Below are 144,179 nucleotides of genomic sequence, written 5' to 3'. Positions count from 1 at the left end.
TCCGGACCTCGTCTCTGTGACACCTCTGCTCCCGACCGCACCTCTGTGACTGCTCTGCTCCGGACCTCGTCTCTGTGACTGCTCTGCTCCGGACTTCATCTCTGTAATTGCTCTGCTCCCGACCTCGTCTCTGTGACTGCTGTGCTCCCGACCTCGTCTCTGTGATTGCTCTGCTCCCGACCTCATCTCTGTGATTGCTCTGCTCCCGACCTCGCCTCTGTGACTGCTCGGCTCCCGGCCTCGTCTCTGTGACTTCCGTGCTCCCGACCTCGTCTCTGTGATTGCTCTCCTCCCGACCTCGTCTCTGTGAATGCTCTCCTCCCGACCTCACCTCTGTGTCTGCTCTGCTCCCGACCTCGCCTCTGTGACTGCTCTGCTCCGGACCTCGTCTCTGTGACTGCTCTGCTCCCGACCTCGCCTCTGTGACTGCTCTGCTCCCGACCTTGCCTCTGTGACTGCTCTGCTCCGGACCTCGTCTCTGTGACACCTCTGCTCCCGACCTCACCTCTGTGACTGCTCTGCTCCGGACCTTGTCTCTGTGACTGCTCTGCTCCCGAACTCGCCTCTGTGACTGCTCTGCTCCCGACCTCGCCTCTGTGACTGCTCTGCTCCGGACCTTGTCTCTGTGACTTCTGTGCTCCCGACATCGTCTCTGTGACTGCTCTGCTCCCGACCTCGCCTCTCTGACTGCTCTGCTGCCGACCTCGCCTCTGTGATAGCTCTGCTCCTGACCTCGTCTCTGTGATAGCTCTGCTCCCGACCTTGCCTCTGTGACTGCTCTCCTCCCGACCTCACCTCTGTGACTGCTCTGCTCCCGACCTCACCTCTGTGACTGCTCTGCTCCCGACCTCGTCTCTGTGATTGCTCTGCTCCCGACCTCGTCTATGTGATTGCTCTCCTCCCGACCTCACCTCTGTGTCTGCTCTGCTCCCGACCTTGTCTCTGTGACTGCTCTGCTCTGGACCTCGTCTCTGTGACTGCTCTGCTCCCGACCTCGCCTCTGTGACTGCTCTGCTCCGGACCTTGCCTCTGTGACTGCTCTGCTCCGGACCTCGTCTCTGTGACACCTCTGCTCCCGACCGCACCTCTGTGACTGCTCTGCTCCGGACCTCGTCTCTGTGACTGCTCTGCTCCGGACTTCATCTCTGTAATTGCTCTGCTCCCGACCTCGTCTCTGTGACTGCTGTGCTCCCGACCTCGTCTCTGTGATTGCTCTGCTCCCGACCTCATCTCTGTGATTGCTCTGCTCCCGACCTCGCCTCTGTGACTGCTCGGCTCCCGGCCTCGTCTCTGTGACTTCCGTGCTCCCGACCTCGTCTCTGTGATTGCTCTCCTCCCGACCTCGTCTCTGTGAATGCTCTCCTCCCGACCTCACCTCTGTGTCTGCTCTGCTCCCGACCTCGCCTCTGTGACTGCTCTGCTCCGGACCTCGTCTCTGTGACTGCTCTGCTCCCGACCTCGCCTCTGTGACTGCTCTGCTCCCGACCTTGCCTCTGTGACTGCTCTGCTCCGGACCTCGTCTCTGTGACACCTCTGCTCCCGACCTCACCTCTGTGACTGCTCTGCTCCGGACCTTGTCTCTGTGACTGCTCTGCTCCCGAACTCGCCTCTGTGACTGCTCTGCTCCCGACCTCGCCTCTGTGACTGCTCTGCTCCGGACCTTGTCTCTGTGACTTCTGTGCTCCCGACATCGTCTCTGTGACTGCTCTGCTCCCGACCTCGCCTCTCTGACTGCTCTGCTCCCGACCTCGCCTCTGTGACAGCTCTGCTCCGGAGCTCGCCTCTGTGACTGCTCTGCTGCCGACCTCGCCTCTGTGACTGCTCCCCTCCCGACCTCGCCTCTGTGACTGCTCTCCTCCCGACCTCGTCTCTGTGATTGCTCTGCTCCCGACCTCGTCTCTGATTGCTGTGGTCCCGACCTCGTCTCTGTGATTGCTCTCCTCCCGACCTCACCTCTGTGTCTGCTCTGCTCCCGACCTCGCCTCTGTGACTGCTCTGCTCCGGACCTCGTCTCTGTGACTGCTCTGCTCCCGACCTTGCCTCTGTGACTGCTCTGCGCCGGACCTCGTCTCTGTGACTGCTCTGCTCCCGACCTTGTCTCTGCGACTGCTCTGCTCCGGACCTCGTCTCTGTGATTGCTCTGCTCCCGACCTCGTCTCTGTGACTGCTCTGCTCCCGACCTCACCTCTGTGACTGCTCTGCTCCCGACCTCATCCCTGTTATTGCTCGGCTCCCAACCTCACCTCTGTGACTGCTCTGCTCCCAAGCTCGTCTCTGTGACTGCTCTGCTCCCGACCTCGTCTCTGTGACTGCTCTGCTCCCGACCTCGTCTCTGTGATTGCTCTGCTCCCAACCTCCTCTCTGTGATTGCTCTGCTCCCGACCTCGTCTCTGTGACTGCTCTGCTCCCGATCTCGTCTCTGTGACTGCTCTGCTCCCGACCTCGTCTCTGTGATTGCTCTGCTCCCGACCTCATCTCTGTAATTGCTCTGCTCCCGACCTCGTCTCTGTGACTGCTCTGCTCCCGACCTCATCTCTGTGATTGCTCTGCTCCCGACCTCATCTCTGTGATTGCTCTGCTCCCGACCTCGCCACTGTGACTGCTGTGCTCCCGACCTCGTCTCTGTGATTGCTCTGCTCCCGACCTCATCTCTGTGATTGCTCTGCTCCCGACCTCTCCTCTGTGACTGCTCGGCACCCGGCCTCGTCTCTGTGACTTCTGTGCTCCCGACCTCGTCTCTGTGACTGCTCTCCTCCCGACCTCACCTCTGTGTCTGCTCTGCTCCCGACCTCGCCTCTGTGACTGCTCTGCTCCGGACCTCGTCTCTGTGACTGCTCTGCTCCCGACCTCGCCTCTGTGTCTGCTCTGCTCCCAACCTCGCCTCTGTGACTGCTCTGCTACGGACCTCGTCTCTGTGACTGCTCTGCTCCGGACCTCGTCTCTGGGACTGCTCTGCTCCCAACCTCAGCTCTATGACTGCTCTGCTCCTGACCTCGTCTCTGTGATTGCTCTCCTCCCGACCTCGTCTCTGTGATTGCTCTGCTCCCGACCTCGTCTCTGTGAATGCTCTCCTCCCGACCTCACCTCTGTGTCTGCTCTGCTCCCGACCTCGCCTCTGTGACTGCTCTGCTCCCGACCTTGCCTCTGTGACTGCTCTGCTCCGGACCTCGTCTCTGTGACACCTCTGCTCCCGACCTCACCTCTGTGACTGCTCTGCTCCGGACCTTGTCTCTGTGACTGCTCTGCTCCCGACCTCGCCTCAGTGACTGCTCTGCTCCCGACCTTGCCTCTGTGACTGCTCTGCTCCGGACCTCGTCTCTGTGACACCTCTGCTCCCGACCTCACCTCTGTGACTGCTCTGCTCCGGACCTTGTCTCTGTGACTGCTCTGCTCCCGAACCCGCCTCTGTGACTGCTCTGCTCCCGACCTCGCCTCTGTGACTGCTCTGCTCCGGACCTTGTCTCTGTGACTTCTGTGCTCCCGACATCATCTCTGTGACTGCTCTGCTCCCGACCTCGCCTCTCTGACTGCTCTGCTCCCGACCTCGCCTCTGTGACAGCTCTGCTCCGGACCTCGCCTCTGTGACTGCTCTGCTGCCGACCTCGCCTCTGTGACTGCTCCCCTCCCGACCTCGCCTCTGTGACTGCTTTCCTCCCGACCTCGTCTCTGTGATTGCTCTGCTCCCGACCTCGTCTCTGTGATTGCTGTGGTCCCGACCTCGTCTCTGTGATTGCTCTCCTCCCGACCTCACCTCTGTGTCTGCTCTGCTCCCGAACTCGCCTCTGTGACTGCTCTGCTCCGGACCTCGTCTCTGTGACTGCTCTGCTCCCGACCTTGCCTCTGTGACTGCTCTGCTCCGGACCTCGTCTCTGTGACTGCTCTGCTCCCGACCTCACCTCTGTGACTGCTCTGCTCCCGACCTCATCTCTGTTATTGCTCGGCTCCCAACCTCACCTCTGTGATTGCTCTGCTCCCGACCTCGTCTCTGTGACTGCTCTGCTCCCGATCTCGTCTCTGTGACTGCTCTGCTCCCGACCTCGTCTCTGTGACTGCTCTGCTCCCGATCTCGTCTCTGTGACTGCTCTGCTCCCGACCTCGTCTCTGTGATTGCTCTGCTCCCGACCTCATCTCTGTGATTGCTCTGCTCCCGACCTCATCTCTGTGATTGCTCTGCTCCCGACCTCTCCTCTGTGACTGCTCGGCACCCGGCCTCGTCTCTGTGACTTCTGTGCTCCCAACCTCGTCTCTGTGATTGCTCTGCTCCCGACATCGTCTCTGTGATTGCTCTCCTCCCGACCTCACCTCTGTGTCTGCTCTGCTCCCGACCTCGCCTCTGTGACTGCTCTGCTCTGGACCTCGTCTCTGTGACTGCTCTGCTCCCGACCTCGCCTCTGTGACCGCTCTGCTCCGGACCTCGTCTCTGGGACTGCTCTGCTCCCAACCTCAGCTCTGTGACTGCTCTGCTCCTGACCTCGTCTCTGTGATTGCTCTCCTCCCGACCTCGTCTCTGTGATAGCTCTGCTCCCGACCTCGTCTCTGTGAATGCTCTCCTCCCGACCTCACCTCTGTGTCTGCTCTGCTCCCGACCTCGCCTCTGTGACTGCTCTGCTCCCGACCTTGCCTCTGTGACTGCTCTGCTCCGGACCTCGTCTCTGTGACACCTCTGCTCCCGACCTCACCTCTGTGACTGCTCTGCTCCGGACCTTGTCTCTGTGACTGCTCTGCTCCCGACCTCGCCTCTGTGACTGCTCTGCTCCCGACCTTGCCTCTGTGACTGCTCTGCTCCGGACCTCGTCTCTGTGACACCTCTGCTCCCGACCTCACCTCTGTGACTGCTCTGCTCCGGACCTTGTCTCTGTGACTGCTCTGCTCCCGAACTCGCCTCTGTGACTGCTCTGCTCCCGACCTCGCCTCTGTGATTGCTCTGCTCCGGACCTTGTCTCTGTGACTTCTGTGCTCCCGACATCGTCTCTGTGACTGCTCTGCTCCCGAACTCGCCTCTCTGACTGCTCTGCTCCCGACCTCGCCTCTGTGACAGCTCTGCTCCGGTCCTCGCCTCTGTGACTGCTCTGCTGCCGACCTCGCCTCTGTGACTGCTCCCCTCCCGACCTCGCCTCTGTGACTGCTCTCCTCCCGACCTCGTCTCTGTGATTGCTCTGCTCCCGACCTCGTCTCTGTGATTGCTGTGGTCCCGACCTCGTCTCTGTGATTGCTCTCCTCCCGACCTCACCTCTGTGTCTGCTCTGCTCCCGACCTCGCCTCTGTGACTGCTCTGCTCCGGACCTCGTCTCTGTGACTGCTCTGCTCCCGACCTTGCCTCTGTGACTGCTCTGCGCCGGACCTCGACTCTGTGACTGCTCTGCTCCCGACCTTGTCTCTGCGACTGCTCTGCTCCGGACCTCGTCTCTGTGATTGCTCTGCTCCCGACCTCGTCTCTGTGACTGCTCTGCTCCCGACCTCACCTCTGTGACTGCTCTGCTCCCGACCTCATCTCTGTTATTGCTCGGCTCCCAACCTCACCTCTGTGACTGCTCTGCTCCCAAGCTCGTCTCTGTGACTGCTCTGCTCCCGACCTCGTCTCTGTGACTGCTCTGCTCCCGACCTCGTCTCTGTGATTGCTCTGCTCCCAACCTCCTCTCTGTGATTGCTCTGCTCCCGACCTCGTCTCTGTGACTGCTCTGCTCCCGATCTCGTCCCTGTGACTGCTCTGCTCCCGACCTCGTCTCTGTGATTGCTCTGCTCCCGACCTCATCTCTGTAATTGCTCTGCTCCAGACCTCGTCTCTGTGACTGCTGTGCTCCCGACCTCGTCTCTGTGATTGCTCTGCTCCCGACCTCATCTCTGTGATTGCTCTGCTCCCGACCTCTCCTCTGTGACTGCTCGGCTCCCGGCCTCGTCTCTGTGATTGCTCTGCTCCCGACATCGTCTCTGTGATTGCTCTCCTCCCGACCTCACCTCTGTGTCTGCTCTGCTCCCGACCTCGCCTCTGTGACTGCTCTGCTCCGGACCTCGTCTCTGTGACTGCTCTGCTCCCGACCTCGCCTCTGTGACTGCTCTGCTCCGGACCTCGTCTCTGGGACTGCTCTGCTCCCAACCTCAGCTCTGTGACTGCTCTGCTCCTGACCTCGTCTCAGTGATTGCTCTCCTCCCGACCTCGTCTCTGTGATAGCTCTGCTCCTGACCTCGTCTCTGTGATTGCTCTGCTCCCGACCTTGCCTCTGTGACTGCTCTCCTCCCGACCTCACCTCTGTGACTGCTCTGCTCCTGACCTCGTCTCTGTGATTGCTCTGCTCCCGACCTCGCCTCTGTGATTGCTCTGCTGCCGACCTCCTCTCTGTGACTGCTCTGCTCCGGACCTCGTCTCTGTGATTGCTCTGCTGCCGACCTCGTCTCTGTGACTGCTCTGCTCCGGACCTCGTCTCTGTGACTGCTCTGCTCCGGACCTCGTCTCTGTGATTGCTCTGCTGCCGACCTCGTCTCTGTGACTGCTCTGCTCCCGACCTCGCCTCTGTGATTGCTCTGCTGCCGACCACGTCTCTGTGACTGCTCTGCTGCCGACCTCGTCTCTGTGACTGCTCTGCTCCCGACCTCACCTCTGTGACTGCTCTGCTCCGGACCTCGTCTCTGTGACTGCTCTGCTCCGGACCTCGTCTCTGTGACTGCTCTGCTCCGGACCTCGCCTCTGTGATTGCTGTGGTCCCGACCTCGTCTCTGTGACTATTCTGCTCCGGACCTTGTCTCTGTGACTGCTCTGCTCCCGACCTCGTCTCTGTGACTGCTCTGCTCCCGACCTCGTCTCTGTGACTTCTGTGCTCCCGACCTCGTCTCTGTGACTTCTGTGCTCCCGACCTTGCCTCTGTGATTGCTCTGCTCCCGACCTCGTCTCTGTGACTGCTCTGCTCCCGACCTCGTCTCTGTGACTGCTCTGCTCCCGACCTTGACTCTGTGATTGCTCTGCTCCGGACCTCGTCTCTGTGACTGCTCTGCTCCCGACCTCGTCTCTGTGACTGCTCTCCTCCCGACTTCGTCTCTGTGATTGCTCTGCTCCGGACCTCGTCTCTGTGACTGCTCTGCTCCCGACCTCGTCTCTGTGACTGCTCTGCTCCCGACCTTGTCTCTGTGATTGCTCTGCTCCCGACCTCGTCTCTGTGACTGCTCTGCTCCCGACCTTGTCTCTGTGATTGCTCTGCTCCCGACATCGTCTCTTTGACTTCTGTGCTCCCCACCTCGTCTCTGTGACTTCTGTGCTCCCGACCTTGCCTCTGTGATTGCTCTGCTCCCGACCTCGTCTCTGTGACTTCTGTGCTCCCGACCTCGTCTCTCTGACTGCTCTGCTCCCGACCTCGTCTCTCTGACTGCTCTGCTCCTGACCTCGTCTCTGTGATTGCTCTGCTCCCGACCTCGTCTCTGTGATTGCTGTGGTCCCGACCTCGTCTCTGTGACTATTCTGCTCCGGACCTCGTCTCTGTGACTGCTCTGCTCCCGACCTCGTCTCTGTGACTGCTCTGCTCCCGACCTTGTCTCTGTGATTGCTCTGCTCCCGACCTCGTCTCTGTGACTGCTCTGCTCCCGACCTTGTCTCTGTGATTGCTCTGCTCCCGACCTCGTCTCTGTGACTTCTGTGCTCCCGACCTCGTCTCTGTGACTTCTGTGCTCCCGACCTCGTCTCTGTGACTTCTGTGCTCCCGACCTCGTCTCTGTGACTTCTGTGCTCCCGACCTCGTCTCTCTGACTGCTCTGCTCCCGACCTCGTCTCTCTGACTGCTCTGCTCCTGACCTCGTCTCTGTGATTGCTCTGCTCCCGACCTCGTCTCTGTGACTGCTCTGCTCCCGACCTCGCCTCTGTGACTGCTCTGCTCCCGACCTTGCCTCTGTGACTGCTCTGCTCCGGACCTCGTCTCTGTGACACCTCTGCTCCCGATCTCACCTCTGTGACTGCTCTGCTCCGGACCTTGTCTCTGTGACTGCTCTGCTCCCGAACTCGCCTCTGTGACTGCTCTGCTCCCGACCTCGCCTCTGTGACTGCTCTGCTCCGGACCTTGTCTCTGTGACTTCTGTGCTCCCGACATCGTCTCTGTGACTGCTCTGCTCCCGACCTCGCCTCTCTGACTGCTCTGCTCCCGACCTCGCCTCTGTGACAGCTCTGCTCCGGAGCTCGCCTCTGTGACTGCTCTGCTGCCGACCTCGCCTCTGTGACTGCTCCCCTCCCGACCTCGCCTCTGTGACTGCTCTCCTCCCGACCTCGTCTCTGTGATTGCTCTGCTCCCGACCTCGTCTCTGATTGCTGTGGTCCCGACCTCGTCTCTGTGATTGCTCTCCTCCCGACCTCACCTCTGTGTCTGCTCTGCTCCCGACCTCGCCTCTGTGACTGCTCTGCTCCGGACCTCGTCTCTGTGACTGCTCTGCTCCCGACCTTGCCTCTGTGACTGCTCTGCGCCGGACCTCGTCTCTGTGACTGCTCTGCTCCCGACCTTGTCTCTGCGACTGCTCTGCTCCGGACCTCGTCTCTGTGATTGCTCTGCTCCCGACCTCGTCTCTGTGACTGCTCTGCTCCCGACCTCACCTCTGTGACTGCTCTGCTCCCGACCTCATCTCTGTTATTGCTCGGCTCCCAACCTCACCTCTGTGACTGCTCTGCTCCCAAGCTCGTCTCTGTGACTGCTCTGCTCCCGACCTCGTCTCTGTGACTGCTCTGCTCCCGACCTCGTCTCTGTGATTGCTCTGCTCCCAACCTCCTCTCTGTGATTGCTCTGCTCCCGACCTCGTCTCTGTGACTGCTCTGCTCCCGATCTCGTCTCTGTGACTGCTCTGCTCCCGACCTCGTCTCTGTGATTGCTCTTCTCCCGACCTCATCTCTGTAATTGCTCTGCTCCCGACCTCGTCTCTGTGACTGCTCTGCTCCCGACCTCATCTCTGTGATTGCTCTGCTCCCGACCTCATCTCTGTGATTGCTCTGCTCCCGACCTCACCTCTGTGACTGCTGTGCTCCCGACCTCGTCTCTGTGATTGCTCTGCTCCCGACCTCATCTCTGTGATTGCTCTGCTCCCGACCTCTCCTCTGTGACTGCTCGGCACCCGGCCTCGTCTCTGTGACTTCTGTGCTCCCGACCTCGTCTCTGTGACTGCTCTCCTCCCGACCTCACCTCTGTGTCTGCTCTGCTCCCGACCTCGCCTCTGTGACTGCTCTGCTCCGGACCTCGTCTCTGTGACTGCTCTGCTCCCGACCTCGTCTCTGTGACTGCTCTGCTCCCGACCTCGCCTCTGTGACTGCTCTGCTACGGACCTCGTCTCTGTGACTGCTCTGCTCCCGACCTCGTCTCTGTGACTGCTCTCCTCCCGACTTCGTCTCTGTGATTGCTCTGCTCCGGACCTCGTCTCTGTGACTGCTCTGCTCCCGACCTCGTCTCTGTGACTGCTCTGCTCCCGACCTCGTCTCTGTGAATGCTCTCCTCCCGACCTCACCTCTGTGTCTGCTCTGCTCCCGACCTCGCCTCTGTGACTGCTCTGCTCCCGACCTTGCCTCTGTGACTGCTCTGCTCCGGACCTCGTCTCTGTGACACCTCTGCTCCCGACCTCACCTCTGTGACTGCTCTGCTCCGGACCTTGTCTCTGTGACTGCTCTGCTCCCGACCTCGCCTCAGTGACTGCTCTGCTCCCGACCTTGCCTCTGTGACTGCTCTGCCCCGGACCTCGTCTCTGTGACACCTCTGCTCCCGACCTCACCTCTGTGACTGCTCTGCTCCGGACCTTGTCTCTGTGACTGCTCTGCTCCCGAACTCGCCTCTGTGACTGCTCTGCTCCCGACCTCGCCTCTGTGACTGCTCTGCTCCGGACCTTGTCTCTGTGACTTCTGTGCTCCCGACATCGTCTCTGTGACTGCTCTGCTCCCGACCTCGCCTCTCTGACTGCTCTGCTCCCGACCTCGCCTCTGTGACAGCTCTGCTCCGGACCTCGCCTCTGTGACTGCTCTGCTGCCGACCTCGCCTCTGTGACTGCTCCCCTCCCGACCTCGCCTCTGTGACTGCTTTCCTCCCGACCTCGTCTCTGTGATTGCTCTGCTCCCGACCTCGTCTCTGTGATTGCTGTGGTCCCGACCTCGTCTCTGTGATTGCTCTCCTCCCGACCTCACCTCTGTGTCTGCTCTGCTCCCGAACTCGCCTCTGTGACTGCTCTGCTCCGGACCTCGTCTCTGTGACTGCTCTGCTCCCGACCTTGCCTCTGTGACTGCTCTGCGCCGGACCTCGTCTCTGTGACTGCTCTGCTCCCGACCTCACCTCTGTGACTGCTCTGCTCCCGACCTCATCTCTGTTATTGCTCGGCTCCCAACCTCACCTCTGTGATTGCTCTGCTCCCGACCTCGTCTCTGTGACTGCTCTGCTCCCGATCTCGTCTCTGTGACTGCTCTGCTCCCGACCTCGTCTCTGTGACTGCTCTGCTCCCGATCTCGTCTCTGTGACTGCTCTGCTCCCGACCTCGTCTCTGTGATTGCTCTGCTCCCGACCTCATCTCTGTAATTGCTCTGCTCCCGACCTCGTCTCTGTGACTGCTGTGCTCCCGACCTCGTCTCTGTGATTGCTCTGCTCCCGACCTCATCTCTGTGATTGCTCTGCTCCCGACCTCTCCTCTGTGACTGCTCGGCACCCGGCCTCGTCTCTGTGACTTCTGTGCTCCCAACCTCGTCTCTGTGATTGCTCTGCTCCCGACATCGTCTCTGTGATTGCTCTCCTCCCGACCTCACCTCTGTGTCTGCTCTGCTCCCGACCTCGCCTCTGTGACTGCTCTGCTCTGGACCTCGTCTCTGTGACTGCTCTGCTCCCGACCTCGCCTCTGTGACCGCTCTGCTCCGGACCTCTTCTCTGGGACTGCTCTGCTCCCAACCTCAGCTCTGTGACTGCTCTGCTCCTGACCTCGTCTCTGTGATTGCTCTCCTCCCGACCTCGTCTCTGTGATAGCTCTGCTCCCGACCTCGTCTCTGTGAATGCTCTCCTCCCGACCTCACCTCTGTGTCTGCTCTGCTCCCGACCTCGCCTCTGTGACTGCTCTGCTCCCGACCTTGCCTCTGTGACTGCTCTGCTCCGGACCTCGTCTCTGTGACACCTCTGCTCCCGACCTCACCTCTGTGACTGCTCTGCTCCGGACCTTGTCTCTGTGACTGCTCTGCTCCCGACCTCGCCTCTGTGACTGCTCTGCTCCCGACCTTGCCTCTGTGACTGCTCTGCTCCGGACCTCGTCTCTGTGACACCTCTGCTCCCGACCTCACCTCTGTGACTGCTCTGCTCCGGACCTTGTCTCTGTGACTGCTCTGCTCCCGAACTCGCCTCTGTGACTGCTCTGCTCCCGACCTCGCCTCTGTGATTGCTCTGCTCCGGACCTTGTCTCTGTGACTTCTGTGCTCCCGACATCGTCTCTGTGACTGCTCTGCTCCCGAACTCGCCTCTCTGACTGCTCTGCTCCCGACCTCGCCTCTGTGACAGCTCTGCTCCGGACCTCGCCTCTGTGACTGCTCTGCTGCCGACCTCGCCTCTGTGACTGCTCCCCTCCCGACCTCGCCTCTGTGACTGCTCTCCTCCCGACCTCGTCTCTGTGATTGCTCTGCTCCCGACCTCGTCTCTGTGATTGCTGTGGTCCCGACCTCGTCTCTGTGATTGCTCTCCTCCCGACCTCACCTCTGTGTCTGCTCTGCTCCCGACCTCGCCTCTGTGACTGCTCTGCTCCGGACCTCGTCTCTGTGACTGCTCTGCTCCCGACCTTGCCTCTGTGACTGCTCTGCGCCGGACCTCGACTCTGTGACTGCTCTGCTCCCGACCTTGTCTCTGCGACTGCTCTGCTCCGGACCTCGTCTCTGTGATTGCTCTGCTCCCGACCTCGTCTCTGTGACTGCTCTGCTCCCGACCTCACCTCTGTGACTGCTCTGCTCCCGACCTCATCTCTGTTATTGCTCGGCTCCCAACCTCACCTCTGTGACTGCTCTGCTCCCAAGCTCGTCACTGTGACTGCTCTGCTCCCGACCTCGTCTCTGTGACTGCTCTGCTCCCGACCTCGTCTCTGTGATTGCTCTGCTCCCAACCTCCTCTCTGTGATTGCTCTGCTCCCGACCTCGTCTCTGTGACTGCTCTGCTCCCGATCTCGTCCCTGTGACTGCTCTGCTCCCGACCTCGTCTCTGTGATTGCTCTGCTCCCGACCTCATCTCTGTAATTGCTCTGCTCCAGACCTCGTCTCTGTGACTGCTGTGCTCCCGACCTCGTCTCTGTGATTGCTCTGCTCCCGACCTCATCTCTGTGATTGCTCTGCTCCCGACCTCTCCTCTGTGACTGCTCGGCTCCCGGCCTCGTCTCTGTGACTTCTGTGCTCCCGACCTCGTCTCTGTGATTGCTCTGCTCCCGACATCGTCTCTGTGATTGCTCTCCTCCCGACCTCACCTCTGTGTCTGCTCTGCTCCCGACCTCGCCTCTGTGACTGCTCTGCTCCGGACCTCGTCTCTGTGACTGCTCTGCTCCCGACCTCGCCTCTGTGACTGCTCTGCTCCGGACCTCGTCTCTGGGACTGCTCTGCTCCCAACCTCAGCTCTGTGACTGCTCTGCTCCTGACCTCGTCTCAGTGATTGCTCTCCTCCCGACCTCGTCTCTGTGATAGCTCTGCTCCTGACCTCGTCTCTGTGATTGCTCTGCTCCCGACCTTGCCTCTGTGACGGCTCTCCTCCCGACCTCACCTCTGTGACTGCTCTGCTCCTGACCTCGTCTCTGTGATTGCTCTGCTGCCGACCTCCTCTCTGTGACTGCTCTGCTCCGGACCTCGTCTCTGTGATTGCTCTGCTGCCGACCTCGTCTCTGTGACTGCTCTGCTCCGGACCTCGTCTCTGTGACTGCTCTGCTCCGGACCTCGTCTCTGTGATTGCTCTGCTGCCGACCTCGTCTCTGTGACTGCTCTGCTCCCGACCTCGCCTCTGTGATTGCTCTGCTGCCGACCACGTCTCTGTGACTGCTCTGCTGCCGACCTCGTCTCTGTGACTGCTCTGCTCCCGACCTCGCCTCTGTGACTGCTCTGCTCCGGACCTCGTCTCTGTGACTGCTCTGCTCCGGACCTCGTCTCTGTGACTGCTCTGCTCCGGACCTCGCCTCTGTGATTGCTGTGGTCCCGACCTCGTCTCTGTGACTATTCTGCTCCGGACCTTGTCTCTGTGACTGCTCTGCTCCCGACCTCGTCTCTGTGACTGCTCTGCTCCCGACCTCGTCTCTGTGACTTCTGTGCTCCCGACCTCGTCTCTGTGACTTCTGTGCTCCCGACCTTGCCTCTGTGATTGCTCTGCTCCCGACCTCGTCTCTGTGACTGCTCTGCTCCCGACCTCGTCTCTGTGACTGCTCTGCTCCCGACCTTGACTCTGTGATTGCTCTGCTCCGGACCTCGTCTCTGTGACTGCTCTGCTCCCGACCTCGTCTCTGTGACTGCTCTCCTCCCGACCTCGTCTCTGTGATTGCTCTGCTCCGGACCTCGTCTCTGTGACTGCTCTGCTCCCGACCTCGTCTCTGTGACTGCTCTGCTCCCGACCTTGTCTCTGTGATTGCTCTGCTCCCGACCTCGTCTCTGTGACTGCTCTGCTCCCGACCTTGTCTCTGTGATTGCTCTGCTCCCGACCTCGTCTCTTTGACTTCTGTGCTCCCCACCTCGTCTCTGTGACTTCTGTGCTCCCGACCTTGCCTCTGTGATTGCTCTGCTCCCGACCTCGTCTCTGTGACTTCTGTGCTCCCGACCTCGTCTCTCTGACTGCTCTGCTCCCGACCTCGTCTCTCTGACTGCTCTGCTCCTGACCTCGTCTCTGTGATTGCTCTGCTCCCGACCTCGTCTCTGTGATTGCTGTGGTCCCGACCTCGTCTCTGTGACTATTCTGCTCCGGACCTCGTCTCTGTGACTGCTCTGCTCCCGACCTCGTCTCTGTGACTGCTCTGCTCCCGACCTTGTCTCTGTGATTGCTCTGCTCCCGACCTCGTCTCTGTGACTGCTCTGCTCCCGACCTTGTCTCTGTGATTGCTCTGCTCCCGACCTCGTCTCTGTGACTTCTGTGCTCCCGACCTCGTCTCTGTGACTTCTGTGCTCCCGACCTCGTCTCTGTGACTTCTGTGCTCCCGACCTCGTCTCTGTGACTTCTGTGCTCCCGACCTCGTCTCTCTGACTGCTCTGCTCCCGACCTCGTCTCTCTGACTGCTCTGCTCCTGACCTCGTCTCTGTGATTGCTCTGCTCCCGACCTCGTCTCTGTGATTGCTGTGGTCCCGACCTCGGCTCTGTGACTATTCTGCTCCGGACCTTGTCTCTGTGACTGCTCTGCTCCCGACCTCGTCTCTGTGACTGCTCTGCTCCCGACCTCGTCTCTGTGACTGCTCTGCTCCCGACCTTGCCTCTGTGACTGCTCTGCTCCGGACCTCGTCTCTGTGACTGCTCTGCTCCCGTCCTTGCCTCTGTGACTGCTCTGCGCCGGACCTCGACTCTGTGACTGCTCTGCTCCCGACCTTGTCTCTGCGACTGCTCTGCTCCGGACCCCGTCTCTGTGATTGCTCTGCTCCCGACCTCGTCTCTGTGACTGCTCTGCTCCCGACCTCACCTCTGTGACTGCTCTGCTCCCGACCTCATCTCTGTTATTGCTCGGCTCCCAACCTCACCTCTGTGACTGCTCTGCTCCCAAGCTCGTCTCTGTGACTGCTCTGCTCCCGACCTCGTCTCTGTGACTGCTCTGCTCCCGACCTCGTCTCTGTGATTGCTCTGCTCCCAACCTCCTCTCTGTGATTGCTCTGCTCCCGACCTCGTCTCTGTGACTGCTCTGCTCCCGATCTCGTCCCTGTGACTGCTCTGCTCCCGACCTCGTCTCTGTGATTGCTCTGCTCCCGACCTCATCTCTGTAATTGCTCTGCTCCAGACCTCGTCTCTGTGACTGCTGTGCTCCCGACCTCGTCTCTGTGATTGCTCTGCTCCCGACCTCATCTCTGTGATTGCTCTGCTCCCGACCTCTCCTCTGTGACTGCTCGGCTCCCGGCCTCGTCTCTGTGACTTCTGTGCTCCCGACCTCGTCTCTGTGATTGCTCTGCTCCCGACATCGTCTCTGTGATTGCTCTCCTCCCGACCTCACCTCTGTGTCTGCTCTGCTCCCGACCTCGCCTCTGTGACTGCTCTGCTCCGGACCTCGTCTCTGTGACTGCTCTGCTCCCGACCTCGCCTCTGTGACTGCTCTGCTCCGGACCTCGTCTCTGGGACTGCTCTGCTCCCAACCTCAGCTCTGTGACTGCTCTGCTCCTGACCCTGTCTCAGTGATTGCTCTCCTCCCGACCTCGTCTCTGTGATAGCTCTGCTCCTGACCTCGTCTCTGTGATTGCTCTGCTCCCGACCTTGCCTCTGTGACTGCTCTCCTCCCGACCTCACCTCTGTGACTGCTCTGCTCCTGACCTCGTCTCTGTGATTGCTCTGCTCCCGACCTCGCCTCTGTGATTGCTCTGCTGCCGACCTCCTCTCTGTGACTGCTCTGCTCCGGACCTCGTCTCTGTGATTGCTCTGCTGCCGACCTCGTCTCTGTGACTGCTCTGCTCCGGACCTCGTCTCTGTGACTGCTCTGCTCCGGACCTCGTCTCTGTGATTGCTCTGCTGCCGACCTCGTCTCTGTGACTGCTCTGCTCCCGACCTCGCCTCTGTGATTGCTCTGCTGCCGACCACGTCTCTGTGACTGCTCTGCTGCCGACCTCGTCTCTGTGACTGCTCTGCTCCCGACCTCGCCTCTGTGACTGCTCTGCTCCGGACCTCGTCTCTGTGACTGCTCTGCTCCGGACCTCGTCTCTGTGACTGCTCTGCTCCGGACCTCGCCTCTGTGATTGCTGTGGTCCCGACCTCGTCTCTGTGACTATTCTGCTCCGGACCTTGTCTCTGTGACTGCTCTGCTCCCGACCTCGTCTCTGTGACTGCTCTGCTCCCGACCTCGTCTCTGTGACTTCTGTGCTCCCGACCTCGTCTCTGTGACTTCTGTGCTCCCGACCTTGCCTCTGTGATTGCTCTGCTCCCGACCTCGTCTCTGTGACTGCTCTGCTCCCGACCTCGTCTCTGTGACTGCTCTGCTCCCGACCTTGACTCTGTGATTGCTCTGCTCCGGACCTCGTCTCTGTGACTGCTCTGCTCCCGACCTCGTCTCTGTGACTGCTCTCCTCCCGACCTCGTCTCTGTGATTGCTCTGCTCCGGACCTCGTCTCTGTGACTGCTCTGCTCCCGACCTCGTCTCTGTGACTGCTCTGCTCCCGACCTTGTCTCTGTGATTGCTCTGCTCCCGACCTCGTCTCTGTGACTGCTCTGCTCCCGACCTTGTCTCTGTGATTGCTCTGCTCCCGACCTCGTCTCTTTGACTTCTGTGCTCCCCACCTCGTCTCTGTGACTTCTGTGCTCCCGACCTTGCCTCTGTGATTGCTCTGCTCCCGACCTCGTCTCTGTGACTTCTGTGCTCCCGACCTCGTCTCTCTGACTGCTCTGCTCCCGACCTCGTCTCTCTGACTGCTCTGCTCCTGACCTCGTCTCTGTGATTGCTCTGCTCCCGACCTCGTCTCTGTGATTGCTGTGGTCCCGACCTCGTCTCTGTGACTATTCTGCTCCGGACCTCGTCTCTGTGACTGCTCTGCTCCCGACCTCGTCTCTGTGACTGCTCTGCTCCCGACCTTGTCTCTGTGATTGCTCTGCTCCCGACCTCGTCTCTGTGACTGCTCTGCTCCCGACCTTGTCTCTGTGATTGCTCTGCTCCCGACCTCGTCTCTGTGACTTCTGTGCTCCCGACCTCGTCTCTGTGACTTCTGTGCTCCCGACCTCGTCTCTGTGACTTCTGTGCTCCCGACCTCGTCTCTGTGACTTCTGTGCTCCCGACCTCGTCTCTCTGACTGCTCTGCTCCCGACCTCGTCTCTCTGACTGCTCTGCTCCTGACCTCGTCTCTGTGATTGCTCTGCTCCCGACCTCGTCTCTGTGATTGCTGTGGTCCCGACCTCGTCTCTGTGACTATTCTGCTCCGGACCTTGTCTCTGTGACTGCTCTGCTCCCGACCTCGTCTCTGTGACTGCTCTGCTCCCGACCTCGTCTCTGTGACTGCTCTGCTCCCGACCTTGCCTCTGTGATTGCTCTGCTCCGGACCTCGCCTCTGTGACTTCTGTGCTCCCGACCTCGTCTCTGTGACTTCTGTGCTCCCGACCTCGTCTCTGTGACTTCTGTGCTCCCGACCTCGTCTCTGTGACTTCTGTGCTCCCGACCTTGCCTCTGTGACTGCTCTGCTCCCGACGTCGTCTCTGTGACTGCTCTGCTCCCGACCTCGCCTCTGTGATTGCTCTGCTCCCGACCTCGTCTCTGTGACTGCTCTGCTCCTGACCTCGTCTCTGTGACTTCTGTGCTCCCGACCTCGCCTCTGTGATTGCTCTGCTCCCGACCTCGTCTCTGTGACTGCTCTGCTCCTGACCTCGTCTCTGTGACTGCTCTGCTCCGGACCTCGTCTCTGTGACTGCTCTGCTCCCGACCTCGCCTCTGTGACTGCTCTGCTCCGGACCTCGTCTCTGTGACTGCTCTGCTCTGGACCTCGTCTCTGTGACTGCTCTACTCCGGACCTCGTCTCTGTGACTGCTCTGCTCCCGACCTCGCCTCTGTGACTGGTCTGCTCCGGACCTCGCCTCTGAGACTGCTCTGCTCCCGACCTCGCCTCTGTGATTGCTCTGCTCTGGACCTCGTCTCTGTGACTGCTCTGCTCTGGACCTCGTCTCTGTGACTGCTCTGCTCCGGACCTCGTCTCTGTGACTGCTCTGCTCCCGACCTCATCTCTGTGATTACTCTGCTCCCGACCTCATCTCTGTGACTGCTCTGCTCCCGACCTCGCCTCTGTGACTGCTGTGCTCGCGACCTCGTCTCTGTGACTGCTCTGCTCCCGACCTCATCTCTGTGACTGCTCTGCTCCCGACCTCGTCTCTGTGACTGCTCTGCTCCGGACCTTGCCTCTGTGACTTCTGTGCTCCCAACCTCGGCTCTGTGACTGCTCTCCTCCCGACCTCGCCTCTGTGACTGCTCTCCTCCCGACCTCACCTCTGTGACTGCTCTCCTCCCGACCTCACCTCTGTGACTGCTCTCCTCCCGACCTCGTCTCTGTGATTGCTCTCCTCCCGACCTCGTCTCTGTGATTGCTCTCCTCCCGACCTCAACTCTGTGATTGCTCTCCTCCCGACCTCGCCTCTGTGACTGCTCTCCTCCCGACCTCGTCTCTGTGACTGCTCCCCTCCCGACCTCGTCTCTGTGACTGCTCTCCTCCCGACCTCGTCTCTGTGATTGCTCTCCTCCCGACCTCGTCTCTGTGATTGCTCTCCTCCCGACCTCGTCTTTGTGACTGCTCTGCTCCCGACCTCGTCTCTGTGATTGCTCCCCACCCAACCTCGCCTCTGTGACTGCTCTGCTCCGGACCTCGTCTCTCTGATTGCTGTGGTCCCGACCTCGTCTCTGTGACTGTTCTGCTCCGGACCTCGTCTCTGTGACTGCTCTGCTTCCGACCTTGCCTCTGTGACTGCTTTGCTCCCGACCTCGCCTCTGTGACTTCTCTGCTCCCAACCTCGCCTCTGTGACTTCTCTGCTCCCGACCTCGCCTCTGTGACTGCTCTGCTCCCGACCTCGCCTCTGTGACTGCTCCCCTCCCGACCTCGTCTCTGTGACTGCTCTCCTCCCGACCTCGTCTCTGTGATTGCTCTCCTCCCGACCTCGTCTCTGTGATTGCTCTCCTCCCGACCTCGTCTTTGTGACTGCTCTGCTCCCGACCTCGTCTCTGTGATTGCTCCCCACCCAACCTCGCCTCTGTGACTGCTCTGCTCCGGACCTCGTCTCTCTGATTGCTGTGGTCCCGACCTCGTCTCTGTGACTGTTCTGCTCCGGACCTCGTCTCTGTGACTGCTCTGCTTCCGACCTTGCCTCTGTGACTGCTCTGCTCCCGACCTCGCCTCTGTGATTGCTCTGCTCCCAACCTCGCCTCTGTGATTGCTCTGCTCCCGACCTCGTCTCTGTGACTGCTGTGCTCCCGACCTTGTCCTCTGTGTGCAACTGATTCTAACTCAAAGAACGGGTCATCAACTATCAAAACAAAGCTTATATTCGCCGATAAGAGAATTGTTGCCAATATGTTGCAGCCCTTCTAATTTTCTCCCCTAAGGATTCTTGAGCCCAGAAGCTGCTGTTGGTGGGAAATGTGCAAAGTAACCAGTTGGGAATAGGATATAGCACTCTCTAATGGTTTGTTTCCCAACACTAACTGAGTTGTAATTACAAATTTTGTGTGAGCATTAATGTGTGATTGTTTAATGAAGCAGCAGGTTAAGCCGGAAGACTGATCTCTGGCGTCAGAGTATTGAATTACGCGGAAAAATGGAGAAATTATGCTTTTCAGCCTTGAAAAAAGGCAACTATAGGTGATCTTGTAAATAAGGTAAATGTGGAATCTTACATTTTTGTTTGAAGTAACAGTTTGACAAGGGGAAATGGGTTGAAACTAATGAATAGCAAATTTAGGACTGCAGTCAGGAAGTTCCTTATTAAGAATGGCCAATGCATGGAATGGATTTCCGGGTAAAGTGTTCACAATAAAAGCCCTAGAAGCATTTGAAACAAAATAGCGAGATGCAACAATGGTAGATTTCTGAATGGATAAGCTAACATGGGCCAAATGGTTTGCCTCATGCATGAACTCGGCAAATCTTTGCTTTCATCATCTTACAATTCATGCTGGCTATTTCTCTTGCATTTTTAAATCCACTTGCATTTTTATTATTTACCTTACAGTTTACATATTAATCGTGGTGTTGGCCTTGACTCAATGGTAGCATTCTCACCCTGAGTTAGCAGGTTGTGGGTTCAAATCCTACTCTCGAGACTTAAGCATGTAATTCAGGCTGACATCCCAGAGCTGCACTGTCGGAGGTATCATCTTTCAGACGAGATGTTAAACGGAGGCCTCATCTGCCCTTTTTGGGTGAATGAATCATAGCAGGGGATTTCTCCTGGTGTCCAGGCCAATATTTATCCCTCAACTAACATCACTAAAACAGATTACCTGCCCATTATCGCATTTTTGTGTGTGGGTGCCTTCTGTGTGCAAATGGGCTGCTGCGTTCCCTACAGCAGTGAATACATTTCAAAAGTAATTCATTGACTGTAAAGCACTTTGGAACTCCTGAGGAAAGGCATTATATACATTCTCATTCTTTCTAATTGGGAGATTCTCTATTATGGTTAGATTTAAGAGATTATACAGACCGAAGTCAGAGAGCCTTGGGAATAGAGAGGAGAGACTCAAAGAGAAAAAGAAATTGGCGGAGGTTAGACTGGCTAAAGGTTTCATGAAATAGAATCATAAAATGCTGGAAATACTCAGCAGGTCTGGCAGCATCTGTGGACAGAGAAACAGAGTTAATGTTTTCAGGTTGATGACCTCTCATCAGAACTGGAGAAAGTTAGAAATGTCATAGTTTTTAAGTAGGTCAAATGGGAGAAGGTGGAAAAAGAACAAAAAGGAATGTCTGTTATAGGGCAGAAGATGGGAGACATAAAATGACAAAAGAAATGGTGGGGCAGAGTTAAAGGGAGTATGTCCACAGGACATGTGAATGGCAGAATAGTGAACACTGCTGCCGAAAGCAAAAACCAAGAGAAAAACAAGTTTAAGATGGAAAGAAAAGGAAACAAATGGGGGCAGTGATTATGGTCAGAAATTGGTGAACTCAGAGTTGAGTCCAGAAGGCTGTAAGGTGCCTAATCAAAAGATGAGATGCTGTTCCTCAAGGTTGCATGAGTTTCATTGGAACACTGCAGTAGGCCGAGGACAGAGATGTCAGTGTGAGAGCAAGGTGGAGAATTAAAATAGTAGGCCACCAGAAGCTCGGGGTCATGCTTGCAGACTGAATGAAGGTGTTCCGCAAAGCAGTCACCCAATCTGCATTTGGTGTCCCCAGTGTAGAGGAGACCACATTGTGAGCAGCAAATACAGCATACTAAATTGAAAGAAGTATACAGAAAGTGCATTTTCACCTGGAATGAGTGTTTGGGGCCTTGGACACTGAGGAGATTGGAGGTAAAAGGGCATCCCTGTGCTTGCATGGAAAGATGCTGAGGGAAGGGGACATTGGAGGTGATAAAGAAGTGGACCAGAGTGTTGCGGAGGCAATGGTCCCTTCACAATGCTGAAAGGGGAGGGGAGGGGAGGGTTAGATGTTTTTGGTGGTGGCATCATGCTGGGATTGGCAGAACTGGTGGAGGATGGTCCGTTGAATTTGGAGGCTGGTGGAATGGGAAATGAGGACAAGAGGAATGCTATCATGGCTCTGGGAGGGAGGGGAAGGGGCGAGAGCAGAAATGCAGGAAATGGGTTGGAAATGGTCGAAGGCTCTGTCAACGATGGCGGCAGGGGTGGGGGTTGCGGGGGGGAATCCTCAGTTGAGGGAAAAAAAAGACACATCAGAAGCAATGGTGGGGAAGGTTGTATCATCAGAACAGATGTGACAGAGAAACTGGAGGACTGGAATGGAGTCCTTACAGGAAGCAGGGTGTGAGGAAGCGTAGTTGAGGTAGCTGTGGGAATCAGTGGACTTATAATGAATATTTGTTGATAGCCTGTTAGTCCATTCGATTCTTCAGAACAAATCATTGCTTCCAGATGCAAGATTAAACAAGAAGTATAAATTCAATGCTATGAAGAATCGTAATATAAATTGTTCTTTGCTTGCTTTTAATCAGGAAAAATGCCAATGTTTCAGCATGTGAAATAAAAAAAAGTTATAAAACTTATAAGAGTGATACACTCCCATCTCCCAGAAATCTCAAAACACCCATTTCAGTAGGTGACAACCCGAGCAATGAGAAACTCATCCACGTAAAGTACAACAGTGACTCTACTTCAAAAAGTACTTCATTGGCTCTAAAGCACTTTGGGAAGTCCTGAGGTCATGAAATGTGTGATGAACAAGCAGCAAACCTGAGGATTGGGAGCAGTTTAGAATTCAGCAAAGGAGGACAAAGGGATTGTTTAAGAAGGGGAAAATAGAGTATGAGAGTAAGCTTGCAGAGAACATAAAAACTGACTGTAAAAGCTTCAATAGATATGTGGAGAAAAAGATTAATGAAGACAAATGTGGGTCCCTGACAGTCAGAAACGGGGGAATTTATTATGAGGAACAAAGAAATGGCAGACCAATTAAATACATACTTTGGTTCTGTCTTCACAAAGGACACAAATTACCTCCCAGAAATGTTGGGGAACATAGGGTCTAGTGAGAAGGAGGAACTGTATGAAATCAGTATTAGTAGGAAAATGGTGTTAGGGAAATTGATGGGATTGAAGGCCGATAAATCCCCAGGGCCTGATAATCTACATCCCAGAGTACTTAAGGAAGTGGCCCAAGAAATAGTAGATGCATTGCTGGTCATTTTTCAAAATTCTATAGACTCTGGAACAGTTCCAAAGGATTGGAGGGTAGCTAATGTAACCCCACTATTTAAAGAAGGAGGTAGAGAGAAAACAGGCAATTATAGACCAGTTAGCCTGACATCAGTAGTGGGGAAAATGCTAGAGTCCATTATAAAAGATGTAATAGCAGAGCACTTGGAAAACAGTGACAGGATCGGACAAAGTCAACATGGATTTACGAAAGGGAAATCATGCTTGACAAATTTACTGGAATTTTTTGAGCATGTAACTAGTAGAAAAGATACGGGAGAACCAGTGGATGTGGTGTATTTGGACTTTCAGAAGGCTTTCGATAAGGTCTCACAGAAGAGATTAGCGTGCAAAATTAAAGCACATGGGATTGGGGGTAAGGTACTGACATGGGTACAGAACTGGTTGGCAGACAGGAAACAAAGAGTGACAGGCAGTGTCTAATAGGGTACCACAGGGATCAGTGCTAGAACCCCAGCTATTCACAATCTATATTAATGATATAGATGAGGGAATTAATTGTAATATATCCAAGTTTGCAGATGATACACAGCTGGGTGGGAGTGTGAGCTGTGAGGAGGATGCAGAGAAGCTCCAGTGTGATTTGGAAAGGTTGACTGAGTGGGCAAATACATGGCAGATGCAGTATAATGTGGATAAATGTGAGGTTATCCACTTTAGTGGCAAAAACAGAAAGGCAGATTATTATCTGAATGGCGATAGATTGGGAAAGGGGGAGGTGCAGCGAGACCTGGGTGTCCTTGTGCACCAGTTGCTGAAAGTAAGCATGCAGGTGCAGCAGGCAGTTAAGAAGGCAAATGGTATGTTGGCCTTCATAGCGAGAAGATTCGAGTACAGGAGCAAGGATGTCTTGCTGCAATCATACAAGGCCTTGGTGAGACTACACCTTGAGTATTGTGTGCAGTTTTGGTCTCCTTATCTGAGGAAGGATGTTCTTGCTATGGAGGGAGTGCAGCGAAGGTTCACCAGACTGATTCCTAGGATGGCAGGATTGATGTATAAAGAGCGATTGAGTCGATTAGGCTTGTATTTGCTAGAGTTTAGAAGAATGAGAAGGGATCTCATAGAAACCTACAAAATTCTAACTGGACTGGACAGACTAGATGCAGGAAGGATGTTCCTGATGGCAGGGGAGTCCAGGACCAGGGGTCACAATCTAAGGATAAGGGGTAAGCCATTTAGGACTGAGATGAGGAGGGATTTCTTCACCCAGAGAGTGTTGGACCTGTGGAATTCTCTACCACGGAAAGCAGTTGAGGCCAAATCATTAAATATATTCAAGAAAGAGTTAGATATAGTTCTTGGGGCTAATGGGATCAATGGATATGGGGAGAAAGTGGGAACAGGTTACTGAGTTTTGATGATCAGCCATGATAGTATTGAATGGTGGAGCAGGCTTGAAGGGCCGAATGGCCTACTCCTGCTCCTATTTTTCTATGTTTCTAAATGCAGATTCTCCTTTCTGCTCATAACAGGCTGACCTACTGAGTTACTGGGACCTGAGAAGCTATGAAAAATAGTCTGCAAATCAATGCAAACCCCTATCCACAATCTATGAGTAAGACTTTTGAGCTTCATTCACTGGACAAGTTTGAGCTGTAGGAATGTTAACATCAATTATCTGGTCCACTGAACTGCAAATGAATGCATTTTTCACTCCACCTTGGCATGAAAGCTCACGCTGGGGTCCTGCACTCTTACCCAAACTGCAGCTGTAAAACTAACTTCTATGACTCAGTTTGATCTCCTACTAAAAACAACTGCCTGTGGAAAAATTGCACTCTTTTGCCGGAAAACAGGTGGTCACCAATGAGATGGTGTAAATTCCACCTGTTTTGTCTAATGATTATGGTGGTTGAGGAGGAGGTCGGAGTTGTTTGTTAATGGGGTCTTTCACATTGAAAACAATGGGAGGATGGCTGTGCATGTCAGTGCAGGCTAGATCTCAACAAATATCTGATTGCTTACTTGTGTTTTATTAAGAGCACACTCACATACGCAAGGTAATAATTGAAGTGAGCATTTTGCTGGCGGTAGAGAGGGCAGGGAAGGGGAATACCAACACAGGTAAATCTGATAACTCCACTTCGAGAATTGAATATACTTAGCCTCTCCTTCCCATGCTTTCAGTCATTGCCCAAATGCTTTACCTGCATTGACTAATGCAGGACCCCATTGTGTGTGAAAAAATGCGTCAAAGCATCTCACACATCTCATTGACTGGATAAACAATGATGGGGAGTTCCTTCCTCTGTGTGCTGTGTAACAAAGTCATAAACCAATTCATAATGAATGAATTTACAACTTCAATATAGAAGTCATAGGGAGAAGATCCTCCATTGACCGTGCTGAATCACTGAAGCATAGACAAACAGAATAAGCTACCAATAAGCCTGTAGGTGGAAAAACCTACAAATTACAAAGTATGAACCACACAAACCTAACCAACCAATTTGCTGAAACATTTTTCAAAGCTACCAATCAGGAACCTGCAACAGCCATGTTGCCTCAAACATTGACCATTGACCTCTTCATAATTGAACACAGGCACAAATAATGATGAAAGGCCTGATTTACTGTGAACAACAACAACTTGCATTTATATAGTACCTTTAACTTAGTAGAACATCCCAAGACATTTCACAGGCGTTTAATCAAACAAAATTTGACACTGAGCCACATAAAGCACTATTAGGACAGGTGACCAAAAGCTTGGTCAAAGAAATGGGTTTTAAGGAGCATCTTAAAGAGGAAAGGTAGAGAGGTGAAGCTTTGGGAGGAAATTACAGAGCTTTGGGCCTGGCAGCTGACGACACGGCCACCAATGGCAAAGCAATTAAAATCAAAGATGTACAATTGGCCAGAATTGGAGGAGCACAGAACAAGATCTAAGAATTTATTTTCTTTGGTCATGGGATGTGGGTGTCGCTGGCCAGGCCAACATTTATTGCCCATCCCGAATTGCCCTTGAGAAGGTGGTGGTTGCTGCAGTCCTTGTGGTGTAGATATATTAACAATGCTGTTAGACAGGGAGTTCCAGGATTTTGGCCCAGCAACAGTGAAGGAACAGCGAAAGAGTTCCAAGTCACGATAGCACGTGACTTGGAGGGGAATTTGCAGGTGGTGGTGTTCCCATGCACGTGCTGCCCTTGATCTTCTGGGTGGTAGAGGTTACGGGTTTGAAAGGTGCTGTCGAAGAAGCCTTTGTGAGTTGCTGCAGTGCATCATTTGGATTCCACATACTGCTGCCACTGTGCGCTTGTGGTGGAGGGAGTGACTGTTCAAGGTGGTGGATGGGGTGCTGATCAAGCGATCTGCTTTGTCCTGGATAGTGTAAAGCTTCTTGAGTAGCTGCACTCCAGGCAAGCAGGGAATATTGCATCACATTCCTGACTTGTGCCTTGTAGATGGTGGACAGGCATTGGGGAGTCAAGAGGCGAGTTACTCACCACAGAATTCCCAGCCTCTGACCTGCTCTTGTAGCCACAGTAAGTATGTGGCTGGTCCATTTAAGTTTCTGGTCAATGGTAACCCCCCAGGATGTTGATGGTGGAGAATTTAGCGATGGTAATGCCATTGAATGTCATGGGGAGATAGTTAGATTCTCTCATTTAAGATAATTGTTGCTTAGCACTTGTGTAGCGCAAATATTATTGTCACTTATCAGCCCAAGCCTAAATGTTGTCCAGGTCTTGCTGCACGTAGACACAAACTACTTCATTATCTGAGGAATTGTGAATGGAACTGTACACTCTGCAATTATCAGCAAACATCCGCACTTCTGAATTTGTGATGAAGGGAAGGTCATTGATGAAGCAGCTGAAGTTGGTTGGGCGTAGGACAATGTCCTGAGGAACAATGCATCAATGTCCTGGGGCTGAGATAATAGGCCTCTGACAATCACAACCATTTTGCTTTGTGCTAGGTATGACTCCAGCCAGTGGAGAGTTTTCCTCCCGATTCCTACTGACTTCAGTTTTACCAGTATTCTTTGATGCTACACCCAGTCAAACACTGCCTTGATGTCAATTCATCCATCAAGATGTAATAATAATACTATCCACTTAATGCTATTCTATTTATATTAGTTACAAAATTAAAGATTCTTTCATTTACACAAGTACAGCTGGCACAAAATGTTGGTCGTATTTCACAGAACAAGCACCCCAATATTGCAGGATCTGACAGCATTGCAAATCCATGGGTGTTAGTATTGCTGTTGGGCGAAGGGTCTCCATTAATAAAGGAAGGAAATCCACTTGGATTCAGCAATTGTTTCTCTACACCGCACAGCATGACTGGGACAGAACTAAACATAGCAATGTAGAAATGTTACTTAACATGTTCATGTAACATTCCTTGGTCCAATAATTTAACCTTATAATTCTAAATGGGTTAATGCCTTTATTAAAATAGTGGACAGCGGAATGAAAGTAGGAAGCGCTTGTCCATTAATATTGGCTGCAGTAATTTTGAGACTTTGGACTGTTAACTATCCTTTGCCATCTAGTGGTCATTGTTACCTTAGCTATTGCCAGAAATTGTTGTGATGGAGCTAGTTTGTTCTGGTAAGATGTGCTATGTTCTCAGTAAAGTATCTCACCCAGTTTATACATGAGAGGTCACAACTGTAACTGACAATGGGATTACACAACCAGAGTTTTATGCACAGTCTCGACTGCAAATCTGTTTCATTTTAGTTTCTTTTATTGTCAATTTCCTTTACTCTCCTCTGTCGTGTTCACACACAGCTCCAGCAGAGACCACTAAATAGAGATCAGGACTTAGAGCTTGCCATTTTCTCCTTCCCTAATCCAGGGGCACTGAGGCCAACCATAGTAATGCTGCCCAGCAAAAAACAGTAAACTTAGCCATGACCAGGGACTAACTTGATGTGTCCGGTTCAGCTGTAGTCTATGTGTGCAGATGCTTCAGTGTTTCCCATCTTTTGGCTTCCAAATTCTAAGTCCTGTCTGTTATTTTTTATTTCCAAAATATACTTTATTCATAAAAATCTGTAAAAATTACATTACCAGTTTCAAACAGCACCAAGTCAAAAGTTACAAACAGTGCAAAGGTGATCAGTTTCCTTCAATACAATAAAGAGTGAGCTTGCAGCATGGATTGGTACCTGGGATCTCGATGTAGTGGCCATTTCGGAGACATGGGTAGAGCAGGGGCAGGAACGGATGTTGCAGGTTCCGGGATTTAGATGTTTCAGTAAGAACAGAGAAGATGGTAAAAGAGGAGGGGGTGTGGCATTGTTAATCAAGGAGAGTATTACAGCGGCAGAAAGGACGTTTGAGGACTCGTCTACTGAGGTAGTATGGGCCGAGGTTAGAAACAGGAGAGGAGAGGTCACCCTGTTGGGAGTCTTCTATAGACCTCCGAATAGTTCCAGAGATGTAGAGGAAAGGATAGCGAAGATGATTCTCGACAGGGGCGAGAGTAACAGGGTAGTTGTTATGGGGGACTTTAACTTTCCAAATATTGACTGGAAATACTATAGTTCAAGTAATTTAGATGGGTCAGTTTTTGTCCAGTGTGTGCAGGAGGGTTTTCTGACACAGTATGTAGACAGGCCAACCAGGGGCGATGCCACATTGGATTTGGTACTGGGTAATGAACCCGGCCAGGTGTTAGATTTAGATGTAGGTGAGCACTTTGGTGATAGTGATCACAATTCGGTTAGGTTTACCTTAGCGATGGGCAGGGACAGGTATATACCGCAGGGCAAGAATTATAGCTGGGGGAAAGGAAATTATGATGCGATTAGGCAAGATTTAGGATGCGTAGGATGGGGAAGGAAACTGCAGCGGATGGGCACAATCGAAATGTGGAGCTTATTCAAGGAGCAGCTACTGTGTGTCCTTGATAAGTATGTACCTGTCAGGCAGGGAGGAAGTTGTCGAGCGAGGGAGCTGTGGTTTACTAAAGAAGTTGAAGCGCTTGTCAAAAGGAAGAAGAAGGCTTATGTTAGGATGAGACTTGAAGGCTCAGTTAGGGCGCTTGAGAGTTACAAGCTAGCCAGGAAGGATCTAAAGGGAGAGCTAGGAAGAGCAAGGAGAGGACACGAGAAGTCATTGGCGGATAGGATCAAGGAAAACCCTAATGCTTTCTATAGGTATATCAGGAATAAAAGAATGACTAGGGTTAGATTAGGGCCAATCAAGGATAGTAGTGGGAAGTTGTGTGTGGAATCAGAGGAGATAGGGGAAGCGTTAAATGAATATTTTTCGTCAGTATTTACAGTAGAGAAAGAAAATGTTGTCGAGGAGAATACTGAGATTCAGACTACTAGGCTAGATGGGATTGAGGTTCACAAGGAGGAGGTGTTCGCAATTTTGGAAAGTGTGAAAATAGATAAGTCCCCTGGGCCAGATGGGATTTATCCTAGGATTCTCTGGGAAGCCAGGGAGGAGATTGCAGAGCCTTTGTCCTTGATCTTTATGTCGTCATTGTCGACAGGAATAGTGCCGGAAGACTGGAGGATAGCAAATGTTGTCCCCTTGTTCAAGAAGGGGAGTAGAGACAGCTCTGGTAATTATAGACCTGTGAGCCTTACTTCGGTTGTGGGTAAAATGTTGGGAAAGGCTATAAGAGACAGGATTTATAATCATCTTGAAAAGTATAAGTTCATTAGCGATAGTCAGCACGGTTTTGTGAAGGGTAGGTCGTGCCTCACAAACCTTATTGAGTTTTTCGAGAAGGTGACCAAACAGGTGGATGAGGGTAAAGCAGTGGATGTGGTGTATATGGATTTCAGTAAGGCGTTTGATAAGGTTCCCCACGGTAGGCTATTGCAGAAAATACGGAAGTATGGGGTTGAAGGTGATTTAGAGCTTTGGATCAGAAATTGGCTAGCTGAAAGAAGACAGAGGGTGGTGGTTGATGGCAAATATTCATCCTGGAGTTTAGTTACTAGTGGTGTACCGCAAGGATCTGTTTTGGGGCCACTGCTGTTTGTCATTTTTATAAATGACCTGGAAGAGGGTGTAGAAGGGTGGGTTAGTAAATTTGCGGATGACACGAAGGTCGGTGGAGTTGTGGATAGTGCCGAAGGATGTTGTAGGGTACAGAGGGACATAGATAGGCTGCAGAGCTGGGCTGAGAGATGGCAAATGGAGTTTAATGTGGAAAAGTGTGAGGTGATTCACTTTGGAAGGAGTAACAGGAATGCAGAGTACTGGGCTAATGGGAAGATTCTTGGTAGTGTAGATGAACAGAGAGATCTTGGTGTCCAGGTACATAAATCCCTGAAAGTTGCTACCCAGGTTAATAGGGCTGTTAAGAAGGCATATGGTGTGTTAGCTTTTATTAGTAGTGGGATCGAATTTCGGAGCCATGAGGTCATACTGCAGCTGTACAAAACTCTGGTGAGACCGCACCTGGAGTATTGCGTGCAGTTCTGGTCACCGCATTATTGGAAGGATGAGGAAGCTTTGGAAAGGGTGCAGAGGAGATTTACTAGGATGTTGCCTGGTATGGAGGGAAGGTCTTACGAGGAAAGGCTGAGGGACTTGAGGTTGTTTTCGTTGGAGAGAAGGAGGAGGAGAGGTGACTTAATAGAGACATATAAGATAATCAGAGGGTTAGATAGGGTGGATAGTGAGAGTCTTTTTCCTCGGATGGTGGTGGCAAACACGAGGGGACATAGCTTTAAGTTGAGGGGTGATAGATATAGGACAGATGTGAGAGGTAGTTTCTTTACGCAGAGAGTAGTAGGGGCGTGGAACGCCCTGCCTGCAACAGTAGTAGACTCGCCAACTTTAAGGGCATTTAAATGGTCATTGGATAGACATATGGATGAAAATGGAATAGTGTAGGTCAGATGGTTTCACAGGTCGGCGCAACATCAAGGGCCGAAGGGCCTGTACTGCGCTGTAATGTTCTAAAAAAAATGAGTTGCCTCATAACCCTTCCACTTCATTTGTTATGCCATATACATTGTTACATTTTACAGCACACAAAATTTTCCTGATACAGTTCGAGGGGTTTCCCATGGATCCTCCGTTCAGCTTGGTGGGGGGACCTTACACAGTGGTCTTTCTAAGTCCTGTCTGTGTCTATGTTGAATGTGAGTCTCCAGCGTAGAGATATGCACAACTGAGAAGAATTACAACCTTATAGGAGCCATTCAGATGAAGAGTAGGATCCTTCTTCTTAGATTGCTGTTTGAATAAACCATTTTAATGATAATGCAGTGAATAACTTCAAAGTGAACAGTGGGCACCATTAAGCCATAAATTGGATAATGTCTACTTTAGAGTTATTTAATATTAATGAGTATGAGAGGATGTTAGTAATTGAAGTTTCATTTGAATATATCAAAGGAACTAACTCCATTTAAGACAGGAGTTTTGTGAATACTGATTGCTGGTGATTTCAGATAATGAAACATACAGAGAAAACCTAATAGAATTCTTTGAACCATCATTGATATTTTAATTTTCCTGTATACAGAGATGAATTTTAATCCCAGCAGCCAAGTATTTACTTGAATCTTTTTGTATTGTTTATTAAATATAGAAACAGAAGATTTATGGTACAGAAGGAGGCCATTCAGCCCATCATGTCTCTAGGAGCCAAAAAAGTGCTATAAAGCCTAAGCCCACTCAAGTGCATATCCAAGTATTTTTTTTAAATGCGATAAAGGTGTCTGCCTCTACCACCCTTTCAGGGACTGAGTTCCAAACACCCACTGGTTGAAAACAATTCCTCCTCAGGTTCCCTCTAATCCTTCTGCCAATTCCTTTAAGTCTGTGCCCCCTAGTTATTGGCCTCTCTGCTGAGGAAAATAGGTCCTTCCTATCCTCTCCATGGCCTGAATTTTATGGGTCCCCTGAGATGGGTTAGGAAGCGGGGGGGGGGTCCATAGAATTGTGATGGGAGACAGGGGGAAGAGGGTCCATCGCCTTCCCATTGCACAGCAATTTTGGCAGGGGCAGCATAGGCTGAAGATGGCCTTCCTGTCCAGAGGCCACATGAGGCAACCTCCCTGCTGGCTTGGGGGGAGGGGCGTTACCTCCATGGGCAATCCGTGGCCCATGGAGGGACCCTGCCAGCAAACAAGCCACCTCCTGAAGTCCCCTCACCCTGTAATAAATGCCTCCCTCCCTCTCCCCGCCTCACCAGGGCCTGCCGGACTGGTCGCAGTGACCCTGCCTAACTTACCTGAAGTCTGGATGTCCAGCGCTGGGCGTGGGTCCAAGGTCTCTGTAGTACCGGTGATGGCCACCGCTCCCAGTGACGCTACCGATACTACTGGGCTATCGGCCCTGTGATTGGCCGACAGCTCTTGGAGGCAGGATTCCCCATCTTTCAAGGAATGGGCATCCCAACGCCAGCTGTTAATTGCCCGGGCAACATACAATTGCGCTGGGGGGCTCCAAGTGGCCACCATGGGGAATACCCTATTTGGCCTGGCGCCGGGAGTCCCGCCAGTGCCACAAAATTCATCCCTATGTAGGCTCCTCATAATTTTGTACTCCTCAGTTAAATCTCCTCTGTTCTAAAGAAAAATATCCCCAGCCAATCCAATCTTTCCTCATAGCTAAGAATTTCCATTCTTGGAAAAGCTTTGTAAATCTCCTCTGTACCCTCTTTAGTGCAGTCACATCCTTCCTGTGATGCGGTGACTCTAGCTGCAGTCTAACTAGTGTTTTGTACTGTTCTAGCATAACCTCCCTGTTTTTATACTCTATTGTCAGCTAAGATCCACATTATCTACTTGTCCTGTTAACTTCGGGGATCTGTGGACATGCATTCCAAGGTTCCTCTGTTCTTCTACACTTCTTAGTATCACACCAGTTATTGTGTACTCACTTGCATTTTTTGCCCTCCCCAAATGCGTTACCTCACACTTCTCTGGATTAAATTCCATTTGTCACTTTTTTGCACACCTGACCAGTCCAAATCTTCCTGCAGTCTACAGCTTTCTTTCTCACTATCAACCACACGGCCAATTTTCCTATCATCTGCAAACTTCTTAATCATGTCTCCTACATTCAAGTCTAAATTTATTTATTTATTTAGAGATACAGCACTGAAACAGGCCCTTCGGCCCACCAAGTCTGTGCCGACCATCAACCACCCATTTATACTACATTAATCCCAAATTCCTACCACATCCCCACCTTCCCATACTAGGGGCAATTTATAATGGCCAATTGACCTATCAACCAGCAAGTCTTTGGCTGTGGGAAGAAACCAGAGCACCAGGCAAAAAGCCACACAGTCACAGAGAGAACTTGCAAACTCGGCACAGGCAGTACCCAGAACTGAACCCGGGTCGCTGGAGCTGTGAGGCTGCAGTGCTAACCACTGTGCCACTGTGATATATATCATTGAAAGCAAGAGACCCAGTACTGAGCCCTGTGGAAACCCACTGGAAATAGCCTTTCAGTCACAAAAACACCCATCGATCTTATCCTTTGTTTCCTGCAACTGAGCCAATTTTGGACCCAATTTGCCTTAGGATTTCATGGGCCTCCCTTTCTTGAATAGAGGTATTACATGTGTGGTTTTCCAATTCGTGGGGACCTTTTCTAGAATCTAGGGAATTTTGAAAGATTACAACCAATGCATCCACTATCTCTGCAGTCACTTCTTTTAACCCTAGGATGCAGGCCATCAGGTCCAGGGGACTTGTCAGCCTTTAGTCCCATTAATTTTCCGAGTACTTTTTCTCTAGTGTTCCTGATTGCTTTAAGTTGCTCCCTCCCTTTTGCCTCTTGATGTGGCAGAATGGATAGGAAGCTGGTTACGCAACAGAAAAGAGAGTAGGAGTTAAAGGTAATAAAAACAAAAAGTGCTGGAAATACTCAGCAGGCCTGGCAGCATCTATGGAGAGAGAAGAGTTAACGTTTCAGGTCAGTGACCTTCCATCAGAACTGCGAAATAAGGTCAGTGGGGCAGGAACAGGCCAAAATGATGGATCTGCCAGGACAGTCCTGTTTGTGGATTTTAGGAAGGAGGTAGAAGTGGGCTGTCTGGGGTTGCGAGACTATTGGAAGCTGTAGAGGGAAGATCTCTGGAGAAGATGAGGTCAGTGACAGTCCTGTAGACAGTAGTTTGATGTTCAGTGGTGGGGTCATGGTCCAGGGGGAGGTTGGAAGAAGTGTCTGAGAGTTGGCGCTCAGCCTCTGCAAGGTAGTGGTCAATACGCCAGACAACAACAGCACCACCCTTGTCAGCAGGTTTGATCACAATGTCAGGGTTAGCCCTGAGAGAACGGAGTGCATCAAATTCAGAGGGAGATAGGTTAGAGTGAGTGAGGGGAGCAGAGAAATTGAAATAGTCGATGTCTCGCCAACAGTTCTCAATGAAAAGATCAAGAGCGGGTAAGAGGCCAGAAGAAGGGGTCCAGGTAGAGGAACAATGCTGGAGGCGGGTGAATGGGTCTGCTGGTCGGGGGGAGGACTCCTACTCAAAGAAGTGAGCACAGAGGCGAAGGCGACGGAAGAAGAGCTCAACGTCATGCTGAGCGCGAAATTCATTGAGGTGGGGGTGTAAGGGGATAAAACTGAGACCTTTGCTGGGTACAGATCATTCAGAGTCAGAGAGGGGAAGGTCAGAAGGTATAGTGAATACACGGCAAAGGGTCAGATCAGAAGGGGTGGGGTCAGAGGGAAGTGAAGGGGAAGAAGGATCTGGAGGGGCATTAGTCCCCATCAGCTGCTGGATCTTGCGTTCCTTAACACCTGAAAGGAAGAAAAAATATTTTTTGTTAATGCGTTAAGACGAAGGATGAACATTTTTTATAGGCCCTGGATTAGGGAGGAGAGCTTTGGGCTTCTGATAGCTACCTTTGCAACTCCTGCTGGGAGTGAATGTACGTTATCATTAGGTGAAGACGGAAACAAGCTCATCTGAAAGCACTAATGGCCAAACAGCCTGTCAAAGCTGGTACTTCAGTAGTGGTCACTTGACTGCAGTGTCAGAGGATGTCAATAAACTAGCAAAGAGCTAGAATATTGAGCATCTACTATTTATCCAGCAGGGGGTAAAAATTGAAAATATTGTGAACTGTGAAAAGGATAATGATAAACTTCAAAAGGATGCAGACAGGGAGCTGGTGAAATGCATGGACAAGTGGCAGATGAAATTTAATGCAGGGAAGTGTGAAGTGATACATTTTAGCAGGAAGAATGAGGAGAGGCAATATAAATTAAAGGATACAATTCAAAAAGGAGTGCAGGAGCAGAGGGGCCTAGGAGTATATGTGTACAAATCATTGAAGGTGGCAGGGCAGCTTGAGAAAGTGGTTAATAAGGCATACAGGATCCTGGGATTTATAAATAGAGGCATAGAGTACAAAAGTAAGGATGTTATGATTCGGCCTCAACTGTAGTATTGTGCCCAATTCTGGGCAACACACCTTAGGAAGGATTTGAAGGCATTAGAGAGGGTGCAGAAAAGATTTACGAGAATAGTTTCAAGGATGAGGGACTTCAGTTACGTGGATAGATTGGAGAAGCGGGGGCTGAGTTCTCCTTAGAGAAGAGAAGGTTGAGAGGAGATTTGATAGAGTTGTTCAAAATCGTAAGGGCTCTGGGCAGAGTAGATAGGGAGAAACTGCTTCCATTGGTAGGAGAGTCGAGAACCAGAGAACACGTATTTCAGGTGAATGGCAGAGAGCCGGCATGGACACGATGGGCTAAATGGCCTCCTTTTATACTGTAAGTGTTCTGTGATTCTATAAGTACAAAACTGACATTTTAAAAGTCTCTGAAGGAATGAGTTACGAGTGGTATTCCTCAAGAGTCAGTGCAAGGAACACTGCTTGTTTTGACATATATAAATGGCTTGGATATTGGAATATGAGTAAAATTTCAAAACTTAGGGTGATACAAACTTGGAGGTGTGATAGACAGTGAGGATAATTCCAATCAACTGCAACAGGACATAGGTTAGCAGAATGGACAGACAAGTGGCAGATGGAATTTAACACAGAGAAGTGTGAGGTGATGCATTGTGGCAGAAAGGATAGGCAGAGGCAATAGAGACTTAATGGCACAGTTCTAAAGATGAGCAGGGATCTTGGGGTTCATGTGTACAGATCCGTTAAGATGGCAGAACATATTGAGAGAGTAGTTAGCAAAGCATATGGGAATCTTGGGTTTCATTGAGTACAAAAGCAGGGAGGTTATGCTGAACCTTTATAAATCTCTGGTTTGGCCACAACTAGAGTATTGCATCTAGTTTGGTCTCCACACTTTAGGTAGGATGTGAGGGTCCTTGAGAAGGTGCAGAGGAGATTTACCAGAATGGTTTCAGGGATAAGGAATTTTAGCTACAAGGTTAGGTTAGAGAAGCTGGCGTTATTCTCCTTGGAATAACGGAGGCTGAATGGATATTTGATAAGAGGTGTAGAAGATTATGACAGGTTTAGATAAGTTAGACAAAGAAAAGCAGTTCCCATTAATTGATGGTACAAGGACTAGGAGACACAGATGGAAGACAAAAGATGCTCGGGGGATATGAGAAAGAACTTTTTTACGCAGCGAGTGGTAATGACCTGGAACTTGCTGCCTACAAAGGCGGTGGAACCAGAGACAATTGATGATTTCTAAAGGAAATTGGATGAGCACTTGAGGGAAATAAACTTGAAGGTCTACAGGGATAGAGCAGGGGAATGGGACTAATTGGATTGTTGTACCGAAAGCAGGCTCAGACTCAATGGGCTGAAGAATCTCCTTCTTTGCTGTAATGACTCTATGACACTGAATCTGCAGCACAGAAACAAGCCATTTGAGCCAACTGGTCTATGCCAGTATTTATGCTCCATGCACGCTTCATCCCATCCCTCTTCATGTAACCCTATTAGCATACCCTTTTATTCTTTTTGCCAACATGTGCTAGTCCAGCTTCCCCTTAAATGAATCTATACAATTTGCCTCAACTACTCCTTGTGGTAGCAAGTTCCACATTCTTACCAGTATTCAAGTAAAGAAGTTTCTCTTAAATTTCCTGTTGGATTTATTAGTTGTTGTATGATCACTTTAAGAGTAATGTCCCTTTAAGAACTCAGTATGCTAATGATCTAAATACCAGGATGTAGTCATATGACTAGAAGCCATGGTCACTCTGCACTGTAACACCATGGACAAAGGTTCTGTATATAGTTTGCTCTGTATCGTATGTACTAGTTTAGCTGTTAATAAACCTTCTCGAGATCTTCACGGAACTGAAATCCACATACCTCATTGTGTTGCTTAAGATAACACAAAGAAACTCCATGATACGGTGACAGCAGTGGTGAAAAGACAAGATAAAAGCTTGAAGACCACGGGTAAAACAGCAAACAAGTGAAGAAACTTTAAAACAAGTACCTGAAAAGAGTGAAAGAAAGCTACACACCTTAGATGGCTGATAAAAGCTCCATAGAACAGAGGCGTGGGTGAGTCACTGTACCGGCCTCCAAGAAATTAAGTTTTTTTTAAAAAAGCCTTTGAAGAGTTTTTAAAAAAATCATTTTTTAAAGGCTCCGTGTGAGTGAGAGGAAAAAAAGGGAAAACCCTGAAAAGCGCACAAACTGAAAAAAAATCAATGTTAGATAGTGAAAAAAAAGCAGAGGAAACCAACAAACACATTAAAACAGTCAAGCTGAAAAAATCGTTAAACCAGTCAAGTGTGAAGAATATAATAAACTCGAGCAAAAAAAAAGGAAAGGGGAAAACCCTTGAGTTGCCCATCAAATGGCTGTGTAAAATATAAGCAAAGTGCTGAAAGAAAAAAAAAATAACACTCTTAAGCACCTATGACACTCCGTCAAATCAGCTAGCTTGAAGAAAAGAATTTCTTAAAGCAGGAACAGCACAGAGTTAATGGAACAAGTTTTAAAACAAGTTTTCAAACACAAATAGAAAACTCATAATAAGTACAGTGCTGAAGGCACACACAGAGCTTAACAAAGTTAAATATAGAGCAGAAAGCAAAAGAACAGCAGAAGGATGGATATCAAATTCCCCAGCATGAACTGGAAGACCATTGATATCCTATCCGAGTTCAAACTTTTTAAACAAAGTTATGCTTCACAGACCAAGCAGTTGCAGAAGTAGGCTGTGAAAATACTGATGGCAGTGGAAATGAGGGGTAATACAGAATCAATACCTCTGGCTTATCTGAAGAGAACCAGAAAGATTCCGCAAAGATATGGAAAGGGCTCAAAGATCAGCTTCGAGTAAGAGTGAATTTTAGAATTCATCGCCTGGAATTTATGTCCTACAGGCAACAGCCACATGAATCAATAGATCAATTCTCAGTAGATGCCATAGTAAGATCAAAGAATGCGATTTTTCAGAAACTGAGCTGTTGCAGCGAATAATGTAGCTAGTGATTGTCTCAACACCTATTGAAGCATTTCAAAAAGACCTCTTGGGGGAAAAAGAAAGGTCAGAGCATTGATGTGCTGTTAGAAGATGGCAGGAAATATGAAGCCATTGTAGCTGGACAACAGCATTTGCAAGCACTAGGTGCAGCCGACAGTATCGTCACAGTAACCAGGTCACAAAAAGCAAGCATGCTGTGTGCTAAGCGTGGTTTGTCCCACTCACTGCAAAATTGTCCTGCATTTCAAGATCTGTGCAAGGCATGCTGTGCAAAAGGACACTGGGCCCGCCTATGCAAGAAATCTGGCTCCAAAGATGCAGCCGGAAGTCACAGTAGAACACAGATAAACAGAAGACAGGCACAGCAACATAGCAACAGCAGCAAGGACAGCGCCAGAGACCTGCAAGCTGATACACAAATTCCACAGCGAAATAGACCCGAGACAAGACTCAGAGTGGAGCAATTCTTAGCCAGAAGATGAGCAGACGTTTCACATTGTGATCTGACACATTGTGTTAATGAAGTCAAACAACTTTTGCTACTTTTAATATCATGTGCCCAAAGGAAGTTGGCAAACACACACTCGGGACTAAGATTGACACAGGATCTAGTGCAAATATTCTACCAATCTGAATCCTGAAGGTTATGTACCAGAGTCGTTGGAAATTAATGATACAACCGACAACTGCAAAATTAACCACATACAATGGGTCGCCCATCCCTTGCAGTGGCACACTAACAGTGTAATGCAGCTATGGCAAGTTGGCATGGAAACCACATATTTTATCTGGTAGACATGAGAGGACCAGCAGTGGCAGGACTACCAGTGTGTAGGGACCTCAACATCGTGACTATCCACAAGATCACCAATGTACCCATTACAGCTGAAGAAACCAAGGGTACCCACATTGAGTCAGTTCAGGACTTACAACAGATGTACCCAGTCAGGTTCGATACCATAGAAAATTTCAAAGGCGATACCGTACTGCACTTCAGAGAGAATGCACTCCATGTGTCCAGCCCCCTGATGTCTGAGATTGAGTCATAGTTCTTCCAGAATCTCAGTGCTTCTGGTTTGGAGAGTATCAGCCCCTTCTCAGAGATGCCACACCAAGAGAATGAAGATTCAAATTCAGATGGTGGAAGTTCTTAGTCAACAGGCAGTGTTTCTTCGCTCTCCAGCGACTCAGAAGAAGAGATTTACGTTGTAACCATTGAGAAGCAAAGGCTGGCAGTGGGGAGCATTGCCAAGGGGAAATCTCCAAGGACTGGAATGTACTCGCAGACTCTGGCCAGCATCAAACAGTGCAGTCTGGAAATCCAGCAACAGTACAACTATGCTGTGCCCTCACCTCTGCTCTCTAGAGAACAGCCAGCACCAAAATGAGCCAGAATGGTCAGGTACCTTCATGAAGCAGAGTACTTCTCCCCCAACGAGTCCTCAACCTTGAGCCCCAGGCCTTCAGGCACAGAGGATGAGGAGAGGCAAAAGGTACACAATGTCCTAGAGAGTAAGAGGAGGAATGATTTGAAACATTGTCTGTTGGCTCTTTGAGATGATGTGCTGGAACTTTCCAAGAATGACAAGGCCTCAAATGTGGTCATCCTGAGAAAAACACGAGTATGTTAGCAGGCTGAAGGCAGAGCAACAGATACTGAATGCAGAGAGGGAGAAATTTCAGAAAAAACACCAAATTATCCGAGGTGCAGGAGCCACTGCTCGAAAAACAAGGATGAAATCCATATCCCCAGAAGGTTATACCGTAACAAGATCTGGAAGAGTTGTCAAACCACCGAAACGAAAAAATGGACTCCTAAGCTTCTGCACTAGTAAATTTCACAATCCCTACCTTTATACATGTAAATTTTATAATCTCGATCCCTGTATAACTAATTTTGATATGATTCATTTTTTTGTGTTTTTACTTATAGCATATGAGACTTACCTTTGGAAAGAAAGGGGATGTTTTGTGATCGCTTCAAGAGTGATGTCCCTTTAAGAACTCAGTATGCTAATGAGCTAAATACCAGGAAAAAGTCATGTGACTAGAAGCGAAGGTCACTCTGCACTGTAACATGCTGGACAAAGGTTCTGTATATAGTTTGCTTTGTATTGTATGTACTAGTTTAGCTGTTAATAAACCTTCTAGAAGTCTTTAAGAAACTGGAATCCACGTACCTCATTGTGTTGCTTGAGGTAACACAAAGAAACTCATGACATTAGTGACTATCTTTTACTTATGGCCCCTAAATTTTGAATGCCCGACAAGTGGAAATGTTTTTTCAGTCTACCTTACTGAACTTCTTCAGCATTTTGGAGACAGCTATCAAGTCACCTTTCAACCTTTTTTTTTTAAAAAGATGAGCCCCACTCTGTAGTTTTCCTGCTGCTCAGAACCTTTCAGTGCTGGCATTATCCTTGTAAACCTGTCCCCAATGCCTACAAATCCCTCTTAAAATGTAGACTTGGAAACTAGGCACAGTATTCGAACTGTGGTCTTATCAAGCTCCAGCAGTTTAAATTGTTCTCTTTCTGGGCCAGAGAGTTGATTAGCAATTATTAACAATGATCACACTGGTAAAAACGTTCTTTCGTCGTTAATGACCAGGCTTAACTTTCTGCAGCAAATTTAATTGAGCAATTAATTCCAGTTTTTATACAAAAAGCGTGGAGATTATGGGAAAAATCATGCTTGTGCAACGTGTTGTAAAACAACCAAGTTTCTGGAGATTTGCAACGGACGGGTGCATCACTCAATTCGCCCTGGTAATCGCTGCTCCGATCGGGAACAATGAAATGTATCCACGGTCAGCGCGCGTCGCTGTCACAAGCCTGTGCGGGTGACGGGGGCGCGTACATCGGGACGTGTTACGCTGTGCGTGCGCGTTGCCTGGTGAGAGGGCGCCCGGTGGGCGGGGCTTGCTCACGCCGCACAGTAGTGGGTGCCGGGTAATGGCGCGCATGTGCAGTGTGTGAAGCGTCCGGTAATGGCGGACAGACCGAAAGCAGAATGGCGGCGACTGAGACGGGATTGAAGCCGCCGCCATGTCTCCCGCACACAAGCGGTCTGTGATAACGTGGGCAGCGGGGCTGAGCTTCGCTTTACTGCTTTCGTTCTACATCTTGGGTTGGTACTTGTTGGGCCTGTTGGCCGTAGCGCCTGCTTGGATTTATTACTCTTCACTGCAGGGAGTAGGCCCCAGGCCTGGGCCCCGATTTTTTCTCGATCGCATCAAAGCGTTTCTCCTCGGGACGCGTTGGGCTGAAGTGGTACACAGCAAGTTAAACGGAGGAAGCGGTCACTGGAAAGGGAGAGGTCGGAGCGTTAGAGGCAGGCTTCAGCAGGGACTTTGGAATCCCAGCCGGGCCCAGGGCAACAACTGGAAGTGGGAGGTGGTGAATTGCGAGGAGCGCAACTCTGTGGCGGCACATGCGAGCGAGCGGAGTCCGGGCGACCTAATGATGGGCAGCTACCTATCGAACGAAAACTCGGCGCAGGCCACGGTTAGCAGCAGGGAGCTGAAGAACCGCTACAGTCGGCCGAATCCCATTCGGACCCCAACTAAGAGGTTGTCCTTTGGGTAAGAGCCAAGGGACCTGACAGCATTTAAAACACCATGATCACAAACTCATGCAATCTCAACTAGTGCAAAAGTTGCTCAAGGCAATTCATCCTTAATTTGCTGAGACAGAAGTTTAGATCTGGATTGAAAAATACGAAGTGACTACTAATCTTAGGAATTAAGGGATATGAGAAAAGTGTGGGAAGGTCTGGCTGAGGTAGAAGATCAGACATTGTTTTATTGAATGTCGATGCAGGCTTGAGGGGCTGAATGACCTACTTATGTACTTATAAAGATTGAATGCAGAAATAATAATGGAGTAAATGTTGAAAATCTGACATAAAACCAGAAAGTACTGGAAATGTGTATCACATCTGGAAAAGAGAATGTAGATTTATGGTTTAGCCTGTAATTTTTCATCAGAAAATAACCAAAAACATTAGACTGTATTTAGATCTTGAAAAATCTGTTTCTCTGTTTTGTTTCAATTATATCAGTGATACAGCGATTTCTTGTAGGCGTTTTAAATCCTTTATACATTTTTAAAGCTCCTGCAGAAAAACAATTACTTTCATATCACAGTTTTTGTTAAAGGAAGCCTTGCATTTCATGATCTCAGACATTTCAAAGTGCTTATAGCCAATGAAGCACTTTTGAAGTGTAGTTACTGTTGTAGGAAATTTGGTAGCCAATTTACACAACAGGGTCCCACAAACAGCAATGTGATGACCAGATAATTTCTTTTTGTGATGTTGATTGAGGGATAGATATTGGCCAGGTCACTGGAGAGGACGCTCCTGGTCTTCAAAATAACGTATGGGTTCTTTCATGTCCACCTGAGAGAGCAGATGGGTTCTCTGATTAACGTCTCATCAGGAAGGCGGCACTTCTGACAGTGCAGCACTGCACTAGGGTGTCAGCCTGGATTTTGTACTCCAGATTCTAGTGTGCTTAACAGCCAGTGAAATACTTTTGCATTGTATGTTGTAGGGAAATCCATATTCAGGAGGCACTTTTGAGATTACCAGTCCATAGCTGCAGTCTTGATATTTCTGCCTTATGTCCTGCCATGTTTACAAACTGTTCAGTTAGTATTTTGGTAAGGTGGGGAGGGAGAAGCCCTTAAGAATGTAAACTGGATAGAGAAGAAAAGGAATCTAGGAAGACAGTTACAGAAATTACTAAAAGCGATGCAGGTTAATGAGGCCATCAAAAAACAAACTAAAAAAGGGCCTTCATTTCTCGAGGGCTAGAATTGAAAAACAATGAAGTTATGTTAAACTTGTATGGAGCCACATTTAGATCACTTTTAGAATACTGTGCAATTCTAAAAAAGGATAAAGAAACATTGGAGCAGGTAAAAAAATGATTCATCAGATGAGCTCAGACTGAGATAATACTTAACAGGAGAGATTGAACAGGTTGATGCTCATTTCTCTAGAAAAGAGAAGGCCTGATAGAGGCCATTAGGATTATGAAAGAGTTTGATCTGGTGGACAGAAGTATGGTTCCACCTGTGGGGAAGACCATAACTAGGGGCCATAAATAAATGCTGGTTACTAATAAACCCACTAGGGAATTCAACAGAAACTTCTTTAGCCCCAGAGTGGTTAGAATGTGGAACTTGCTGTCACAGGTAATAGTTGAGGCTAATAGCAGAGATGAATTTAAGGGGAAGCTAGATAAACAAATCAGGGGGCAAGGAATAGATGATTATGCTGAAACAAAAACAAGAAATGCTGGAATCACTCAGCAGGTCTGGCAGCATCTGTGGAAAGAGAAGCAGAGTTAACGTTTCGGGTCAGTGACCCTTCTTCGGAACTGACCCGAAACGTTAACTCTGCTTCTCTTTCCACAGATGCTGCCAGACCTGCTGAGTGATTCCAGCATTTCTTGTTTTTGTTTCAGATTTCCAGCATCCGCAGTATTTTGCTTTTATATTAGATGATTATGCTGATGCTGGGATGAAGGGGGCTAGGTGGAGGCTCTTGTGGAGCATAAACATCAGTGTGGACCAATTGGGCTGAATGGCCTGATTCTGTGCTGTACATTCTATGTAATGGTGGAAAGTAGCTAAGGTAAATGCTAGAGCATTGTAAATAAAGTGTTCTAAAAGTTACAAACTTACTGGTGCACTAATGGTGCAAGTTGGAAGAATTTAGTTTAACTTTTCACTGTGCTGGTTTAAAATCAGATTAGTTTACCACAGCACTGCTGTAATATTGTGACTTGCCACCCCACCCCCACCAACTGCTGTCTTTGCAACAAATGAGTGAATGAATTAGCTCAAGAAACTGCAAAGCAAGGGGAAAAATGTGAATTTTTAAAAGCAAGTATTTGTTGAGATGTTAAAATTTTCGGTGAAATTAAAACTGATTTTGGTGCTTTTCTACTAAGACATACAGTCCCAATGCTGCTGTTGAAATACACAAGGCACCTTGTGATAAATCTACTGGGTGAAAAAAGGCGCCGAAGGTAATTTGTAGTGCAGTGAATGATCCAACACATAACCTCATACCACATATGAGCATAACTGCCTTATTCATGATGTGATAATTTAATGAGTGCCTCAGTTGCCAAGATGGGGCAGTGTTCATCATTTGGTGCAAAGGCGTGGTGTTTTGAAGTAAAGGGAGAAATGGTGGTCAGGGTCCTGCCATGAGTTGGACCATCAACCCATGCCAGTTAAGTAGAGTGGTGAGAAAGACTCCTGTGTCTATCACCACTGTGTTTAACTGGCAGGGTATGCTGATACAGGCTAGATGGAGAGAATCCACCGTTCAAGCTCTTTTAGATGTCAGTAGTAGTTATATTATAGAGCTGTTGCATTAGTCTTTTTCTTTTGGTGTGTTAGCTGCATTTGAATTGATAGAACTCAGAAGATTGACTGAATGACCTGAACTGTTCAGACAGGAATTGGGATTTGTTTCCAGTATAATGCATATACAAGCAGATTTAGTGCTGTAGCCATTAATCATTTGAAGAACAATGTTTTCCAAATGGTTAACGACTGCAGCCATTGTGCAACTGGGGAGCGGATTCGCAGCAGCTGTTAACAAAAATCTTCAACTTTCCAGGTGTAGCAGAAGCTGTATATTGATTTGGCAGCTTTTTTTGGCTATGCTTTTTCATATATGTCAAACCACAGATCAAATGAAAGTATCAGTGTTGCACACAGCTGAATATTTTAATGGTGTGTGAAACCAGTAGCTGCAGTTAAAGCCACAACAGAAGCGATTCTTTAGGGAATAAACAGGTGGACCTAAACTGTTAACCTTTTCAGGACTATAGAAACATTTCTGCACCAAAATGGAGCAGAGCTATAACTGGAGGAGTAAAAGCAGTACCTTGTAGGTCTCTGCCTTTGAGACCTCAATTATTTGTTTCTTGAGTGTCAGTCGGTGGTGAAACCACATTTGTGTCTCAGTACACAGATCATGAATAGACACAAAAACATTTCTTGTATTTTTAATATTGCAGTATTCATAAATGTTAAGGTGTTGATGCCAGCTTCATGTAAGATAATCCTCTGAAAAATTAAATTTTTAATGCAGGCCTTGTAATGTTTCTGACATTCAAGTGTGTACCCGTCAGACAATAGATACTTGTGAAGGCGGCCATTCAGATCAGCCTAGCTCATCCAGAAAATCGCTCTCCCCATCACTGTATCCTGTTTGATCACTATATGAAAAGAACATCTTTTTGTCTTCACGACTTCATATTTCTTTTCCCCATGTGACCCCCTGCCTCTTTGTTCTACTCACAGGGCTTTGTTTGTAGTCGTGTTCCAGATTTTTAAAAAAACCTCTTAGTTGGCTCCTTTCAAGATTCAGCCCAAGTTTCTCCAGTCTTTCCTCATAATTTGATACCAGGCATCAGTCTTGTGGCTTTTGCACTGCTTTCAAGGCTTGAAGAACTGGATATGGGATTCAAGCTATAGAATGATCACAATCCCGTACAATTCAAGCATGCCCTCTGAGGGGAAGGTGGTGGCTTAATGGTAATGTCATGGAACTACTAATCCAGAGGTGCAGGCTAATGCCCTGGGGACAGGGGTTCAAATCCCACCATGGCAGCTGGTGGAATTTAAATTCAATTAATTAACAACAATCTGGAATTGAAAGCTAGTCTCAGTAATGGTGCCGATGAAACTATCATTGTAAAAACAAATCTGCCGTCCTTACCTGGTCTGGCCGACATGTGACTTTTAACTGCCCTCTGAAATGGCCTAGCAAGCCACACAGTTGTGAAGGGCACTTGGGGATGGGCAATAAATGCTGGTTCTGCCAGCAACGTCCACATTTCATGAAAGAATAAAAAAAAATTGTTTTAATTCTGTACTTAAGTATGTTGTCTTGTTGATTACTGAAGTGATCGGGCATTTTGAGCGCCAAGTCTGCTAAAAGCCCTAAATCTATTTACTATTGGCCTTTACCTATAAATACCATTCTTGGGATACTAATAACACACGTTTTACACTTGCATGCTCCATCAAACTTTGCATTTGAATTCCATTTGCCAGAACTCTTCCCATTTACATGTTTTATCTAACTGTAAATTAAGGTTCAGTTGAAATTACTCATTGTAGTGGTAATTGTAGATTTGAACATTTGGCTTGTGTGCTTCACATTCCAGAGACTATATGTTTGAGACATTAAGCAAAGTAAGAGTTCAGTTTTTTCAGCTTAGATGAGAGCTGATCATTTTATTTTGGTGATGTGTCCTCTGCAGGATTGAAATAATCCCAACATTATGATGCATTGAAACATTACAATGAGGGACACTTCCTAAGTACATAGTTGGGAAATTATCAGCTACTACATAATTTAAATCCAAATGAGCCTTTGGTGTTCCTATTAAAGAAAGAATCTGTACTTGTTTATCATGGCCAGTAAATTACATTTTGATGCAGTCACTGGTGTTTTGCGAATAAACCTGACTTATTTAATACACTGAGTCTAACAGCCCGTTGGGAAAATCAGATTAGAATAAGTTTAGTGTTGTGCTCGTCAAATGCATCTCATTTATCATCTCAAATTGTTCCCAGCACTAGAACCCAACAGTAGCTCACCCTGGTTTTACAATACCCAGAATACTCTCTTTGGGTGGCTCAAGATTTATAATTGTGTGTTTTTCATAGTTGAAAGGGCGCAGCATGAAAATTTAGTGTTGAACTAAATCTAGTGATGACACTGATCCTGGTTATTTATCATGAGGTGCAAATGAGTTTCAGCCTATTTTGTTAACCAAACTTTTCAGCACTTTTTCCAAAATTCATTTTAGCATGATTCTTTATGCTGACGACAGACATTTTAATGAAAGGCATAAACGATTTGCCAGGGTTTGTGACCACTTCAATTGGTCTCTCTCTATGTGCACAGCAGCTTGGTGAGTTGCTCATTGTTGATCTGAAGTTTGAATTGCACTTGAATTGTTTGTGATGTTTCCCCCCCAGATCTTCAAATCTGAGAGTTTCTTTATAGTATCAAAATTTCAATGTACATTTATATTTATTTTGTGGTCTATAATTTGATGTTTTTCCCATTTCTCCCGAAGATGTTTGACATGCTGGGTTGTTTCTCCATGTGTTCCAGCAGCCCTCTGTACTTTGGTGGCATGCCCGTTGTTTAAGTGTGAAGCTAGATGACGAGTGTTATTAAGCCATTCCATCATGGAGAACACCATGACCAAACCCAATCAATATGAACCACTAATAAATTGAATAAAGAATTCAGGAAGCACTTCTTTACCCACAGACCGGTTAGGATGTGGAACTTGTGTGACCATATAGAGTAGTCGAGGTGAATAGCATGGATAACATCAGTGGTAGGGAAATTATTGGAAAAAATTCTGAGAGACAGGATTAATCTCCACTTGGAGAGGTAGGGATTGATCAGGGATAGTCAGCATGGCTTTGTCAGGGGGAGATCGTGTCTAACTAACTTGATTGAATTTTTCGAGGAGGTGACTAGAGGTGTGGATGAGGATAGTGCAGTTGATGTGGTCTATATGGACTTCAGTAAGGCTTTTGATTAGGTCCCGCATGGGAGATTGGTTAAGAAAGTAAAAGTCCATGGGCTTAGTAGTTGGCAGGAAAAAAGACAGAGGCGCAAGGGGAGAGCCAACTGTGTAACAGCCCCGACAAACAAATTTCTCTGCAGCACCTGTGGAAGAGCCTGTCACTCTAGAATTGGCCTTTATAGCCACTCCAGGCACTGCTTCACAAACCACTGATCACCTCCAGGCGCTTATCCATTGTCTCTCGAGATAAGGAGGCCAAAGAAGATAGGTAGGAGGTAGGGAAATATAGGGGCAGGTGGGGATGAGGTAGGAATATTGGGATTAGTGTAGGATTAGTATAAATGGGTGGTTGATGGTCGGCACAGACTCGGTGGGCCGAAGGGCCTGTTTCAGTGCTGTATCACTAAACTAAACTAAAATTGGCTTAGCGGAAGGAGGCAGAGGCTGATGGTAGAGGGTTGTTTTTGTGATTGGAAGCCTGTGACCAGTGGTGTACCGCAGGGATCGGTGCTGGGACCCATGCTGTTTGTAGTGTACATTAATGATTTAGACGTGAATATAGGAGGTATGATCAGTAAGTTCGCAGACGACACGAAAATTGTTGGTGTCGTGAATAGTGAGGAGGAAAGCCTTAGACTACAGGATGATATAGATGGGCTGGTGAGATGGGCGGAGCAGTGGCAAATGGAGTTTAATCCTGTAAAATGTGAGGTGATGCACTTTCGGAGGACTAAAAAGGCAAGGGAATATACAATGCATGGTAGGACCCTAGGGAATATAGAGGGGTCTTGGGGTGCTTGTCCAAAGATCACTGAAGGCAGCAGCACAGGTAGATAAGGTGGTTAGGAAGGCATACGGGATACTTGCCTTTATTGGCCGAGGCATAGAGTATAAGAGCCGGGAGGTTATGATGGAGCTGTATAAAACGCTAGTGGGAGGAGGCTTGAGGTGGCCTACTCCTGCTCCGAAGTCTTATATCCCTTATGTGGAGCAGTAACACCAGCATTGTGCCGAAGGGCCTGTCTCTGCGTTGTAAATGCTTTGTCGTAGTATGTAATCTTGACATCCATACAAGTGTGCTTTCCAGTTGGCATTAGTGGATAGCAATGGAGCTGGGAACTCTGACTTCTTTTTCTCTCCTTGACCCTTTACTCTGGAGCACTGAAGTAAGTTACAGCAACCTCTGTCTTGGCTGAAATCATTAACTCAGACTGATATCAAACCTGTAATCCTTGGTGCCACTACGATTTGAACAATGCGGGGACACATAAGCTAGCTCTGAGTTTGTATTTGAGTTTTCCACTAATGCAGGATATTTGGCTGTATGGATTTCTCTGGTTTTGTGTATTCAGCTATTAGATATATTTGATCCTTTTCTAAACTGATGTTACATGCATCAAGCAAGTATCTTAAAAGCTGCCAAGGACATCATGTATTTGAGGTTAACCTTTGTGCCTGAATCATTGTCTCCTCTAGGGAACATCAGGCTATGATGAATAAATTTACAGTTACTCCTCGGAGACGGTATCCAATCCATCAGCCCCAGTATTCAGTACCTGGAACTCTGCCGACTGTCCGATGGGATGGCTACCAGAAGAAAAATGTTTTGTCCTCCAGGAACTCGCCCATGGTACATAGTCCAGTGACTGTAAAAATTGCACGTCCTGATGCAAGTATAATGCATTCACCGCTGTAAGTATTCATGGTAACTATTAAGTTGAAAGATTTCTCAGGACTTACCCAAGTTAAGTAGAGTGATCTGATTGTGTGCAAAATATAAGCTTTTGATGTACGCAGATCATGATATTGGATAGTCAGAAGCTTTTTCCCCAGAGTGGAAGAGTCAGTTACTAGGGGGCATAGGTTTAAGGTGCGAGGGGCAAAGTTTAGAGGGGATGTGTGAGGCAAGTTCTTTACACAGAGGGTGGTGAGTGCCTGGAACTTGCTGCCGGGGTGTGGGGGGGGGAGGTGGAAGCAGGTATGATAGCGACGTTTAAGAGGCATCTTGACAAATACATGAATAGGATGGGTAAAGAGGGAAACAGTGCCCGGAAGTGCAGAAGGTTTTAGTTTCGGCAGGCATCAAGATCGTTGCAGGCTTGGAGGGCAGAATGGCCTGTTCCTGTGCTGTTTTGTTCTTTGTTAGCGCCCAATTTGCCTTAAGAAACCAAACATCATTGTCTTGTTTATATATCTTGTCTTCAGAATCCTATAGAAGATGGTGAATATTCTGATACAACAACATATTATATCTTGGTGAAATAGATATGAAATGAGTTTTACAAACTCTTCCTTCTCCAATATTTGGGAGTGAAATTATGGTGCAGAATTAGCTTTTAATGGAACCTTTGTTTTCACGCGTCTCGACTTGGTGACAGAAGTTATAAACTTAAATGGGGGAGAATGTGCACAAGATAGCTGCATATTAGAAAGGTTGTTTAGCCCATCTTAGCTGATCCCTGAAATCCACTCTTCTTTCTCCCTTCCATTGTTAGTGGGATACCAATGTCCTCACTTCCATTAACCCACCCTGCAGTCTTTTCTATGTGTTGAGCACTTGGGTGAAGAGCTCCTTCCTGGCAATTGTTCTAAATTTGCCTTTTATCATTTGATCCTGTGCTGTCTTGTCACTATTTCTGTGGAGTGTTTCAGATATACCTTTTGTATCCTGTTGGTATTTTATGCCTCCAGTCTATCAAATTTCCTAATTGCTTTCAATGTCAACTGTAACTGTTTTGACACCATTCCTTGAGCTGTCATGTTATCCATTTCTTTTCTTGTATTAAGTCCTTGGCACTTGCCTGTATTAAATTTCACCTGCCATTCCCCAGAGAATGAGAGGGCACAGATTTAAAGTAATTGGTAAAAGAAGCAAAAGTGACATGAGGAAAACTTTTTCACGCAGCGAGTGGTTAAGGTCTGGAATGCGCTGCCTGAGTGTGTGGTCGAGGCAAGTTCAATTGAAGCATTCAAAAGGGAATTAGCCGGTTATATGAAAAGGAAGAATGTGCAGAGTTATGGGGAGGAGGCAGGGGAGTGACACTAGGTGAGATTGGGAGATCTGGTGTAGACACGATGGGCTGAATAGCCTGCTTTCTGCACTGTAACAATCCTGTGGTTATTCTGCCCATTTACATCTTATATCCACCTCATTTTGTTGCCCTGAGCTTCCCAGGTTAGTTTATACAAAAACAAAATACTGTGATTGCTGGAAACCTGAAATAAAACACAAAATGCTGGAAACATTCAGTGGATGAGGCAACATCTGTGGTGAGAAAAACCGAGTTAGTTTTTCCTGCAGGTGATCTTTCCTTAGAGCTGTTTGTTTAAGTTAGCATATTGAAAGCAGATGCATCCTTGAAATTCAGGACTGGAAGAGCATGCATCAAGCACAGACCATGGTATTTTTGGACAAAAACTACATGTTTGATCTGTGTTAACTTGATCAACCATCAAAAAGTCCGGATTTGAGTGGTGAAGGGAAGTTTTGTCTGAGTTTAGATACTATTTTCAACTTATGCAAAACAAGGATTTACAGAACTTGTCACATCTAAAGGTTGTAAATAATAGTTTAGTATTGCACCTTTCTGCATCTTCTGTATATTTATTGGCCACCTTGTTTTGATTGTCTGCACTGTGTGTAATAAATATATTGCAGAATAACTGAGCAGTAAGGAAATACAGGAGATGATTTCAGTTTACTGGTTCTGCACTCTTTAAAAACAGTAGGAACAATTTAGCATTGCTTACCAGACCCATTTATGCTTACAATAAGTGGTTTTATATATAATGTTTCTGTTAAGGTTGGAAATACTGTGGAAACAATTTTCTTTCCCCTTTCTAGTATGAACTTGCTGATGTCTGGCCCTGCACTACTTTGCCCAAGTGGACAGTGATGCGTTAGCCTGTGCAGTGAGTGTCATTCAAAGATTTGACCATAAAGAATGCCATAACTGGTCTTGGCTTCACACATGCACTTTCGAGCAGGAGTCACTGACTAGTGATAGAGTAGGAAGCCTGGCTGATAGCATCACTCTCCAGCCTGTGGACTCTGAGGTAACAGTAACACCCCTCCTATTGCCCTAATAGATCAACTATATCAGCACAGACTTGTTCAGATTGAACCTAGAACCATCTACTCTGTATAGGTCATGAAATGAATCTCCATTAAGAAATCTACCAATGGAATTCTTGTCACTAGGCTTATTAAACATGCTAATCATTATAAGGAGTTATGCCAGCAAATTTTGCATAGTTCAGTGCTTGACTGAAATCCAAATAATAGCAGAGCTTATTGTTGGATGACCAGATGCTGACTCCAGTTAATATATAGGGGGATTGGGACCAGATAAAACAAACCATAGTTTGGTTTATTAATACAGACAAATATACATAGTTGTATAGCTTTCACTTTGCTAAGTTTCTTCTATTTAAAATTGGTATACGTGTGGCTACCTGGTGCTAGACCTTTGTCTGTAGCAGTGGCTCATGATGATTAACCCCAATGTGTCAAAACATGGCAGCGCCTGACCTCTTGTCACTTCCTTTCAGAGACATGGCTGTGGTAAGGATACCTGTATGTAAAAGCTGTGTATCCATAACCACTGTGTACCCATGCTGCTTCATGACTTTTTTTAAACCTTAATTGCTGTTTAAAGACACCAGCCTGGGGTGTGTTTCCACAAATGCTGGTTACTCTCTATAACCTTGCCTATGGGACCATTAGTTGTGTGTGAGCCTAGATACTGACTGTTTATAGGCCAAATGACTTGAGTTATCACAGCTGAGCCTGTCCCTACACAAGCACAACAGCAGGGCCACTGATAGCAATCAGGGCTGTTTTTGTCTTGTTCTTCTGCATAGTTCAGGGTAACAGGCCAGTTGTAGAGCCCATGCTGCTGCTCTGGTTGAAATCAGCGGGTGGCATTTTTAAACAACGAAAGTACTCGTCTAGCTGCACAAAAAAAAGCATCCGAATGCTGTTTTTTTTTGTGGGCCTTGTGTAGAAGCAACATCAGCAAATCACAATATACGTAATGGGGAAAGCAGAAAGATGCCAATCTACCATTCTTCCCAAAGCTAAGCTCAAAGTATGTGCCAAATAGTGGTGGACTGGAAACCAATCCTGGGACACTAGTTGGCTGTATGGCTCAGCTTCTACCTTAACCAGTTGATCTTTTGGGGAAACTTTCTCCAGTGTTTTGTTTGAATTTTTATGCGCAGTAAGGTGAGGGATATTCTCCCAGCCCTTACTTTGCACCCCTCCACCCTTTCACCCAAGTCACTCTTGCGTGTTAACTTAGAGAGGCTGATTGACCACGGAGCATCTTGTAGCTGAATCCAATGTTGATCTGTATTTTCCAGCAGTGGTTAAAAATAACAGTCAAGAGTGGGAGTCCTGACTGATCATTCCTGAGACTTACGGGTCTGTGTAGCCACTGCATTGGTGGATGTGTTTGTGAGGCTGTGGGCTGAACTTCACTGAGTCTTTGGACCAACTCATAGAAAAGAGGACAAAACTGTTGCATGGATTATGCAGACAAAATTTGTACATAAAATAAATAAATCTACCTCTAATTGTTTATGCCTTCCCATACAGCAGATTTTCACTAACTGGGTTTTCAGTTCAAATGAACAAATGGAAAGTTGCTGTCCTACTTTGCAAGCATATTTTACAAGTATTGGTTTTTCTCTCTTTGTAGCAGCGTAGCAAAAAAGATGAGAAGAGCTGGGCAGGACTGCAGTAGCTTATGAAGCTACAATCTACATACAAACGAATGCAGAGATAGGAACATAAGAACACCAGACTGATTCCTGGGATGGCGGGACTGACGTATGAGGAGAGATTGAGTCGGTTAGGATTATATTCGCTGGAGTTCAGAAGAGGGAGGGGGGAATCTCATAGAAACCTATAAAATTCTAACAGGACTTGACAGGGTAGATGCAGGAAGGATGTTGCCGATGGTGGGGGAATCCAGAACCAGAGGTCATAGTCTGAGGATGCGGGGTAAACCTTTCAGGACTGAGATAAGGAGAAATTTCTTCACCCAGAGAGTGGTAGGCCTGTGGAATTCGCTACCACAGAAGCAGTTGAGGCCAAAACATAGTATGTTTTCAAGAAGGAGTTAGATATAGCTCTTGGGTCTAAGGGGATCAAAGGGTATGGGTAGAAAGCAAGAACAGGTTACTGAGTTGGATGATCAGCCATGATCATAATGAATGGTAGAACAGGCTCGAAGGGCCGAATGGCCTACTCCTATTTTCTATGAATCTATGTTAACAGGAGGAGGACATTTAACCCTTCAAGCCTGTTTGGCTATTCTATGAGATTGTGACTGATCTGTGACTTAGCACCTTTTCCCCATGTCCCTTAATACCTTTGGTTAACAACTTTAAATCTAAATCTAAGAGAGATTTTTAACAATAGACCTCGCATCAATTGTCATTTGCAGAACAGACTTCTAAACTTCAAGCACCCTTTATGTGTAGAAGTGTTTCCTAATTTTACTCCTGAAAGGTCTGGCTCTAATTATTCTATTTTTCTAGTCCTAAACTCCCCAACCAGCGCACATAGTTTCTTTTACACTTTCTATTCCCCTTAATATCTTGAAAATGTTGATCAAATCACCCAGATAGATCAGATGGATTTGTAGATGAATAAAGGTAACAGGAAATGTGATGGGGGAAGGGGTTCGGAATAGAGCGAGAAAGAATTTGGAGGATAAAATGAGCGAGGGGGGTCAAACATTTTTTTCTTCCATCCTGTTGTGTCCAGGAGAGGTAGTAGAAAAGTGCTGGTCATGTCTTGGTCTTTAGAGAGTGTAAAAAAGAAGTTTGGAACAAAAGAGATGAAGCTGCTTGGAGGTAGCTTTGGCAGCTGAGGAGATGTGGAGAATTGTACAAACTGAGACATTTGGCCCGGTTTAAAACAAAAAAGGACGGGTTAGGCAGATTTCCTCCCTCTTTTTCCAGTTTTACTATTGTACCTGTTTATATCTTAGTCGAAAGTTCTGATGAAGGGGGCACACCTGCAACAGCTTAATCTTTTTTATAGGTGCTGATTGACCTGCATTTTCTGTATTTTCTATTTTTATTTCAATTTCTACCAGTTTATCCTTTTGACGTACTTTCTGATTTAATCTTGACTTTGATTCAACATTTGATATGTGAAATATAAAATAATTAAGTCATTCATTACATTAGTGGACATGTATTTAAACTCTGTTAACTTCCCAGGTTTGACCACATGTTGTCCCCTGCTGTGTCCCCTCTGTTTGACCCCTGCTCAAAAGCAACTGTGCTAAGTGCACTCAAGGAAAGTCGGAAAAGAATGGTTGAAGATGATGCCGAGAGAACTTTGATCTCTGAACGAGAGAATAAACGCAGGTATGTGGGTTGGTTAGTTTGGTTTCTAAAAGGGTTATTGTGATGGGTTCGGAAAAGGAGATTTCGGAGTGTGCTGGAGGGAATGCCTGAGATATGAGTTATAAAGAAATTATTTTGAGCGTTTTTTTTTTACCTGCAATTATGTTAATAGAAATGACTGGCATGATCTGGTTAAGGTGTATTTTACTTGAAGAGTCATGTTTATTGCTCAGTTTTTCTTCTTGGATGAACTGTGAGTGGTTATTTGATGGATGTTTTAGAGCTTAGTGAATTTCCAACTCCAAGCATGTTTCATAGCAGGTTTGCTTGATGTACAGGGAGTAAACATGCAGTGTTTGTAAAGGTTTTGTTTTACAGCTGTGGTGTGTCCCAGTAGTGTACAGTGGACAAGTACCCATTTGTGGCTCACTATCAATTTTGCATCAATTGCTTTGTGCAAGTGATAGAAGTTAAACCAAATCATTTCATGAATTTGCTGTTGTGGATTCGTGTAAAAATGAGCATGGGCCCAATTAGCTGAATTAGCTTGTTTCAGCAAGGGCAGCAGTTTTGGGGATTACACCTTGCCCCGGGTGAGAAGAAAGGCCACAATTTCTGCCTTTGTTGGATATTCAGTAACTACCGCCCCTTGCTGAGACAGGGAAGTGAATGTTGGGTGAGGACAGTATTGGGTTTATCATTAATTCCCCTCCCCCATGCACTAATGAAAAATGGCCGGCCACTTGGATAATCTGCTCAAAAGCAATCAACACACGTGGAATAGTACTCCAGCAACAGTTCAGTTTAGACCTCTGGTGGGGCTGGGGGTTGAGTAGGGGGCGGAGGGGAAGCACAGAGGGTGGGGAGGGTTGGAATTGGCAAATTATTAGAATTCCTATAAAAATAGATTTAATCATACTTAATCCAAACAGGAGAGTCCTGTATATGCGCACAACTGGATCAGTCTTATTTGGTGATCACTGGGAAATGGTGTCATACGACATTGACGGACAGGGAAAGGCCAGCTGGTCCATTGCTCCTACCCCACACTATAATTGACGGTGCATCCCTCCCCAAGTGTTATCTGTAAAGACTCTTACTTTGTATGATGTAATCTTGACCCAGTCAAGAACCAGTCCAGCTCCCTCTCGAAGGCATACAGAGAGTCAGCACCCACCACGCCAGCTGGGAATGTATTCGAGAGGCTCACTTCTGTTTGAGAAAAGGGGATTTGCTTAACTTAGTCTGCTTCTGTTGCACAGTTTGAACTTGTGTCTCCTGGTCCTACCCAGTCTGTTAAATTGGAATAATCCTGTCAATAGGGGTGCTGTCCAGCTGTTTAAGCATTTAAGACACTTCTATCAGGTCACCTCTGCCCTAAAGTAAATAGACCGAGGCCCTTGCGTCTGTCTGAGTATCTGTGTTTTTTTAAGCTAGGAATTATTCTCCTCTGGACCTTTTTCAAGGCCACCATATCATCTACCATGTGGGTGAACCAAAACTGAGCAGCCTGATCAGTGACCTGTAGTGTAACACAATGGTGTCCTTCGATTTATACTGCATGGATGTATTAATAAAACATAAATACTCTTATTAGCTTCAGTTACAAATTCTTTGCCTTGGTCATGGACCTTCAGCAATCTCTGAACAGCAACATCAATGTCTTTATCTCTCTCAACCTCTTTCAGTATTGTTCCCTGTAAATGATATGTGAATTCTGTTTTTTTTCTCTTGCATGTATCTAAATTAAACACCATTTGTCATTGTGTGGCCCACTCCCCTAGTACATCCAAATCTTTTTGGTTTTAACTGCACTCTACTGTCTTAATCTAAGCACAGATTTTGGCGTCATCTGCAGACTGAGACACCATACTCTCAACTGCTGTCCAGATCATTACTAAAGACCATGAAGAATAGCCAGCCGAGGACTAATCCCTGGGGGACACCACTAGTAACATGTCTCCAAGATGAACCACGTTAACTATAACCTTTTGGCTGTGGGATTAAAGCCAATTCCTAATCCAGTGCTTCAAATTCCTACTGTTACCAAAAGATTTGATCTTTTGAAGTAAACTAATGTGTGGTGCCTCATCACAGACTTTCTGGAAGTACAGGTAGACAATGTCTATCAGATTTTCCTCATCCACTCCCATTATGATGTCCTCATAAAACTCTAGCAAATTTGTAATGCATGACCCATTTTCTTCAGAACATATCGTTACATGTATATTAATTGGTTTAATTGTAGGTAGAGTATTTGTAATTGTATTAGAGTTCTGTTAATTTTGAATTTGACTTATCTATCCCAGATGACATCGAACAGAGGACACCACCCCACCGCCCCCCCCCCCCCCCCCCCCCAACTCCACATCAGAAACATAAGCATCATCAACAGGACTGATGTGATAACCGCAGAATTAGTTTGAATCTACAGTTTCCTTCAGTGGTCTGAAATGGAATGGTTGTCTTGATCAAATGCTAACCTTTATGAGGTATCTGGCCTTGAAGTAAGGGTCTCAGTAGAAAGTATTACATTTAAATGAATGAATGTCAGAGAAATAACAATGCAGAAACAAAGCCAGTCAATGCCTCAATTCACTTAGGTAATTTTCTCCATATGAACCATCTCATCTAAATCCATCATCCTGCTTGCTCCCTATTTGTACAGTTTTTTACACACTACTGTTGTCCTAAAATAATTCATGAACTCTTCTTCAACAATAATGTATGGGCAATGATTTTAAATTCCCACTACCTTCTGTAAAGAAATCTTTTCCAACCTCCCCTTCAATTCATTGTGCTTAAATTAAACTATGGCATCTTAGGTGGTCATCCTTCCATCTACAAAAGATGATGGACACGCAGCAAACAATCCATTCAGGTGGAGTGTCTTTTCTTGGTGCACCTTTGCTGATGGCTGTGAAGGTCAATCCTTGAGAGGCAGATTCTACCACAAGTGCTGTACCTGAAGCTGCCAAGTTATGCTGTGAGTTGTTTTTGACATTGGCGCCTGTTGCCAAGCTGCTGTAGCCACTGGTCGTTGAGGTGGCACATGCCAGTCCACAGGATGTATTGCCATTTCCTTTTCTGCAGTTAGTGGCTCACAAGTGCGATAGTCGACATGTAGGCCTTCATGTCCCGCTTGCAAGCATCCTTGAACCGGCGCTTTGAGCCTCCCACTGGTCATGTGGCCCCTGCTACCTCACCATACAGAAGGTCCTTGGGTATGCGACCGTCTTTCATCCTGCGGATGCGTCCGATCCACAGAAGCCACCTCTGTTTGATGAGTGGCAACACAATTGGGAGGACTGCTGCATTTGTGATTTTGTCCTGCCAGGATATACCCATAATTTGTCGCAGACAGCAAAGATGGAAATTATTAATTCGGAGTTTACTTGCACACTAGATCAGATGGCAAACTCTACAATCCATCAAGGCTGAAAGCGAAGACAAAAACACATGGCATCCTGATCAGAGAACTCCTATACGCTGATGATGATGCGCTAGTCGCTCACGTGAAAACTCGGCTGCAAAGGCTCATGGACTATCTCTCCTATGTCTGTAACTTGTTCTCCTTGACTATAAGCATCAAGAAAACTGTGGTCATGGAATAAGGTGTTGCATCTCTGCCCTTGATCACACTAAATAACACCCCACTGAAAGTGGTTAACAAATTCTGCTGTTTTGGGCCCGCGGTGACAGGTAATCTGTCCCTTGATGCAGAGCACAATACATGCATAGGGAAAGCAACTACCATCTTCGGCCTGTGCACGAAACGTGCATGCGATAACACCAAGCTGACCCTTGGGACCAAGCTGGTGATTTATAAAGCCTGTGTTCTCAGCACCTTGCTACAGCTAGCAGGAAAAGAAGCTCAATAATTTCCATCTGTGGCATCTTAAGTCTCAGAATAGAATCATACAGCCTGGAGGGAAGCTGACCAGTGGGAACAATGTATCACTATTTATCTTATAAACCTTCACAACATTGGCATTCTAGGATCATTTAAACTTTCTCAGCTTAAGTGGGAGGGAAAAATCCAAAGTTGCATTTCTCTTCATTACTGTAACCCTTCTGAGTGAATCTATATAGCACCTGTTCTACTGCTTTTCTATCCTTCCTATAATGTGGTTTGCAAAACTGTTAACCATGGTGTAACTGTGACCTAAGGCCTATGACAAATGCATTGCTTCCTTGCTCTTGTATTCTGCACCCCTTGTTAGAAAACCAAAAATTCAGTTTTCAGTTTCTATGCCTTGTCTACTTATGCGAACCCCCTCTACTCTCATGTGTATTTGCATGCGAAGGCCTCTTGCTCCTCTACTGTTGAAAATCTCAGCACTTAAAGACTGTCTTCTTTCTCTATGCTTTGAAAATATGTTACTTCACATTTTTCCAACAGTGAGCTGCTTCTGCCATCTATCCTGCCATCCTGTTAGCCTGGTACAGACTTTCACAGTCATCATCAAAATTTATCATTGTTATCTTAAATGATCAGATTTTGATATTGTTTATTCAATTCTTAAGTCTTAATTATTCCTATTTTAAGTTAGAGCATTCCCAACTCTCTGGAACAGAGTAAGTCACATCTTTCTAGTCCTTGGGGCTTCCTTTTCCCAAATATTCCTTATCGCTACACATCTCTGTATCCAAGTGGCCACATTCCCCTCAGTTTTACGTGACATTGTTGTCAAAAGTGTTACAAATGTAGCATCTTGTAAAGACCATTTAATTCATATAGTTTGTTTTTAAACAAAAATCAAGTGCAGGCCCATGAGCAGCCACTAGATATTTTCAGTACACTTTGGTATTGAATGAGGTAGACTGGCAATGTGATTGAACGGAGCCCAATTTTGAGTTTGCAAATCCAGATCCTCTAGCGAGAAAAACTAATCTTCTGTTAAATAAGATAATTTACAAACTTGGTGTAACTGAGTTTCCTGTGAAATCATATAACTCTCATGAGTGTAGAGAAAAATGGGCATCATGCCTTTGAAAACTAATTACTGATTGACAAACTTCAAGTTCCAGTCGTGTCTTGTGATAGCTTAACTTGTTGCTTTTTGTTTCCAGACGCCATGACAGCAGTGGAAGTGGTCACTCTGCATTTGAACCCCTGTTGGCCAATGGAGCTCCAGCTTCTTTGATTCCAAAGTAAGTTGAGTGCAGAAGAAAGGCCAGAAATAGGTGTACAATAAACTGGTCCCAATAATAAATGAAGTTCCACCCATTACCATTTTTGGACATAATTTCAAAATGCTGTTCCAGATAGTTGAATTACTTATGCAGCAATACAATGGTCCATTAAATTTAAATCACTTCCATCTGCTGAATATTTGGAATCGTTGAATTTGTGCCATACCAGTAACAACTTTTTATGCAGTGAAGTTTTTAAAACTTTTGTGACAGTCAGGGATGGGTTGGACTTCACCTTGGTCCTTTTATTTCCGGTTGCACAATCTGCGATCTAATTGTTGTTCCATCTGGCATTGTCACTTGGGCACCTTTCAGCCTGATTACAGGGTAGAGCTCAAAAATGTGCAATTTCTCTTCACAGACCTTGGAAGTGGCTGGTACACACCTATGTTACCTGTTAACCATCATGTTTTAAGTTTTCCTTGTGCTCCCTAAATCTAAGCAGGTTTTAATTGCTGTGAATGAAGTTTGTTTGCATTGTTTTCCGCACTGACAGATAGCTCGGCCCTTGCGATTCTTAAAGTCGAAAAATACTGTGCCACCGAATACTAGGGCATGGGTTTACTCCTCTGGCTTCCCATTCCCATATGGTGATGTCTTTGTTACACCTCCCCAGGTACTTTGCTTGGGCAAGATTAGAAAATTGAGGGACAGTTACCTCTGACCATTCTTGTAGACTTAGAAGCTGCAAGTGGAATGGAAAAAAACTTGGCATGTCAGGTAATATAGCTGAGCTGCTTTAACAGCTGGTCATTGTCCCTCGTCATCATTGAACCATCTTGTACAGTTGTAGCTTTTATCTCGGAATATGTGCTTAACTTTACTAACTCGGGCTGGGGTTGACTTTATTGACATTAATTATATCCTCCAGTTCATGTTCACTCTCCATTCTTCTCTCTTTTCACCAATATGAAAATCACATGGTTACTTTAGAAAATCACCTCAGTGTGCAGTTAAAATTGTACTGTAGAAAAATGTTAATTTCTTGTAGCTTGTACTGGCATCTACCCAGGCATTTTCACTTAGTGTAAATAAAGTTGTTCCACTTTATTTTAAATGTGACTCAACAGTCAACTAAATACTGCATATGATTGAAAAGTTTTAGATTTCTGTCTTTGAGTGGAATATCCTGCAGATATTAAATGTTATGGAGAATTGTCTCCTATATGGCTTGGTGTGTAAATAGTCACTATGTTGTATTGTGCAGGAGCTTCCCAGGTTCAAAACCTTGATCTGTGAGCAATTCAGTGTCAATTGGGGCAGCAGTTAAATTGCTACAATAGGCTTCTGTGCACCTGATTGTTCAGCAACTCTGGTGATGACATCCTTTCCATTAGGGATCACTAGATAGCAAAAAGCTTGGTACGATTGAGATCAGGATCAACTCAGATGGCTGGTTTCCTGTAATCATGTAGGCTGTACAGGGTACATTGAGGAACTCCTCTTGGGGGAAGTACCAGAACTCTGCTGCTGTCTGTGGAACTGTACCCTAGCAAGAGGCAACACTGGAAGGAATATTGCAACCAAGAACAAAATGTTTGGAAAAGAGAGAAAAGGTATACTTTAGAACTTGAGGTGTAGGATCTTTAAAATGAACTCATAACGGATTATTTATAAAAAAACAATGCTAGCAGAACAGAGGGGCACATCATTAGCTACAAACGCGAGCAGAACAGAGGGGCACATCATTAGCTACAAACGCTAGCAGAACAGAGGGGCACATCATTAGCTACAAACGCTAGCAGAACAGAAGGGCACATCATTAGCTACAAATCCATATTATTTTGTGCAATTCTCCCTGATTTTGACTTCATTTTTTTTTTCTCTTTTCTAGACCTGGAACCTTAAAGAGGGGCACCAATTCCCAGTGTTCAGATGACCCCATCTCCAAAAGGTCACGAACATCCTCCATCAGCTCACTGAACAGCACCTGTGTGGGTGGGAAGCACACTTCTGCTCGCAATCCAATTTTCAGTTCTTACAGTTCCACCCGAGGCCATGTTCAGGTTAGTGTATAGTGGAGCATGTAAAACTGAATCACGCCTTACTGTTTGCAGTTCTCTTCAAATATGATGGGATGTTGGATATTTTCTGCATCTGTACATAGCCTATTTGAAAAATGCTAGAGTGTGGTGTTAGCCTTCAATATGCACTGTAGTCCGCCACATTAGTGCAGTACTGAGAGAGTGCTGTTTTGTTGGAGAATGTCTTTTGGATCGGAGGCTAAACTGAGGGCTGTCTGGGTGGGTGTATAAAGTTCCACTGTACCATTTGAAAATCAGCATTCTCCTAATAGCCATCATTTATCCTTCAACCATCACCATCAAAAGCGGATTAACTGCAGTCATTTGCTGTTGTGGAACTTTGTGTCGAAATTAGTTGCCCAATAGCCTACAAGCAATAGTGAGTACATTTTACAAGTCGTCCATTCATTGGTTATAAAGCTCTTCCTCTACCACAGGGGTGCCCTTCGCCTCTTAAACCCACTTCACAGTCTGTTCTTCCTTCCTTCGCACTGCTGCCCCATGATTCTTCCTCTTCACTGACACTTGGATTTAATGATAGGGAAGGCAACAGCATTGTATCCCCATAAGTTGTAACTTTGCACAAGTCTGACTTTATATTGGGTGATTAAACCTAAAAAATTCATAACCCAGCGATGAGAAATGATGGCATAATATATATCTATAAAATAAAAATAATGCTACTGCATAAACATTTTGTCAATTTTCTCATTATATGTTCTTAAGTTCACACTTGAAATCAGAATTGCCTTCGTAAACTTGTTAAGCGGGCATTATATACCCTCCTGCAGGAGGGTGCAGTGATTGTATTATAAGTTTGCATAAGGCATTTCTGTTATAATTTGGTTAGGAATGTGTTATGGAAAACTTGACAGGAAGTGTGCAGAAACTTCAGATTTTTAATTTCTGGTGCAGAAGATAGATATGTGCCAAAAGCTGGGTCGTTACTGGAATTGGTCAGGTTTTCTTTGGTACCCTACTAACCTATTGCTATGTAACTTGCTTGAAATAATGATCTGACTGAATTTCTTTGTTATCTTGTAGGGTTTTAAGAATTATCTCTCAGTACGGAATGCATCTCCGCTCTCTAGCCCTGCCTCTTCACGTTCTCAAACTCCTGAGAGACCAGGCAAGAAAATGAGGTAACAACTGCAGTTCTGAAAATGTCCTAAATTAAACATTCATTGAAATAAGTGAAATACAAAGCTAATCACGAAATTCTCTTCAACATGAACTGCATCATTGGTCATGAACAATGAAGTACTATTGGGGGGGTGGGGGGCGTCTGTGTCACTTCAGGCATGCATGGATATTTGAATGAAAGTCATAATTATGACTGGAGCCAACCAGATAGCAGGCTATGCTTGACCTGGTATTGTGCAACAAGATAGGATTACTTAATGACCTCATTGTTAAGGCACCCCTAGGTATCAGCGATCATAATATGATTGAATTTTACATTCAGTTGAGGGGGAGAAGAGTGGTCCAAGACCAGTGTTTTAAAATAAAATAAGGGCAATTATGAGGGCATGAAAGCTAAGCTAGCTAAAGTAAACTGGCAAATTAGGTGAATATGTTAATATAGATGCAGTGGCAGACATTTAAGGGGATATTTCAGAATACACAGAATAGATACATTTCAACGAGAAAGAAAAATTCCAAGGGGGAGACCCGCCATCCGTGTTTAACAAAAACAGTTAAAGATAGTATCAAACTTAAAGAAAAAGCATATAATTGCGCAAAGTTGGGTGGCAGGTCAGAAGATTGGACAGAATATAAAAAACAGCAAAGATTGACTAAAAGATCGATAAGGAAGGTAAAATTAGAGTACAGGAGAAAGCTAACTCGAAATATAAAGACAGATAGTAAGGGTTTCTATAGATATTTAAAAAAGAAAAGAGTTAACAAATTGAGTGTTGGTCCTATAGAAAGTGAGTTTGGGGAATTAATAATGGATAATAAGGAGATGGCAGATGAATTGAACAAGTATTCTGCATCGGTGTTCACTATAGAGGATACAAGTAACATCCCAGAATTAGCTGTAAATCAGGAAATGGAAGGGAGGGAGGAACTCAGGAAAATTACAATCACCAGAGAAATGGTACTGAACAAATTGTTGGAGCTGCGGTCTGCCAAGTCCCCGGATCCTGATGGACTTCATCCTAGGGTGTTAAAAGAAGTGGCTAGTGAGATAGTTGATGCATTAGTTTTAATTTTACAAAATTCCCGAGATTCGGAGAATGTTCCGTTAGATTGGAAAATAGTGAATGTAACTCCTTTATTCAAAAAGGGAGACAGAAAGGGCGGCACAGTGGCGCAGTGGTTAGCACCGCAGCCTCACAGCTCCAGGGACCCGGGTTCAATTCCGGGTACTGCCTGTGTGGAGTTTGCAAGTTCTCCCTGTGTCTGCGTGGGTTTTCTCCGGGTGCTCCGGTTTCCTCCCACAAGCCAAAAGACTTGCAGGTTGATAGGTAAATTGGCCATCATAAATTGTCACTAGTATAGGTAAGTGGTAGGGAAATATAGGGACAGGTGGGGATGTTTGGTAGGAATATAGGATTCATATAAATGGGTGGTTGATGTTCGGCACAGACTCGGTGGGCCGAAGGGCCTGTTTCAGTGCTGTATCTCTAATCTAAAAAAAAAAAGCAGGAAACTACAGGCCAGTTAGCTTAACATTTGTCTTAGGGAAAATGTTAGAAGCTATTATTCAAGACGTTTTAGCAGGGCACTTTGAAAAATTGAAGGTAATCAGGCAGAGTCAACGTGTTTTTGTGAAATGGAAATCATGTTTAACCAGTTTATTGGAGTTCTTTGAGGGAGTTACATGTGCTGTGGATAAAGGGGAACTGGTGGATGTGTTGTACTTAGATTTCCAGAAGGCATTTGATAAGGTGCCACATCAAAGGTTATTGCAGAAAATAAAAGCTCATGGTATCGGGGGTAACATTGGCATGGGTAGAAGATTGGCTAGCTAACAGGAAACAGTAGGCATAAATGGGTCATTTTCTGGTTGGCAAAATGTAACGAGTGGTGTGCCACAGGGATCTGTGCTGGGGCCTCCGCTTTTTACAATTTATATAAACGACTTAGATGAAGGGACTGAAAGTATAGTTGCTACATTTGCTGATGACACAAAGATAGGTAGAAAAGTAAGTTGTGAAGAGGACATAAAGAGGTTACAAAGGGATAGATAGAGATAGGTTATGTGAATGGGCAAAGATCTGGCAAATGGAGTATAATGTGGAAAAGTGTGAAATTGCCCATTTTGGCAAGAAGAATAAAAAAGAGGCACATTATCTAAATGGTGAGAGATTGCAGAGCTCTGAGATGCAGAAGGGATCTGGGTGTCCTAGTGCATGAATCGCAAAAGGCTAGTATGCAGGTACAGCATGTAATTAGGAAAGCTAATAGAATGTTATCGTTTATCGCGAGGGAAATTGAATACAGAAGTAGGAAGGTTATGCTACAGTTATACAGGGAATTGATGAGACCACATCTGGAGTACTGTGTACAGTATTGGTCTTATTTAAGGAAGGATGTAAATGCGTTGGAAGCAGTTCAGAGAAGGTTTACTAGACTGATATCTGGAATGGGCGGGCTATCTTATGAGGAAAGATTGGACAGGCTACGCTTGTATCCGCTGGAATTTAGAAGAGTAAGAGGCGACTTGTTTGAAACAGATAAGATCCTGAGGGGTCTTGACAGGGTGGATGTGGAAAGGATGTTTCCCCTTGTGGGAGGATCTAGAACTAGGGGTCACTATTTAAAAATAAGTGGTCGCCCATTTAAGACCGAGATGAGGAAAAAATTTTTCTCTGAGGGTTGTGAGTCTTTGGAAATCTCTTCCTCAAAGGGTGGTGGAAGCAGAGCCTTTGAATATTTTTAAGGCAGAGGTAGATAGATTCTTGGTAAGCAAGGGGTGAAAGGTTATCGGGGTGGGTGGGAATGTGGAGTAATCAGTTCAGCCATGAACTTAATGAAGGGTGGAGCAAGCTCAAGGAGCCGAGTGGCCTACTCCTAATTCGTATGTTCGTACATACCTGTTGGGTCACACTGGCAGAATTCTACTGTTGGTGTTTCCCATATAGCTCAGTAAGTAAAAGACTATGTAATTCATCCATATTTACCAGCAGTTTCCAGGATCAGTTCTGTGCCAAGATAGTTGATCTTGGCCAGGTGCCAATAGGTGTTGTAAATGATCTCTGTCCTGGGCAAGAAATAATACCAGGATTCTCACAACTAATCATTCAGTGACCCCAGGTGGAAAGCACCCACATAGGAGAGAACAGGATTGAGTTTAGCTGGTAAAGCATGCTGGCAGTGACTGTCATGGCTCTTCAAGCAAAGCGGATTATTTCTGTACTGTACCAGAGGTTGACTGGCATCTTTTGAACTGTACCTTGCAAGAGGGGAAAATATTTTGCTACAAAGCAAAACCTTAAGTACTGTTTGCTTGGATTTAGGAAATATTTTTAATTTGTTTGATGTTTATCCACAGAGAGGAAGAAGTACAAAGGTCAGATGCCTCTACTCCAGTTAAAGTGGACAGGGCAGAAAAAGACCAGCCCTTGGAAGAAGGTAAGAAGCAAATAGAATACTATTAAAAAAAAGAACAATTTAAGTACATTGCAGATTAATCTGAGAAAGCCACTTATGTCGTACAAGCTTGTGGATAAAATGCTTCAGTTGCAATTTCAGGCACTGGATATACTTAGTAATCTTTGAGACATGCACATATCTTGCATCATGTACGTAACCCCAACTAATACTGTTCTTAATTCAGTGTGTTTGCCCACTTGCGTACTGGTTGCACAACAGATTTGCTTACAGTCATCACAGTGTTATTAGCTTTAAGTAATATCTGTGGAATATTTCTGTTCGATCTACTTGAAGTAAGGATGTTCACTAGCATAACTGTGGATTTTGTTGTTCCAAACTTTGGCTGTAGTCAGAGCACTTTCAGCTGCTGAGTCCTTGGTGAATGTTTGCACTATTATTAATTGTAATGTGAGAAGCTGACTGAGTTAGGCTGAGTGGGAGAGATTAACTCTGAGGTAGGATGGGTTTTGAATCTCTACTCTGCTTAGAGTTTGCAGTGGAGAGTTTTCCAGTTTCTGTAGTATATTGGACAATACATGCTCATTTACGCAGCTGGTGGTTGGCTAAGCGGGTAGGTTGGTGTCAGGTTGATGACTGGGGGCAAGCACGTGGAATGTCAATGTCTCTCCCAAACAGGTCTGTTGGCTGTCGGGTTATTGTTTTGGCTTTCCTCTGGAGTTGTTAGCTGTCCTTATTGCCATTCCAGCTGGTGGAAGTCCTCCAACTTCTCTCTTATCGTCAGGTAAATTTTTCCATGACTTCCTGGACCTGATAGTGTTAGAGTAAAGGGTAAGGAGGGGAAGAATTTTTTGAAATATGTTCAGGTGAACTTCCTTGACCAGTATGTTCTCTGTCCAACTAAGAAGGATGCATTCTGGATATGGTGCTGGGCGGAGAGGTGGGCCAAGGGGGTCTATGGGGGTAACACTTGGGTAAGAGTGATCATCATATTATGAGGTTTAGATGAGTAATGGAGAAGAGCAAGGAGCTACCTAAGATAGAACTTCTAAATTGGAAGAGGGCTAACTTCAATAGGATGAGAGGGGAGCTGGCCAGGGAAAAATGGAATCGATTGACGGGAAAAACTATAACATAATAATGGGTGATATTAAAGGAAGAGATGTTTCAGGTACAGGTTAGGTACATTACAACAAGGGCAAAAGATAGGGGAACCAAAGCCAGGGTTCCTTGGATGACGAGGGAGATGCAGGATACAATGAAACAAAAAAAAGAGGGTGTGTGTTGCAGGTCAGGTGAATTCTCCAAGTGAGAATTAGGTCAAATAGAATAAGTTGAGAGGGGAAGTGAAGAGGGAAAATAAGACTGGCAAAGAGAGAATATGAGAATAGAATGGTAGTCAACATAAAAGGAAACCCAAAAATCTTCTACCGGCATGTAAATCGTAACGAGGTAGCAAGAGGCAGAGTGGGTTCTGTTTGGGACAAAGAGATTGATATAGGCTTAGTGGCACAGGGCAAAGCTAGAATACTTAATGAGTACTTTGTAAACACCGATACAAAGGAAGACGATGCTGGCAAAATATCGGTCGAAGTGGAGAGGTAATGGATAGGGTGAAAATTGGTCGGCTGAATGTTTTGAAAAGGCTGGCTATGCTTAAAGTGGATAAGTCACCTGGTCCGGGTGGCTTTCACCCCAGGTTGCTCAAGGAAGTAGGGGTGGATATGATGGAAGGGCTTACCATAATCTTCTAACCTTGCCTAGAAACCAGGGATGTGCCAGAGGATTAGAAAGTGGCAAATGTGACACCCTTATTCAAGATAGGGTGTGAGGACATTCCTAGGAACTACAGACCGGTCAGTTTAAAATCATTGGTGGGTAAGATTTTAGGCACCTGGAAAGATTTGAGTTAATGAAGGATAGCCAACAGGGATTTGTAAAAGGCAGATCGTGCTTGCCTAATCAAATTGAATTGTTTGAAACAAGAGAAGGTTGATGAAGGGAATGCAATGGATGTTGTCTGTGTGGATTTTAAGAAAGCGTTTGACAAAGTTCCACTTAAAAGGTTGGTAAGCAAAATTGAGACTCATGGGATAGGAGGGTCAGAGTCAGCTTGGATAAAAAAATTGGCTTAAAGACAGAAAACTGCAACTTGTGGTAAATGGTTATTTTTCAAACTGGAGAATGGTAGACATTGGTGTTCTCCAAGGGTCAGTGCCAGGGCAGCTGCTTTTTTATATATACCAAACTTGGAGGAGTGGCAACAGTGAGGATGATACCAATTGACTGCAACAGGACATAGATAGGCTAGCAAAATGGGCAGATGGAATTTAATACAGAGAAGTGTGAGGTGATGCATTTTGGTAGAAGGGATAGGGAGAGGCAATATTGGCTTAATGGTACAGTTCTTAAGAGTGTGCAAGTGCATAGATCTTAAAAGGTGGCAGGACATAGTGAGAGAGTGGTTAGCAAAGCATATTGGGTCTTGGGCTTCATAAATAGAGGTATTGAATACAAATGCAGGGAAGTTATGCTGAACTTTTATAAAACTCTGATTAGGCTACAACTAGAGTATTACATCCAGCTCTGGTCACAATAATAAAAGCTAAATACTGCGTTTGCTGGAAATCTGAAATAAAAATGAAGTGCTGGAAATACTCAGGTCTGACACCATCTGTGGAGAGAGAAACAGAGTTAACTGTGTCCTTTTGGTGCAGAGTGCACTCGTGAATTCTGTAACTCAAAAGCAGCTACTTCCACTTCAGTGGTCATAAAGATGTTGTACCAGTATACAGCTGATACTTTAAGATTCAGAATTGGCCTCTGCCCTGCAGCCCTTCAAGTAGTTTGTACCTTCACTCATTGTTATTCTTGTAGAACATCTGCAGCTGTGTAAACATCACAATTTGTGCAAAACAGCATGAATGTCCAGACAGTCTTCTGTTGTCCTTGAACCCGGTTGGAGGAGATTGCATGTTACTTGAAAAGGGCTAGATTCAAAGAAATGTAGAAAAGTTTGCAAGCAATAGATTGGAGGCAGATGTTCATTACCATACCAGTAGAAGTCTGAAACTTGCTGTTACTTTATTACTTTTCTAAATTAGTAACTAGTTAACCAATCAAATAAGTTTAGATCGACATGACAGGTCAGATAGTGTGCTCATGGGCACATAGGAACTAACGACATGGATGGATCTAGGACTAATGTTCTCCTGAAGGATTTTGAGGAGTAGGGTCCAAATTAAAATGCAGAGCATCAAAGGTAGTAATCTCTGGGTTGTTAACTGAGCCACGGGCCAATTGGCATAGGGTCAAGCAGATTAGAGGGTTAAACGTGTGGCTGAAACAGTGGGAAGAAGAGGTTTCGATTCGTGGGGCACTGGTACCAGTACTTGGGAAAGGGAGAGCTATTCCGTTGGGCTGGCCGCCACTTAAACCGAGCTGGGGTCAGTGTCCTGGTGAATCATATAACTAGGGCTGTGGATTTGGCTTTAAACTAAAAGATGGGGGGGTATGGTCAGGTGAAGTGAAATTTGGAAATCTAAAGAGAAAATTCAAGACAAGAAATGTATTGTGCTTTGAGTAAAGACCAGCAAGAATGGGACAGAAGGGGATAGAGGGTTTAACAGTAATAGTGCGTAAATGAAAAGGTCCATGCAAAGAACAGTAGTAAAAAAATTTAAAGGCTTTTTATCTGAATGCGTGAAGCATTCGTAATAAGGTATAGCGGTACATATAGAGAGACATAATGTAGATTTAATTGCCATTACAGAGACGTGGTTGCAAGGTGACCAAGGTAGGGAAATAAATATTCCAGCAGACACAACAGTTTTAAAAGACAGACAGAATGGAAAACAAGTAGCCTTGATAGTAAAGGATGACATAAGGACGGTAGTGAAAAGGATCTTGGCTCAGATGATCAGGAGAGTAGAATTAGTATTGGTGGAGATTAGGAATCTCAAGGGTCAGAAAACGCTGGTGGGAGTAGGTTATAGGCCCCCTAACAGTAGTGATACAGTTGAACAGAGCATTAAGAAATAAATCATTGGAGCTTGTAACAAAGGCATGTAAAAATTATCAGGGCCTTTAATCATATAAACTGGACAAATCAAATTGGCAACGGTAATTTGGAAGATGAGTTTGTAGAATGGGACAGTTTCCTGGAATAATATGTTGTGGAACTGACTAGGGATAAAGCTATTTTAGATCCAGTATTGTGCATTGAGGCTGGTTTAATTAGTAATCTCATAGTAAAAGATCCTGTGGGGAAAAAGTGATCATAATACAATTGAATTCCATATTAAGTTTGACAGTAATGTACTCCAGTCCCAAACAAGAATCTTAAAGCCTATTATGTAGGTATGAGGGGAGAGCTGGCTAAGACTAAAAATAGACTAAAAGGTATGGTGGAAAATAAACAGTGGGAAACATTTAACAAAACAATTCAAAATGTTCCAAAAAAATTCATTCCATTTAAAAAAAACAGAAACTCAGACAGAAAGATCCATCCATGGTTCACTCGAAGTTAAGGATAGTGTCACGCCGACGTGCTTTGTTGAATGATAATTTTCTTTAATCCACTGACTGGAGATCTGAATTTATATTTTTTAAAGAAATTGAAAAAGGAACAGATAAAAGATGACTTTGCTAGCAGCTTAAGATGGCCACCTAATTTTCAACACTGTATCCTACATTGCAAGACCTGCGAGGTGAAGACGAAATGTCTGCTCATCCCAGCAAGAACCAAGACCCAGGAAGTTTAAGGGAACTGCCTGTTCATTTTAGCAAGAAGGAATACTTTGCTAACTACCATGCTTGAATCACTGGGTGACTGTCATGTGACAAAACCCACTATCTGGTTTTAAGTTGGTGTTTCTCTGCAGCAGGTTGAGAAGCATCTGGGCTCTGACACATACAGACCCAAGTGGGGGTCCCTCCTCTCTCTCTCTCTCCCTCTGTCCATTCCAGCTTGCTAGCTTCGAAACCTGCCTGTTGACTGACCACCTCTGCATACTCCAGCTACAATCAGAAACCCCTTTGGAGGAAATCATCCGCAACGTTGTGTCCAAGAGAACCTCCGAATCAATCATCTATCTCTTCAAATTAAAAGTCTCAGGACCACCAAATTCAGCAAGAAGCAGCCAAATCACCAAAATCCACAGACTGTGTTCCTTTTTTCTATGGATTCTTAACTCGACCAGTCTACCCTTTCCCACTCTTTAACCTATTTGTGCAAGAAATTCAAAGAATGAAAGGGTCCACTAAAGAATAAATCGGATGGTACTGTTAAAGGTGATGAGGATATGGCAGATATAGTGAATGGAACTTAGCAGCAAGACTGAAAATTTCAGTTATAGTAAACGAGGCTAAATTATCCATAATGCATATATAGGAGTTAAAAGAAATGTGTTGCGCAAAATTTTCAAGGATTTAATATCCAAAAGGTTAAAAAAAAAAGTGGTATGTCCCAGGAACCCTTTATTTTCCACAATGTTAATGAATGATGATGAGGGTTTTGTACCATGACATTTCCTGATGACTTGAAGCTTTATGGGAAGGTAACCAGTATGAAGGATGCTATGCTATCACTAAGAGACTGAGTTCAGATAGGCTGAGATGTAACATGGATTTTAATATAGATATATGCATATACAAACAAATAAAAGTGGTGGACAGGAGAAGACCCATCAAATCTGTCGTGTGACATCATGGTGAAACTTAACACCACAAGCCTCATTTCCTACCCCAATTTCTCTTATACAGAGGTTGGTGGTGCTTAAAGGATTTGAGACATTGTATTAAGAGTACACAGGTGGTGAATTAACACATTATCTTTTTTTCCTGTAGTGCTTCAGTACAACATGGCAATCCTATCTGGAAGAGGCATTTTTGCTTTTTAAAAAAAAAAATGATTGCTTTACACAGCTTTTTATTGTTTCTAGAAATTGTGCCTCCGTTGCCAAAATCGTCGCCCTCAACAATGGACTCCTCTCCCTCAGAGGGTGATGGGAAACGGAAGCGCAAGATTCCTCTCCTGTCCAAACGCAAAGGAGATCAGCTTATGCTGGTGAGTATCATGCTGCTTATTCTCATTGATTTTTAATCCATTTCACTGCTATTAGTAGTTTGTAGCTAAAATAAATAAGTTAAATGAGATAATCCATCATCTTTAAGAACCAAAAAATACTAAGAGCAGACATGCTGCTGTGATTTGACCTTATTGCTCCTGGATTTAGAAATGTTAGCGCATTCACCTTTCTGCTCTTAGCTTTTATTCATTGTCTGCTACTGGAAGGCTCATGGACATTGAATAAGGTCTGAGTTTTGGTTGACTACGATGCAAATTGTGATGAATAGTTTATGGGCATTTTGCATTGATTCGCATGTGAAGAATAACTACTTTGGTGAAATCCCAGTGCAACTCAAACTATATCTCGGTATGTCATTGCCTTCAGACAAGGAAAGTGCATTGTTTTTCGTTTTTTAACTTTAATTGTTCACTTTTAGAAGATTTCCAAATGCAATGCAGAGGATATGGGACGTAGTACAACAAATGTTTTGCAATGAAACTTGTATCAAATCACCCCGTAACCTTCAAAATTCGAGGGAATACAATTCTAGTTTATGTAATCTCTCTTAATTTAACCCTTGGAGTCCAGCCATCATTCTGGTAAATCTACACTGCACTTCCTCCAAAGCCAATATATCCTTTCTAAGGTGTGATGTCCAGAACTGCTCATAGTATTCCAGGTGTTACAAAACCAAGACTTTGTATAGCTGAAGCATAAATTCTACCCCCTTGTATTCTGGTCCTCTAGATATAAAGGCAAGCATTCCATTAGCCTTTTTAATTACTCTCTGTACTTGTTTATGACATTTTAATCTGTGTACTTTGACTGCCAAGTCTCTTGGGATTTCCATTGTTTCTAGCTTTCTAACATTTAGGACATAACCTGTCCTATCCTTTTCAGGTCCAAACCTCAGATCTCCTGACTGCAATCCATTTGCCATAGTTTTTCCCATTCACTTTATCAGTATCTCTCTTTAATTTTATGCTTCCATATCGATTGGGATAATATTAGAGTGAAGGTTAAGGAGAGGTAGGAATTTCTGTAATGTGCTCAGGAGAACTTCCTTGACCAGTACGTTCTCAACTTTGCAAGGAGGCTTTACTGGATCTTGTGCTGGAAAAAGAGGTGGGCCAAGTGGACTGTGTCTGTGGGGGAACACTTGGATGAAAGTGATCATCGTATCATGAGGCTTAGATTAGTAATGCAGAAGAGCAAGGAGCAATCTAAAGTAGAACTTCTAAATTGGAAGAGGACTAACTTCAGTGGAATGAGAGGGGATCTAGCCAGTGTAAAATGGAACCAAAGATTGACAGGATAAAGGATAAAGCAACAATGAGTGAGCTTTTCAGATACGGGCAAGGTACATTCCAACAAGGAAAAAGCCAGGCTCCTTGGATGACAAGTGAGATACAGAATATATGAAACAAAAAAAAAGGATGTATGATGCATGTTGAGTGAATTCTTCAAGTGAAAACCAGGCTGAATACAGTAAGTTGAGAGGGGAAGTGAGGAGGAAAATAAGACTGGTAAAGAAAGAATATGAAAATAGAATGGCAGTCAACATAAAAGGGAGCCCAAAAATCTTCTATCGGCATGTAAATAGTAAGCGGGTATAAGAAGTGGGCTGGGGTCTATTCGGAACAGAGAGTGATATATGCTTAGAAGTGCAGGGCAAGATATTAATGAATATTTTGTATCTGTTTATTAAGAGGATGCTGACAAAATATCGGTAGAGGTATGGATGGGGTGGAAATTGATAGACAGGATGCACTGGAAATGCTGGCTATGCTTAGAGTGGATAAGTTGTCTGGTCCAGATGGCTTGCATCCCAGGTTGTTGTGGAAGTGGAGATAGCGGAAGGGCTTGCCATAATCTTCCAATTTTTCTTAGATGCCGGGAGGTGCCAGAGGATTGGAGTGGCAAATGTGACACCCTTATTCAAGAAAGGGTGTAAGGACATGCCTAAGAACTACAAGTCAGTCAGTTTAACATCAGTGATGGGTAAGGTTTTAGAAATAATAATCAGGGAAAAAAATCAACAGGTACTTGGAGTGTTTTGAGTTAAATAAAGAGAGCCAACAGGGATTTGTAAAAGTCAGATTGTGCTTGACTTAATTGAATTTTTTGAAGAAACTGTAACTGAGAAGTTTGATGAAGGAAATGCAATGGATGTTGTCTATAAGGATTTTAAGAAAGCGTTTGACAAAGTACTACATAAAAGGCTGGTTAACAAAATTGAGGCTTATGGAATGAATAGGAGAGTCAGTGTCAGCTTGGATTAAAAAAAATTTGGCTAAAGAACAGAAAACAGTGAGTCATGGTAAATGGTTGTTTTTCAGACTGGAGGATGGTAGACAGTGGTGGTCCCCAAGGTTCAATGCTAGGTCCACTGTTTTTTTTGATTATATTCAAATGACTTGGGTATTGGAATACAGAGTAAAATTTCAAAATTTGTCAATGATACCAAACTTGGAGCTGTGGCCAACAGTGTGGATAGTACCAATCAGCTGCAACGGGACATAGATAGGCTAGCAGAATGGGCAGATGGAATTGGATACAGAGAACTGTGAGGTGATGCATTTTGGCAGAAGGGGTGGGGAGAGGCAATATCGACTTAACGGCACAGTTCTAAAGAATGCGCAGATGCAGAAGAACTTTGGATTTCATGTGCACAGATCGTTGAAGGTGGCAGGCCATATGGAGAGATTAGTCAGCAAAGCATATGGGACCTTGGGCTTCAAAAGTAGACGTAATGAGTACAAAAGCAGGGAAGTTATGCGGAACCTTTATAAAACTGGTTAGGCCACAACTAGACTATTGCATCTAGTTATGGTCACACTTTTGGAAGGGTGTGAAAGTCCTCGATGATGCAGAGGAGATTTACCAGAATGGTTCCAGAAAAAGGGGATTTTAGCTGCAAGGTTAGGTTGTTCTCCTTGGAGCAGGGAAAATTGAGAGGAGATTTGATAGAGTTGTACAAGATTATGACAGGTTTACATAAGGTAGACAAAGAAAAGCTGTTCCCATTAGCTGGTGGTACGAGGATTTTGATGACACAGATTTAAGGTTTTGAGCAAGTGAAGTAGGGAGGATGTAAGGAAGATCGTTTTTACGTAGTGAGCAGTAATGACCTGGAATTCGCTGCCTCCAAGGATGGTGGAAGTGGCAACGATGAATGATTTCAAAAGAAAATTGGATGCTTGCGGGAACTCAACTTGCAGGGCTGTAGGGATAGAGCAGAGGAATCTGATTGACTCGATTGCTCTACAGTAGCTGGCAAGGAATTGATGGGCTGCCCTCCTGTGTTGTAATGACTCGATAATTCAGTTTTTTATTGAACAGGAGTTGATGGAGCTTTTTTCAAGTTAATGCCAACATTGATGTGTGCTCCCTTAGAAAGGACTTCCCTGTGAAATTCTGATTTGCTGCCAAGTAGATGGCACAACTGAATGTCTTCTGAAATGTTGTAAGAATTATTTAATAAAAAAACATGTATTTACATTGAAACTTTAATATTCTTCTCCCATGGGTTCACAGGCACTGAATTACTTTTGAAGTGCAGACTCTATGTAGGCTAATGTGGCAACAAATTTAAAGAGAGCAAGGTCCCACAACTAGCGAGTGAGATAAATGGCCAGTTCTTAATGGTATTGGTTGAGGGATAAATGTTGGCTGGAAGAATACCCTCCTTTTTGAATGCTGGCGCAGGGATTTTTGCATTCAACTGAACAGGCAGAGCAAGCCTCAGCTTAATGTCCTAACAGCAAATGGCACTTCCAACAATGCATCACACACTTGGTACTGTACTGTCGTGTCAGTTTAAATTATTTGCTGCAGTCTTGGGATTGGGGTTTGAACCCACAATCTTCTGACTCTGAATCGATCGCGTTACCAACTGAGCAAATTTCACACTCTGCCTGTAAAATAGCATTACACCCCCGTGCACACTACTTATATTTTTAGTAGTGTAAATTCTTTTTCAAGTTGCTGCAGAAATGATTTAATACAAGATTGTGCCGCTAATTGAATGCCTCTTTCCTTCAGCATCCTCCACTAGAGCTTGGGTACACCATCACAGCGGATGATGTGGATTCTGAAAAGAAAGCAGGTCTTGATAGAATTAAAAAAGCATTGCAGGAAAAGGAAGGTAAGGCAACATTTTCAGTTAAGGTTATCCTGTCTTGTGTTCTATGGCTAAGTAAGATAAGTAAATCATCACACTTAACTATATTTCATGATTATGCTCTGACCATTGTTTTTATCCTGACTTGTATTCAGTGTGTTAAAGTATATCTTGGGTTATTTAATGCTCCAGGTATAGACCATTTTAATGTAGAATATGTGCCTTTATGTGGAAGTGTCTAAACGATTGAGTTTTCTGTAGTTTTGGCTGTGCTTGCTTAATAAAATTAATTAAAAGAAATGCACTACCACTGAGGTTTGTCATTAAAAGAAGACATCAGGAAATTGCTCTCTTGTTGACATCCTGGACCCTCAATAACAAAGCTGAGTAGATATTCAAACTAGTGATTTATTTTTTTTCTCTCTCCATGTGGTGGTACAGTTACATGGATGCTGGTTGCCCTTTGATACCACAGCCAACTGGCCATTTTCTGTGTGAGCATGGACAGTGAATGGCAAGATTCTATTCAAATGTGGATAATCAAGCTGAACCTCGTCCTGTGTTCATTCAGTGTCCATACTTTTCCAGCAGAAGTTACTAGATAGTGACAGGACCTGGAACCTTGGTTGATTATTTTTTCTTTTGCTGTAGCCCAGAGGTATTGAAGCTAGTTGCAGCTACCTAGCTTCTGCCCTGCTCGAGATCAGGTAACTCTACACAAACTAAGGGTGAAACCTGGGAAATTTTGATCTTTGTGACTCGATAGAACACCAGGAAGTGCATTTATTTACGACTACCTTTGGGGAAATTAGAATATTCTTTATTCTGTTTGGGTAATCATTGCCTCTAATTCCTAGCTTGCAGGGATGTTGTATAATACCTTGTGCTCAGTTGAACGCTCCTGAGTTTCCCTTTGTCGTGAATGTAGCGTCTCAGCTACTGAACAGCCTTGAGCCACAAGTTGCCCGCGAGTCCACAGTTCCACTTTTACTTCTTGCTGATTGGTTTCTCTTGTTTAAATTTTGTGAGTTTGGAAGTTTGGAAAAGTCTGCTTTTAGGGCAATTGCCTCATTGATGGAAAATTGTTTAATCACAATATTGAGTTCAGTTAGTATCAGCATCTTCAGATATGTGCAAATTGATAGGAACATTGATTTGAATAATTTCTTGACTTTTAGTCTCCATGGTCTCTAAAGGCAAAAGGTTCTTCTCATTTAATATCATTTATTTCATCCTAAAATGAGAATATTTTCTGCAAAAATCATAAAAAATTTGTTAAGCAACAGGGCACAGTACTTAACCCTCAATGCTTCCATTTACAGTCTGTTTTTAATGTTATATTTATCTTGGGATTTAAACACATTTTGATGCAGCAATGATGCAACCAGCTTCATTTTAATTGGGTATGACTGTATAGTGTCTACTCTTAACCTATTAAAGTTCAGTGACATTTTTGAACATGTTATCAATGAGACTTAAATGATTCTTGCTGTTAACAGAGCCTTCAAAGTCACCAGCTCCTGTGACGACGACAACAGCTCCCTCACTGTCAATAACGTTTATTGCCCCGGCAGTAGAAAGCTCTGCTGAACCAACAGCCACTTCCACCTCCATTTCTGCTGTGGTCTCCAACCCTCTGCTGGACAGTTTGAAGAAGATGCAGAACTGCACAAACTTGATTACCACTTCAGGTGTGTAATAATGGGAGTGTGCTAACAGCCCCCATAACTACTTAGTTTTCCTGTAGTCTTTGTTCAAGGCTTAGAATAAATATAGTTTTAAGTGTCAGCACAGTAACTTGAAAAATGTCCGACAGATTGAGCCTATTGTGGGTATTGTACAACTAGAATCCTTCTCTCCATTAAGCTAAATATTCAGCATAGTCCAGTGATGCACAGATAATACTGTACCTGTTTTCTGTCTGTTGCGTTCCAATGCAAAATGAATTTGGAGAGTGTTATTCCAGTTCCTAATGGGCACAGTCCTACAGCACAAAACTTTCTTAATTTAGCACAGAATAGAAATCTCAGGCAGAGGGGTGTGAAAAATGTGTGAAAAATGGGAAAAAATGTCACGCTGCAGTTGTGGATGTTCTTCCAGGGTTTGGGGTTGAGGCAGAGTAGAGGGGTTTTATTTTGCATTTGGCTGTGCTATCCCAGAACTGAACTGGAAGTGCTTGATGTTGACATTGGATGCTGGTTATGGGAAGAATTCTATTCCCAACACTAAAGGCCATGTCAAGATGGACACGCACATTTTCTTCAGGAGAAGAAAAAAGCTTCTGTAATACACATGTTTTCCCTTTTGATTATATTTGTACGTGTTTTTACTGATCTGCAAAAGAATCTCGTTTGTTTTTGATCTTTTCATCCTGATTGTGTTATATGGACCATCTCCCCACTTGTGAATCATCTGCTTGCTTGCTTGCTTGCATGATTCCAGTCACTATATTCAGAGGCTCAGCAGTAAGGGTTACTTTGATTGCTCACTCAAAATATGATCCTCTTTGTTGGTGATCAACAGACTAGAATTGGAAAGAAATTCCCTTTAAATCAATGCTTTCCTCCTTTTCTAATCTTTTAAAAGGCGTTTGATGAAGTACCATAAAATAGATCTGTTAAAAAAAAATTAAAGCCCATGGGATTAAAGGAACTGCGGCAGTGCAGATATGAAATTGCCTAAGGGAGATAAAGCATATCGTGGTAAACTGTTGTATACATCCGGGGGTGTGTATATACGCAAATCTTTGAAGGTGGTGGGCCAAATTGAGAAGGCTATTAAAGCATATGGGATCCTTCGCTTTATTAATAGAGGCATAGAGTACAAAAGAAGCAAGTTATGCTAAACCTTTATAAATCGTTGGTTGGGCCTCAGTTGGAGTATTGTGGCCATATCTGGGCACTACACTTCAAGAAAAATGTTATCTCCTTTAGAGAGGGTGCAGAGGAGATTTACTAGAATCGTACCTGGAATGAGGGACTTCAGTTGTGTGAAGAGAATAGAGAATCTGGGGTTGATGCTCTAAGAGCAAAAATGGTTAAATTTCAAGGTTAAAGGTTGGTAACCAGGCGGCACAGATTTAAAGTAATTGACAAAAGAACCAGAGGTGACATGAAACTTTTTTTCTCAGTTATGATCTAAAGTGTACTGCCTGAAAGAGTATCAGAAGCAGATTCAATAGTAACTTTCAAAAGGGATTGGATAAATAGTTAAAGGGAAAAAAATTTCAGGGCTGGGGGGTAAAGAGTGGCGGAGTAGAACAAATAGTGAGTACCAAAGGGCGGCGCAGTGGTTAGCACTGCAATCTCACTGCTCCAGCGACCCGGGTTCAGTTCTGGGTACTACCTGTGCGGAGTTTGCAAGTTCTCCCTGTGACCGCATTGGTTTCCGCCGGGTGCTCCGGTTTCCTCCCAAGACTTGCAGGTTGATAGGTAAATTGGCGATTGTAAATTGCCCCTAGTGTAGGTAGGTGGTAGGAGAATTGAGGGAAGGTGAGGATGTGGTAGGGGACATGGGATTAATGTAGGATTAGTATAAAATGGGTGGTTGATGGTCGGCACAGACTCAGTGGGCAGAAGTGCCTGTTTCAGTGCTGTATCTCTCTATGACTCAAAGAGCTGACACAGGCACGGTAGGCTGAATGGCTCCCTCCTGTGTTGTATCATTCTAGGTTCCATGATCATTTGCCAGTGTTAATATTTTGGATTTGAACATTGTATGAAGGCTGAGAACATGTGTTGAGTTCTTGCTACATTATTAGCCTATAATATACATTTGACAACCAGACAAACCAGTTCACGTCAGAATTATGTGATATAGGTGATATTCCATTGATACTGCTGCTGGTTATTAAGGTTGCAGGGGAGGGAGGTTCTGTGGAAATAATTTTGGTGCAATTCTGCAGTGCATCCTGTAGATTTGGTGGCTGTTTTTTCAGCCCAGAATATTTAAATTCTATTAATTTGGAATAATTGGTGTTTGAAATTATTACTTTACGATTATCACTTCTCTTTTAACCATCAGTCTTTGAAGTAATTCTAGCACAATAATCAAATTTGCGTATGAAAAGTATTAGAAAGATAGGTCTCCTGCAGTTGACTCTCTCTGCCCAATATGTACTTGAGACAACAGCATAACCAGAGCATGCATCTAAGAACAGCTTTTATGTTTTGTTTTGAGCTGGATATTTATATTGAGGTGCATGTTGGTGATTACAGAATTGCAATGCATTCTTTTCAGTTTTTAAACCCTTGATTGCTTAGGTGACTTTTTAAGATAATTTTTTTCCCTTTCCCAGATTCTGTCAATGGAGTGACTTCAAGCAACATGGTTAAAACTTTAGAGCCTTCTGTTAAAACTTTAAAGAGTGATTTATTGCCTCCTACTACTACTCCCACTATGACGACAACAACTGACATTGCAGGGTTTAAGCCAATTGACGTTTTGAACTTTTCATGTTCCTCGATCGCCCAGTCACTTACAACTCCAATCAATAAACCTGCTACCAAAGCCATCACCACCACCACCAACTCATGCCAGGTTTCTGCTCTGGTTAGTGCACAAGAAAGTAAAGTTAGCAAAAGGCCTGAAATGAGTGTAGCTGCATGTGCTGGGAGTTCTGCACCTCTAAGCACAAGTTTTAGCTTGCCTAGCACAGTGACTGTAATCCCAGCAGTCGTTGGTGCCACAGCTCCTTCATCTGCCAGCACACCTGAGTTTAAGCCAGTGTTTGGTCTGCCAATGGCACACCAGACCAGTGTAGTATCAACAGCATTGAGCTTGGCAATGCCAGTTACTGCACCCGTAAGCTTGGTAGCGCCAATAACATCAAACTCCGCTACCTCAGCTATTTCATTCAAACCAGTGTTTGGGAACTCTATGACACCTACAACTTCGACCACCACTACTGCACCTTTCACATTTGGCCAATCAACACAAGCCGCAGTTAATAACGAAACTACTGTTCTCACAACTTCTATGAAATCAAGTTCAACTCTGTTCCCATTTGCAGCCTCCAATACGTTAGCAAGTTCAAACATTGATTCGGAAACCAAGGGCTCAAAAGCCACATTTAACTTTGGTTTAAATATTGCTGTTACTTCAAAACCAAGTACAGTGCCTACTGCAAACAACAGCCTATCCTCCCAGCAATCATTTCAGTTTGGCTCAAATCCTTCAACAACCACCGCTGCTGCACCCAATGCTGTGTTCCAGTTTGGGAAGGGCTCTTCAGATGCAGCTGCAACGTCAGCTGGTCCACTCCCTCCTGTCTTCGGACCGGCAACTGTGGTTACAAGCCAGGCATCAACAAGCATTGCACCCACTTCAAATTTGTTTGGGAGTTTTGGCCCTTCGGTGTCAACACCTCCTACCACTTCAAGTGGCCAGCCTGCTCTTTCATTTGGAAACTCAGCAAAAACTTCCCTGTTTGGTAATGCCACTAGCACACCACCTTTCGGGGGTCCAACAGCCCAGCTTAACTTTGGAAGCACAGGTAGTCAATCGTCATTTGGGACTAATGCTGTAGCAACCCAACAAACCCCAAGTAAAGCAACTGCCTTCGGAAATACTGTTACTCCCTTCAACTTTGGAACTTCTGCTGCCAAGTCAGCCTTTCCAAGTACCACTTCGCAGTCAATATTTGGCACTCCTAGCCAACCAGTGTTTGGGGGTGCTACAGCTCAGACTGGATTTGGATTGACTTCTACACAACCAGCTTTTGGCAGTACCTCAGCGGGTTTCTCATTCGGTACGACCACCTCTTCCACCACTGCCCCAATGTTCAACGCTACCAAGAGTTCGGGTGTCAGTACAACTGGGTCGATCTTTGGCTCTTCACAGGTGGTTGGCTTTGGTTCGTCAAATCAGCCAGTTGTAACCACCAGCAGTTTCACTATTGCTGCATCAAATCCGAATATGGCTACAGCTGGCATCTTTGGTTTAGGTCAGAGTGGATTTTGCTCTTCAAACCCTTCTGTCCCATTTGCCACTTCCACCTCGACATCGTCATCTCAAAATATGTTTGGTTCATCATTGACTAACCAGGGCCTGCAGAACCAAAGCACTCCACAGTTCAACTTTGGAGCTACTAATGCAGTCGAGAACAAACCTGCCTTTGGAGGTAAGTGAACCTTTATTCCTAGCCTTCTGACATTTAGAAAGTCAATGCGTTTTGCTGCACATGTGTAATAATCCCTCTGAACAGAAGTTCCTGTGGCTCTATTTATTTCCAAAATATACTTTATTTATAAAAAACTGTAAAAAAAAAAAAAACCATTACAAAACAGTTCACAACAGCACCAAGTCAACAATACAAAAAGTGCAAAGGAGATCAGTTTCCTTCAATGCAGGAGTGAGTTGCCTCACAACCCTTCCATTTCATTTTACCTGCCATGTACATTTTGCAGCAAACAAAAATTTTCTGGTTACAGCCCGAGGGGTTTTCCATGGATCCAGCCCCTCCGTTCACCATGGTGGGGGTACCTTACACAGTGGTCTTTCCCCATTGAGCCTTTGCCGTGGCTGCCCCAAGCTTTAGTGCGTGCCTCAGCACATAGTCCTGGACCTTGGAATGTGCCAGTCTGCAACATTTGGTCGTGGACAACTCTTTGCGCTGGCCCAGTTACTTGCTAATTCTGATATTGCTTTTATAGATGGCTAGAAGCTGCAGCTGGGTCCCTCAAATTGGTTTGTACCCCTTATTGTCATACGTCCTTACAAATGACATGACTGACTTAGTTTAATTGAATTTACTTTTTTGCACAGTATGGGTGTTTTGTGTTGCTCCAAATAATGGATTTTGGTGATTGGGATTGGAAAAATGTTCTGTTTTTGGGCAGCACTGATATAAAACACTCCCAGTGTAGGCATGATACAGAATAAAGTTAGCTGTTGTTCCATGACTCTGTCACAGCCCTAGCCTCAGAACAGCAACCCCATTACACCAGTGTGAGTTTTCCATTCTTTGTATTGTCTGTTTTAATGTCTAGTGTGTGCACAGTAGAAACTGGATTGTGAATGTCTTCACAGAAGACTGTTGTAGCCTTTCTTGCCAGTTTTCTCCCGTTTTCTCTTGTAAAGATGTTGGATTCTGCTGGGGCACAGTTCCGTAGCAGCTGCCATGTGCTGAAAACATCCCAAAGTGTATCATGACCAAAGAATTATTTTCAAAACATAGTCATTGTTGGCAAATGTGGCAGCCAACTTGCATATGATAAGATTCCACAAACAAAGAAATGAATAACCAGTTAATTTGATTTAGTAGTTGTTATGGTCAAGTGAGGAGAGGCCGAAGGGTTTCCCTATTTTCCCTCTTTGTTTGACCACAGCAGGTTTAATTCTTTTTTAAAGTGGAAATACTGACCAATTCAGTAGGTGTTTGATTACTTGCTTGTTATGATCATAACAAGAACCAATTGGACAGGTTTTCTTGAGATAACAAAGAAAGAGGTTAACTTTATTGCACCTAAACCGAGCTAATAAAAATAACACGCCAGCTTCCACTCACACACACACACACTCTGGCGGTTTGCACACACACGAATAGGTTACAGAGTGGGGAAAGGTAGATTGGTTGAAAAAGGGGGTATACAGTGGTGTTTGGTGATTCGGCCGGCTTCTAGCTGAATTCGGTGGTCCTGAGGTTTTTAGTTTGAAGAGGTGGATGACTGGTTTGGTGGATCTTTTTGTAGACAACCATGTAGATGATTTCATCCAATGGGGTTTCTGATTGTAGCTTAAGTATGCAAAGGTGGTCGGCCAACAAGCATGATTTGAAAGCTTTCCAGTTGGAATGGGGAGCGGGAGGGACCCCCACTTAAGGTCTGCTCATGTCAGAGTCAGTTGCTTCTCCTCTGCTGCAGAGAAAAACACCAGCTTAAAACCACAGACAGGGAGGGGCTTGTCACATGACAGTCACGCAGTCATTCAAACATAGCCGTTAGCAGTATTTCTCTGCTTGCTGAGAGAACAGGTAGTTCCTTTAAACTTCCTGGGTCTTGGTTCTTACTGGGAAATTTGTGTCTCTCCTCAGTCCTTTTCAGTGTAGGATACAGTGTTGCAAACTAGGTGATCATCTTAAGCTGAAAGGATGACTTTGCTGGCTGCTTGTCTTTTTAAAATGTCTTCATTTAAAAAAAAATAATTCAGATCTCCAGTCAGTGGATTAAAGAAAATTATCATTCAACAAAGCACATTGGCGTACATCGTGCTCGTGAGAGGGATGTTGGCCAGGATATCAGGAGAATTCTGTGCTTCGCTTTGAAAAAGTGCCATAGGATCTCTTGTGTCCATTTGAATGAGTAGATTAGGCTTCACTTTATGTTAACCATCTATTTGGTGCATACGACCTTGATTTAATCACTAGTGCAGGTGAATTGGGATGAATGACCCAGCATCTGAGTTGAACTTAAGTCTGTTTCTAAGTCCAGACTAATTATTCCTTGTTCACCATAATGACCGAACTTACTTTGAAGTTGCTGCCCATAACCTGACCCACAGCACCTCCCAGTCATACTGACCATGATTCAAATTTGGCACTTTCTGGTCTTTATACCTGGCAGTGCATTTGCTTACAAAAACTTTGGTTGGCTAATGTTCAATGTTGCTCAATGCCAGACGAAACACAGCTCTGTTTATACAGTTCTGTTATGAATTCTCTTCTATGAAGGGGCATTTCCAACCTTTGAGTTTAGGGATCTCAAAAACATTATATTTTATTTGAAAGATTAGGTCTTCTGAGAAACTACTTTTGTTTTTGGAGCATTTCTCTGTGAGGCCATTTACTTGGTGAATTTCAATGTAGGGACTCAAATTGAGACTTAGGCTTATGGAAAAGCAGTTGGTGCCCACCGTTACTGAACCACTCTTCTCTGTAAGCAGTGTTAAGTCCAGGAACATTCTGTTCTTTTAGTTCAGTTATTTTAACATGCCAATTGATGTGGGCCTGCAGATTTTCTGTTTTGTTAGCACTAAAGTTACTTGTCCATGGAATACATTTTTGTTTCGGGTGGGATTGCAAATTTTACTGGAAATAGTTTAACTTTTTTCTCATTCTCTCCTAAACACATTGAATCCCTCACTGGGGTACAGATCCAAGGCACTGATTGTCCAAGTTGCCCTTATTTTTGTGTGAGTCTCAACTGAAAATGCAGAGGACATTACAAAAGCGTCCCCTTACCCAGGAATGTGACCAATTAAAGTGTCCCTCCTAGTGCTCCAGTTTAGAGCATGTGATCAGCACAGGCTACCGGTGTATCCTGAGATTTTGTGGTGTGTATGGTTCAAAGTTGGGGACGTTGCTTTTGTGCCATTGAAAGAGTTTATAAGGAAATGTACTTGTAAAAGTTATCAAATTCTTACATTGCTTCATGTCTTTTTTTTACTGAGCTCAGTCAGCACTGCCAGGTCCCATTTGACTTTAATAACAAGGTAGAATTGTACAGCTGTTGTACTTCATCCAAACAGAAATTTAGTCTTTTTATGTGATCCTGCCTGAACATTTTGAACATTTAAAAAAAATCATACCAATGTAGTCTTTGTAGTATCCTGGTTTTTCATGTTTTGATAATGGAATGCTTTGGTGGTAATCGAGCTAGATTTGTGCATGGGAATGCAACATTGAAGATGTTTAAGGACTCTTTAACGTCTTTTAATTGGTCCATCGAGAAAGACCTTTCTGTTCTCTCTTCCCTTTTCTTCCCTCCCTCCCACTGCTCAAGAGTTCTCGTAAAAAAAAATCAGAAAGAACATCCTGTTGGTCCTAATTTTTCTTTTCATGTGTGAAACAGTCACCCTTGTCTCACACTGTTAATTTTGAAATGGCTTTTAGGATCTACCCTTTTCATATATTTGAGTTTTATGCAACTCTTTTTGGGTTCTCCCTCAGTCCTTTTAGACTGAAAAGTCCAAGTTTCTCTAGCCTTCATAACGCAGACCTCTTGACATGAGAGATCAGTCTCCTGTATCTTCTCTGAACTACCATCAACGATTAAATGTCCCTGTTATGATTCTGACCAAAACTAGTCTGAGCATGACTACCTCTTACATGTACTCTCCTGTTTTGGCTGCAGAGTTCAGAATTCTTTTTTCTATTTCTATACTGCTGTTTAGTGGTTGGATATATTGTTACGGCTTAGATGTTCAGCTTTCCTCGGCTATTTCAACACCATTGATGGAGTTGATGTGGCACCCTTTTACTGCGTGCACTGTTGTGCATTCGTCAGTACTAAATTTAATGTGTTATTTGTTGCACCCCATTACATCTTTTGTCTAATTTTGTATTTCCCAAGCTGCCTCATCAGATTTGTCCACCCCTCTTAATTTTTACACCATATACAAATTTAACTAAAATGCATCCCTACATGATTTCTGCAATAATTAACTCTGGTTTTCTTCCCTTTAACCTATTTCTTATCCGTTCACAAGGTTTTATTTATTTATTTATTTAGAGATACAGCACTGAAACAGGCCCTTCGGCCCACCGAGTCTGTGCCGACCAACAACCACCCATATATACTAACCCTATAGTAATCCCATATTCCCTATCACCTACCTACACTAGGGGCAATTTACAACGGCCAATTTACCTATTACCTGCAAGTCTTTGGCTGTGGGAGGAAACCGGAGCACCCGGCGAAAACCCTTCCACTTTGGAATTAATCAGTAGCTGATAGTGTGGAACTTTGTGAAATGCCTTTTCAAAATCTAGGTGCACCATGTTTTTGGGCTTTCTCCAGTTCATTTAAGATGCCCCTTAGTCAAAAAAAAGGTAAGGATGTTGCTCAGACATGACCGTTGCCATGTAAATTGATGTTGGGTCCTGTTTACTAGTTTATTATTGCACAGATAGTCTGATGGATTTCATTTCATTGAGTAAGTGTCCTTTTCACTGCATTGGAAGATAACAGTCTTTGGTTAGTGGTGTGTTTCTTTATGTTCCTCCTCCACATAGAAAAGTTACAGCACAGAAGGAGGCCATTCAGTGCATCGTGTCTGCGCTGGCTGAAAAAACTAGTCGCCCAGTCTAATCCAACCTTCCAGCACCTGGTCCATAGCCTTGTAGGTTACAGCACTTCAGGTACATGACCTTTTAAATGAGTTGAGGGTTTCTACCTCCACCTCTGATTTGGGCACTGAATTCCAGACATCCAGCATCCTCTTTGTGAAAAAGTTTTTCCTCATGTCCCTTCTAATCCTTCTATCAGTCACCTTAAATCTGTGCCCCCTGGTAATTGACTTCTCCGCTAGGGGAAACAGGTCCTTCCTGTCTACTCTTATCTAGGCCCCTCATAATTTTGTACACCTCAATTAAGTCACCCCTCAGCCTCCTCTGTTCTAAGGAAAACAGCCTTAGTCGATCCAGTCTTTAAGTACAATTCTCTGGGTACTTCGTCCTAATGGCTATTCTTTGTGTTCGCTAGATAGCAAGGGATAGAGTGTTCAATTGCAGACAGTGTCGCAGCTGATTCTGTTTTTTGATCAGTGTCCACATGAACTGTCCAACCAGGATTACTGGATAGCCAGGAGCAGCTGAAACACTGATTTTCTGCTGCTGGCCCACATATTTTGTGAGGTGGCAGGGAAATGGCATTAGATTGGAAAACTCAAATGAAAAGTTATAATCAACACACTGGCCCGAGCGGCATTCTTCTGTGCTCTGACTTGTTGTATGGAATGGTCATATTCAGGTTCAGACGGCCAAGGGTAGTGTTGATCTCTACTGTATGGAAGCAATGCTGATTTCTTACAGTATCAAAATGAAAGGCAGTTTTGATCATCCAGAAGTTGCATCATGACAGTTATATATAATTATCAATTTATTACTTTAAAGATGGGATAAGATTAAAAAGTCCATGTTTGAGTTATTGAAATTAGTCCGTTTAAAATCTGACTTTGGCCAGTGGACAAGAAATAAATGTAATTGCAAGGTTTTTAGGCACAGGTCAGTGTTGTAAGTTCTGGGAAGAGTGATGGTTAGAGGTCATAAAAATGGCAATTTTGCTTAATTGTTTAATTATTGCTGAGCAATAGTGTAAATGAATAGAATTGCAATGGTTTTATTTAATATGACCAGATTTGTGTTGAATCTTAAATTATATGGATGAACTTCTAACATTGAATGAAGAGCTTGCTAAAGTCGTTCTGTCAATTGTGTGAATTGGCTTGGTGATATCGGTTTCATTGTCACTCTGTCAGGTTATATATTTGCATCCATAGTCCACTCTAGTTTGTCACCTGAACTACAGGGGCCAGGATTTCCCCATAAAACAGAGGGACAATAACATCCTTGTAAAATATTGAGTGGGTATGCATTCTGCTCGGCTACCTTTTGTTATTTGGCTCCAGTGTTGCATTGACGAGTGCAATTTAAGGATTGAAGACACAGTCAAAGTCATAGATTTTGAGGCTTTTGAAGGAAAAGCGAGATAGCCAGGCATTGAGTAAATCCATGAATAACAGTGGCCTTTTAGATTCCTTGTCCAAGTGGTTAAGATGTGTTGGCAAGCAATGTATCTGTGAAGGGCATCGTAGCTAAGACTGATCCTATTCTCTTATAATATCCACATGCTGCTTTCTGGCCAGGGCTATTAAAAGCTTTCAGGAATCACTGCAGATCTTGGGAGTTTTTAAATTGATCTCCAGTGGTTATTGGTTTCTATGTAATCCAGCTCCAGTGCAGAAAGCTGAATCACTGTAAATGAACCTGCAAAAAAGGTGTTGAGGTCAGTGTGAGTCTCCCTGAGATGGTGTGAATACAGTGTTTGTAAATGCTTTTTTTGGTTATAACCAAACTTTTAATCATTAATTGTTGCTGGTGACAGTCACCCTTTTTTTCCACTAGGGTTCAACTTTGGAACTCCCAGTTTGAACTTTGGGACTGGTAAGTTAATGCGATGCTGCAGTGTTCTGTAAGCTTTGGCTGCTCACTACTGGCTGCTTTCTACCAGTAGCGATGGGAGACACGTTAAAACAAAAATTGTCTGTTTTAGAAGATCATTTTGACTTGATTCTGCTGCCTCTGATCTTTGCTTCAGCAAGACTAGCTGCTTAACAGAAATGGCACAACTGTGTTTCTGTAAAAAATGCAGTTAATCAGCTTAGCTGCTGCTGCAGTAGTTCACTTTCACTTAACCCTGGTAGCAGGAAATGGGAGCGATATATATATGTGACAAAGAATTAATTTTGATATGAAGGTAAAACAACATTCTTTATAATAGTGCATCAATTTAGCTGACTATTTTACCATTAAATTATTGAATAATAGTTGACATTAGTTATGATAGAGTTGTATTCTTAGCCTCTACCCTGACACTGTCGATAGCTGGTTCCTTCTAGGTAGGTGCTAATGTGTGCCCAACTATTCCATGTACAGTCTATTGGAATGAGAAATTTTTAATTGTATGTACATGATCATTGAGCTGTACTTTCTTCAGGGAATTAGAATGTATGTTTCATTAGTTGCTAGATTGACAAGGTAACTCTAGTGGAGCAGACACAATTACTCAAAAGACTATCTTGAAACTTGGGGCCATATACCCAGTTCTTATTTTTATGACCTAGCAAGGATGCCTGAAAATTCGGAGTGGTGATACAGCCCACAACATCAAGGTAGCACCCGAGCTAGTAAAGCTTCATGGTTCCCTTACAAAATTGAGAGCAATCGGCAGACCCTCCAGTGGCTGAAGTGCTACCTGAACACAGGAAGCTGCTTATGATTGTTGAAGGCCCATCACTAGCATGTTGAAGACATCACTGACATCAGAATAGTGTCCTCAGCCCCACCATCCTAATCTGTTTTACCAATCACCTCGGCATAATGTCATGAGTGAGGATGTTCACAAATGTTTATGTATGTTTCAGCCAGATTCTCAGCTTAATAACAAAGCTGCCCATGCCTGCCTACAGTAGGTCTTGGGCAACATCTCACTTTAGGCTGACTTGTGGCAGGTAACATTAAGCCGTATGTTCAGACAGTGATTATCTCCAGCAAGAAATGGTCCAACACCTTCAGTTGCTGAATCCCCCACCATCAACATAAAGGGGGTCACCGGCCATATCAACACTGACGCAAGCAGGACAGGCTGGGTACTCTTGAAGTGGCTCATTTCTGATTCCTCAATGCCTCTTGAGCAGCATAATGGAAAACTCACCACTTGCCTAGAATAATGCATCTTCAAAAATGCCCAAGAAGCTTGACACCATCCAGGACAGAGTAGGCTGTTTGCTCAGTGTTCCTACCACTCATTTCAATATCTACTCACTGTCCTTCACCTGCTGAAAGATGTATGGGTGCAAATAGCAACTCAGTAGTTTTACTTCAGTAGCATTTCACTACCTATGATATCTACCAGTAAGAAGACAAGCAATGGCATGGGAGTGCCATCACCTCTAAGTCACACAGCCTCTTGACATGGCCATATATCACACTTCCTTGGGGCAAGATCTTGGAATTCCCTAACTAGCCATTGTGGGTGCATCATCACCACAACAATTGCAGCAGTTTGAGGAAGAGAATTCACCACCATATCACCTCGGGGCAATTGGGAATGAGCAATAACTGCAATTTGCAGTGTAGTCCTTATCCAGAGAATGACCTTTTGAATGGTCTGCATCCAAGATATTCTATTAAATGTTACTATTTTTTCCATGCAACCACTTCCCTGAAGTGCTAACCCTTTATATCAGACAAATCATTACTGAGTTGCCCAATTTCTGCATTTGGTCGTCTTAGCAACCATCTGAGCTTTTAGGGTTTGAAGGCAGTGGAGTGAAGGAGGCATAGGCAAGGGGAATCTTAGAGCCCTTTTCAGTAAGAGCATACTTAGCATTGTATTGCTGGTGTGTAACGAACATCGGACTGAAACAAGTTGTCGTCTTGGCATTTCTTCGGGGATGATGATTTTGGGAAGGTTGCAGTCATCGGTTGCAGGCCTGCTGGTGGATAGTCAGGCCTGTTCGTGACTGGCAGATTCTCCCACAGCGGGTACAAGTGAAGGTGTAGTCGCTGCTGGGGGCGATTAGATCTATCCTCCTTTTCTCCTTCATGCTGGTTCTTTGCTCAGTCTCAAAGCTATCTGTAGCCCTTCTGGTGTAGCATCTCTAAATCACGATCTGTGGCCTGTGCTTCCCACTGGCAATGGTCAATGTGGCACACAGAGAGGGACTTCTTCAGGGAGTCCTTGAAACGTTTGCATGGGGCCCGTCTGTTCCTTTTACCCATGGCCAGTTCTCCATACAACACAATCTTGGGCAGGCGACTGTCGTCCATCCGGGCAACAAGATCCGCCCAACGCAGTTGGTTTTGGAGGAGGATGGCCTCAATGCTGGTGATGTTGGCTGTTTCCAGGGCTACAGTGTTTGAAATGCGGTCCTGCTAGTGGATTTTGAGGATGACCAATTTCTGCATTTGGTCTTCTCCGCAACCATCTGACTTTTCAGGGTTTGAAGGTAGTGGAGTGAAGGAGGCATTAGCAAGGGGAATCTGAGAGCCCTTTCCAGTAAGAGCATATTTAGCATTGTATTGCTGGTGTGTAATGAACATCAGACTGAAACAAGTACAGATCAGTGATTTGCTTGTATCACCTCACCCGATTCCTCTACCATCACCAGTGGTGGACCTGGAAACACCTGGACAACGTAAAATGCTGTATCTAAAGGTGAAGTCACACGGGATCAGAGGGGAGCTGGCAAGATGGATACAGAACTGGCTCTGTCATAGAAGACAGAGGGTATCAGTGGAAGGGTGCTTTTCTGAATGGAGGGATGTGACTAGTGGTGTTCCGCAGGGATCAGTGCTGGGACCTTTGCTGTTTGTAGTATATATAAATGATTTGGAGGAAAATGTAGCTGGTCTGATTAGTAAGTTTGCAGACGACACAAAGGTTGGTGGAGTTGCGGACAGTGATGAGGATTGTCAGAGGATACAGCAGGATATAGATCGGTAGGAGACTTGGGCGGAGAAATGGCAGATGGAGTTTAATCCGGACAAATGTGAGTTATTGCATTTTTGAAGGTCTAATGCAGGTGGGAAGTATACAGTAAATGGCAGAACCCTTAGGAGTATTGACAGGCAGAGAGATCTGGGCGTACAGGTCCACAGGTCACTGAAAGTGGCAAGGCAGGTGGATAAGGTAGTCAAGAAGGCATAAGGCATGCTTGCCTTCATCGGTCGGGGCATAGAGTATAAAAATTGGCAAGTCATGCTGCAGCTGTACAGAACTTTAGTTAGGCCACACTTAGAATATTGTGTGCAATTCTGGTCGCCACACTACCAGAAGGACGTGGAGGCTTTGGAGAGGGTACAGAGGAGGTTTACCAGGATGTTGCCTGGTCTGGAGGGCATTAGCTATGAGCAGAGGTTGGATAAACTCTGATTGTTTTCACTGGAACAACGGAGGTGGAGGGGCGACATGATAGAGGTTTACAAAGTTATGAGCGGCATGGACAGAGTGGATAGTCAGAAGCTTTTTCCCAGGGTGGACGAGTCAGTTACTAGGGGACATAGGTTTAAGGTGAGAGGGGCAAAGTTTAGAGGGGATGTGCGAGGCAAGTTCTTTACACAGAGGGTGGTGAGTGCCTGGAACTTGTTGCCGGGGGAGGTGGTGGAAGCAGGTACCATAGAGACGTTTAAGAGGCATCTGGACAAATACATGAATAGGATGGGAATAGACGGATACGGACCCCAGAAGTGCAGAAGGTTTTAGTTTAGGCAGGCATAAGATCGGCGTAGGCTTGGAGGGCCGAATGGCCTGTTCCTGTGCTGTACTGTTCTTTGTTCTAATCACAGGACAAAATAGAACTTTGGATGTTTACCATACACATGAAGGCTAATTGGTCTCTTGTGTCTCTACCTGCTTTTTCAAGAGGAATGCAAAACTGTTGACCCTCAATTGTGATTTGAAATTATCCCATTGTGATTTGTACAGTATGAAACATTGTGTACACAGTAAAATGTGCAGTGCACCACATGACTGACTGAGGGGATACCATCTATCCAGTGCTGTAAACTGATTTTCAATAAAAATTAATTCACTTGAAATGTTTTTGTTTGTGTATTTACAGTATAGAAACTTAGTGTTGCAAGAAAATATCTATGTATATTGAAAGAAAACTACATTTAAAATGAAGCAGTTTTGCTGTAAGCTATGGTTGCCAGCTTCTTGCAGATATATACTGCTAGCAAGTTTATAGCACAAAGAGACTGATTAACATTAGCTCTTCCATGCATACACTGGAACTTCATGCATGTTTGGAATACAATACATTGGGTGGCAGTGTCTGGAAAATGCAAATTCTTAAGCAGTGCGGGCAGATCATGAACAATGTGAAAGGCTGGCAACTACAAATACTACACTTCACTAAGCTGAAAAATCAGTCAGGATATCACTCGTGATTTCTATAATAAAAGTAAAATACTGTGGATGCTGGGCATCTGAAATAAAAACAAAGTGCTGGAAATACTCTGGTCTGGCAGCATCTGTGGAGAGAGAAACAGTGAACGTTTCAGGTCTGCGAAATATTTCATTAGTTTAAGTCTGTGCACATGATAGCTGTTTTAAATTCGTTTTCAGAGAGCAACCAGCAGATGTGCTTTTAGTCTGTGACTGCAGTTTTGAATTTGTTCCTCACTGCTTTAGTTGTTTGGGGCTTTACTTGGCAGTAGAGCTTAGGGCCTAAGCTCAGGAATTCCCTCCCTAAACCTCTTGGCCTCTCTACCTCGCTTTCTTCCTTTAAGACACTCCTTTAAAACCCACTTGTTTGGTGAAGCTTTTGATCATTTGCCCCCAATATCTCCATATGTGGCTCAGTGTCATGTTTTCCTTTATAATATCTCTATGAAGCACCTTGGAACATTTTATTATGTTAAAGTGCTATATAAATGCTAGTTTTTTGGGGGGTGGGGATGTGTTGGCTAATGTTTCACTTAACTGTTGCAGGTCCAGGTATGTGTAGTTTTCCTTGTTCTCAATCAATTCAGGCAGCTGGAGCCAAGATGCAGGAAGTACCTGCACAACAGCAACTTGTAACTATATAGTGCTTTTAATGTAGTAAAACATCCCAAGGCACTTTGACACCAAGCCACATAAGGAGATAAAGAGGCAAACTTTAAGAAGCATCTTGGATAGAGAAGCAGAGAGGTTTAGGGAGCAAATTCCATAGCTTTAGGACTTGGGCAGCTGAAGGCACAGCCACCAATGGTGGAGTGCTTAAGATTGATGTGCAGGGTGCCAGAATTCAAGAAGTGCAGATATCTTGGAGGATTGCAGGAGATGACACAGATGGGGAGGGTCAAGGCCATGGAGAGATTTGGAAACAAGGATGAAAATGCTAAAACTGAGGCATTGATTAACAGGGAGGCAATATAGGTCAGCAAGCATGATGGGTGAACGGGACTTGGTGCGTATTAAGATACGGGCAGTAAAGTTTCAGATGACCTCAAATTTACAGAGAGTAGAACCTGGGAGACCAGCCAGCAGTGCATTGGAATAGTCAAATCTAAAAGTAGCAACGGTGAGGATGAAGGTTTCAGCAGCAGATGAGCTGAGTTGGGGCAAAGTTGGGTGATGTTACTGAGATGGCAATAGGTGTTCTTGATGATGCTGCAGATGTGTAGTTGGAAGCTCAACTTGGGGTCAATTATGCTATCAGGGTTGCAAGCAGTCTGGTTTAATCTGAGACAGTTGTCAGGGAAAGGGATGGAGCCGGTAGCTAGGGACTGAAGCCAGTGGCTTTGGTCTTCCATATATTTAGTTGGAGGTGATTTCTGCTCATCCAGTACTGGATGTTGGACAAGCTATCTTGACAGTTTGAAAGAGTGGAGGGCTTGAGAGGTGATGGTAAGGTTGTTGTAGGAATAGAATTTCCAATTATATTTTGGATGTAATTAGGCAATACTAGTATTAGTTCCAAGGCTGTGTAGTGCACGTTATTTGCCATAGAATCACTCTGTCTTTATTTGAAGTTGGCACTTAATTGCCTCTGTAAGTGTGAATGAGGATTCAGTGTTCATTTGAGTTGAGTCCATATTAATATTGGAGCCATTATTGAATGAAATATTCTGAATATTAGAAGTGACCGGTATGGAGGTAATGGACAGACTGAGAACATTGAACGAGGGCAAGGGCACCTAGCCCAGATGGAAACCTCGCTGGTACCTAAGGAAATGGCTAGCAGAAATCTATCACGTTTTCATGGTTCAGTGAAAACATCGTCAACATTGGAAAAGGACAAATGTAGCACCATCTTGTTAAAGGTAACAAAGATAATCCTGGGAACTATTGGCCAATAGTAGGTATAACATTACCGGACATCTTGAAAGAGAGAATAATCCATCAAAGGGAACAGAACGACTTTGTGGGGCTGTAAAGTAGAAGATTCGCATCTAGAATTCATTTTGTTTTGGACAAAAACCAAGACACTTTTTTGTTTGCTACTAATTCTGTATAAAATGCATATTCAACAGCTTGACTGTTTTCTTATTTGTTCTTCCAGGAACTACTGCACCTGGATTTGGACAGAGTACTCCAAGTGGCAGCTTTTCCTTTGGGACCACTAATGCTCCAGCACCAAACTTTGGGAGTCCAGGAACAGGTGCAGCAGCAGCAGCATCGGCATTTGGTAAGAAGGTGCCCATCACCCCAGACCCTGTTATGTGTAATACAACAGTTGTCTGCTTCATCTCATCAGTTCCATTGAGTGTCTCTGGCAGTTAGTTGTAGTGGAGTAGAGGTTCTACGTGTTTCTCATGTGGCGTGATGGCTGGGGAATTTGCAGAATACAACTTATGTTTATTGACAGGAGGTTGTCATCACAATATGTTTTGGAACAAGCAGCTACAAGATCCTATCTTTCATTCACCATATCAGAGCATGACACCTATATAAATGAGTAGCTTTGTCAAAGCTATTGACCAAATCATTTATTGAAATGTCAGTGGGATCAGCCCATTCAAATATTAAGGGATTGGTCATGCAGTGAGCAGGAACTATTTCATACAGCTATCAAAAAACAACTGAGCATGAAACGTTTGGGGAATGGATGTCTCTAATATGTAAATATCCATGGCATTTGATATTGGAGTAAAAAAAAATTGTATAAGTCATTGGTTAGGCCACAGCTTGAGTACTGTGTACAGTTCTGGTCACCTCATTACAGAAAGGACGTAATTGCACTAGAGAGGGTATGGAGGAGTTTACGAGGATGTTGCCAGGACTGGAAAAATGTAGTTGTGAAGAAAGATTGGATAGGCTGAGGTTGTTCTCCATGGAACAGAGAAGGCTGAGGGAAGATTTGCAACATTTTGAGGGGCCTGGATAGAGTGGAGGTGAAGGGCCTATTCACCTTAGCAGAGAGGTCAGTGACTAGGGGGCATAGATTTAAAGTGATTGGTAGAAAAATTAGAGGGGAGTTGAGGAAAGACTTTTTTCATCCAGAGAGTGGTGTGGGTCTGGAACTCACTGCCTGAAAGGGTAGATGAGGCAGAAACCCTCAACTCATTCAAAAGGAGTCTGGATATGCACCTCAAGTGTCATAATCTGCAGGGCTATGGACCAAATGCTGGAAGGTGGGATTAGAATAGATGGATCATTTTTTGGCCAGCACAGACACAGTGGGCCAAGTGGCCTCTTTCTGTGCTGTAAACTTTCTATGATTCTAAATCCTCCTCAAAGGAATTGAGCTCCTCCACAAGCCTGACCCACTGGGATTAAATCAGTACACCCCAGTCATCTTATTGCCATAGGACTCATTAGGCCCTTATGCAAATCACCCTCTAGAAAGCACTGATCATTGACTACATCAGTGACTCTAGTGACAACCTACTCTTGTGCACAATCAAAAGCTGAAACCCCTATAAATAGAAGATGTTTCTGCAAGCTTGGTTCCAGCTCATCTAAGGAGAAAACATTGATCCAATTTCAGTCCACACTTCTCCAGAAAATGTAAACTATTGAAAATTAGAATGAATTGTAAAAAAAAAAAACACTCTATCAGGGTGTAGGTGTCATTTGGCATTTATTGTCCATTTCTGGTTGCCTTGAGAAGGTGGTGAGATCCAATACCTTGATCCATTGCAGTCCATTTTTACGACTGAGGTGGGAAGAATGCACTTTTCGAGTCCCACTTCTCCACAGGTCACGACATATATTTTAAAAATGTTTACCCACTTACCAATTCGGTCAATCATATACTCTACTCTTTATCCCAGAATAAAATACACCAAACAGGTTTCTTTAATAAACAACAAAATTATCAGTTTATTATCAAACAAGGCTTATCCAGTAACGAAGAAAAGCATTAACACACAGATTGAAATATGAAAGTTCTCTTTTTAAATTCCACCCCCCCCCCCACACACACACACACACACACTGAAAAAAATACAGAAATTCTCTCCGTCGAGGTCTGTTACAAAAAATGGCAACAAAGAATACTTTGGCCAAATATTTGCTCATTCTTGAGGAAAAAAGATATGGAAGGAAGTCAGTTGTCCCTTTTGGTCTGGCGTTCGGGTATATGGAGACAGTTACTGAGATCGTTTCTAAAGCAGTTCTTTTCAGGCGGTGTTGAGAATTAATCTGTCAGGTTTTTCCAGCTTCTCCAGAGAGATGCAGCACCAGGGGTTTTAGCTCTCCCATACTGGATCTTTGCAGGGTTTCTTCAAAGTGGTAGAGAAAGAGGTGAGCAGGGTGTTTTCTTTTTCCTTGGCAGGCAAAACACCAACTGTCTTCAAAACAGTTCACACTCCAAACAGAAAGACAGCCTCCTGACCTCCATAAATCTTGACATGTGGCTTCTTGGTAAACATCTTCCCCAGGTCACCAAGGTTTCTGTTGTTTATTGTGCTTAAAGCACATGATTTCCAGCACAGGTTGTTTTCAAGCAACATCTCAAGTGTCCTTTCAGTGAACTTGGTTTAAAAAAAACACAGCCATAGAATCTTTTCAGTTTTAATACAAGTCCTCAAAACAATTCAAAAAAATTGAAGCACTTTGTAGTGTAGTGAAGATTTGATACAACTGAGTCGCTTGCTAGGCCACTTAAGAGGGCTGTTAAGTCAACCATGTTGGTAAAGGCCAGACTGAGTAAGGACAGCAGGATTCGTACCCTAAAGTGGTTAGTGAACTTGTTGGGTTTTTATGAGTTACCTTTTTTCAATTTCCAGATTTTTTAAAAACTGAATTCAAATTCTCAAACTGCCATGGTGGGTTTCGAATTTGTATTCTCTGGATTATTAGTCCTTTTCTCTGGATTACTTGTCCAGTAACCGAACCACTACGCTACCATATCCTTTCGGGCAACAATTAAAAAGGCTGATGAGACAGTTAAACAGAACAGTCCTTGGAAAGTTGAGTCTTATCCAAGCAGGATGCAATTCACAAGAGTCCTTTTTCACATAGGACCTGTTTTCAGGAAACAAGTTTGAATGGGAAGAGACACAAGGGTACTTCTAAAATTACTTGTTAGCCAATTGATCAACATGACAAAGTTCCAGTGAAGTAGCACATCTGATTAGGCTTGAGAACAAATAGAGGAGTATGATAGACAGACATAGATAGCAAAAGGTGTTGTGTTATAAGTGAATATGTGGTAACCCAATCACATTGGAAATCTGGTGGTGCTGTTGAACTTCTGGGGATAATGCAAGAAGGAAGGGCCCTTTATAGAGCAAAAGATGAAGTTAAATAGAATTGTGCACTTTGGTAATCCTTGGTGTGCTACATAACAGGACTCCTAATATGCACTTAATCTATTGTGGAGATACAGATAAGATGGTTTCAGGCCTCCAGTATAAAAACAATACAAAATGATAACTTTTCCTAACCATATAACAGAGAACCTTCTGTCAGATTTGTTTTAAAAGCATCTACATAGTGACAGGTGTTCACATAAAAGTTCCGAACATATTTTAGGTGTGAAGATCTGTACTTCTCAGGGTTAACTGTTCTTGGTTTCCCAAGAAGGAATTGTGGTTCAATATGCATCATCAACACTAAAATAAAAGCAAAATACTGCGGATGCTGGAAATCTGAAATAAAAACAAGAAATGCTGGAAATACTCAGCAGGTCTGGCAGCATCTGTGGAGAGAGAAGCAGAATTAATGTTTCAGGTCAGTGACCCTTCTTCAGAACTGGCAAATATTAGAAATGTAAAAGGTAAGAAGCAAGTAAAGTGGGGGTGAGGCAAGAGATAACGAAGGAGAAGGTGTAATAGGACAAGGTCACAGAATAGCTGACCAGAAGGTCGTGGAACAAAGGCAAACAATATGTTAATGGTGTGTTGAAAGACAAAGCATTAGTACAGATAGGGTGTTAACGGACTGAAAATTGAACAGCCGCAAGTACAAACATGAAAAAAAAAGTGGGTAAGCAAACTGAACAAACTAAGATGAAATAAAATTTTAAAAAAGGAAAAAGAAAAAAATAACTAAAAAATAAAAGTATAATGGGGGGGCCCCGTCATGCTCTGAAATTATTGAACTCCGTGTTCAGTCCGGCAGGCTGTAGTGTGCCTAATCGGTAAATGAGATGCTGTTCCTCGAGCTTGCATTGATGTTCACTGGAACACTGCAGCAATCCAAGGACATGTTTTTTTTCATGTTTGTACTTACGGCTGTTCAATTTTCAGTCCGTTGACACCTGTACTAATGCTTTGTCTTTCAACACACCATTAACATATTGTTTGCCTTTGCTCCATGACCTTCTGGTCAGTTATTCTGTGACCTTGTCCTGTCTAGACCTTCTCCTTTGTTATCTCTTGCCCCACCCCCACTTTACTTGCTTATAACCTTTTACATTTCTAATATTTGCCAGTTCTGAAGAAGGGTCACTGACCTGAAACGTTAACTCTGCTTCTCTCTCCACAGATGCTGCCAGACCTGCTGAGTATTTCCAGCATTTCTTGTTTTAATTTGCATCATCAACACCTTGTGCTCTGAATTTCAAATGTAGATTAGTATTCATCCAGTTGGACTGTCCTGTGGGTCAGCTAGTTAAAGTGGTAACTACATGGTGGCAAAGGGCTCTCCTTGCATTGTCCAATCTTTGCTGAGCTGGAACATTTCTCCAGATCTGTCATTGCAGTTCATTCATGGTTCCTTGCCCATTGTCTCTGACTACATTCTGTAACATTACCTTGTACGAAAAAAAGTGCATAGTACTATTGTCAGGTGACCCTGGCAGCACTTGGGAATGTTTTAGGTCTCCACATAAAGCAATTCCCTCATGATCATTCCGTAAAATGTGCATAGTCATTTTGTAGGGTCAAGGGAAAGAGGAGAATTCCACATGCTATTAATGTCAGTATTCAATGATTAACGGTCCTACTTCAATTCTGTTTCTCCCAGCAGCAACACCAACCTTTTCTATAGGAGCTGGATCTCGACCTGCTGGAAACAGACAGAGATTGCAAGCTAGACGGCAGCATGTGCGGAAGAGATAGACATTGGGAATGTGAATGGTGCAAATGAACATGACGAGTTGACTATTCTGAAAACCATTGCCACTTTTTACTTTTGTACCCTAAACAACGCCGGTCGTGGATGTGCAGGCAACTGACCTCAAAAACCGAGAATATATACTTGAGAAAAATTGTTTAAATTTAGTTTCTTTTCTCTGGGCTTGAACTGTCAATGAATGGCTTGTGACTGCTGAAAAATATTTCTCTGCAACAATGCAGGAAGCTTGTTGGACTGCAGTGAAGTCCTCCTCGTCTTAAGTTTGTACATCCTCTTTAAAACTGGCCATTGCTGAACAGTGATCTTAGTTTGGTTCAGGGTACAGCAGTAATGGGTGATTCAGTAAGCAACAGACATAGCTTTACTTGAAACGTTCTACTTTAAAGGTTGCTGTAAAATGCGATTTGCCGACCTTTCTGGACTTATCGTTTTTGTACATATCGCTGCACTTGAATTTTTTTTAAAATTACATTTCTTAAGGGCACAATTCCCAGTAATATCACCATTTTCTGTGGTGTCTTGTCCAAAGGCAAAACTGAACTGGAGGCTAATGTTGAATCTTTGCTTTTCCTTTCTCTTTGTACTCCCTCTCCCCTTTTCCTTGGACACATCATTCATTTTGGTTTACAGCTGACAAGAATTCTAAACCTTGCCGAAACCACCTTTTTGTTTTGGGAAAAGAAAATGTTGTGCCTGTTTGAGTCACTTCTCAACATCTTTTGCTATGCTGCCTACCTCTGTCCTTTATTTTTTCTCCTGTGAGTAGCCTCCTTTTTAAATCTATGTTGTTTAGTTAGGTAAAGGAAACAAATCCAAATAGCACTCCCTCCCATGCTACTCCCCAGCCCCCATCTCTTTCCCCCAACCCCCTGCCCCCAAAGTGTCAGATCATTTTTTTTATATACAGTAATGTTATCAGTGTTTGCTTGTATATCTCACTTTTTTGCTCAGTGAATCGAGTTTGGAGGAAAAATTTCAGTATGTGTGGCGGCATGTTAGTAATGCCGGACCTGGCTGGTTCATTGGATATATGTGAATCTGAATCTGACTCTTGCTAATCTGATGCGATAGTGTTTTGCTACTATAACTGCGTGACACATTAAGCAGTGTTCTATGGAGAAATGGCAGTCATAGCTAGTTTTGGAGGAGGTTCCCATTACACAATATAGGACTCTCAAAAACAGATTTTAAAAATCCGGTGCTATAATGTTAAAACAAAAGATTTTTTCAGCTTATACCAAAACTTTGGCAGGCAATGTTAAGAATTGTACATGTATACATATATACCGTGTATATTTTAACCACAGTTAGGTACTTGCATCTTATTTTGGGTGCAGCTTGCAAATGTACCTGTTTTAATTTTCTTTATTAAAAACAAACTGATTTTTCAAAAGTTTTTTTTTAAAAGAGAAATGTGGTTCATCAAAACTTTTTGAGTAATCTTGACTTTAAGCTCAGATTTTATTAGAAGGAGCAGTTATACTGGGTACATAGTCATGTTGCGTAGTGCTTTTTATAACTGGTGGGATACAGATCACGTATTATACAAACCTCATGCCTGCTGTTGTCATAAAGGTTTGGTATGAGTGGAGCCTTGAAGTTGGACTTCACCAGTCTCCTGGTTGTGATGCTGTTTCTAATACCACGTTCATGGCAGGTTATGAGGTCTGATCTATTTTTGTTTTGGATATTTTTGGCAAATGTTTTTAGTAAATCTTGTGAGACACACTTGAGCAGGGCTTCTCAAGAACTAAAATAGTGTTGGGCAACATACTTGTGCCAGTTTTGGGGGCCCTTAGACCAGTTATGGACCAATGATAAAAATCTCAGGATGGACTGACATTCAAATAATGCTGCTCTCTATGCCCAGTAGTCTAGAAAAGAATGCTTCTTGAGGCACATGACTAACCTGCTAATGGTCAATTGACCTACAGTGGTAAGGGTTACCATAGTGAAATCTGTCCCATCCTGCTGAATTGGAAAAGCTTCAGAAATGGGAATGGACTTGGGGAATGAGAGGAGTCAGCATCCTGCACAGGTTGATTTGAATATGTTAAATGGAAAAACAACAATTCTCATTGTGCCCTTCATTAAATCACTTGTAAATTCTGCAACTCCTTTGCACAAAATAGTCACTGTCTCCATTTGATAACAGATCTGGACCCTCTAACACCCTCTGTGTTGTGTATATCCCCAGGAGAGTATGCTCATCTAACCTGTTTCCCACTCCTCTCCATACACCCCATCCCTAAGTATTTTTTATGTTGCTGGTTCCCACATGGTAAGTAGCCAATAACTAACGAGGCCTTGCATTGGATAGCATCATGAGACAGTGTTTTTCCATTCAGACTATGAAGTGTCAGTGTGTAATGCTGTCCCATCTGGCATTGAACAACCTGAAAATGAGTTGTTCAATCCCAATCACCATGGCCAAAGACTGACTGACTTAGAGAGGTGTAAGTAACTTAGAAAATCAAGGGTGGTTTAAAGGAGAGAGGACAAAAGTAAGTAATGGGTGGGTGAGGTGTGCAGAAGATTAAAAAGACTGAGATGACCTCTTTTACAACACAGCAACCAATCATTGATTCCATACATTACACTGGTAGAAGACACTACAATCTAACCATTTATGAATTATTTTCAGAGAATGTTTGTACTATTTCCATTGGAAAGATTTTAAGACAATTCTGGCTGGTCCAAGTGGCTGGACAGATTGAAGGTTCCTCCTTATCCCAGTAAAACGACTGCCATTTTGTGACGTCTGAGTATGAATGTGTGCGGGTGATTGGCAACTTCTAAATTTAGATAAAACTGTTAAAAAAAAAAAAACAATAAATTTTATTTTTATATTTAAGCAAAAACTTCTACATTCCTTCAAGCTTGGTTCATTGAGACTTAATGCTACACTGGTTAAATAGTATACTTCCGGTAAACAATTGTATGTACAAATTGGTTTTTAAATATGGGATATGAAGTTGGTGTGAGTAAGTTTGGAAGAAGAACTAATAGTGTGTGAAAAAACAGTTGGGATGCAATGATGTTTCTTGCTGAAAGTTACACATGGTATACTCATGCCTGTATTTGGGCCAAAATAATATTGGATAAAATTTGGGTGCCATTTAGTTAAAAGTTTTTTTTTAAATTTCCTTTTGATTTCTCAGTGGATGAAGGTACATTCTGAGTTTGCACTAAGCCTTAAAGACAAAAAAAATCCAAGGTTCAATTCCTGGTATGTGCTGGGTTAGCAGAACACAGTTGGATTGGCTACAGGGATGCTGCATGCCCCTTCCCTCCCTAAACTATGGAAGAGAAAAGATATTAGCCATTGTTTCTGTTTCTTCCAGTTCTGCCTACTGGAAAATGCCTGTATGTGCAAATATCTCATAAGCACAGGATCCATTTTGAAAGTGATGCTCTCTGTAGTCAAGTAGTCAGGAAGCAGTCACTGTTGAGACTTTTGTTTGAAATGGAGGGGAAGGGAGCATTTTTAAAAACATCAAACATTTTAATTGGTTGCTACAATACTTAATATCAAAGGCATAGGTGGAAGTGAAAATTTAGCAATGCTGTTCATATCAACAGCTAGTGTTTCATTTTTTTTCCAGTTGGACAGGATGAAAAGGCTCACTGATTATTATGCAGTGAACCGTGTTCCACTATGTTTTAAGTGGGACATGATTGAGTATTGAAATTAAGTTTGAAACCAACATCCGTTCTGAACAAAGTGAGATTCCTCCTGCAGAAAAAAAAATTGCTTTTTTTTTGACAATAGAAACCTTCTTTGAGATGTCATTTGCTGCTTTGTTTTGCACCCCCCAGCCTTTTCTCCCCTGTAAGCACTATACCTAATGATGGAGTGCTATTCTACACGCATTTGTTGCCCCCAACTGATAATTGATTGTTCCCAGGTTGTCAACGGGAGCAAGAACTCCAGCAGAACCTTTCCCCAGAGACAGTTGTCATTGAAGCCAATTTGCCCTAACACTATCACATCAGAGATTAACTTAGTACAGGAACGGTATCTGAACCTGTGATCTTCCTAGTCTGTACAATTTAGATCGCATTTGACATTACATTTAGCCATGTTAAGGGAAGTTGGAGGAAGCTCCTACTTGGAACTGGTTTAAATTGTGTGTGTGTAAATTCATTGCTTGATGGTGATGAATCATAAAAAGCAGGAAGGTATCATATTAATTCTTTGGTATTTCCTGTTAGCCAATCATAAATTGAGGTAATTGTGCATGTACTACAAATTATCAAATCCCAGGAAGGGGGAAAAGTAATCCAAGTTGTTCCTAATCATTTCCCAGTGTTTCTGCACGCTGGGTCTGTGACTAGAACAGGATTGGGCTCAACTGTGATCAGTTTGAACTGCCTGCTAATCCTAAAGAATACTTAGTTGCAAGGTACTAGAGAGATGTTGGCCCTTGATATTGCATCCTGCCCAGAGACTGCCTTCAGGAGAGGAAGACAGGAGGAGGAAGAAAATTGTTGACTTCTACTTGTGAATTTTCACTTGAGCATGTCATTAGTTTTATTGCTGTACTGCCAGCCATGCACACTGGAGTCTTGATTCTGATTTCACGTGCCTCTTTCATCAAATATCCACATTGAGTTTAAAACTAACTGTAAGGTCTTGTGAATTCCACATTCACACATCAATATTTTCTCAGTCAGTTTTCTGGGGCTCGTGTATTCCAGAAAATGGTAGCCATGATCATTGCTCCCCCCTGCCTGCCCCCAAACCAGTTGTACAGGTGGTTTTCAAATTAGGCATCTTTGAAATTAGAAATATGTAAATACATTTGATTGCTGCTGAATAGATGAAGTGCAAGATGCTTGATCAGCAACTTTGTGACAGGTAGCAATGGTTATAAATAGGTTTTCCAAGACTCAAGCAGATTATGGGACTATAAATGAAGAAAACTGGAGACATCTGACTTTTTGAATTATTTTCCAAATTTAGTTTGCTCCCTGTTTTTTCCCCTTTTAATTTGCTGCATGACTAGCTTATTCCACACTCTCCATCATCATCATGGAGTAAAACAGTCTGAGCCACTGATCCTTTTGTAAAAGTCAGTATTTTAGACCACTGCCTTGCTCATAAGAGGGAATCTCATGCCACAGCAAGATCCTGCCATTTACTGCACTATTGCACAACTGAGAATACCCGACCCAGCAGTGGAGTTTGGGCTTGCACTTCTGCCGTCAGTCTAGTTCCTTTTTACTTTAATATCTCCAAGGATTTCAGGAGTGTTTGTTATATTACAGGTTTTAATAAGAGATACCATACACATTTGCCTGACCCTTTTACACACTATCAATATTCCTGTTTACAATCCATCTCTTCTGCCCAATTTAATGTAATGCAGTCTAAAGCATTTAAAACTTTTTTTCTCTGTTCTTGTGATTTGCATTTGACTGCTTAAGTGGATAAAGGCACCACTTCGTGTTGTATAGACTAAAATCTTTAAGTGAATGTTTTGCTTAATCAAATGACATACCACGGCACTGATCATTTTCCTTCCCATTATCCAGATCACTTTAAATCAAGGCCGTTCAATCTTTCGTCATCCTGGGTCACAGAGATGGGTGCAGTGGAGCCGTGGGGGGTGGGCACATAATGTTTACATTTATGTTCCCATTGATTTGTATATATATCAAATTGCAAATACTAACGGATTTTGGAATTCTGATTTAGTATTTCTACAACAGTTATGTAATTAGGAAACTGAAATTTCCAAACTTCCAGCAGGGCCGAACCATGAACAAATACCATTGCAAACAGGACTATTGCCAGGAGTTGGGAGTTGCAACAAGCTCCAGGTTGGACACCCCCTGCTTTAAGTGAATTAATTAGCTGATGTAAATTAATGATTTAGCTCATTTAAGTGAATTGAAACAAGCTCATTTCATATACCATTTTGATAACTGCTGAGCCATAAATATTGATCACCTGAAATTCATATTAATACAAAGGCAAAGTACTACTGACACTGAAAATCTGACATATAAGCACAAAATTTTGGAAATACTCAGCAAGTTTGGCAGCATCTGTGGAAATATGGGTAACCTTTCAGATCTGACCTGAACCCTGGGATCTGGGGTTCTGATAACAGACCTGGCGTGTTAACTGTTTCTCTGCCAGACTTGCTGAGTATTTCCAGCATTTTCTGTTATTATTTCAGATTTATTAAGCTAGAGCAAAGGTGCAAACCATAGAGCCCTAGAGGGCCACAAATGAAATTTAAACCTATTTTCTTATGCATGCAGATATATCAAGTTGCTGAAACTAACAGATCTTTGGTTTTCTAGGTTAGGATTTATTCACTGATAAGGCAACTGCATTAAGAACTGCCTTTAGCAAACTTCCTGGCCCAGGAAATTCAAACTAGTAAATGAGAAATCAAAATGCAATTAGAGCTGATAAGTGAGGGGTTGGCTGGAGCCAAAGTGTACTGGACCTGACTAAGTGAAGTATAGCCCTATTAGCTGGCACTCCATCGGGCAAATAAAAGCTCGACCTTTCTGGAATTTTCAGTAGCTTGGTTTGGAGATTCTGGGGCCCAGTGATGGGTGTCCACGAGAAAGCAAATAAAGGCCTTCAATAGAAAATGCATAGGTGTAAACCCCTTTTGCTTTGTCAACCCTGCAACTGATTGTGCCTCACCTTTCCCAGAACCAAGACTGCAGGATCGCAGCTGATTAGTCCATGGTGACATTTCACACAAACCATGAGAACTTGCTTTGAATTTCTGCTCCAAAAGCATATTTATTGGATTAAAATGGCTTTGAAACAATATAACATTAGATGTTTTTAGTTATTTCAAGATATGGAAATATCATTTAGAATAGTTGAAATAGGTGCTTTCTTGTTAAGGTATATTTGAATTTCCCAGCTTTGATTCCCAACTGTACTGAATAAGCAGATCTCAGAGGTGGAAGCAATTGGTGCATCACCATTAATCTCATTGGCACTGGTTTGAGGGCAGTGAAGAAAAACAGCTAGGATCCTTGTTTTGCTCACTATACCCCTCCTGATCACAATCCAGGTACTCCTAATAGAAAGTGTGCATGTGTAGATGTCAGTTATGATACTGTACACAGTTGAATAGCTGGCTAAATCATACTGTTTAAACTTGCATGCGTAGAATGGGCACTGGACTGAGTTGCCACTTGAAAAATAGCCCAATGGGCTGTAGCAGAGAGTAAATAAGCAAACAATTGTATTTAACCGCTGACTCTCACTTAGAAATAGTGTATTTTGTAGTTCAGCATAGTTTAGGATTGCCAAAAGGGGTGTGATTTACACTATGGTGATTAGAATTAGTATTTGCAATGAAGACTAAAATCCTCAAAAACTGTGAGCACTTAATATGGCCTTTTATGCAAGTCAAGTACAACTGGTAAAAATACAACCCTTCCCGCACACAGGATTACAGCCAAGACTGGTTCTCGGTTTATAATATCCTAAGCCGAAATAGAGGAGTTTGGAAAAAAATTGCATCATGTTGATGTTGCTGTACCAATGCGTGGTGGTGATACGTTGGCTCCTGCCTAAGAGCTACCTTCTCCTGTGCTGTCCTTGTTGAACTTATGGAGAGTGAAGGCTCTTCACTTTCTCCAAAGGCAAGAAGAATTTGAGGCTGAGTTAACCCAAGGCGCACTCACTGCCCCCATGTCCCTTGAAGCATGGCACTGGTAGAGACCTAAGGGCTCTCTGCTCTCTTGGCTGGGAGGATTATGAGGAAGCAGACTGAATTCTAAACAGCTTGCCTCCCTATGATCAGTTTTGGTTTTTTTACATTGTCATTTTCTTGCAAAAGTGAGACCCCTCATTATTGATCACAGGCTTAAATTTCAGGAGTGTGATGCACGAAAAGGCAAGTGGTTAATTCTGGATAGGGCCATTAAGGCAGTATTGCAAGTTCAATTCACAAGAGAAAAATGGACTGCCCTACATGCTGACTTACAAGACTACAATGGTTGTAATTTTTCTTCTTTATCTTTGTAATATTTATTCTGATCTTTCCTCCCTACATTTATTTTTTTTTTTTAATTCTTTGGATGATTCATGCTGGGATATACTAAAAAAGGACAGCATCAGTGTCCTTTTTTGGGTAACTCGTACAAGACCTGTGAGTGACTGGTAAATTCTTTCTTTAGAAGATTGACTGAGAGACCGGATCGAACTAGCAATTTGAACTCTTTTCTCCTGGGTGTGAGCCCAGTATTTTTGCATCATTACCAAGTCACCCTGCTTTAAAATAAGCAATACATTTTTTTTATTGCAAGAACTAAAATAATCATCTTTGTGTAAGATAGTTCCTTAACCAACCTTGCAGTGGTCCTGGAAACAGGGTTTTTGTAGTGACCAGCTTTATCCAGTTACTTTATTTTAAATGACTGAAACTGTGCTTTTCTTCAGAGCACATCTCTTAAAAGAAAAGGAGGCAGATGCTGGGATTGTAAGTTATTTGTTGCTGTGTGTGAATCCTGTGGGAGAATTTCAGTACAACATTAAACTCAAGTCAGAAGTCTGAATCCCAGTTTCACCTGTCATTCAATTGAGATTTCTCTCTGTTGGCCCTCTGCCAAGCTGCCGGATGAAGCACTTTGGTGGCAGAAGTGCATTTTAGTGAGGAAGGAAATCTGCATGTCACCTAATAACCTGTGTCCTAAACCATCCTGGCTGGCCAAAAAAATGTAACAGGAGTGTAAAGTGTTAAATTTAGATTTGGGAGGGGAAAGGCCAAAGAACAAGGAAGATTGTTTAATTGGAACATTTTGCTGTTTTACAGCACATTCCCTGTTAGATTTATAACACTGACTACCACAACTGTGAAAAATGGGCATGATAACTTGCACTTATATCTTGCATCTCTATCCAAACACCTTGTAGTAAGTAGGTGGGTTGAAGAGCTGTGTTTACATTTTGTAACTATTCCAAAGATCCATTTATGCCTAAATTTTGACACTGTGGAACCGTTTAGAGTATCTCCATAAATGCCTAGGTTCCATTGATGTTTCTCAGTCTTAGCAACCTGTAAAATTTGTTTCTAGATATAGGAAATGTCTTGTGCTTCAACATGCCATTTTAACCCAGAGGAGGCAGTTCCGGAGTATATACACTTGTGTACCTCTACTGAATATAGCAAGAAATTACATTGATCCCAACAGAATGTATGGTCCCAGTGACTTTGAATGGCAACAAACATGTCCGAGTGACGAGTGCTTATGAGTACGTTGTAGAATGGGTGGATGTGGAGATTTGTTAGTATGACTTTTTTTTTTAATGTTGTAGACTTCTATCATTGCTACCAAGTTTGATACAACTAGTGAGTGAGTGTGCAGAGGTAGAACTGGCTGCGAATGTGCAGAGATCTAATTTTTGCTTATCTCATTAAATGGAAGTGGTTTTAAACAAAAAGCTGTGATTATAACTGGTTTTTGTTTTGCTCAAGCACCGCATTCACTGTTGAACTTAACCAACCGTCATCTAGTCCTGTATGAGGGTGGTAGCCATTCTTTGCTGTCTGTCTTTTTGGGCAAGCTTTCCTCACCTCTTAATTTTGTGTTGAGGTTTTAATTCCATTGTTGGCAGTAGCTGTCTTGCATGTTCCTTCAAATGTAAGCCTCAAGTGTTGACAGGACTTTACTGAATGCTTATCACAGCCAACTTTACACTTTGCAATAGGAGTTGTAGGTTGGTATAGAACCCTGCCTATCATTTCTTCCCTAACTCAAGGGGAGTAAGGCCCCTTGTAGTAGAGTAACTGTTGCCCCAACACACCCAAGATTCTTAAACTAGGACCATCTGCTGTCTAGGGATTGGTATATAAACTGGCATATAGGTAATCAGTTGCTGTGTTTTTTGGAGGCAGAGGTAGGAGGAAAGTTCCCTTGTTGCCACCACTCCTCCCATGTATTTTAACCTTCACTCACTAACTCAAGTCAAGGGAAAATCTCCAGTATTGGAGGCATACCTGATGCAAATGAAGATAGTTGTTTGTCATAGGCAAGTCATCACAGCCCCAGGACATTGCTGTAGGAGTTTTTTTTTTATTCGTTCATGGGATGTGGGCGTCTCTGGCCAGGCCAGCATTTATTGCCCTTGAGTAGGTGGTGGTGAGCTGCCTTCTTGAACCGCTGCAGTCCATTTGGGGTAGGTACACCCACAGTGCTGTTAGGAAGGGAGTTCCAGGATTTTGACCCAGCGACAGTGAAGGAACGGCGATATAGTTCCAAGTCAGGATGGTGTGTGACTTGGACGGGAACTTGCAGGTGGTGGTGGTGTTCCCATGTATTTGCTGCCCTTGTCCTTCTAGTTGGTAGAGGTCACAGGTTTGGAAGGTGCTGTCTAAGGAGCCTTGGTGCATTGCTGCAGTGCATCTTGTAGATGGTACACACTGCGTCGGTGGTGGAGGGAGTGAATGTTTGTCGATGGGGTCCCAATCAAGCGGGCTGCTTTGTCCTGGATGGTGTCAAGCTTCTTGAGTGTTGTTGGAGCTGCACCCATCCAGGCAAGTGGAGAGTATTCCATCACACTCCTGACTTGTGCCTTGTAGATGGTGGACAGGCTTTGGGGAGTTAGGTGAGTTACTCGCCTCAGGATTCCGAGCCTCTGACCTGCTCTTGTAGCCATGGTATTTATATGGATACTCCAGTTCAGTTTCTGATCAATGGTAGCCCCTAGGATGTTGATAGAGGGGGATTCAGCGATGGTAATGTCGTTGAATGTCAAGGGGAGATGGTTAGATTCTCGTTTTGTTTTTAGAGATACAGCACTGAAACAGGCCCTTCGGCCCACCGAGTCTGTGCCGACCATCAACCACCCGTTTACACTATTCCTATACTAATTCCATATTCCTACCACATCCCCACCTGTCCCTATATTATCCCTACCACCTACCTATACTAGGGGCAATTTCTAATGGCCAATTTACCTATCAACCTGCAAGTCTTTGGCATGTGGGAGGAAACCGGAGCACCCGGAGGAAACCCACGCAGACACAGGGAGAATTTGCAAATTCCACACAGGCAGTACCTGGAATTGAACCCGGGTCGCTGGAGCTGTGAGGCTGCGGTGTTAACCACTGCGCCACTGTGCTGTTGGGGATGGTCATTGCCTGGCACTTGTGTGGCGCGAATGTTACTAGCCACTTATCAGCCTAAACCTGGATATTGTCCAGGTCTTGCTGCATTTCTACACGGACTGCTTCAGTACCTAAGGAGTCACGAATGGTATTGAACATTGTGCAATCATCAGCGAACATCCCCACTTCTGACCTTATGATTGAAGGAAGTCATTAATGAAGCAGCTGAAGATGGTTGGGCCTAGGACACTACCCTGAGGAACTCTTGCAGTGATGTCCTGGAGCTCAGATGATTGACCTCCTGCAGCCACAACCATCTTCCTTTGCACTAGGTATGACTAGCCAGTGGAGGGTTTTCCCCGATTCCCATTGACCTCAGTTTTGCAAGGGCTCCTTGATGCCATACTCTGTCAAATGCTGCCTTGATGTTAAGGCAGTCGCTCTCACCTCACCTCTTGAGGTCAGGAGCTGAGTGGCCCTGGCGGTACCCAAACTGAGCAGGTTATTGCTAAGCGTGCCACTTGATGGCACTGTTGATAACACCTTCCATCACTTTACTGATGATTGAGAGTAGGCTGATGGGGTGGTAATTGGCCGGGTTGGACTTGTCCTGCTTTTTGTGTACAGGACATACCTGGGCAATTTTCCACATTGCAGGGTAGATGCCAGTGTTGTCGCTCTTCGGACTTGGCCATGGCCTAGCTATCCTCCACTCCATCAATGACCTTCCTTCCATCATTAAGATGACAATTTTTGGACATACCCTCCAAGTCACAAACCATATTCCAGACACAATGCTTTCCAGTCTACCAGACTTGGATAATTTCCAGGCTTGGTTTCAAGAGTCTAGTAACATTTGTGCCATAAGTACTAGCTAATGACTATCCTAAGACCAATGACACCACCATTACCATCTTGGGTGTTATCAATGATCAGAATTTGAACTGCATCAACACCTTGACTAAAAGAGATGCAGGGACTGGGTACTTTGTGATGAGTGCCTCAGCTTCTGACCTCTATCTCGTCAGCATCGACAACAGTCAAGTCAGACCTGTGCTGGAATACTCATCACTTGCATGAAGGTATAACAACTGTCAAGAAGCTTGACACTATCCAGGACAGAGTCCCCTCCAAATCATTCACCATGCTGACTTGGACATGTAAAACCATCGTTTTGTCATAGCTTGCTCACTATCCAGGAATTTTCTACTTATTATGGGAGCACGATCACCATGAGGACTTCAATTAAAGAAGATCCACCAACTTCTCAGGGCAATTAGAGATGGTGAATAACTGCCAGCATTGCTCATCTCTTAAGAATAAGTTGAACAAAACCGGTGACTTCAAGATTTCTTCAGTTGCGTCAGTGCTGTTACATGCATAAGGGGGCTGAGATCAGAACTATTTGGACTCTCAGATCATGACTTCCTGAAACTAGATTTTTTTTCTAAAAAAATCTTTTGATCAGTATTTTTGTTATGATGCTTGTTCTACAGCTCTCCCTAAATACGTAGAAGGCTCAGTAATTTTCAGGGCTGTGGATCACAAGTGGACACCACCCAGGAGTGCTGTGGTTAGTAAACCTTACAAGATGCATTACCTAAACCGATCTCAGATATATCTAATATTTTCACCTTACTCATTAAAGAACTTACTGGAGATTTACCATGCCCTAGGGATTATTAGGTCTAAAATTTGCTTGCTTTAACTTTATTTATTTATTTTACTTTTATTTAATTAATCCAAGTTATATCAACAATTCTGCAAACCAAACCCTCACTAGTTGTAAACTACCGATTTGGCAAGAAGAGGTTAACTGTCGTTCAAGAAATCCTTAACTAATATTCCTTGATCAACATAATACAATTAACAGTATTTTAATATTAAACACAGAAGTGCACAAGGTACTTCACCTAAGGATGCACCTTAACAGTAATCCAAGCTGTAATAATTTCCAAGTTGATGCTAAATGTCCAAAACTAACTAAGTCAATGAGGTTAGTTTACAGTTAAACTCCTCAGCTAATAAGTTAATAGCTTTAAATAGCATATCTACGAGATATATTAAAAGCCTAGTTTGCAGCTTTTAGCAATGAATCTTTGATTTTAAAATCTTTATCCTAATGAGCCACATTAAAATTTCCAAATTCACCAGGATTGTTCCTAACATTTTTAAGGAACTTTTAGGCCATTTCTCCCACACAGGAAAGCAACAAGGAGCAGAAAAGGCAAAAGTCATGGTTGAAAATCACCGAGGGTTTTAAGGAGACTTTAAGGCAGAGGGAGGTGACAAAACAGTGATGCTGAGAATTTGAGAGGATTGGGCCATGATGAATGAAGGATCAGCTGCCAATGCTGGAGAGAAGGAAGTGGAGAAAAATAAGTAAGCTGGTATCAGAGGACATAAGTGCACATAGAAGGATATGCAGATGGAGGAGATTGGGATGGATAAGTGCAAGGCTGATTCTCCGGAGTCTAGGAAAGACGGTGGGATTCTGGGTATTTGAGGGCAAGGGCACAAAAAGCCAAGCCTGGAAAGCATGAGAAGTCCAGCCTCGAGATGATAAAGATGTAGATTAGGGTTTCAGCAGCAGAGGGCAGAAAGTAGGGTTGAGACGTGATCCTCACAAAACTGAAGGCAATCTTACTTGTCCCAACAACAGCTTGCATTTATGTAGCATTCTTCAAGTAAACAGCGAGAAATTAAGAATGTGGGGAATATAAAGTACAATAAAAAGTATAAGGTTTCTATAAATATTCAAAGCTGTAAGTGGTCATGAACAAGGATGCTGCGATGTTGAGTGGCCGACAAGTAAGTGATAGATATACAAAGTGACTCAGTGTTTACACAAGAAACCACAAACTCCCTTCCCAATATTCATAATTTCCAGGCCCAGCCTAACTTGTTTCTCTTTTGGCTGTACTTTGCCAAATGTTTCATCCTGTTACGACCAAGGTGGGAGTAATGCACTGTTAATTCAGGCCCACTACTCCACAGATCACAGCATATTAGTAAAGTTTCCCACCTACTGGAAATTAGCCAAATTAAATACTTTATTTATCCCCCAGAATAAAGCATGCCAAACCAGGTTTCTTTAAACAACAAAATTAACTACTTATTAATAAACCAAGTTTTAAATGAGATAAATCTCTATGTATGAAAATTTTTTATAACTCAATCTTCCTAACCTTCATGCACACACATACATTCAAAACCCAACGGTTAACCAGTTTTAAAAGGTTACTTTATGTTGCAATGGTTTCTTAGGAATAATAATTAATTGTCAGTCTGGTAGGATATTTCCAGATTGGTGAGAGTGATGAACAGTTTGTGACGGGTAGGAGTTCAAGGCAATTTGTCTGTAGCAGGCATCTCTCAGATCTTTCAGCAAAAGGTTGCAGCAACAGATCTACTTAAATTTTAAAGTAGCAGCCTTAACAGTAGAAGCTTTCTTGAGATTTCAGGTTCTCTCAAAAAACACAAAAGGCAATAGGACTCACTATTGAGGCAAAGATTTTCCAGAGATTGGAGACAATAGGAATTTTGCTACCTTTATCAATGCAGGCTTCCTCTCAGCAAAGGAGCTTTTCTCTACAGAGCAGCAACTCTTTCTCTGGGTCGTTTCCTCTCCAGGGGTCTTTTTCTCTCCAGGCAGAGAACAGCCCCAACTCAAATGTAAGATTCCTTTTTTTAAAAAAAAAAGAGACCGGGAGAGTTCTTTTTCTGGTCTGCAAACCCAGGTCTCCAATAGCAACTGGCTTCTCAATCTAAAAGCAAAACTAAACTTTTAACAACCTAGGTACAAGACAATCGTAAAATCTTTCTGGTTGCTTTGATACAAGTTTTAGAGCCTGCAGTTTAAACACCAAATCTCAGCAGTCACTGTTCAGTCTTAAAGGCACACAGACCTCTTTGTTTAAAAAAAACAAAACTCTCGTGACAATCCTCAAATGTGAGTCAGGTTTTCAGTTTTCCTCATGCTGCTCTGTCTTAACTCTTTACTCATGGTTAATTTTTTCATTTCTTTACAAATTCTTTCCATTACTTGACAAATGATCTGTCATATCATCCAACTTCTGATGTTTTATCCTACCTCTATCCTTTTTTTTTCAGATTCTACAAATATGTCTACACTCTCCTGCTGCACGTTTGCACCTTTTTCTCTGTTTCTGAATCGCATCTACTGTAAAAGGGGCACTGGAATGCAGAGTTGAAAGCACAAGGCTGGCTATTGATGCAATAAGTTAATTGCTTAACTTAGTCTTCTCGGTCATGCTTTATTTTTCCAATTACATTTCAGCCAGAGTTAAATGCAGGAAAAAAGGAATGCATATCAATTTAATTGACCGTATACAACAATAGACCAAAAATAATTGTGAAATAGATTCACATTAGACACCTCCAGCAAATATTCAGCTGGGAAGGTCTGACTCATCACGTAATTTTACACATTTTCTTCACTCCTTCAGGTCTTAGGGGTATAAATTTGAGTAGATGTTGTACTCAAGTGGTTTACTATAAACAGACTGGACCTCCATCTCTTCTGGCAAAACCACTCTACTCTAGAATAATTTTGGACAGCAAAGATATTAAAGGAAGATGCACATCAGCTGTCTACTGTATGTAATGTTGGGGGGTGGGGGGCAAGAAAGAGAGGGAACAGTAGCACCCACACGTCTGAGATCATTAACACCAGACAGACTGAGGATTCAACCTGAGCCATTATTAGTCCACACCATATGACGGGGCTCATTGATATTCAGAGAAACAAGATCTACCCTCTTCCAGTCATACTTTCATTCCTTAGACCAAATCACCACCTATAGACCTGAAAAGTCCCACCAAGCTGTTCCACAACAGGTTCTTATGTTTTTCAGATTTCCAGTTCATCGCCTCCAAACCAGCTACAATTAGCCTAACTATTGAGGGCTTTTCTGCTTCTTCACCTTTCTCCGTTTCACCTTCCTGGACTGAGCAGGTAGCAACAAAGGCATAGGTTTTCCTTCTGATGTGGTCACAGGAACAAGGCCAGCTGAAGGAAGTGACATCACCTCTTTAGTCGAGCTGAAAATAATACAGGAAATCAGTTTCAATTATATTATGAATCCATTGTTTCAAAAGTCCTGGGCCACTCTGCACCATCAGACTCAACTCAATTTATTTAATTTCTTAATGTAATTTCTTCTTGTCTTCCCACTTTTAATGGTTTGTGTTCTTGAACGCTCTTACACTCCTTTGGACATTTTACCATTTAATCTACATTTCCCCTTCATATTCTTCCTCCCAAAATGCATTACCTCATTATACTGACATTAAATTTCATCTGATCTTTATGTACTAACTTGTTTATGTCCTCCTCAGCTATCTTAGTTTGCTTCACAGCTAACGATGTTTCATATTTTTGTTACCTATAAAATTTGATATTGTGCCCCATACCTAAATCCAGCTCATTTATTTATATATTGTTACGGCCAGGTGAGAAAGAGGTCTAGGGGTCCCTTTCAGCCTTCACATGGTCTTACTGTAACAGGGTTTTTATTTTTAAACACACTGTTTTAGCTCACCCTTGGTGAATCCTTGTTCACTGCTTTCCAACTACAAGGCAAAGAAATGAGCACAAACAGACTTTCTTAGGTTTAAAGAAGGTGAAATTTTATTAAACTTGAACTCTAATTTGGTTGACGCCTACGGATACACGACGCTAGCATGCATATGCGATACACACATGCAAATAGAGACAGAAGAGAGAAGAAAAATAAAGGTTTGAGGCAATATCTGAAGAGTTTTTGTTACGGGTCTTCGAGCTCACTGTACAGTCAGTGTTCGTAGGTGGATCTTGCTTTTCATTGGGGCCCAGTATTCTTCTTAAACCTTGTTCACTGTAGGAGACTTTTCTCTCTTGGGGTTCATGTATCTTCAGTGGGTTATTGGAGTTCAGTGAGAAAGAGATGGGAGCAGACAGGAGAGGAGGTCTGTTTCAGTCCAGGAGCAAAGAGCTTTCTGCCAGTTGAACACTGTCTCTCCAATTTAAAACATCCCCCTGTTGACCAGCAAGGTGGTCACGTGACTGACTGGTATAACCAGTTCTGGCTTTGTGGATTGAATTGAAGCAGGGAATAACTCCTTTGTCTACTAGCACTGTCTGTTAATATGCAAAAATGTCTTTCGAGCCAGGGGCCTGGCAACCCCTTCTAACAGGCCTTCTCTTCTTTCCAGCAACAATTTGAAATTTAATGCCCATGTGGCGAAATTAATGTGCCTCATTCTTGGCAGGTGGGGGCCTGCAAGATAATATTGAGAATAGCAATGGTCAGCCCAGTCGACAGAAAACAACGTCAGGGAGCCCGAGACCTAAAGTAAGTTTTTGTTGCCTCATCAGAACCTCCCACTCCATTTTACGCCACCCCCCTACCACCATCCCACTCTTTGGGGGGGTGGGGGTGTAAAATTCAGCCCTAAGTGACTATGCATGTGGAATCTAACTGCAAGACTGAATTCAATTGAGACTATAGGCTATTGAACAACACACACACACCTTGAGCAATATGACATGTGGAATCTATGTACTAAGTACAGGACTGAATTGGATTGAGTATAGGTTGTTGAACATCAGAGAAAATCTTCACTGCCACAGATCTGAATAAAGAGAACCCATTCATGCTGTATTACCAAACTGCCCTGGAGAATTAAACACTTTTTACCTTTTAATTTTATGCTGCTTAAGAACAATGTATAATTATTTCTACGACACCAACTTCAAGGTTTTACCTCACTTAAAGGGATTGTTAATCAGGGTTTCATGGGAGTATGGACATTCTACAGAAAGCATACCTCTCTCTGTTTTGCTCCGTCTCCTTCTCTCCGCATTGCTTTTCAAACATGGCAACAAAAAAGCCATTTGTCAAGGTGTCATTGGGTGTAGCCCGGATACAGTGGGGACCTTCCGGGAATGTATCCAGACCACGATATGGCCATGATGGCATCAGATTGACCAGTCTGTATGGAAGAAACAGGAGCACATCAAACAGACAACACCTAAAATGCTGTTCACTTTCCCACTCGCTAGTTCTCACAGTACAAGCTTTTGAGTCCCCAAATTTCTCTCCTAGAGAGGCACCAACTCTTGCTGGGGTCTGGTTCCACTGGCTGCCCCCAAGTACCTCAGAAGCAATTATTCCTTATGTGGGAACTTGGGTGCAATTGGCAGACTAGTCAAATGTGGAAATGATCGCAGTCAAGACTGATCTTGTCCTGCCCAATTACCCATAAAACGCAATGAACAGCAGTCAGGAATGAGAACGCCGGGCTGATTTTCTCCTTCTAGGCTCTAGGACAGCGAGGTAAATTGTAAAACCTCAGCTGAGATCAGCTACCTCAGCACAGAACAGGAATCTTGAACTCGTTCTTCCTGAACTTTAAGGTTAAGTGCAACCCAAAAAGCTTACTAGAGTGGCATCAGAAAATGAAACAAAAAGGCAGGACATTTGGTCATAGGTTGCCATTAAATGCAGTGCTCCATCTTCCTGGAATCATGCATTGTATCCAGCCACTACTCAAACAAGTCAGCAGTCACTCCTGAGAACTTAAGAAATAGGAGCTGGGGTGGGCCATTTGATCCTCCACCTTCCCACACTATCCCCATATCCCTTAATTCACTTGGCACCCAAAAAATCTGTTGACCTCGGTATTGCAATGGATAGAAAATTGGTTGGCAGACAGGAAACAAAGAGTAGGGATAAATGAGTCTTTTTCCGAATGGCAGGCAGTGACTAGTGGGGTACTGCAGGGATTCATAATATGTTTTAATGATTTAGATCAGGGAACTAAATGTAATAGCTCCAAATTTGCAGATGACACAAAACTGGGTGGGAGGGTGATTTGTGAGGAGGATGCAGCGAGGCTTCAGGGTGATTTGGACAAGTTGTGTGCAGTTTTGGTCTCCTTATCGGAGCAAGGATGTTCTTGCTATAGAGGAAGTGCAGTGAAGGTTCACCAGACTGATTCCTGGGATGGCGGGACTGACATATGAGGAGAGATTGAGTTGGTTAGGATTATATTTGCTGGAGTTCAGAAGTGTGAGGGGGGATCTCTTAGAAAGCTATAAAATTCTAACAGGTCTTGACAGGGTAGATGCAGGAAGGATGTTCCCGATGGCGGGGAGTCCAGAACCAGGGGACATAGTTTCAGGATACTGGGGTAAACCTTTCAGGACTGAGATGAGGAGAAATTTCTTCACCCAGAGAGTGGTGAGCCTGTGGAATTCGCTACCACAGAAAGCAGTTGAGGCCAAAACATTGTATGTTTTCAAAAAGGCGTTAGATATAGCTCTTGGGTCTAAAAGGGATCAAAGGGTATGGGGCAAAAGCCAGAACAGGCTACTGAGTTGGATGATCAGCCATGATCATAATGAATGGCACAGCAGGCTCAAAGGGCCAAATGCCCTACTCCTGCTCCTATTTTCTATGTCTTGAAAATACTCAACAACGGAACATCCACAGCTCTCTGAGGTAGAGAATTCCAAACATTCAAAACTCTTTGAGTGAAGAAATTTCTCTTCATCTCAGTTTAACTGGTTGAGCCCTTAGTATGAGACTGTGACCTCGTGTTTTAGATTCCCCAGACAGGGGAAACATTTTATCAGCATCTACCCTGTCAGACCCCTTAAGAATTTTATGCTTCAAGTAGGTCACCTCAATCCCCTCATCCCAGGAACCAGTCTCATCAACCTTTGTTACACTCCCTCCAGGGAAAGTTTGTCCTTCCTTAGGTAAGAACAAAACTGTGCACAGTTCTCCAGGTGAGGCCTCACCAATTCCCTGTATAACTTTAGTAAGACTTCTTTACTCTTATACTCCAAACCCTTTTTAATGAAAGCTGACATACCATTTGCCTTTCCAAATCAATAGAGTCTTAATGTAAAATGTCAGTCCTTGCAGAAGACCAGAATTCACAACCTGGTGTGAGTCACTGGATTCCCTCCAGACCAAGGAGATCAGCGAGACTGACTCAATCTGGATTCACAAGGAGATCCATGTGAATGAAAATGAATCTGGATTGATTGTCACTGGGCTATAGCATGAGTGAATTGCAGAAACACTTTCCCCAACCAATAATGGTCATCTGTGAGGCACTTTATACATTACTGAATTCTAGCTGATGAGACCCCAGACTGGATTTTGGGCCTCCGCTGGGGCTGGGAACAAGAGGTGGATGGGAGCTAAAAATAGCCCTGCTGGCCAGCGTCCCGGTTCCCCGGCTCCATCCCACTTCCGGGCCATTTTTGAAGAGGCGGAATGGGGGAGCAGCAGGTCTACCCGCCTGCACATGGCAAGTAGCCGACACAGCTCGTTAAGAGCCTATTGAGGCCAATTAAAAGGAGGCCGACAGATTTCCAGTCAGCATCCAGGTCCCCGCAGTCGGCAGGGAGCCAGTTTAGGTGCTGGAGGCGACCTCCGGGCAGCAGACCAGGGGGCCAGCACTCCAGGCAGGTCTAGAGGCCCACCCTTCCTGCCTGCATGCAGGAGCAGCTGCAGGCTGCCCAGTTGAGGGAACCCCACCACCAGAGTGGTGGCCTAGCTATGAACTCCCATTTTTAAATTTTGTTTAGAAAAGTTGAAGAAAGGGCACCTCCATTTTAAAGTGCCCTCTCCTTTACTTACCCTCTATTGCAGCCTGCTGCCTCTTTCAAGCTGGAAGGCCTCTGATTGGCCCTCCAGCTTTGAGAGCCCACCTATCATCCTTAATTGGATGACAAATTCAGCCAATTAAGGAGCAGCCTCCATGAAAATCTGGACTGGTGATTGTTTCCAACCCCCCAGATTCAGGAACCGGAAATAGTCCTGACTGTTTCCCGCCCCCAGAGGGAAAATCCTGTTCCGTGTCTGATGTAAATTTATTTAACTTTTATTCAACAAAACTATTAAAATCGACTGAATTAAAATTAATCGTGTGTGCACCTCTCAAAATACCAAATAACAAAATCTGATGAATGTAACCAGTAAGTTTTAGTCTAGGGTATTTTAAAAATCAGAAGAAACACATTTCCATCAGTTTAGAATTAGAGATGCAACTGAGACAAGGAAAGCAGAAAGATCCCTGGTCCATTTGAGGCAGGTTAGCTGATCTAAGCTGGGGAAGCTGAAGGCCACTATAGTTGGTATCAGTGGTGCCCCCACCCCCTGGGTCCCTTCCCCCACAAACCCAGCTAAGGAACAATTCATCCAAGGCTCCTGTATAAGGTACTGGTGAGGCCACACCTGGAGTAGTGTGTGCAGTTTTGGTCTCCTTACTTGAGAAAGGATATACTGGCACTGGAGAGGGTGCAGAAGAGGTTCACTAGGTTGATTCCGGAGTTGAGGGGGTTGGCTTATGAGGAGGACTGAGTAGATTGGGATTATATTCATTGGAGTTCAGAAGAATGAGGGGGGATCTTATAGAAACATATAAAATCATGAAGGGAATAGATAAGATACAAGTAGAGAGGATGTTTCCACTGGCAGGTGAAGCTAGGACAAGAGGGCATAGCCTCAAGATTAGAGGGAGCAGATTTAGGACTGAATTAAGAAAGAACTTCTTCACCCAGAGGGTTGTTAATCTATGGAATTCCTTGCCCAGTGAAGTAGTTGACGCTTCTTCAGTAAACGTCTTTAAAGCTAAGGTAGATATCTTTTTGAACAATAAAGGAATTAAGGGATACGGTGGGAGCACGGATAAGTGGATCTGAGCCCACGAAAAGATCAGCCATGATCTTATTGAATGGCGGAGCAGGCTCGAGGGGCCGGACGGCCTGCTCCTGCTTCTTATGTTCTTATGTACCAGACTGCCAGCCACTGATCCCTGCTGGAAAGAGTAGGCCTGTTAACATCAGTGAGGGCAGAATCAGACTTGGGTCTAGTGCAACCTCCTGCCTTTCTTATATGAATAATACAATAGCCAGTGACTTTTTTTAATTCGCATGTGAGCATCACTGGCTAGGCCAGCATTTGTTGCCCAGCTGCTTTCTTGAACCGCTACAGTCTTTGAGGTGTAGGCACACCCTACACCTGTAGGGAGTTCCAGGATTTTGACCCAGCGACAGTGAAGGAATGGCGATATAGTTCCAAGTCAGGATGGTGTGTGGTTTGGAGGGGAACCTGCAGGTGGAGGTGTTCCCATGCATCTGCTTGCCTTGTCCTTCTAGGTGGTAGAGGTCATAAGTTTTGAAGGTGCTGTCTATGCAGCCTTGGTGGGTTGCTGAAGTGCATCTTGTATATGGTACACACTGCTGCCCCTGCACGTCGGTGGTGGAGGGAGTAAATATTGAAGGTCGTAGATGGGGTGCCAATCAAGCGGGCTGCTTTGTCCTGGATGGTGTCGAGCTTCATGAATGTTGTTGGAGCTGCACCCATCCAGGCAGGTGGAGAGTATTCCGTCACACCCCTAACTCGTGCGTTGTAGATGGGAAAACAGATGGCGAGTTACTTGCCACAGAATTCCCAGCCTCTGACCTGCTCTTCTGGCCACAGCATTCATATCATAGAGTCATAGAGCTAAACATCACAGAAACAGGCCCTTCAGCCCATCGTGTACATGGCAGCTGGTCCAGTCCAGTTTCTGGTCAATGGTGACCCCCAGGATGTTGATAATGGGGATTCAGCGATGGTAATACCATTGAATGTCAAGGGCAGATGGTTAGATTCTCTCTTGTTTGAGATAGTCATTGCCTGGCACTTGTGTGGTACTAATGTTACTTGCCACTTATCAGCCCAAGCAACTACTTGAGTGAGGGGGGAGTGTGTAACTGGTGTTTTCCAGGTTTTGGTGGAAAAGAGAGAAAAGAATTGGCAAAAAATGTCATAAGTTGTCAGTTCTAATTTTTCAGAGTTGGGCAGGGGTTACAGATTGTGAAAAGGTATCTTTGAGAACAAAGAAAGTAACTGTTCGTGAATTGTCTTAATGAGATAATCGGGGGGGGGGGGGGAGGTTTAAAAGATCATTGCCTTCACCTCCTCACAAGAACATGGAGCCTCTACCTGATCCGATTGCCAAGTTTCTTTAGTATCTCCTCAACGACATCCTCATTCTCCTCGCGATGGATCGAACAGGTTGAGTAAATGACACGTTCCACGCCTGGAAAGCTCAGTGCGTGATTGAGGGCTTTGCACTGGAAACCTGCGAGCGCCTGTAGACGTTGTGTGGACGATGACGCCTCATCGTCTGTGAGCTGGTTCAAGCGGTTCACAATTCCTTGTTTTAAAAAGATAAATTAATTAAAAGCCTCTATTTGTGGGTAAAATGAATTCCTGACAACAGAGCTATTCAGAATCCAAAAGTCATCCAGTGGAGCTCAGGTTGTGCAGTACTTTAAGGGTTCAAAACTTACAGTTCAACTGCTATAGGAAGCAACCTAACACAAACAGTGCACAACTATTTTTGCCAGCTATCTCCCATACTCTCCTGACAACACCAACTCCATTCCATTGTGCCATCAGACCTCTAAAGCTCACCTAAATAGCTGTTCTTTCCAGTGGGGGGGGGGGGGGGGTGGTGGTGGTGATTTCATGGGATTGAGGTAGCTTGAGTGCTAACTCTCTCCTTGTTCTCAAGCATCTCTTAAAATCCCGTTGATTCAACCATTTCTTTGGTCTCTCCTTCCCCATCCCTGCTCTGTGCCCAGCTCCTCCTTTGTAAATCACTGACTACTTGAAGAATGCTACATAAGTGCAAGCTGCTGCAGACACAGTGGACTCCTTCAGTTTTATGAGGATACAAATTCATCCATTTGCTCTTTTGCCTTGAAGCTACACAGGTCACCTTCTCCAAGTCCTCCAACACTGGGCCAAGCTTGGCACCATTTCAAAACAGACAGTCCAAGAGTGACTGCTCACTAAATTTCAGGACAGGAAAAGTATTTTCAAAAACTGCAGGCAGTTCTTTTATAAAGCGTCCCCTTCCCAAATCCCCCAATTCTGGACAGGGGTAACTAATCTGGCTGAGAGCTCAGCATTGAGGAATCACTCAAATCCTCCCAATCCCTCCAAAACCATCCTCTAATGTAGCACAACAGGATCCAGGAATTTAGCGGCATCAAGCTTTACCCCTGCCCCCCTCCCCCTTTAATAGGGCACAAACCCACTCTGTCATCCAGCTGCAAGTAAAGGAGATTCTCCTCACCAGAGCCACTGCATGACGGGTCCAGTAGAATATACTTTACATCCTGGTACTTGGAGTTTCTGGGATCCACAAGCAAGAAGTCCTGATTGGCCAGTTCATGGCACGTAACTCCAGCCCTCAATAGCAGGGTACCCATTGAAGCCAAGCGCTTGGTGTCAAGATCAAAGGCAAAGAGTTTCCTTAAAAGATTAAAGCAATAACAGGGTTCCATTGGTATTTTCAGAACAGACAGACAACGGATGAAGACACAGATGGTAAATCAAAGCAGTATGGGAGTACAGGTCTATCCTGTTCATATCACAAGCAATTTAAATGACAAACGAACATACGAATTAGGTACAGGAGTAGGCCACTTGAGCCTGCTCCACCATTCAACAAGATCATAGCTGATCAAATTGTAACCTCAACTCCACATTCCTGCTTACCCCCCAGATAACCTTTCACCCCCTTGCTTATCTATCTACATCTGCCTTAAAAATATTCAAAGACTCTGCTTCCACCGCCTTTTGAGGAAGAGAATTCCAAAGACTCACTACCCTCAGAGAAAAAGTTTCTCCTCATCTCTGTCTGAAATGTGCAACCCCTTTTTTTTTTTAAAAAAACAGTGACCCCTAGTTCTAGATTTTCCCACAAGGGGAAACATCTTTTCCACATCCACCCTGTCAAGACCCCTCAGGATCTTATGTTTCAATGAAGTCGCCTCTTGCTCTTCTGAACTCCAGCAGTCTCACCAATGCCCTGTATAACTGCAGCAAAACCTCCCTACTTTTGTATTCAATTCCCCTCACAATAAATGATAACATTCTATTAGCTTTCCTAATTACGTGCTGTACCTGCATACTAACATTTGCGATTCATGCACTAGGACACCCAGATTCCTCTGCATCCTTTCACCATTTAGATAATATGCTTCTTTTTTATTCTTCCAGCCAAAATGGACAATTTCAGATTTTCCCACATTATACTCTATTTGCCAGATCTTTGTCCACTCACTTAACCTATCTATATCCCTTTGTAGCCTCCTTAAGTCCTCTTCACAACTTACTTTCCTACCTATCTTTGTGTCATCAGCAAATTTAACAACTATACCTTCGGTCCCTTCATCCAAGTCATTTATATAAATTGTAAAATGTTGAAGCCCCAGAACAGATCCTTATGGCACACCACTTGTTATATCTTGCCAACCAGAAAATGACCCATTTATGCTACTCTCCGTTTCCTGTCAGCTAGCCAATCTTCTATCCATGCCAACATTTTACCCCCTACACCATGAGCTTCCACAATACTTTGATGTTGCACCTTATTGATTAGAGATACAGCACTGAAACAGGCCCTTCGGCCCACCGAGTCTGTGCCGGACATCAACCACCCATTTATACTAATCCTACACTAATCCCATATTCCTACCACCTACCTATACTAGTGGCAATTTATAATGGCCAATTTACCTATCAACCTGCAAGTCTTTTGGCTTGTGGGAGGAAACCAGAGCACCCGGAGAAAACCCACGCAGACACAGGGAGAACTTGCAAACTCCACACAGGCAGTACCCAGAATCGAACCCGGGTCCCTGGAGCTGAGAGGCTGCGGTGCTAACCACTGCGCCACTGTATCAAATGACAGTATCTTCCCTCCTTCAAATGTTTGCTGTTACGTTAGCTGCTCCCTATCTTTGTTAAAAACAGCTCCTTTTGTTGCCTGTTTCAACATTTTTTGCAGCTTCCAACATTGCACAGAGGGGAATGGTTAGCAGGTGCTCGATCGATTCGGATACACAGTGGTGGATGGGATGGGGCAGGGAGTGGGAGTATGTAATTCTGCTACTATGAATCCCTGGGTTCACACTGGGGATATCAAATTGAAGTTGAACAGAATGTGCTGAATGGGAATGCACACCTGGAAAGATAAACCCTGAACAAGGCGGGCAGACCTAAAGACGAGCAGACGGATGGAGCAGAATCGCAGCCTAGAGATGATGTACCGCAGCAAGGAAGAATGGGTTGGGGGTGAGGGGGAAGTGGGCAGGAGCCAGGGTGGTGGATGCTACACAATGAAAATGGAGCAAATGTTGTAAACTTGAACATGCACAATTGAAAAAAAATTCATACCATTTCCATGTGAGTGAGAGTGCCGGTAGAAAAGGATCAATGGTATTTTGAGTTTTTGTTAAAAAAAAGGACACAGAGTACAAAAGCAGCAATGATAAATTTGTAGAAGGCAGTGCTTAGACCACAGGTGGAGTACAGTGTGCAGTTTTGAGTGCCCAATTATAGAAAGGATATTAAAGCCATAGAGAAGGTGCAGCGTAGATTCACCAAGAACATGCCAGGGAAGGGAAACTAGTCTGCAGAAGAGACTCGAGATGTCGAGGCTATTTCTGGTCGGGCAGAGAAGGCTTAAGAGGAGATTTAAGAGAATTATGAAATGTGACTAGGCAAAAGAATATTTCCTCTGGCTGGGGGTGCCATTGCGGGGATTATCAATTTAATACTGCCGATTGGAGAGGGAGAAGAGAGGTCAAGAGAAATGTCTTTATACAGAGGTTGTTGGAACACAGCATGTGGTTAAAGCAATCTCCTTTTGAATGAACATTGAATAAATATTTTAAGCTGAGGATAATACAGGGCTCCAGGGAGAAAGCAGGGAATGGAATTAATTTTTGGATTGCTCTAGCAAAGAGCCAGCATAAACACAATGAACCAACTGGCCTTCTCCTGTGCCGTAAACCTCGATGGTTAATGTGGTTCTTCAACTTTAGATTTCATACACACTTACTGTTTGCCATTTTCATGCTAATTGCACTGGCACAGGACTATAAATTATACGAAATCTTGTAGTTCTAGTGCTTTTCTCTCTCCCAACCACTCCATGGAATTTCCACAGTTGTCCTGAGTTCTGTCCTCCTGCTCCCCTCCCCCATGATGCTCTCATAGCCTTGATCTGAAGTGATATTCCCACAGATTTGTCCATGATATACAAAGAGAGGGATTCATCTTACAAACACAACAGTTCTCCTCCGTCTGAAGCTGCTGTTAATCCTAGAGTTATCCATGATCTCCTCGGTGTTATTCCTAGTTATCCGTGATACCCGATCCCCACCTTGATATTCCCAGAGTTTCCCAATTCTTGTCCAACTCTCACACAGTTGCCTAAATTTCACCTACCCCCTCCCCAGCTGTAAGCTCAGTCCAGCAATGGATCATGCAAACAAGTGTCACTGCCAGCAAGACAGCTTCAGTTTATAGTGATATAATTTTTTTTTTTAAAGTAACTGGTTATAATGGAGGACGTGTCTGTGGGACAGCCACCTGCCAGTTTCTGGGCCATTGTGCAAGAACAGATCCAGCTCTAACAGGAAGAGAGGGGTTGTGTTTGTAAAATGAAGCCCTTTCCTTAAGTATCACAGGTCTTTCAATCTTATTCTTTAACGTACTGCAGTTAGGCCTGGACTTACCCTTTATTACAGAGAATAGCAGCAAGATGGCTGGTCTTGTTCCCAGGGGCTGCACAAGCATCAATCACATGAGAACCTGCTGGAGGGTTCAAAAGAAATGCTGGGAGACAACTGGCCTGGAAAAAAGGGGAGGGGAAAAACAAGCATTCAGTGGATCTGTGACAAATCTGCCCAGGTGACCTGGTTAACGTGAGCGAGTCAGTCAGTAGGTATGCCCCACACTATGGCAAGTGCTTCATTGAGAGATACTGGAGCTAGGGCACTCCAGTGTGTTGGAACATCAAGAGTCCATCATATACAGCATCAGTGAATCTTGAACAGGCTGATGGCTCTTTACAAGATCATACCAGCACAAGAGCTGGGTAGAAGGGAGATGTCAGTGTTAACTGTGGGTTCACAGATGGCTCATGAGCCCCATCTTAGCCTTGCAGACTCTCTCACAGTGAGGACATTGGTTGTCAGCTGGAAGAGCTGGTGGCAGATTGTTGGCTCGAGCATCTGTCCTCTCTTTCTGTCTCTCTCACCGTTCTCCCTCAGTGGCTGCTCGTTGATTGGAAGGTCTTGACACCATTTTTTGATGGATCCTCATTTTGGTCGTGATTGGGCATCTGCTTCCCATGTGTCAGTGTTAAGAGAGCAGATCTTCATGGAGGCTTTGGGATTGTCTTTCAAACATTGCCTTTGACCCCTATGTGAACAGGCTCCCTTGCGTAGCTGAGTAAGCACCTGTTTGGGCAGTTTTGAGTCGGGCAATTCTGTCAACATGTCCCATCCATCTCAGCTGATAGATTATCAAGGCCTCTACACTTGGCATGTTGTCTTGAAGGATGCTCATGTTTGTCTTTTGTCCTCCCACTTGATTCACAAGATCCTTCTCAGACAGCATTGACAATGTTGTTCTGGGGCCTCGATATGGCAATATAAGTTGTTCAAGCTTCAACACAGTAGAGAAACATGGGGCGAACCAATGCTCGACTGACCTTGAGTTTAGTGTCGGGTCTGATATCATGATTCTTGAAAACCTGAGTACATAATTTACCATAGGCTGAGCTAGCACATCGGATTTGGTGGTGTACTTCATCAATGTTGAGGGCGGCACAGTGCCGCAGTGGTTAGCACCGCAGCCTCACAGCTCCAGCGACCCGGGTTCAGTTCTGGGTACTGCCTGTGCGGAGTTTGCAAGTTCTCCCTGTGACCGTGTGGGTTTCCGCCGGGTGCTCTGGTTTCCTCCCACAGCCAAAGACTTGCAGGTTGATAGGTAAATTGGCGGTTGTAAATTGCCCCTAGTGTAGGTAGGTGGTAGGAGAATGGTGGGGATGTGGTAGGGAATATGGGGTTAATGCAGGATTAGTATAAATGGGTGGTTGTTGGTCGGCACAGACTCGGTGGGCCGAAGGGCCTTTTTCAGTGCTGTATCTCTAAATAAAAAAAATAAAATGTCAGCTTTTTGGGATGGACAGCTTCCAAGATATGGGAAGTGAGGGACATTTTCCAACACTTCACCATGAATCTCAATTGAAGGCATTGGATTGGATACATTTGGTGTGGATTGGTAGAGGAATGTGGTCTTCCTGGTGTTCAGGGCATGTCCCATGCTCTCATAGGCTTCAGCGTACACATCAACTATCTGTTGTAGTTCTTCTTCAGTGAGCACAAAATTGTGCATGGTCAGCATACGGTAGTTCTGTTACAGAAGTGGTCACTGTCTTGGTTTTGGCCTTCAGCTGGTTGAGGCTGAAGAGTTTACAATCAATGCAATAAATTATTAACACACCTGGGGGGGGGGGGGGGGGGGGGGGGGAGCCTGTAGTGTTGGTGCAATGACATGCCCCTGTTTGACGCCGGTTTTGACAGGGAAGGGGTCTGTATTGGAGCCATGCATCGTACCGTTATTTGCATATCATCATGTAGGAACCTGATGATATTTGTGAACTTAGCTGGGCATCCATATTGCTGCAGCACCTTCCAAAGGGCAGTTTGATTTACCAAGTCAAAGGCTTTTGTGAGTTCGAAGAAGGCCATGAAAAAAGGGTTGTTCTGCTCTCTGCACTTTTCCTTAAGTTAGCATGCTGTGAAAATCATGTCAGCTGTTCCTCAGAAGCTGCACGGAGACTCTGGAAGGACCTCCTCTGCAACTGGCGAGAGGCAATTTACAAGTATCCTAGCTAGGACTTTGCCAACAGTTGAGAGCAATGCTATGTTAAACTGTAGCAACTACAGTATCTTGTCTCTTTTTTTGAAGATTGTGATCATTGTGGTGTCTCTAAGGTCACTTGGAATTTCGTCATTCTGGGAGAGCTTCACAAATAGGGCATGTATCTGAGAGATCAGTATGTCTCCTCTGTGTTTCGGCACTTCTGCAGGGATATTATCAGGACCAGAAGCTTTCATGTTTTTCATCTGGTTGACAGCAGTTATCACGTCATCGAGCGCTGGATCATCATCTAGCTCATTTCTGATTGTACATTGTGAGAGCTACTCCAGCAGGCACATGTCCACCGTGAAGTTCTGATTGAGTAGTTCTACAAAGTGCTCTCTCTAGCGGGTGTTGATCCAAGTGCTGCTAGTGATTAAATCTGCTGCAGGTGCATCTCTGCATTCTGTACTAATCCATAAAACCTCCACAACATAAATACCAACAGCCAAGCTTTACACACTGCTCCTCCTGCCAGGGAAGCTCACTTGCAAATGGCTTACTATTCAATGAACCAGGGTTTCTGCATCAAGCAAATCTGTACCCATCGGTGTGCCAGTACAACTTCTTTTGAAACCCACTGCGTAAAACACAGGAGACTCAATCATGGCCTATCATTTAATCTCGAAGGAACATTTAGATATACTCCCTGATCGACAACATTATGAAGCAAAATTCAGAATATTCCTCTGTCTTTCTGTCTTCACTGCTGCCCTCCACCACAATACTCGCATTCTCCCTCCCCAACAGGTGTATTTGATCTACTCAGTCTAATTGGAAGGTAAAAGCTTTCGATTATACACATCAGTTCCTCTGAAACCCTTGCAACCACCATGATTCCAGAATGCACCATATGGAGCATTGGTGAAGTGTGACCAGGTTTACCTTATCCTGCAGAATGATATGCCCAGCTGTGTATAAGTAGTGTTTATGAAGATCTGTCTTCGGATGGAAAACCAGTAATTCTGGGAGGTGAAGGTCACCGATGAACTGTTTACGACCAAGATGCCTCAGATCAGCTACACTGCGAAGAAGAATTTAGCTGTGAGAACACTGGGAACAAACCTAAGTAAATAGCTGTTGGTTTTGCATAAATAGTTGGTAAGTTGGCAAACTAATGGAACTCATTATTTGGGACAAACTTGATGAATAAACATATGAAATTAACCTAGTAAATGGATTCAAAAGACACAGATCCTGCCTGACTAACCTCTGACTCTTCTAAGCAACTGACATTTCAAGTAGACAATGCAATGTCCCATCATATAGTGGACCTAAACTTCCAGAAAGTCTTTAATTAAGTTCCATATGAAAGGCTGCTGAACACAGTTAGGCAGTGAGTGAATAGCCTGGGTAAAAGTTGGGAGCTGGATAAAAATAAACTAGCTACAAGAGAAACAGTGGGTACTAGTTAAAGGGGAGTTGGTGTTAGGTAGAATATCCTAGGGAGCGGTGCTGGATTTGGAAGCACAATAGTAGTTGGTCAACTGCTCATGATACTAAACAGGCGGGTAGTCATGCAGACAGGAGATACAAAATGGCCTTGACGAAATTTGCAAAAGGGCATAGCTATAACAAATGTAATTCAATACAGGTACATGCAGTGTGATACACACTGGAAGAAGAAATAAGAGATGTGGTTACTCAATGAATGGCGCTGTTCTTGCTGAATAAGAGGATGAAACAGATTGGAAGCAATACTAGACTCAGCACTGTCAATTGCAGAACAGTAAATCAACAAAACAGACAGACAGAATACTGAGCTGTATTGTCAAATTGGTAAAGTCTGAGACCCCAACACTGAGTGCTGTGGTCTGCAGCTCCAGCCCCTCTGAATGACAGTCCAGGGGATCTGGTAAATTGTCCCCTTCTGTACAACATCCTTTGAAATGATTTCATGCATGGCACTGGAGTAACAGATCAAATATACCTGGTGGCCTGCCCCAGGTAAATGTAACCTTCACGTTTGAAGTAGTCAGTCACATCCTCCACATTGTTTTTCAGCAGGTTTACTCGGACATAGCGAGGCAGCTGGCAACCTGGCAAGAAAGAAGCAGTCGGGGAGATTACTGAAGGGCAACAGCCAATTCGAAGACATAACAACACAACATGATGCAGTCATATCAAGTGGAATGGGTGCCAAGGCTTCTGCTTTTCAGAATGTAAAGGCCCTGATGCAAAATGCAATCAACCAAGCCATTCCAAAAAAGCAAAGGGAAATCCATACATGACTGTGGCCCGGAGTTTATGGTGAGCAGCGAAGCAAGGGTGTTTGTTGCAGACCAGGAAGTAAGTCTCGCTGAGAGATCTCTTTGGTGAAAATTTCCACTCTATCATTGTGCAGTGATACTGCAACAGATTGCAGCGTTCTTTACTGGGCATTCCTGGCGTGAAGCTGGAGTGATGTCACCAGGCTGCCCAAGCAGCCAATCACATTAAAGGATTTTCACTGACCACCCCCCCCTTTAACATAGTAAAGTGTGCCAAGGTGCTTCACAGGAGCATTATCAGACCAAATGTGACACTGAGCCACATAAGATGATATTAGAACAGATGAGAAAAGGAGGTAGGCCTTAAGGAGTGATTTAAAGGAAGAGACAAAGGTAGAGAGGTTAGGACGGGAATTCCAGAGCTTAGGGCCTAGGCAGTTGAAGGCATGGCCACCAATGGTGGTGCAATTAAAATCAGGGATACACAAGTTGGCAGAATTGGAGGAGTGCAGATATCTTAGAGTACGTCCCTTCGCTTCAGTGCCTTAGGGCAATTCAGTTTCAAATTGGATCAGGAAGCAGCACTCTGACTTCTGTAACAAAGAGATATCTGCACTCCTCCTGTTCTGATCTCTTGAGCATCCCCAATTTTAATTGCTCCACCACTGGTGGCTATGCCATCAGCTGCCTAGGCCCCAAGCTCTGGAATTCCCTCCCTAAATCTTCCAGCCTCTCTACCTCACTTTCCTCCTTTAAGACACTCCTTAAAACCTACCTCTTTGAACAAGCTTTTGGTCAAATGCCCCAATATCTTATGTGACTAGGTGCCAAATTTTGTTTTATAATGCTCCTGTAAAGTGCCTTGGGATCTTATGACATTAAAGGTGGTATACAAATACAAGTGCTCGTTGTTGGTTGTAAATTCAAATCCATCCCAGGCACTGAGCTGGTAATCAGCACAAAACTGAGGGAGTGAGGTGCTTTGTTTCGTGAGAGACATTAAACTGTAGCCCTGTCTGCCTGTTGAAGTGGATGTTTAAGATTCCATGGCATCATTTGAAGAGCAGTGGGGAGTTCCTTCAATGTCCTGGCCAATATTTCATTCCTTAGCCAACACCACCAAAAAAAAAAAATCAGTTAACCAGTCATGTGTCTCATTTACTGTTTCTGGGCCCTTGTTCTGAATAAACTGCAGTGACGACACTTTACCAATAATTAAGAGGCTCTGAAGCATTTCACGACGCTCTGAAGATATGATAAACACAAGTGGTTTCTTATATTTTTCCCCTCACTGTGCTAGAAGGTTCCATACCTACTGTGCTGGAAGCTTTCGTTTCTATAAGATCCTCATTGCGGCTGACTTTCCTTTTCACTTTCAGTCTGGCCAGTGCAGATTTTAACTGGGAGCGATGTTTCAAAATCAGAGCTTTCCAACTCCCGCCACACTTCAGGCCCTTCCCAAACAGGAGGTCGTATACCAGTACCTGTGTTTAAAAAGTCAATGTATCCTTTTTATAAATGTTCTAAATCAGTTGTCGTACTTGAGCAACTTTCACACAAGCAGGGTCTCCATCAACAACACTCGAAACTCCAAATACATCATCCTGTACATTCTCCCTCCTCTATCTACATTGCAATCAAGACTCATTTCTGACTCTAACCCATTCTCTCAAAACTGTGGAACTACTTACCTCTCTGGCTTCCTTTTGGTCACTGGGCAGTTATTATAGTTCAAGCTCTCCTTCCCCCTTCAATACCCTTGTATAGACTCGGGCTTCCATAAGCACACCCAGTCTTTTATAAATCAAAGCCTTCATCTTCAGCCTCTGCTACAAATCTCAGTCAAACACCAATGGAGAATACATGGGCTGCCCACCACATTCTCCTGTCACCTCAGATACCACAAGCCCACTGCAGCAAGCACATTTATTTATTGATAAAATATTCAGAACAGGGAGATCAGCAAGAAACCACACAGTACAATCTAACTTACACTCTACGCAAATTGTGTTGGCCATTTAAAATGACAGCGAGTTTCTTCTAGCTCCTTAGAGTTCCTACTGGCCCCAGCACATAAAGCAACACAGCAAATAGAACTAGTGTCTTATGTGATTTTTCCGAGAAAGGAAGATCGCTGGTGCCAGTCCATTCCAACAGTCCTTACAGATTACTTTCTAGAAGAAATTGAGAACTCTGCACAAGGTTTCTCTTCACACTTAACATGGAGAAAGATCCATGCAAGAAAAGGTTAAAAGGGGAAGGGTGATGGAGAAAATGACTCTGTACACCCAGCCACATTAACAGTCATACCTTGGCGACAGTGATCTGCAGTTTCTTCTCCTTCTTCAACAGGTCTGTTGTGCTAATAATTTCCTTCAACACAGGAGTGTATTTCAGTGTTTCACACACCAAAGCAAACAGCTGCTTAATGTTCTAAAAGGCAGGAAAAAAAAGTTACCATTTTCTGTATGATTCATCCCCACCTACTTTATACCTTTTTTTTCCCCTTGGTTGAAAACTGTCTGGGACGCTGGACCCAGGTCACTGCCGAAGTCTTGCCAGTGGACGCTGGTAGGAGGCCATGTAGTATGACTGAGGAGGCTTGTGTTCTGGTTTCTCTTGTGAAGAATGGGAAACACATCTCCTTAGCCAGACAGAGACGGCTGAGATTGGGAAGTTAGCATGTCAAAAATCTTAGGAAAGGATTCTGAGACCGTCTGTCCAATTGATTCTAATTACATTTTTCAACTCTGGACAAGAGAAAAGCAGCAAGCATACCTGCATTAGGTATGCCACAGGCAACTTCATATAGAACTCTCCCTGCACTATAACCCAAAGGGAATTGAATAAATACTTGAAGGGGAAAAATCTGTGCAACTATGGGGAAAAGGGGAGGGAAGTGGACTAACTGGATAGCTCTTTCAATGAGTTGGTGCAGGCCCGATGGACTGAATAGCCCCCTTCGGTGCTGTATCATTCTATGATCTACAAAATTAGTGCTGCTTTCATAAAGAAAACACGCAATTATTGCGTGACGAAAATCACACGCCAAATGGACATGATAATTTTGTCATATAGAACACTGCTTGAAACTTTTACTGGACATCACAAATAACTTTTAAAAAGCAAAACTGAACAACTAAAAATGGCCACACACATTTGCATTTGAGAAGACAAAGGCTGGCTAAAAGACAAGAGGTAAATTACCCAGTCTAGCTGGAACAATAGGGGTGCTCCCTGATTCAGTTAGCGAGATTGCTTTTGGCAATAGTGGTGATCAAAAGATGTTGACACCCTTTAACTTTGAAAGTGTCAAACCCCCCCACGCCATCCCCTACCAAGTATGTCTGAACAGCCTTGAATTTCAAAGTTCCTTCCAGAAATGGCTGTTTCAAACAAAGAGATGGTCATATGACAAACCTGCTGGTGTAACACTGAGGTTTTTGAATTGTGCCTCAGAGTGAACAAGGGACCACAACTGAACTCCAAGAAAAAAACATCTCTCTCTCCAGCAAAGTCCCAGGGAAACCACGGTGGCAGCTACTACACCTCAAGACAACAGAACTTTACAGGCAACCACCAAGAAGACAAATAAAACCTCTCTTCAGCCTTCAGGAAACAGAGAAGCAAGCCTGAAATTGTGCAAGTGGCCCAAGCAAGGACTCCAAAACTTTAACTTCAATTGAGGACATTACAACCCAGTATCTGAATTCAATTTATTACAAACTTTACTTCAACCTTCCAACTCTTTCTTCCCCTCTGTATCTATTTGTGTGTGAACCTCTCGTATGCATGCAAGTGTGGATGTGTCGCGTATTGTAGTAATTTTAACCGGTTTAGAGTGTTAAGGTTAATAAACTTACATCTTTCTTGTTTAAACCCAAGAAAACCTGTCTGATTGGCTCATTTGTTAATATATTCGAGGAGGAAGGAGCAAGGGCTCACTGTGGTGGTAAGCTAAAATCACAGTGTTTAAAAAGATAAACTCTGTTACAGCCAAACCAGAGAAAGGGTGAGAGGAGAGCCTGAGACCCCTTCCTCACCTGGTCGTAACTGGCATAAGTAACAGCATTGTGGCGTTTTTGATTAAATTTTAAATGGCTCTTCTTGTTATTAAGGTCGCCGACCTCTGGAATAGGGAATAAAAGGATATGAGAATAAGGGGATTAAAGGAACAGATTGGACAAGGATTGTGCAGAACATAAACCAACAGGGACCTAACCGCCCGTTTCCAAGCTGCAATTTCTGTGTAAAATTTAAGAACAAATGCAGGAAACCCAAATAATAAATTACATAAGATTACACTCCCTGCCAATATAATAGACCTTTGGCAGATGACCAGCTCTAACCAAAATGCGTTAGATTTTACGCTCAACCAGCAGATCCCCAGATTCTCCCCCAGCGGATCCCCCACTCACCGCACGGCCGGTGTCTTTCCCCGGAACCGGGCAATAATTCTCCCGGATCGCCCTTACCTGGTGGCCGCTGTTATAAACCAGCGTTTTGACAGATCCACGCTTCCCCTCCACCTGCTCCAGAATCGTGGCCGCCTTCACATAAAGAGCCATCTCCCAGCCGACCCCCGACCCCGAGTCACAGGTCACAACCTCTATCCACGTGACTCTCCGCCGCACTTACATTTGCGGCAAAGCCGTAAATAAAGGCCCGCTCACTCAGCGGCAGCTCGCTTTACGACAGAAGGTCAGGAGTTGGCGGGCGAGTTCGAAGTCAGTTTGTTAGTGACCAATTACCGTCCTGACATTGTTTAACATTTATCAACCCATCATAGTGCTCAGTTCTTGCACCAAACTGGAGTGAAAACAGAAAGGCTCAGCAGGTTGTTCGGTGCCAACTTTAATTCTCTGCCCCAGTCCCACTCTGAGCTTTCTATCCTCAACCTCCTGCACTGTTTCACCGAAGCTCAATGAAACAGCATCGCATCCTTTCCATTAAGCATTTTACAGCCTCCTGGACTCAACACCGAGTTCAACAATTTGAGATCATGACCTCTTCCCACATTTTGTTTTGTGTTTTTGTTTAATTTTTGGATGGCAGCTCTTGGTGATGGTTCTATTTCCCATTTACAACTCCTCTGACATCTTTTGTGCCTTCTATCGTTACCATTTTTTTGTCTTGCACCATCATCCCTTTTGTTATTTAATTTTCAAAATGATGCCTGACAACAGAGTATGCGCAGAGCGATCAAGGATGTCATTAATGTATGCAAACATTTGCCAGCCTGCCAGTATGAATGCGTACATGATACATGACGCCATCATGCAATGAGGCCCTCACCCCTAAATAGCCGTCTCCACCCGAACAGTACCCCGTTCCCTCCCTAATGGCCACTCTAGCCTTCGGCCACTTCCTCCAGGCCTCCCCACTACCCCCCTCTTAGCCATTCGCTCCCACCCTCGACGCTTTCTCCCTCACCCCCCCAAATCCTACCACCAGCCACTTTCTTCCCCACCCCTCAGTCGCTTGCTTCAGACCTCGCCACTGCTCCCCCACTCCCCTTGGCTGATTGTTCCACGCTTCCCGCCACCCCACTGTCTGGCCACTCTCCGCACCCCCCTCCCTTCCAGCTGCTAGCTCCAGGCCGTGCCGCTTCCCTCCTCTTGGCCACTCGCTCCTACGTCACCACGTCACCCCTTGTGGCTGTCTTGCTTCTTCGAGGGGTGCAACAGAGAACAATCGAATGTGGGAGCGAGTGGCTGAGAGGGAAGTGGCGCAGCCTGGAGCTAGCGGCTGGAGGGGGGGTGAGCGGCCGGAGAGCAGAGTGGGGGTGGGGGGGGTTAGCGAGGAGCGGTGTATGATCAGCCGGGGGGGGCGGGGGGATAGGTAGGGCAGCAGTAGCGAGGTCTGGAGCGAGCGGCCAGAGGCAGGGGGAGAGCCGAGGTCAGAGCGAATGGCTAAGGGAAGGCAGCGGGGAGCGAGTGGCGAGAAGATGGGGGGAAGGAGGGAGTGGCAAAGAGAAGCGCAATGGCAGGAGGGAGCAGAGGACTGTTGGGGGTGGGATGGAGGCAACGATGGCAACCATTGAGGGGATTTTCGGGTTGAATTTGATTTTTGTGATAAATTGAGCAGTGCCATCTTTAATCCTGGCAGCTGCCTGAAACATCGCAGACAGTTACATTTCAGTGTAAGAGGTGGCATTTGCGCATGTGCTGGTACTGTGGCACCTATTGGTTGCGTTGTCAGCAAATGCAGCCTTTAATTTTGCCTGCCTCCCACCACATCAAGACCTTCCCTTTCATTCTTTCCTCCTCTCCTGCACTATCCTTGCTTCTGTACTTACTTAATACACATTTAACTTCTAATTCTGAGGAAGGTCTTCGACCTGAAACGTTTCTCTCTTCAGACGACCTTTGTAGGTCAGGCAAGTGGACAGTATTTCGTCACACACCTGACTTGTGCCTTGTAGGTGGTGGACAGGCTTTCGGGAGTCAGGAACTAAAATACTTGCTGCAGAATTCCCAGCTTCTGACCTGCTCTTTAAGCCACAATATTTAAATGTCTGGTCCAGTTAAGTTTGTGGTCATGGTAACCTGCTGGACGTTGATGGTGTGGGATTCAGCAACGGTAATTGCATTGAATGTCAAAGGGTGATGTTTAGATTCTCTCTTCTTGGCGATGATCATTGCCTGGCACTTGTGTGGTACGAATGTTACTCCATGTTCAGCCCAAGTCTGAATGTTTTCCAGGCCTTGCTGCATGTGGAAACAGACTACTTCAGTATCTGAGGAGTCTTGATTACGATGCAGATAGAGTTGGAAGAATGTACAGGATGGTGTGTTTGGAGTTTCGAGTGTTGTTGATAGAGACCCTGCTCGTGTGAAAGTTACTCAAGTACGACAGCTGATTTAGAACATTTATAAAAAGGATGCTTTGACTTTTTAAACACAGATACTGGTATAGGACCTGCTGTTTGGGAAGGGTTTGAAGTGTGGTGGAAGTTGGAAAGCTCTGATTTTGAAACTTCGCTCCCAGTTAAAATCTGCACTGAAAACTTCTGGCATAGCAAGGGAAAATTATAAGAAAGCACTTGTGTTAAGCACACCTTATCATATCCTCAAAATTTCCTGAAATGCTTCACAGCCACTTACTTATCTTTAAAGTTGTCACTGCAGTTTTGTTTGAAAATGGACGGGCACTTTATTCAGAACAAGGGTCCCGAAACAGTAAATGAGACACATGACTGGTTAACTGATTTTTGGTGGTGCTGATTGAGGGAAGTGTAATGTAGTAATGACCTGAATTTTAAGTAATCTTACCCTTAAGAGACCAAACCACGGATGACATCACCATATACATATATGCAGGAGACACCATCGTGAGACAGACACTGAGCACATGGCCTGCAGACAAGACCTGGACCTAAGAAACATGTAGAGCTCATACAATATAAATAGTTACGGTAATCAAGAGTGTTGTGTTGAACCCTGAATAGCAAGCCTGTTTCTATCCTTAAGAAGACTCACTGATCTGCTTAACAGCTCTACATAAAAAGAAGCACAGCACAACACTACATTTTCTGGTGACGAGGAGAGAAAAAAAGACGAGAGAAAACCTGGACTGGAATAGAGAGGAAATGGGCTGTAACAACAAAAAAGAATCACAGAATCACATAAAGAATCAGGTTTTGCAACTACATAGAAATAAGGAAAACAAACGTGATGCAGCCATAACTTAATTATTAAAAGGGGCGCAAACCTGAACGCACTAGCCATTTGAAAAAAAAGGTTTACAAGAAGGCAAACCACACAGACAAGACTTGCATCGACGATTCCAGATTTAAGCAAAAGCAATCACCATGTGTATGCAACAATTGCCAGTATTTCCAGCCTTTACAGAGACGGACAGCGATCCAGGGTCACACTGGAGCAAATGGCTAGTAAGGTTCGAACATCTAATGGTGGCACTCGATATCAATACATCCCAATGAAAGATAGCGCTACTCCTACACTATGCTGGGCCAAAGGTCAATGATGATATCTTCTATACACTCACTGACACCGGAACTGATGATGATTATGATGCAGCAAGAATGCTCTAACAAGACATTTTCAACCAAGGGAAAATCCTCGCTATGAAATTTATGTCTTCAGGCAAGCAAAACAAGATAAGTGCGAGTTCCTTGACCACTACATGACGAGATTCAGAAGTCTGAGCCAGATTGCAACTTCACAGACTTCAACAAAGAAATCATCTCCCAGATCAATATGACCTCCCAATCGCCAAGACTAAGAAGGCAAGCTCTTAAAGAGGGCACATCGTTAAACTTGCAAAGATTACTCGATATTGGCAGAACACTGGAAGCCAGCAAAAGACAAGCCGAATGCTTAGAAGGGAAAGAAACAAATAACATAAGATGAGAATCTCCTGAGGCCAGGATAGGATCGTCAACAGAATCTGTGAATGCCACAAGAGGAAGGTTTCACCAGAGAAACACACCAAACACAAGGGCACAGAGGAAACCCAGAGAAAGTTTTGAGGCACGTCAAAGAAGACCAAGACAGATCACAATCACCTCACGTTCGAACATGCAATCATTGCAGCGGTGCATATCCTTACTACAAAACGTGTCCTGCAAGAGGAAAGAAGTGTAAAGCCTGCGAAAAAATGGGACATTCCACAAGAGTATGCTGATCAAAGCCTACAGAAGACATTAAAAGAGTTGAATGCCAGAAGGAAGATTACATCTTCGCAGCACAAGAGAAGATCTTTTTTGCTCACAACCACAAATACCGATGCCTGCCCATGTGTGATGTGTTCATAGGCAATTTGACAATGTCTGCAGTAATTGACTTGAGCAACAGTCAACATAATGGATGCCCCGACATTCCACGAGTTACATAGAAAACAGAAACTGCAATTGAACAAGCCGATATCTAAATTCTTCTCCTAAGGATCAGATACTCCTCTACCATCCTAGGGATATTCCAGGTTACTCTCAAATCCTCTCATGGTCCACATGTCAGACTGAGTTCCATGTTGTAGACTCACGCACGGGAAATCTGCTAAGCTTCGAAACTGCCAGTGAATTAAAGCTGACCACAATCAAAACTGTCAGAGGACAGAACCACCTGATGAAAGACGATATCCTGAAGAAATATCCACAATTATTCGAAGGCATCAGCAAAGTGGCAACCCCTCAATCAACCACAAATATTTCACCAAGCTTCACTCTAAACAGAAGACAAAGTGTGAACTGCCACAATTCACGCCTACCCAACCTTACACTCACTTAACAGGAAGCTTGAGGGATAAATACATGAGTCAAAAACAGAGGATAAATGCACATACAGACTGGTGGATGCATGCAGAAGATGATGAGATAAAAGGAGTCCTGGTTCGGCAAGAGAAAAATGTCAAAAATTAGCTCACCGTTGCCTCCAGGAAATATCACAGGCAGTATAGGGATTGAACCTGCACTGTTGTTGCCTTTCTATATTACACTTTAGCTGTCTACCCAACTGAGCTAACCAACCTCCTAACCCAAAGGTGCTTACAGAGAAAAGGAAGCATGATCAAAGCAAAGAATGGAAGCTACATTGTGAAGTGAAATATAATCTTCTTCGAAAGAGTCAATGCTAAACCAATTCCAGCAGTAGGTGATGAAGATGACTTTGATGATGTCACGCCCGCAACAATTCAAGACGCAGGCCAACCAAATCAAGCACAACCGAGATCAATACTGCAAGCTCCACAGAGAAGCTCATCAAGACCTCATTAATTACCTGTCCAATTTAATGACTACGTCATGTATCAATGATGACGGAAGCCAGGCAGAAAAGGTCTGGTGTTGAAGGTAACGTGAATAAAACTTCTCCCCTCCAAGTTTTCAGACTTCAGTTCAACTGAGTTTTGTTCAATGTAATTTTGCAGGATTAAATAATTGGAGAGCAATTGTTAATTTTTAAAGAAAAGGGGGAAATTTAAAAGCAGGGGGTAATGTAGCGTAGTGGTAGCCTCGTCTTTAAGTAACCTTACCCTTAAAAGACCAGGCCACTGATGTAACTGATGACATCACCGGATGCAGGAGACACCATTTTGAGAGAGACACTGAGCACATAGCCTGCAGACAGAGCACAGCAGCTTGGACAGGACCTGTACCTGAGTACCGTGTAGTGCTCATAGAATGTAAACAGTTAAGCTATTAAGAGTGTTGTGTTGCACCTGAATATCAAGCCTGCGTCTATCCTTAAGAAGACTCCCTGATCTGATTAATAGCTCTACATAAAAGGAAACGCAGCACAATGCTACAGGAAAAAATATAGGTCAGGACATCAAGGGAACAGCTTTTCAAATGATGCCATGGAATCTTAACCATCCACCTCAACTGGCAGACAGGGCTTCAGTTTAATGTCTCTTACAAAACTAGGCACCTCACACCCACAGTCTTGTGCTGATTACACACTTAGTGCCTGGGATGGACTTAAACCCTTTGACGAAGAAGTCAGAATGTTGTCTACTGAACTAATCTGACACTGAGGGGAAGGGCAAGTACACTGAGATATCTGCTCTCTCCGATTCTGGCAACTTACACATCCCCGATTTTTATCACTCCACCATTGGTGGTCATTGCCATCAACTGCCTAGGCCCCAAGCTCTGGAATTCCCTCCCGAAAGCTGGCCGCTTCTCTATATTTCTCTCCTTTAAGAAGATCCTGAAAACCTATCTCTTTTACCAAGCTTTATGTCACCTGTTCTAATATCCCTTGTGTGGCTCAGTGTCAAATTTTGTCAAATGCTTCTTGGGACATTTTACTACGTTAAAGGTCAAAGGTCCTCAGTACCTTGCTCTATGGCAGCAAGGCCTGGACAACGTATGTCAGCCAAGAGCGACGTCTCAATTCATTCCATCTTCGCTGCCTCCGG

The 144,179-nt window shown here is 44.6% G+C and overlaps 2 protein-coding genes across 5 annotated transcripts; one reads left to right on the top strand and one right to left on the bottom strand.

Moving 5' to 3' along the window:
* The first annotated feature begins 40,758 nt into the window (after positions 1-40,758).
* On the top strand, positions 40,759-110,633 carry pom121 (POM121 transmembrane nucleoporin). 4 transcript variants are annotated; one of them, XM_068010191.1, is made up of 14 exons: positions 40,759-41,395; positions 48,875-49,090; positions 54,635-54,784; positions 59,837-59,917; positions 61,794-61,965; positions 63,028-63,125; positions 66,485-66,564; positions 72,486-72,610; positions 76,659-76,761; positions 78,237-78,428; positions 81,035-82,858; positions 89,579-89,617; positions 96,229-96,354; positions 101,085-110,633. In XM_068010191.1, the coding sequence occupies exons 1-14, from the start codon at positions 40,860-40,862 to the stop codon at positions 101,174-101,176; spliced, it is 3,834 nt and encodes a 1,277-aa protein (XP_067866292.1). In that variant the 5' UTR covers positions 40,759-40,859; the 3' UTR covers positions 101,177-110,633. The 4 variants fall into 4 exon arrangements, with proteins under 4 accessions (XP_067866292.1, XP_067866290.1, XP_067866293.1 ...); XM_068010189.1 differs by having other exon boundaries at positions 101,082-110,633; XM_068010192.1 differs by lacking the exon at positions 89,579-89,617 and having other exon boundaries at positions 101,082-110,633.
* A 5,918-nt stretch (positions 110,634-116,551) lies between these two features.
* On the bottom strand, positions 116,552-137,909 carry nsun5 (NOP2/Sun RNA methyltransferase 5). The gene is made up of 10 exons (XM_068010194.1): positions 137,774-137,909; positions 135,609-135,731; positions 134,611-134,782; positions 133,019-133,127; positions 131,974-132,112; positions 128,895-129,010; positions 125,441-125,619; positions 124,300-124,513; positions 119,120-119,284; positions 116,552-117,352 (listed from the first exon to the last, which is right to left on the bottom strand). The coding sequence occupies exons 1-10, from the start codon at positions 137,864-137,866 to the stop codon at positions 117,208-117,210; spliced, it is 1,455 nt and encodes a 484-aa protein (XP_067866295.1). The 5' UTR covers positions 137,867-137,909; the 3' UTR covers positions 116,552-117,207.
* Positions 137,910-144,179: the final 6,270 nt, after the last annotated feature.

Source organism: Heterodontus francisci, chromosome 30 (genome assembly GCF_036365525.1).
Source record: "Heterodontus francisci isolate sHetFra1 chromosome 30, sHetFra1.hap1, whole genome shotgun sequence".
Classification (NCBI taxonomy): domain Eukaryota; kingdom Metazoa; phylum Chordata; class Chondrichthyes; order Heterodontiformes; family Heterodontidae; genus Heterodontus; species Heterodontus francisci.
The sequence above is the reverse complement of the archived record's forward strand: the minus strand, read 5'-3'. Positions and strand labels throughout refer to the sequence as shown.

Excerpts from the sequence above, each read along its gene's own strand:
- pom121 (XM_068010189.1), top strand. The coding sequence starts at position 40,860 with ATGTCTCCCGCACACAAGCGGTCTGTGATAACGTGGGCAGCGGGGCTG. Across the intron at positions 49,091-54,634 it reads AGTATAATGCATTCACCGCT|GTTTGACCACATGTTGTCCC; the intron begins GTAAGTATTCAT and ends TTAACTTCCCAG. Across the intron at positions 59,918-61,793 it reads CCAGCTTCTTTGATTCCAAA|ACCTGGAACCTTAAAGAGGG; the intron begins GTAAGTTGAGTG and ends TCTCTTTTCTAG.
- nsun5 (XM_068010194.1), bottom strand. The coding sequence starts at position 137,866 with ATGGCTCTTTATGTGAAGGCGGCCACGATTCTGGAGCAGGTGGAGGGG. Across the intron at positions 134,783-135,608 it reads TGCAGATCACTGTCGCCAAG|GTACTGGTATACGACCTCCT; the intron begins GTATGACTGTTA and ends TTTTAAACACAG. Across the intron at positions 132,113-133,018 it reads TACCTGGGGCAGGCCACCAG|TGTAGCTGATCTGAGGCATC; the intron begins GTATATTTGATC and ends TCTTCTTCGCAG.